Here is a 144,179-nt window from a genome sequence, read left to right as displayed (position 1 = left end):
GGTACGAGACGCCTTCGTTACAGGGATCAGGTCAGTGTACGTGCGCCAGCGGCTGCTGGAAAACGCTGATCTTACCTTACGCTCGGCGATCAAGCTGGCCAACACGCTGGAGGCTGCTCTGCACAATGCTGACGCTGTCCAGCCGCGCGATCTCCTGCCGGCCCCGTGGATGCCACAGACTCCGCCACCCGGCCAATCGACCTCAGCTGCTGCCACTCACGAGTCCACGAACTTCCCAAAACCCTCCGGCGAAGCGACCACAGCTGCTGCCAGTCGGAAGTCCGCGCAGTGTTACTTCTGCGGACTCGAAAAGCACCCCCGAAAACGCTGCCCGGCCCGAGAAGCTACCTGCTCCAGCTGCGGAAAGAAGGGCCATTTTGCCAAGGTCTGTAAGTCTAAACCACGAGCGGGGTCCAGCAGCACCGCGTGTGAGGCATGGGGGTCGCCATCTTTGTCGGCACCACCTCACCCCGCCTCCAACCCACAGGTGCTTACCGGGCACCAAGACGGTGATTCAACTCTGGCCTCTGTAACCCTCGACCAAAGCGCCCCACACCAGCTTGCAAGGTCAATGATGGACATCCTGGTGGAGGGGCACAGGACTAGCTGCCCGTTTGACACGGGCAGCACTGAGAGTTTTATTCACCCGGACATGGTGCAACGCTGCAGACTCGTGACACAGCCGGTAAGCCAGAAGGTCACCATGGCTTCTGGGTCGTATTCCACAGACATCCGGCGGGGTTGTGTAGCGACATTGGTGGAGCAGGGCACAGAATATCGGGACTTTGTGCTACTGGTCATGCCTCAACTGTGCGCGCCTGTGCTATTGGTGCTGGACTTCCAGAGCCACCTAAAAAGTGTGACTATGGCATATGACGGGCCCCTCCCACCACTCACTGTCAGGAATCCTCAGTTTTGAGGGACTTCATCATATACCCTGCTACTGACCACACACACACACCGACCCGCACATCCCACCCAGCACCATGCGGACAGCTGCGCTACTGACACCACTTGCAGCCTCTCCACCCTCAAGATCCCTCCCCCACCACTGTTCGCCAACCTGACCCCTGACTGTAAACCTGTGGCAACTAAAAGCAGGAGGTACAGCGCGGGGGACAGGGCCTTCATTCAGTCGGAGGTGCAGCGGCTGCTCAGGGAAGGGATCATTGAGCCAAGCACAAGTCCTTGGAGGGCCCAGGTGGTTGTTGTTCAGACCGGGCAGAAAAACAGGATGGTCGTGGACTATAGCCAGACCATCAATAGGTTCACGCATCGCAGATATGGTCAACCAGATAGCTCAGTACAAGGTGTACTCGACCATAGATCTGAAATCCGCTTATCACCAGCTCCCCATCCGCCCGGAGGACCGCCCCTACACCGCCTTCGAGGCAGACGGCAGGCTATATCACTTCCTGCGCGTCCCATTCGGTGTCACAAATGGTGTCTCTGTCTTCCAGAGGGAAATGGACCGGATGGTGGACCAGTGCCAACTGAAGGCCACATTTCCCTATCTGGATAGCATCACCATCTGCGGTCACGACTGGCCGGATCACAACACCAACCTCCAACGATTTTTCCAAGTGGCCAAAGCCCTGAACCTTACCTATAACAGGGACAAGTGTGTGTTCGGAACCACTCGACTCGCTATCCTTGGGTATGTCGTGGAGAACGGGGTCATTGGCCCTGATCCCGACCGTATGCGCCCCCTGATAGAACTCCCTCTTCCCACCACCCTCAGAGCCCTTAGACGGTGCCTGGGCTTCTTTTCCTATTATGCCCAATGGGTCCCTCATTACACAGCCAAGGCCCACCCCCTGGTCAAGTCCTCCACGTTTCCCCTCTCTGCCGAGGCCCGCGCGGCCTTCAGCCGCATTAAAGGGGACATTGCCAAAGCAACAATGCATGCGGTGGATGAGACCATTCCCTTCCAAGTAGAGAGTGACGCCTCCGACTTTGCGCTGACTGCTACCCTCAATCAGGCAGGCAGGCCAGTAGCATTCTTCTCTCGTACCCTTCAAGGCCCTGAAATTCGGCACTCCGCGGTGGAGAAAGAAGCCCAGGCCATAGTGGAAGCTATTAGGCACTGGAGGCACTATCACACCGGCAAAAGGTTCACCTTGCTGACCGACCAGGGCTCAGTTGTGTTCATGTTCAGCAACCAACAGCGGGGCAAAATCAAAAATGATAGAATTTTGTGGTGGAGAATAGAACTCTCCACCTACAACTATGATATCCCGTACCAGCCTGGAAGGCTCAATGAGCCCCCTGATGCCCTATCCCGGGGAGCGTGTGCCAGCTTGCAGCTCGACCAGCTATACACCCTCCATGCAGATCTTTGCACCCGATTTTACCATTTCATGAAAGCCCGGAACCTGCCTTACTCCCTTGAGGAAATCAGGACGATGACCAGGGACTGTCAAGTCTGCGCTGAGTGCAAACCGCACTTCTACCATCCTGAAAAGGCACAACTTATCAAGGCCACCCGCCCCTTTGAGCGAATGAGTGTTGACTTTAAGGGCCCCCTTCCCTCCACCAACCGCAATGTCTACTTTCTCAACATAATCGACAAGTTCCCTTTAGCCATCCCTTGCCCCGACACCACTGCCACATCCGTCATAAAAGCCCTGCGCCAGCTCTTCACTCTGTTTGGATATCCCTGCTATATCCACAGTGATAGAGGGTCCTCCTTTATGAGTGACGAGCTGCGCCAGTACCTGCTGGCTAGGGGCATTGGTACTCGTAGTACCACGAACTATAATCCCCGGGGAAATGGACAGGTGGAGAGGGAGAATTTCACAGTGTGGAAGGCCACACTTTTAGCCCTTAAGTCAAAGGGGTTGTCAGTCTCTCGATGGCTGGAGGTCCTCCCCGAGGCACTCCACTCCATCTGCTCTCTGTTATGTACGTCCACCAATGCCACCCCTCATGAGTGCCTCTTTTCTTTTCCCGGGAAGTCTGCCACTGGGACCACCCTACCGGCTTGGCTGACGTCCCCAGGGCCAGTGCTGCTCCGGAAACATGCGAGGAGCAATAAATACTCCCCGCTGGTAGAGAGGGTTCACCTATTACATGTGAACCCCCAGTATGCCTACGTGGTCTTACCTGATGGGCGGGAGGACACGGTCTCCGTCCGCGACCTGGCGCCCGCAGGAGCACCAGACCACTACCCTGAACACTCCACGGTAACTATGAACCCTGCACGCACACCAAGCCCTACACAGACTCCTCACGACACTCCCATACCGGGCACCTCGCACACACATATACCGGGCGCCTCGCACACGTATGAGGGATCACTGACGCCTAATGGGCTGACACCTCAAGTCAGGCCGGAACCAGCACAACCACCGTCTCCGGTGCAATCACCACCGGCACCTGTACAATCACCACCAGCAGCTGTACAATCACCACCGGTGCTACGTAGATCGCAGTGACAGATTCAACCACCTGATAGACTTAACCTGTAAATATACTTGTAAGAAACTTCGCCCCATGGGGACTCTCTTTTAAAACAAAGAGAGTGAATGTGGTGAACTACATATACCTGTCTGGACACGCCCCCCCTGCTGACTGCTCCTGTGGCTCCTCCCACAGACCCCTGTATAAAGGCGATTGGAGGCACTGCTCCCCCCTCAGTGTCCAGGATGTTGTGTGGTGGTCTCTTGCTGCTGACGGTGCTTTCTTCCAGATAATAAAAGCCTATCTCGACTCACGACTCCGAGAGTTATTGACAGTGCATCACACACACAGAGACACAGAGAGAGACAGAGAGAGAGAGAGACTGAGTCAGAGGGAGATAGACTGACGCAGAGAGTGAGGGAGTGATAGAGAGAGGCAGAGAAAGAGAGTGAGAAGAGAGAGAGTGAGAGAGACAGAGAGAGAGCGAGCGACAGTTAGAGAAAACAGAGAGAGACCAAGGCAAAGGGAGGGCAAGAGAGAGAGAGAGTTTGAGGCAGTGAGAGAGTGCAACAGAGGCAGAGAGAGAGAGAGAGACTGAGGCAGAGGGACCGAGAGTGACAGAGAGACAAAGAGAGTGAGTGAGTGACAGAGAGAAACAGAGAAAGAGTGAGAACAGAAGTGTGAGAGAGAAATAGAAAGAGAGTGAGAGAGACACTGAGGCAGAGAGGAAGAGAGCAACAGGTAGAGGCAGAGAGGGAGAGAGACTGAGGCAGAGAGAGCAACAAAGGAAGAGAGAAAGACAGACAGAGGCACAGAGAGGCCTAACCCTAATGCGAGGCACAGAGAGAGATTGAGAGAATGAGAGAGAAAGAGAGAGTGAGGGAGTGAGAGAGACCCAGAGATAGAGAGACATACACACAGACCCAGAGAGACTGAGCGACCCAGAGACAGAGTGACAGAAAGAGAGAGACCCAGAGACACAGAGAGAGATACAGAGAGAGAGAGAGAGAGAGAGAGAGAGAGAGACAGAGCGACAGAGAGAGAGAGACAGAGCGACGGAGAGACCCAGAGAGAGACAGTCAGACAGACATACTTTATTGATCCCGAGGGAAATTGGGTTTCGTTACAGCCGCACCAACCAAAAATAGTGTAGAAATATAACAATAAAAAACCATAAATAATTAAATAATAATAAGTTAATCATGCCAGGTGGAAATAAGTCCGGACCAGACTATTGGCTCAGGGTGTCTGACACTCTGAGGGAGGAGTTGTAAAGTTTGATGGCCACAGGTAGGAATGACTTCCTATGACGCTCAGTGTTGCATCTCAGTGGAATGAGTCTCTGGCTGAATGTACTCCTGTGCCTAACCAGTACATTATGGAGTGGATGGGAGACATTGTCCAAGATGGCATACAACTTGGCCAGCATCCTCTTTTCAGACCCCACCATCAGAGAGTCCAGTTCCACCCCAACAACATCACTGGCCTTACAAATGAGTTTGTTGATTCTATTGGTGTCTGCTACCCTCAGCCTGCTGCCCCAGCACACAACAGCAAACATGATAGCACTGACAGAGAGAGAGACACACACACAGATAAAGAGAGAGACAGAGAGAGAGAAAGACAGAGAGAGACAGACAGACACAGACCCTGAGAGAGAGACTGAGACAGAGAGACCGAGAGACACACACAGAGATAAAGAGAGAGACAGAGAGAGAAAGACAGAGAGAGAGACAGACAGATAGACACAGAGAGACAGAGAGAGACACACACAGAGACAAAGAGAGAGAGAGACTGACACACAGACCCAGAAAGAGAGAGAGACTGAGACAGAGAGACCCAGAGAGGGAGGGGGGCTGAGGCAGAGAGTGAGGGAGTGACAGAGAGAGGTAGAGATACGGACTGAGAAGAGAGACAGTGAGAGAGAAATAGAGAGAGTGAGAGAGAGACTAAGGCAGAGAGCAACAGAGAGAGGTAGAGAGAGAGAGCGAGAGACAATGAGAGAAAACAGAGACAGAGCAAGGTAGAGGGAGGGCAAGAGAGGAAGAGAGAGGGAGAGTCTGAGGCAGTGAGAGAGTGCAACAGAGGCAGAGGGAGAGAGAGAGAGAGAGAGAGAGAGACAGAGGAGGAGAGAGAGCAACAGAGAGAGGCAGAGAAAACAGAGAGAATGAGACAGAGGCAGGAGAGAGAGAGAGGGAGTGAGAGTGAGGCAGAGAGAGAGAAACAGAAAGAGTGAGAGAGACTGATGAAGAGAGAGAGAGGGAGTGACAGATAGTGGCAGAGACAGACAGACAGAGAAGGAGGCACAGAGAGGCAGTGAGAGTGACTGAGACAGCGGCAGAGAGAGAGACGGAGACAGAGAGGGACAGTGTAAGACAGTGAGAGAGACCCAGAGAGAGGGAGATGGAGAGAGAGAAAGAGAGAGAGAGAGAGAGAGACACACACACAGACCGCGAGACACAGAGATACACAGAGACCAAGAGACAGAGTGACAGAGGGACCCAGAGAGAGAGAGAGAGAGAGAGAGAGAGAGAGAGAGAGAGAGAGAGAGAGAGACACGCAGAGAGACCCTGAGAGAGAGAGAGATAGAGAGAGACTGAGGCAGAAAGACCAAAAGAGAGCAACAGAGACATAGGGAGAGAGAGAGAGAGACTGAGACAGAGAGGGACAGTGTAAAGGCAGAGAGAGAGGAGTGTGGGAGAGAGAGTGAGAGAGAGGTAAAGAGGACTATACCCCACTGTTTGGGTTTGGATGGGAATGTATCTCACTGTTTGGGTTTGGATGGGTCTATACGCCATTGTTTCTGTTTGTATGGGAATGTACCTAAATGTTTGTGTTTGGATGTGCCTGTATCCCACTATTTGAGTTAGGATGGGACTATACCTCACTGTTTGGGTTTGGATGGCCCTGTAACCTGCTGTTTGGGTTTGGATGGGACAATGCCCCACTGTTCAAGTTTGGATGTGTCTGTACCCCACTGTTTGTGTTAGGAATTGCCTGTACACCACTATTTGGATTTGCATGCGACTGGATCCCACTGTTTGGGTTTGGATGGGACTATACCCCATTATTTGGTTTTCGAAGGATATCTATCCCACTGTTTGCATGTGCATTTGTCTGTACCACACTGTTTGGATTAGAATGGGAATGCATACCACTGTTTGGTTTTCGATGGATCTGTACCCCACTGTTTGGATTTGAATGGGTCTATACCCCACTGTTTGTGATTGGATGGGACTGTATCTCACTGTTTGGTTTTGGATGGGTCTATACCCCACTGTTTGTGTTTGGGTGGGAATGTACCTAACTGTTGGCGTTTGGATGTGTCTGTACCAAACTGCTTGGGTATAGATGAGTCTGTCCCCCATTGTTTGGGTTTTTATGGGACTGTGTCCCATTCTTTGCATTTGGATGAGTCTGTACCCCACTGTTTGGATTTGGATAGGACTGTACCCCACTGTTTGTGTTAGAATGGGTCTATACCCTACTGTTTGGGTTTGGATGGCCCTGTACACCACTGTTTGGATTTGCATGCGACTGGATCCCACTGTTTGGGTTTTGATGGGACTATACCCCACTTTTTGGCTTTGGATGGGACTGTTCCTCACTGTTTTGGTTGGGTAGGTCTATAGCCCACAATTTGTTTTTGGTTGTGGCTGCACCCTGCTGTTTGTGCTAGGATGGCTCTGTTCCACACTCTTTGGATTAGAATGGGACTGTGTACCACTGTTTGGATTTGGATAGGACTGTACCCACTGTCTGGGTTTGGATGTGTCTGTACCCTACTGTTTGTGCTAGGATCTGTGTGTGCCCCACAGTTTGGGTTTGGATGGGACTGTACCTCACTCTTTGGGTTGATTGGGCTATACCCGACTCTTTGTGTTTGGATGTGTCTGTACCCCATTGTTTGTGTTAGAATGGGACTATACTCCACTGTTTGGATGTGAATGGCCCTGTACACAACTGTTTTGATTTGCATGTGACTGGATCCCACCGTTCGGGTTTTGATGGGACTATACCCCACTTTTTGGCCTTGAGCGGGACTGTTCCTCACTGTTTGTGTTGGGTGGGATTATACCCCACTGTTTGTGTTTGGACGTGTCTGCACCCTGCTGTTTCTGTTAGGATGGGTCTATTCCACACTGTTTGGATTAGAATGGGACTGTGTACCACTGTTTGGGTTGGGTGGGACTATACCCCACTGTTCCACACTCTTTGTATTAGGATGGGACTATACCCCATTGTTTGGGTTTGGATGGGACTATGCCCCAGTGTTTAACATTGGATACGTCTGTACCCCATTGTTTGTGTTAGGATTGGATTATACTCCACTGTTTGGGTTTGGATGCCCCTGTACCCCATGGTTCAAGTTTGGATGTGTCTGTACCCCACTGTTTGGATTTGCATGCAACTGGATCCCAGCGTTCAGGTTTTGATGGGACTATACCCCACTTTTTGGCTTTGGATGGGACTGTTCCTCACTGTTTTGGTTGGGTAGGTCTATAGCCCACAATTTGTTTTTGGTTGTGGCTGCACCCTGCTGTTTGTGCTAGGATGGCTCTGTTCCACACTCTTTGGATTAGAATGGGACTGTACCCCACTGTTTGGATTTGGATAGGACTGTACCCCACTGTTTGTGTTAGAATGGGTCTATACCCTACTGTTTGGGTTTGGATGGCCCTGTACACCACTGTTTGGATTTGCATGCGACTGTACCCCACTGTTTGTGTTTGGGTGGGAATGTACCTAACTGTTGACGTTTGGATGTGTCTGTACCAAACTGCTTGGGTATAGATGAGTCTGTCCCCCATTGTTTGGGTTTTTATGGGACTGTGTCCCATTCTTTGCATTTGGATGAGTCTGTACCCCACTGTTTTGATTTGGATAGGACTTGTACTCCACTGTCTGGGTTTGGAAGTGACTGTACCCTACTGTTTGTGCTAGGATGTGTGTATGTCCCACAGTTTGGGTTTGGATGGAACTGTACCTCACTGTTTGGGTTGGTTGGGCTATACCCCACTCTTTCTGATTGGATGTATCTGTACCCCACTGTTTGTGTTAGGAATTGTCTGTACACCACTGTTTGGATTTGCAAGTGACTGGATCCCACCGTTTGGGTTTTGATGGGACTATACCCCATTTTTTGGCTTTGGATGGGACTGTTCCTCACTGTTTAGGTTTGTTGGGTCTATACGCCACTGTTTGTGTTAGGATGGGTCTCTTCCACATTCTTTGGATTAGAATGGGACTGTGTACCACTGTTTGGGTTTGTATGAGGTTGTACCCCAGCGTTTCGGTTTGGATAGGTGTATGTCCCACTGTTTGGGTTTAGATGAGACTGTACCCCTCTGATTGTGTTTGAATGTGTCTGTACCTTACTGTTTCTGTTAGGATGTGTCCGTACCTCACAGTTTGGGTTTGGGTGGGTCTGTACCCCACTGTTTGTGTTCGTATGGGACTGTATCTCACTGTTTTGGTTTGGATGGGTCTATACCCCATTCGTTGTGTTTGGATGGGAATGTACCTAACTGTTTGTGTTTGAATGTGTCTGTACCAAACTGCTTGGGTTTAGATGAGTCTGGACCCCACTGTTTGGGTTTGGATGGGACTGTACCCCATTCTTTGCATTTGGATCAGTCTGTACCGCACTGTTTGGATGCGTATAGGACTCTACCCCACTGTCTGGGTTTGGATGTGTCTGTACCTTACTGTTTGTGTTAGGACAGTACCCCACAGTTTAGATTTGGATGGGACTGTACCCCAGTGTTTGTTTTAGGATGGGGCTGATCCCCACTCTTTGGATTAGAATGGGACTGTATACCACTGTTTGGGTTTGGATGGGTCTGTACCCAACTGTTTGGGTTTGAATGGAAAATAACTGGTTCTTTGAGTCTCAACAGTAGAGGCCTGGACACACACAGTTTTAATAATAAGGAATTTATTTACAAGGGGAAGTCGGGTCAACACAAGCAACTACAATACACAGGAAGCAGCGTGGGGACAGGGTACGGTTACACAAACAAAGAACAAGGGAAAAGCACTACAACAGCTATCCCCCTTGACCTTGGATAGCTGCGGCTCCCTTACCAGGACAAACAATAGACCTTCCCAAGCATAAATCAATGCACTTACCTCCAATGTGGTGGTCTGTAAGAGAGGGCTAGCCAAGGGCAAGTCTCACCTTTTAAAGCATGGGGCTGGGTGAGATAATCCAATTAAGGTGACCAATAATTTAGGTGTGTATTGATTAGTTGGGAGGGACCAAATGTTGATTGGCATGTGGTGTGTCCTCCGACCAGCCAGGTGGCAGTGCATCTGTCACGTGGCCGGTATCTCTGGATACACTCCACCCCTCGGAAGACGCACCACATAGCCAACACACATAAGAGGGCGGAACAAAATCGCATATACCAGAAATAACCAATTTTGAGCAGCTAAGTAAATGCAGAGACACTCTTAATCAGCTGCCATGCACAACATAGTATAGAAATGGCTATGATTACAAGAATGAGTGCGATGGACCAGTGAATGACAGTTGCCCACCACCCCCCTAGGGACCCAAACGGCCACCAATTGCCCCATGAGGTGTTGTGCTGGAGGAGCTGGTTCCTTGATTTTTGAATTTTAGCCACCGAGTCCCGAATGTGAGCGGCCAAGTGAGTGATGTTGCTGGACTCATCAGGGATAAAGGTACAGCATTCCTTACTAACCACTGCACACGTTCCACCATCAGCAGCGAGTAGGTAGTCCAGTGCCATTCGGTTCTGCAGGGCGACCAGCCTGACAGCTGTCAGTTCTGCCGCCGTTCGGGTGAGGGCATCCTCCGTGAGTTGCAGTGCCACTGCCGTCTCGTTGGCCAGAGTCTCGAGCACACTGGCCATCTGGATCACCTCCCGGGACAGCCGGGCCGTACCATAACTGGGAAAGGCTATCATCCAGAACCTCTCTGCCTCTGTAATGGCCCTCTTGTCCCGGTGGCCGCTGTACGCCGGATGCTCCCCAAGGTCATTCAGGGGGTGGATGAAGGGCACCACATATGCTGGAAAGCAGCAGCCGTACCAGCTCGTGGGGAGCCACGGGTAGGCGCAGTGGCCGCAGATCCAGTGGGTCCCGTTCAGGGTCCAGGGAGCTCCAAGCTTAGCGGCATCGTCGGCAGTGGTCACTGGGGCACCCGGGTACCAGTTCCGCTGACAATGGCTGTGACCAATGGAAAAGTTAGAAGTGTGCGCATTGCGGAGTCTGCACAGCATTCGTTAGGTATACTCAGTGGCTGTGGAATAACTCTGAGGGTGGGGACTCGGGTGGAGGTCAAATTGTAGGGAGGGAAATACCAGTTCCTGAAACACCCACCCCATCGGCGGTCAAGGGACGAGATGTTGTGTAGTGGGGAGGAGAGTGTTGGGGGTCTGCCAGCAGCCCCCCCCCCCCAAACAGATATACCAAAACCAGCAGGAGCAAACAGTCTGTAAAAACAGTTCATCTCAATGTCATCCAGCGGGATCGGCGTGAGTGGCAGCGCATCATCAGCGTGTGCTGGGGCCCGCAAGCAGATCCAGCAGTCCGATCTGTTGGTGTTGCTGGCAAACTCGTAAGCGACCCTGAGGAAGGTGTTGGCAGCTGTCACGGAGCCGAGCATCGCAGCGACCAGGAGGGATGACTGGAGTCGCACCATTGTCCTGTAGAGGGAGACGGGGGTGGAGGGGTGGGGGTAGGTGTAGAAGGAAACTCATTCCTGTCTGGTTAAATGCCGGGTATGTATACAGAACAAATCAGATTTGCCCGGAATGGCAACCCAGCGGGTGTCCCCTGGACCGCGCGCGACAGTTTCTCCCTTTCTGGGGAGGCTCTGCGGCTGTCGGATCCATACTCTGCCCGAGTCCTCGGTCTCGGGGGTTCGGTGGATTCCCAGTCGGGAGATGGGGACTGTGCCAAATGGCGGGCCAGTGGGGATCCCCCTTGGCTAGTGGGCCGTGTGTTTAACTGGTCGACGGCCTGCTGAAGGACACTTAGCCACCCCTGCAGCGTGCGAGAGGGTGTCAGAGTGCGGATTTTTTCCTTGAGCAGGCCGTTCGTTCCTTCAGTTAAGCCTGATGCCTGGGGGTGGTGGGGTATATGGAACAGCCACGAGATCCCCTCCTCAGCCACCCAGGTCTGGGCTTTGGTCCCAGCAAAGTGTGAGCCCTGATCGGATTGTACCTCCCATGGGACCCCATAGAGAGAGGAGAGGTGCTGTAATCCTCTGATGGTACCGTTCTGGTCGGCCCTCTCACAGGGCACCGCCACCAGGACACCCGAGTATGTGTCCACCATCGTGTGGACATACTGCTTCTTATTCTGTCGCGGGAGCGGTCCAATATAGTCGCTTTGCCATACCTGACCCGCTCCCGTGCCGCGAAGAATGTGGCCCGGTGTCCCTATCGGCCAGTCCCGTGGCTTGACTTGCTGGCAGATGGGGCAGTTATCTACAGATGTTTTACATTGATCGAGTGTCAAGGCGACACCGAATTGTTCAGCCCAGCGCCGCGTGCCATCGGCCCCCAAGTGGCCACCTTTGCGGTGTGCCCACGCAGCTCGTGCACTGGGGTCTGTGTGCCCACGCAGCTAGTGCACTGGGGTCTGTGTGCCCACGGAGCTAGTGCACTGGGGTCTGTGTGCCCACGCAGCTCGTGCACTGGGGTCTGTGTCACGGGTGGAAGTGCTGGCAGATGATATTTGGGCAGCCTGGTCCACAGCAGCTTTAAATGTTGCCTCTTCATTATCTTTCCGGGTATGGGCATCCACATGGTGGACAGAAATTTTTCTGTGGGTAGCCTGGTCCAAATGAAACGCCAGTGGTGCTGTCCCCAGAGGGGACGTCCGTGTATTTCCCACCCCATGTCTTGCCACCGGGCCATCCACACTGCAATGCCGTTAGCTACTGCCCAGGAGTCAGTATAGATGTGGACTGGTCCGGTAGTGTTTTGGAGCTACTGCCGCCAGCTCGGCAAGTTGACCGGAACCCCCCCTCTCCCTCGGTGGTTAAAATTCTACCCGTGGCGGGATGAAGTGCTGCCGCTTTCCAAAATTGTTTACCCCCTTTCCAGCGGCCGGAGCCGTCTGTGAACCAGTTTCTTGTCGGGGTCGAGGGAATCGAAGGGTTGACCCCAACATGCTGGGGAGGGTTGTACCTCGGGGCTGTCCGGGGCAGGGTCCTGGGACTGGGGGAAAGCCATGACTTGTTCATGGAGGCGGCTGACCCCTTCAGGACCGGGTTCAGCCCGGTCCGCAATGTACCACTTCCACTTGACAATGGGGGACCTCTGGGCACGGCCCTCCTTGTGGGTAGAATCGGGGGACTTGACCCATCGCATTATAGGGAGATGGGGGCGAAGGACGACAGGGTCAGTGCTGGTTTGGTGTTCTGTGGCAAGGAGCGCCAGGTAGCAGGCTAGCAGCTAGTGCTCAAAGGGGCTGTAGCGCACTGCCGCTTCAGGTAGGGACTTAGTCCAGAAACCGAGGGGGACTCTACGCCCTGGGGTCTTCTGCCAGAGGCCCCACTTGGCGACCATCTCGCTCGCTGAGACCTGTAACTCAAAAGGCAGACCCGCCTGGCGGGAAGAAAGTGGCATGGCTTGTTCCACCGCTAGTTTCGCCCTATCAAAGGCAGCCTGTTCCGCTGGCCCCCGGAGAAATGTGGATTTTGTCCTGGAGATCCTATAGAGCGGCCGAAGCAGGGTCAGGTGGGGTACATGCTGCCGCCAATAGCCCAGGAGCCCCACAAATCTCTGTGTGTCAGTTTTATTCGAGGGGACGGCAAAATTTAAAATTTTATTTTTGGCGGCATCGGGTATGCTTCTGTGCCCGGAGTTCCATTGTACTCCAAGGAAAATGACACCCTGGCTGGGGCCCTGTAATGACCCAGCCCCGTCCCCTGAGAGATTCGATTAGCATGTGAAGGGCCTTTGACACAATGGTCTCAGAAGGACCTTGGAGAAGGATATCGTCTATATAACGTGCAATCGAAATCTCCGGTGGGAATTGGATGTGTAAATCGCGGGAGACAAGGCCATGGCAGATAGTGGGGCTATGAATGTAGCCTTGGGGCAGGCGATTAAGTGTGTATTGTCTGCTATCCCAAGTAAAGGCAAACTGGTCTTGGCTATCTGAGTGCAGGGAAATCGAGAAAAATGCATTCGCTAAATCAACAACAGCGTACCAGGGTTTATGGGGACGGCCTGCGATGTCTTCAATAAGGGTGACAATGTCAGGTACAGCGGTGGCGAGGGGGGGTGCAGCCTTGTTCAATTGCCTATAATCAACGGTCATCCGCCAGGAGCCGTTCCTCTTAATAGCCAAATGGGGCTATTGAAAGGTAAGGCAGCGGTTCTAATAATTCCCTCCCGTAACAGGGCTTGAATGGAGTCTGCGATTTCTTGGCGCCCCCCCCCCGGCACTCTGTACTGACTGTTACAGATGATCTTGGAGGGAGGGGGGAATAACAATTGGCTCCCACTTAGCCGCCCCGACGACAATAGTGGCTCGCGCGATGCCGAAGGTGAACTTGCCCCTGTTTGTTTCAAGTGATTGTCCCTTTAAAACATTGATCCCGAGGATACATTCCGGAGAGGAGGCAATAAGGACTTGTATACGTCTGGGGGAATGGTTGCCTATGGCTAGGCGAAGGGTGACCTCCCTAGCTGGTAACAGGGAGCTCCCCAATCCCTCTATCTGCATGTCCGTACCCCTCCATAAGGCAGGATTGCCTGGGATAATCGTGTGCTGGGCACCTGTATCGACAAGTGCCATCCACCTCTGTGTGTTTCCCTTTCGCCAATGTACTGTGACGGGTATGTGTGGCCTCAGGTCCCCCGGGCGGGAAAGGGCGAGAGAGCAAATGCGCCGGGGGCCCTGGCCTACATCCTATGGGAGGGGGGGAAGAGGGCTGCCACGCCGGGGGTGAGGCACTTTGCTGGTGGAGGTGGGACATTTCCTGCCTGACGAGCTGTCTGAGTTCTGCTTCGAGGGCCTTCGAGACAGTTTCGGGCAGGGGAGGCGCGGAGGGTGGCTCGGTGTGGGTGGTCTTTTTGTAAGTAGTCTTCCCCCTGCAATGCTCCTTCCACAGGGCATATAGGTTGGGGGTGGGGATGCCATCTATCTGGTTACGATCCACCCCTGCACGCAGCAGGTCTGTGTACACCTGCCTGCGCGTATATCTGAGAGGGATATTGTCGAGGGCCCTTGTCTCGGTCTTCCGGACCTGCATAGGTGCCCCCCTCTGCATATATTCTAATCCCTCCAGGAGGGTGATGGCATCCCGTACGGTCCTACCGCTAGCTGGTGCCATGAGGGGCAGGATTACCGACTTCAGATCAGGGCATGCGGTAGTGACCAAGTATCCCGCTAGGGCACCGGTCACTTGTGTGTTTTCAAGGAAGTTACGGTCGCAGGCACCTTGATAGATGCCGTTGACCAGTGCCCATTCCCTGATAACCCGGGTGCCCTCATTGACCGTACCCCATTGCGGCCGCCCGTGTAGATCCCACTCCAGAGGTGTGAGATAGCTAGCTCGTACCGCGGTCACTACCCGATCACAAGGGTTGTGCCGTCGCGGATTTCTGCTTGTGACGCCCACAGCACATTGTTTATGCTCTGCTGGTCGGAGAGGCTTCCCAGGGCGCTTGCCTCCTGATGGGAGAGGCTGAGGTTGGGCCCCCCTTCGTCCCACAGCCGGAGCAGCCAGGCGGCCAGGTGCTCGCCTGGTCGTTGGCGGTAGCGATCCGCCAACTGGGTCAGCTCCTTGGGGGAGAAGTCCCGGGTCTCCGTGGGGACTAGGGGAAGGTCCGGGCGTCTCCCTCTCGTTCCCTTCCTCCCTGCGGTGAACCTGGGACCGCGTGGTGACGAGTCAGGCATGTTGGAGCTCGGGTGAGAAGGGGGAAGGGTGGTTGTGGGACCTTGGTTCCTCGGGCACCCCCTCGTCGTCACTATCCAGCCAGATGTCCCCATCCCCCAGCCATGCGTCCAGCTTGTCGACACACTGGACTAAGGCTCGAATCTTTAATGGGTCCGGCTGCCAGCCAGACCGACGGGCTGCCCTGGCCTGCTGAAGTTTTATGAGGCGACAGGCAAGTTCAGTTCCCCTAACTTCAAGGTCATTGGCTCCGGGGCCTGGGCAACCTGTGCTGCTTCCTTCAGCGTGCAACAACCCTGACTGAGGTCTTCAATTTCCCTGTCCTTCTGACCACACAAGTGCTGCAGGTGGTCAGTAATTCTAACCTGGCGTCTCAGCAGGGACGCAAACAACCAGAAGGCACCCCTTTGACTCCCCTTGGCTTTGGGGAACCCTGATTCCTTCAGGAGGGAGACCACATGATGGCCCAGCTTCTCTCCACGGGGCTCTAACTGCTCAGACCAGTCCACTGGTTTTCCGTGGTCTGCCAGCATGCTGTCCAGACTCTCAAATCCCTCCCTTTCATCAGCCCACCCGGGGATCTTATCCTGGGAGCCTGTACTGGCTTTCTTCCCCTTATTCCAGAACATTATCCCCTGTGCTTGTGTCCAGCCAAAAGCTATGAGACCCTGCTCGCAGCGCCAAATGTTGTGATGGAAAATAACTGGTTTTTTGAGTCTCAACAGTAGAGGCCTGGACACACACAGTTTTAATAATAAGGAATTTATTTACAAGGGGAAGTCGGGTCAACACAAGCAACTACAATACACAGGAAGCAGCGTGGGGACAGGGTACGGTTACACAAACAAAGAACAAGGGAAAAGCACTACCACAGCTATCCCCCTTGACCTTGGATAGCTGCGGCTCCCTTACCAGGACAAACAATAGACCTTCCCAAGCATAAATCAATGCACTTACCTCCAATGTGGTGGTCTGTAAGAGAGGGCTAGCCAAGGGCAAGTCTCACCTTTTAAAGCATGGGGCTGGGTGAGATAATCCAATTAAGGTGACCAATAATTTAGGTGTGTATTGATTAGTTGGGAGGGACCAAATGTTGATTGGCATGTGGTGTGTCCTCCGACCAGCCAGGTGGCAGTGCGTCTGTCACGTGGCCGGTATCTCTGGATACAGGTGGGTCTGTTTCACATTCGTTGGGTTTGGATGAGACTATACCCAACTCTTTGTATTACGATGGGACTATACCCCATTGTTTGGGTTAGGATTGGACTGTTCCTCACTGTTTGGGTTTGGATGGGACTGTACTCCACTGTTTGGATTTGGGTTGTTCAGTACCCCTCTGTTCGGTTTAGGATGAGACTGTGTCTCACTGTTTGCGTTTGGGTGAGGTTGTACCCCACTGTTTGGATTTGGATTGGACTATACCCCACTCTTTGTATTTCGCCGGGACCATACCCCATTTTGGTTTGGATGGGTCTGTACCCCACTGTTTTGGTTTGGAAGGGACTGTACCCCACTTTTTGTATTTGGCTGGGTCTATACTCCACTGTTTTGATTTGGATGGGACTGTATGCCACTGTTGGTGCTTGGATGAGTAAGGTTGTCATATAGTGTCTGTATAGTTTTAATAATTGTGTCTTGGAAACCAAATCTATGTAGAACTCTGTAAAGAAAATTCCAATTAACCAAATCAAATGCCTTTTCAGTGTCCACACTTATCACTATTGCTTCAATTTTATTTTTTGTATATGATCCATAATGTGAAGTGTCCTTCGTATATTGTCTTGTGTTTGGCGTTGTCGTATAAAACCTATCTGATCGTTACGTATCAGTATGGGTAGAAACTCCTCTAATCATTTGGCCATGATGGAGGTAAATAATCTATAATCTACATTAAGAGCGGATATTGGTCTAAATGACCCGCATTCCATTTTATCCTTGCCTTCTTTCGGTATAGCTGAGATTATTGCTTCCTTCCAACTGGGTGGCATTTGTGCCTTTTTTAGAGCCCAGTTTAGTGTGGGGAGTAAAACAGGAATTAACTCATTTTTAAATTCTTTGTACCACTGTGCCATATACCCATCTGATCCTGGTGACTTGCTTAATTTAAGCCTACTAATTGCAGCTTTTAATTCAACTTCAGTTATGTCAGCAGTCATTGTTCAATTTTGTTCTTCGCTTAAAGTGGGTAACTCTAGAGAATTCAGGAAGGTGTCAGTTTGGGTTTTGCTTCCCCCTGGAACTTTGGAATATAGAGTTTCGTAAAATACTTCAAAAGCTTCTTGAATTTCACTTAGCTTATTTTTTTTTTATCATTTTTGTTCTTGGATCCCTAATTCTATGAATTGTATTTTCTGCTATTCTTTTTTCAGTTTCCACGCCAGTATTTTCATAGACTTAGATCCACTTTCATAATGTCTCTATTTCAGAAATATTAATTTTTTCTTTATTTCTTGCATAGCCAAATTATTAATTTCATTCCAATTTTTTAAAATTTCCCCTAATGTATCCTGTGCCAAATTCAATTTGTGTTTTTTCTCTAGTTCCTTCAGCCTATTTTGTAATTCCTCTAATGTCTTATTCCTTATTTTTTTCTTATATGAAGATATCGCTATAATTTTCCCTCTTAAGACAGCCTTCAGAATATCCCATAAAATGGGAGGTGAAACCTCTCCATTATCATTGAATTCTAAGTAGAGACCAATTTCTTTTTTAATTTGTTCCTTAAAGTACGGATCATTGAGTAGACTTGAATTTAGTTTCCAACTAGTAGTCTTTGGTTGTTGGTCAAAATCAACAGATAAATATATAGCTGCATGGTCACTTACATCTATTGTCCCAATTCCACAGGTGTTTATTTTGTCTTTGTCCTTTCCAAATGTTATGAAATAGTCTATTCTTGTATATACAGAATGTGGAGCAGAATAATGAGTGTAATCCCTTCCGTCAGGGAAAAGGTCCCTCCATATATCAATTAAACCAATATCCTCAAAAAGTATATTGACCTTCTTATGTAAAGATTTTGTTTCATAGGTTTTTCTATTGGAAGAGTCTAAGTTTGGTTGTAATTGTAAATTTAAGTCTCCCCCACATATCAGGAGACCTTCTGTTTCCGTTACCATAATATCAGTAATTTTCTGAAAGAAACCAATATCACTTCCCAGGGGTGTGTATATATTCAATAGAGTAACTGAATTTCTGTCTATATTTCCCCCTTACCAGAATATATCTGCCCTCTTTATCTCTCATTTCGAATACTTTTTCAAAATTTAGCTTACTTGAGATAAGAATAGCAACTCCTCTCCTATGTCCTGATTTATATGAGGAGAAAAAAAATTAGTGAAGCGCATTCTCTTTAGTTTTTTTATGCTCATTATCACTTAAATGAGTTTCCTGTAAATATACTACGTGGGCTTGTTCTTTTTTCATTTTGGATAAAATTCTATTAAACTTGATTGGATTTAATAGCCCATTGACATTAAAAGAAATGAATTTTACTTTGTCCTTAGTCACCTGTATTTATCTGTCAATGTATCATTGAAATTAGCAGAATAAAACTTAATTGATCTGCTCCCTGAACAAATAAGAACCAAGAAACGCAAATAATAACAAAAATAGCAACAAACGTGTGATTCCAAGGCTGAGGTCTCTAGTAGATGCCCCTGCGTTGAGCTAGAGGAAATGTCTAGCTGTGGGGGATAACCCCTCCTACTTGTGAGTTGAGGGCCCCCATTGCAGTATAGGCAGCCACACACCACCTAGAAGAAGCAGACGAGGAGGCAGCGTGTGCCTAACAACATGTTTGGGGTGGAAACAGATGAGGAACCACCTGAACCATATTATGCCACAGTTACTGTCAGGGGAAAGGACATTAAGTTTGAGATTGATTCAGGGGCTACTGGGTTACCTAAGTTACTAGGAAAGGTTGAAGAAGTTAGGTCTTTATTCTTTGGAGCATAGAAGGTTGAGGGGGGACTTGATAGAGCTATTTAAAATTATGAGGGGGATAGATAGAGTTGATGTGGATAGGCTTTTTCCATTGGGAGTAGGGGAGGTTCAAATAAGAGGACATGAGTTGAGAGTTAGGACGCAAAAGTTTAAGGGTAACATGAGGGGGAATTTCTTTACTCAGAGAGTGGTAGCTGTGTGGAACGAGCTTCCAGTAGAAGTGGTAGAGGCAGGTTTGGTATTGTCATTTAAAGTAAATTTGGATAGGTATATGGACAGGATAGGAATGGAGGGTTATGGGCTGAGTGCAGGTCAGTGGGACTAGGTGAGAGTAAGCGTTTGGCACGGACTAGAAGGGCCGAGATGGCCTGTTTCCATGCTGTAACTGTTATATGGTTACTGCATCAGTCATTAGTGAGGAGACCTACAGGAGGACATGGGGGTCCAACCTGCCTCCCATCAGACCGTCTGAGCTCAAACTCAGGACCTATACAGGGCAACTCATACCTCATTTAGGGGTGTTATATATGGATATTTCAGCCAGGGGTCAGAAGGCTGAAGCCAGGCTGGTGATAGCTAAGGGCAGTGGGCCCAGTCTTTTGGGCTGTGATTGGCTTTGCAAAATCCAGCTCAAGTGGCATGAAATTAAGTATGCACACATGACGGAGGACATTCTGCAGCAGTACAGTGATGTTTTCAGGGATGAGCGGGACACACTGAAGGGCGTGACCATGAAACTCCATGTCAACCCCGAGGCCACACCATGTTTTGTTAAGCCCAGGCCTATGCCATGAAAGGCAACGTCGAGGAGGAGCTGGGCATCATTGAGTCCGTCCAGTTTTCAAGGTGGGCAACTCCCATTGTTACAGTTTTGAAGGGAGATAAAACAGTGAGGATATTTGGGGACTACAAGCTTATGGTGAATCAGGTCTCTAAGCTGGAGGAGTACCCATTGCCACGGGTGGATGACCTGTTTGCGATCCTGTCAGGGTAAGCTGTTCACAAAGCTGGACATGAGCAACGCCTACCAACAGCTTCTGCTTGACAAGGATTCAAAGGAGTATGTCACAATCAATACACAAAAGGGATTATTCAAATATAATTGCCCTGGTGTTTGGAGTGGCATCTAGCCCCACCATTTTCCAAAGGACAATGGACCCTTTGCTGCAGGGGATTCTGCACGTAACAATGTATCTTGAAGATATTTTGATCATGGGAGCCACGGAGGGAGAGTATCTGGCTAACTTAGAACAGGTGCTGAAGAGGCTCTCAGACACAGGGCTGCGATTGAAATGCCGAAAATGTGCGTTCCTGGCTCCGAGTGTGACCTACCTGGGACACAAGCTTACAGCTGAGGGGCTTTGCCCAGTGTAAGACGAAGTGAGAGCTATCAAGGAGGCCCCAAGCCCCAAGAACTCAGATCATTTTTGGGCATGGTGAAATATTATGGTTAGTTTATTCCTGACCTCTCAAAGGTTTTGGCCCCACTGTATAAGCTGCTTCATAATGACACTAAGTGGCGGTGGGTTGAAGAGCAGGAGGAAGCTTTCAAGGAAGTGAAAGAACTCCTACACTTAGCGAAGCTGCTTGTTCACTATGACCCAGACAAGGAGATCACCCTTTCATGCGACACTTCGCCCTATGGAGTCACATTACTCACACGTAATGGAGGACTGTTCAGAGAAGCCTATTGGTTTTGCTTCACATACCCTGACGGTTGCTGAGAAGGGATATTCACAGCTAGACAAAGGAGGTCTGGCCGTTTTTGCGGTCAAATGCTTTCATCAGTATCTCTATGGACGTGCATTCACAATTTATACAAACCATAAACCACTGATGAGCCTTTTTAGGGAGACCAGATGCATCCCACTGCTAGCCTCAGCCAGGATACAGTGTTGGGCTCTCACATTGTCAGCCTACCAGTATATTATAGTGCACAGAACGAGTACGGACAACGCAAACGTTGATGCACTGAGTCGACTCCTTTTACCTGAGACACCTGTTACTACATATGTGCCTCCAGAGACTGTTTTCATTGGAGAGGCTGTCAGACACACATGTAAAGGCAACCCAGATGAAGCAATGGACAGAGAGGGTTCCAGTCCTGTCTCAAGTCAAGACTTCCCTTTTACAAAGTTGGCCCAGAGTCGTGGAAGGAGAGGATCTGAGGCCTTATGCCAAACGCAAGGTGTTTGGAGGTCAAGGAGGAAATGTTGGCCCTCCTAATGAGTATAAAAGTGGAAATGTCCCCAGGGTCTGATGGTTTTTTTTTTGCCAGGTTATTGAAGAAGGCATGGGATAAGACTGCTGGAGCCTTAACTGCTATCTACGTGCCCTCTATAGCCACAGGAGAGGTCCGGAGCACTGATGTTATACCTCTATTTCAGAAGGGAATCAGAGATAATCCTGGGAACTATAGACTGGTGAGTCTCAGGTCAGTGGTTGCAAACTTGCTGGAGAATATTCTCAGTGACAGGATAGATGAGTATTTGGAAACCTATGCTTAATTAGAGAGAGCCAGCATGGCTTTGTACAGGGCAGATTGTATCTTACCAACTTAATTGATATTTTTGACAAATTGATGAGAGATATGAGTAGATGTTGTGTACGTGGATTTTAATAAGGCACCCCTCTTGGGATGCTAATCCAGAAGGTTAAGATGCAGGGGGTCTGTGGCAAATTGGCTCTTTTGGTTCACAACAGGCTTGGTAATGGTTGAAGGGACTCATTCGAAATGGAGGCCTATAATTGTTTGATTTCTGCAGAATCTTCTTTGGGACCTCTACTGTTTGTGATGACCTGGCTGAAGTTGTAGTTGGTGTGTTAGTAAGTTTGTGAATGATCGCAAGATTGGTGGAATTGTGGATAGTGTAGAAGACTAACAAAGAATATAGCATAATATAGATCATTTGCAAATGTCAGATGGATTTTAACCCAGATATATGTGAGGTGTTGCACCTTGATGGGGCAAATGCAAGGAAACAGCCTCCTGTTAAGGGCAAGATCCTTAACAGTGTTGCTAAGCAGAGATCCATGTTCATAGCTCCTTGAACTTGGCTACACAGGTCGGTAAGATGGTTACGAAGGCTCATGGAATGTTTCCATTTATTACTGAAGTCATTGAGTTGAAAAGTCATGAGGCTATGTTGTAACTTTATAAAACTCTGGTTAAGCTAAATCTGGAGTATTGCATACAGTTCTGGTGGCCCCACTATAGGAAAAATTTTGGGGCTTTGGAAGGGATACAAAAGAGATTGACCAGGATGATTACTGGTTTAGAGGCATTTGCTAGTATGTGAGGATGCATAAATTTGGGTTGTTTTCTGTGGAGCACCGGAGGCTGATGGGGGATCTGATAGAGATTGATAAGGTAATGAGAAGCATAGATAGAGAGGACAGGGAGTATCTCTTTCCCAGGGTTGAAATGTCTAATACCAGAGGGCATGCATTGAAAATGAGATTGTCATTTGAGGGAGATGTGAGGGTTAAGTTCTTTACTGAGAGTTGTGGATACCTAGAATGCACTGTTTGATCTGGTGGTAGAGGCAAATACATTAGAGGCTTGAAAGAGATGTTTGGATAGGAACGTGGATGGAAGGAAGATGGAAGAGTATGGACATTGGGTAGGAGGGATTGCAGGAGTCTTGGTGGTGGAGAGGCTCTGTACTGGCAGGAAACTGGGTATCTTATGGTCCCAGGCTAAACTACAGGGGATCTCGGAACAGCAGTGGGCTCCAGAGACGTGGCCTGCAGGCCCATCACTGTGTGGATACGCCCTGGCGCCCATCAACCACTGTCCCAGCTATGGGTAAATAGCCCCACTTGCTTGTGGTAAGTCTGTTGAGACAAGCCTCAGGGAGCACACCCTGACAGAAAAGCAATGCGCTGACGGTGCACAATAGGCAGGCCTTAACAGACCGAGGACCTCACAGTCTCCTGCAGCCAAGATGTGGGACTGGTTGTCCTGGGTTCACCCTTGCCACTGGGATTTTACCTCATCTTGGTGAAGATGGTGTTTACTGGGGATGGTGCACCCCCTGTGGCAGGTCTCCACCTCTGACCATGGCGAAGAATACCTGGACTTTACATATGGTTGAAATCTGATGGCGATGGGGCGTCTGGCAACGGGAGAAGGTACAAATGGACTGGGAGCTCCTAGTCAGAACCCTGAATGGCAGCGGCACAGGGTATTTGGTCGCTAGCAGCTGGGACTGAGTGGCAGATGTTTTCAGCAGACCCCTGTGTGACTGAGCAGCCCTATTTAGGGACTGCACTGCTCACCCCAATTGAGGAAGGGCCTAGAAAAGGTGGCCTAAAAATTGCCCATTCAATCACTCACCTGGATAGGTTACCACACCTATCGGGCTATTCCGCTACTGTGGTCAAAGTAAGAAACAATACAACTTAAAACTAGCAACATGGAATACAAGGACCCTCCTGGACTCGTATGGCATCTCTGACAGACCTCACCAGAGAACAGCCATGATCACTGCTGAGCTGAGGCACTACAACATCGACATTGCTGCCCTGAGTGAGACCAGGCTCCTGGATGAAGGCTCTTTTAACAGAGGAAGGGATGGTTTCACCTTCTTTTGGAAAGGTTTCCCCCCAGGTGGACAACTCCATGGAGTTGGATTAGCCATCAAGAACTCCTTTCTTTCTTTTTCCAATATTTTTATTGAATTTCATATACACAAATACTGAGTTCATAAGGATACCTATAAATCAAAATAAGATACGACAAAATGCACTATATATATATATATATCATAGTGAGACAATCAAGTATCCCATATTGATGGGATATTGATTCATCAGCATGATAATCATAATAAATTATGATTGAGATGATTTGCATTGATTGTATTTACATCGTCAGGATGCACATAGAACGTGAAATATTTCACATTTAAACATTCTGATATTTCCTTTGCTCTGCTTTTGAAAGATCAAGTGAATCTGCTTTCATCTACCTTTCAGTCGATGCAACCTAGTTCACAGTAAGTTAGAAAGTAATTATCCTCATTATTTATGTCTTTTCTCAAATATTAAATCTTTGGGACTCATCATCAATGTCTAGAGGGAATACTAATGATCTCATAGTGAATGGGATACTACCAAACACCATTGTAAAAGTACACTTCATCATATTTCGACATCTCCATTATAGTTGAAACTATGAAGAAATGTAGATAGGAATGTAAACTTAAAATTTGTAGCTAAATGCTCCTATGTTTTTTGATTCCTAAATTAAATGTATATGTCACAATGCATAATGAACAAAACATATTCTCTTAAACACCTTCCATTCCATTCACTGAGTACATACTGGCAATATTTAATCCAATAGAAACATGATCAACACTTAATCTTTCCAAATAGACAGTCAAAACAAAAGCTACAAAAACATAACCGACACAGAAACAGAAAATAGTGGAAATATTCAGCAGGTCAGGCACTGCCTGTAAAGAGAATAAAAGGATCAGTTCCAGAAAATTCTAAAATTTTATGCAGACTCATCTACCTGAGCAACAACTCTGCTTCTCTCCCGTAGATACTACCTAACCCATGCTATACACTTCTAGCAATTTACTGTTTTGTTTTAAAGTGCTTCAACACTTAAAAGATTAAAGATTAGCTTTATTTGTCATATGTACTTAGAAACATTGTGAACTGTCATTTGTGTCAAATCAAATCGGCGAGGGTCCTGCTGGTGGAAGCCCACAATTGTCAGCATGCTGCAGCCCCAACATAGCATAGCCACAACTTCCTCACCCTCACCATACATCTTAGGAATGTGGACAGAAAGTGGAGCACCCAGAGGAAACCCAGAAAGTCACGAGGACAATGTGGTCAGAATCCAATCCCATCAGTATTCACTGATGCTGTAAATTTGGTGCCGTAACTGTTTATTAAATTTTACATTTCCAACATCTGTATTTTTATGTTTTTCTAAAGTACTCAAGGTGCTGGAAACCTAAAATGAAAAATGCTGAAGCACTCAACAGGTTGGTAAACTAAAAGAAAGTGTTAATGAGACAGGTCGTTGATCCTGGCGACCCTTTTTAGTGATTCCACTGACACTGATTCTTATTTCAATTGCTTATTCTCAATGCTATTATTATAGTTTTATAACTCCAGAGACAATATTACTATGTGGAAATCAACTTGGAGTGAACTCCATTTCTCTATATTGCAAGGGACATGTAATTATCGGAAACTAGATTACAAGCTTGGTCATATGCATGAAAAACTGCCTATTTTAGCAAATCAGATATAAACATTTGTTATATTCCAGAAACATGTAACCAATTCATTGCACGTTAACAACAATTTAGACATAAAAAGCAAAACTGAGGCTTTGTTATATAAGCATCATATATAATTCTTTTGATTTTAAAAAGGTTATGAACACACGCAGATCAGTTGAGGTCTCTCCGCATGACAAACTGATTCCAATGTTAATCCTGCCTATTCTCCAATACAATGTATTTAGTTCCAGGTGGTCGAGCATTAACACAGCATATTATTGCAGAACAACTTTAAATTCGGACAAAATAAGGCTTTATTGGTACTGAAAATAATTTCAGATTTGCTCGTGTACTATTTCCAACAAAGATTAATTTATTTAGAATTGGATATTTTTGATGAAGCTACACTACTAAAATGAGTTGCTGTACTAAATACACTCTAATTACACTATATCTCTAATTCTGTGACTGCTGTATTTGAACGATGAGGGTTGATCTGAGATTCCTGAAGCTGACAGTTTGCTCTATGCTTCTGTGTGCTGAGAGCCAAGATTTGACATGTCTTAAACACAAGGTACACTGCAAGGTCAACACGTATGACAAGCTGGAGGAACTTAGCAGGTCGGGCAGCATCTGTGGAAATGAGCAGTCAACGTTTTGGGCCGAGATCCTTCAACAGGACATTTGACATGTCTGTCCTCTGGCCAGTAGAACTTGCGTTCAGCAGCTCTTGCAAGTAATTATTGTATGACATAATGGCTCTTAAAAAAAAGAGACAACAAATAAATGAACAGAATAACAAAGCAGAAATAGCTCTGATATTAGAAACTTACACCTGTACTTCCAAATATAAAGTTTACTTTCATCAGAAAAGTTGAAGCAGATCACAAAATGGTAACATCCCTCCATACACCTCTCATCCATGTACCTGTCCAAGTTTTTCTTAAATGTTAAACATGAGCCTCCATTTACCACTTCATCTGGCAGCTCATTCCACACTCCCACCACTCTCTGTGTGAAGAAGCCCCCCCCCCAATGTTCCCTTTAAACTTTTCCCTCTTCACCCTTAACCCATGATGTTCAGTGGTGGTTCTACATAACAGCAATCCAATGAATCAAGAGTCTCCCAGACTGTATTCCAGTCCTCTGGAATCAATGGGCTTGACGCTGTTGACGATGGTCTTGAACAGCATCTTGCAGTCTACACATAACAGCAAGATGGGTCTCCAATTCCTGATGCTATCACTGCCCCCCTTCTGCTTGTAAATGAGGAAAATGAAGTCTGATACACTGCCAGTCAGATGCACAACATTGTACACTTCTAGCAGGTCCAGAGTCATCCAGTGCCACTGAACCAAACATAACTCAGCCAGTCAGCCATCACTTCTGAGAGTTTTACTCAAGTTGTAGGATGAGATGGCGCCAGTCTGTTCCTCCAGGACCAGTTGCTAGTCCAGACTCTCCTATCTGCTGCCATCCAAGACCTCCATGATAGGGGATGAAACACTCAAATATTCCACATATCAGCATAAGATTTTGGAGCAGATATAGGGAATTCGGCCCAAGGAGTCTGCTCCACCATTTCATCAATGCTGATCCATTTCCTTCTCAGCCCCAATCTCCTGCCTTCTCCCCAGTTCCCTTCATGCCCAGACTATCCAAGAACCTGCCTTTCCATGTTCCTACATCCTTCACTATCTTGACCACTAGTGCAACCTCTCCTCTTTTGAGTCACTTTTTACATAGAACAGTACAGCACAGGAACAGGCCATTCAGCCCACAATGTTGTGTTGAACCAGATAAAAACCAATCAAAAATATTTAGACATTCATCCCTCCTACCCACACAATGTCCATACCCTTCCATCTTCCTTCCATCCATGTGCTTATCCAAACATCTTTTCCAAGCCTCTGATGTATTTGCCTCTACCACCAGATCAAGCAGTGCATTCTGGGCATCCACGACTTTGAGTAGAAAACTCACCCTTCACATCCACCTCAAATGACAATCTCACCTTCAATACACGCCCTCTTGAATTAGACATTTCAACCCTGGGAAACAGATACTCCCTGTCCTCTCTATCTATGCCTCTCATTATCTTATCAATCTTTATCAGATCCCTCATCAGCCTTCGGCGCTCCACAGAAAACAACCGAAGTTTATCCATCCTCCCCTAATAGTAAATTAGTAATCATGAGTCTCTTCTGGGCAGCTCATGGAGTAAGACAAGTGTTGGTTCTACTCCTTCCTTTTACAACCTACTTTCCACTGCTACTTTTGTTTAAACTTTGAAGATTTATAACTTTTAGCGAAGGATTTACGATTTAATTACGATGGCTGGAACCCGAACTGGAATGGAATTAAGACGTGGCAAAATTGTTTCTGAAACTGAACAAACAAAGAAGGCAGAGGAAGCCTTTACTCCAGAAAGAATGCTTTCTTTGATGCAAGGTATTAATACCAAGATGGGAATGGTGGACTCTAAAATTGATAAACTGACGAATGCTAATGAAAAGCTTGAAAAAACTGTCTGCTGTCCAGGAATCTTTGAGGAATCTCAATATCAAATGCTTAAAAAGGACACCAATAGAATCGGAAGACAACAGGAGACAATATATCAAGTGATTAAAGAACAGGAATTAAAGATTTCTACCATGGAAAAGAAAATTGTTGAGGTTTCTTCAGAATGATCAATTAAGAAGAATACAATTGATCTGGAAAGCAGAAGTCGAAGGATAAATTTATGTTTACTGGGTTTGCCTGAAAACATGGAAACCAATGAGCCATTAAAGTTTTTTTACGAATATTTTATACTCACTTTTTAGTGAGATACTCAAAACTTCTCTGTTAATAGATAGAGCTCACCGAATCCCCTGCCCGAAGCCTTCAGTCAAGCCTTCAGTTCAGTGATTCTATGTCTGCATTACTATGCTACTAAAGAAGCAATTCTTCGAGATGCTAGGAAGCGGGGGAAGCTAATTTATAATGGAGTAGAGCTTTGTATAGTTGAAGATTTTGCCTGAAGTTTATGCAAAAAGAATTAAATATCAGGAAGTGATGGCTGAACTTTATAAGAAGAACTGTCATCCCTCTCTGCGTTATCCAGCTCGTTTGATAATTTTTCCGCCTAACATCCGTGCAAAACAACTTGATTCCCCAGAGGAGGCTTGGAAATTTGTCAGCGAGCTTAAGACTGTCGTGTAAGCAACTGCAACACTGCCTGCTTTGCAAGCAACACCAACACTTAATCCTTAGCTGAGAGTCGTTTGCAGCTGAATCGTTGAAAGTTCAATCTATGTTCTATGTCTGCACAGACATCGCTTTGACTCTTTTTTTTCTTTAGGATTTGAAAGAATTTAACACCAGTCATAACATATTATTTGCTTTGATCTATCTTTTGAATATATGATCAATTTTTATTAAATGAATTTAAGATGGCCACTGTTAATTATGTTCTAACATCTATTAGACATAATATCAAATTTAATCTTTAGCTGAGAGTCGTTTGCAGCTGAATCATTGAAAGTTCAATTTAAGTTCTATGTCAGTCCAGACATCGTTTGGGCTGTTTTATTTTTTTTTCTTTTTTCTTTAGGATTTGTAAGGATTTAATATCAGTCATAACATATTATTTGGTTGGATCTATCTTTTTTGACTATATGATCAATTTTTATTAAACGAGTTTAAGACGGCCGCTGTTAACTACATTCTAACCTCTGTTAGACATCAAAATATTTGGAAATTCTCTTTTTCTTTACGTATTTGATGTTGTGTTTTTAGTCAGTAGTGTCAGTATATAACTTTTTTTTAAAAAAAGAGTCTGTCTATTAGAGACAAAGGGTTTAGGGTGTTTAGTTTAGCATGCTGTCCGCCTATTGGATGGCTTTTTTTCTGGCTTTGGGGGGAAGAGGGCTGGGGCTATTAGTTTAGTTTTTATCGACTGGGTAGTCCTGAGAGGTTTACCTGACAATTATGTTGCATTTTTTTTGTTTCTGATCGAATCTATAATTTGTTCTTCCATGCGGGTTTGGTTTGTGTCGGCGCACTAATTTATAAAACTTTAAATTAAAGTCTTAGTATGGATGTTAATAAAATTAATATAATTACCTGGAACCTGAATGGCTTGAACCAACCTATTAAGCGTAAAAAGATCTTTAAGAAATTTAAAACACTTCAAGCCGATATTATTTTTGCGTGAGACCCACATCTGTAGGGAAGATGAAGGCCGTTTTTTTAAATTTTGGAAGGTCTCTCAGTTTCACTCTTCACCAGTAACTAAAATTAGAGGGGTGTCTATTTTTATTAATTTTAAAGTCTCTTTTGTACATTTTAAAACTGTCACTGATTCAATTGGAAGATACTGGCTTGTTATGTGGTCAAAAGGTGGCTTTGGTGTGTGTGTATGCACCTAATGTAGATAGCCCTGAATTTTTTAAGAGGTTATTTTCTGCACTGCCGAATTTAAATGAATATAAGTTGATTATGGGCGGTGACTTTAACTGCTGTCTCAATCCGTCGATTGATAGGTTATCAACCAATCTGTGCCTTCCTAATAAGGCTGTGTCCTGTATTAATTCCTTTTTACTAGAATACGGTTTGGTTGATATTTGGAGATTTCTTTATCCTAAAGATAAGGATTTTTCTTTTTTTTCCCACATGTACATCATAAATATTCAAGAATTGATCATTTTCTGTTAGATACGTGATTGGTGTCTTTTGTTGCTGATTGTGCGCATGACACTATTGTGCTGTCGGATCATGCGCCCATGAGACTAATACTGAAGCTCCCTGATAATACGTTTGTACATGGAATGTATCTCAGTGGAGACTTAATGCTGCATTGCTCCATGATTCAGCATTCATAAGTTTTAATAAAGAGCAAATCTCTTTATTTTTTAAATTAACTACAACTGAGGGTATGTCAAATTTGGTTATTTGGGATGCGATGAAATCTTTTCTTAGGGGACAGATAATTTCATATTCAGCAGCTTTAAAAAGGAAAACTAAAGCACAGCTTTTAGTGATTACTAACAGGATTAAAGAAATAAAGTTTATTCTGTATCACCTACTGAAGATTTATATAAGGGTGAAACTTCAAACACAGCATGACTTGCTATTGACTTATCCCATTGAGCAGCTACTTTTGAAATCTAAAAGTCAATTTCATATACATGGAGATAAGTCAGGTAAACTGTTAGATAGATAGATAGATAGATACTTTATTCATCCCCATGGGGAAATTCAACTTTTTTCCAATGTCCCATACACTTGTTGTAGCAAAACTAATTACATACAATACTTAACTCAGTAAAAAAATATGATATGCATCTAAATCACTATCTCAAAAAGCATTAATAATAGCTTTTAAAAAGTTCTTAAGTCCTGGCGGTAGAATTGTAAAGCCTAATGGCATTGGGGAGTATTGACCTCTTCATCCTGTCTGAGGAGCACTGCATCGATAGTAACCTGTCGCTGAAACTGCTTCTCTGTCTCTGGATGGTGCTATGTAGAGGATGTTCAGAGTTATCCATAATTGACCGTAGCCTACTCAGCGCCCTTCACTCAGCTACCGATGTTAAACTCTCCAGTACTTTGCCCACGACAGAGCCCGCCTTCCTTACCAGCTTATTAAGACATGAGGTGTCCCTCTTCTTAATGCTTCCTCCCCAACACGCCACCACAAAGAAGAGGGCACTCTCCACAACTGACCTATAGAACATCTTCAGCATCTCACTACAGACATTGAATGACGCCAACCTTCTTAGGAAGTACAGTCGACTCTGTGCCTTCCTGCACAAGGCATCTGTGTTGGCAGTCCAGTCTAGCTTCTCGTCTAACTGTACTCCCAGATACTTGTAGGTCTTAACCTGCTCCACACATTCTCCATTAATGATCACTGGCTCCATATGAGGCCTAGATCTCCTAAAGTCCACCACCATCTCCTTGGTCTTGGTGATATTGAGACGCAGGTAGTTTGAGTTGCACCATATCACAAAGTCCTGTATCAGTTTCCTATACTCCTCCTCCTGTCCATTCCTGACACACCCCACTATGGCCGTGTCATCAGCGAACTTTTGCACATGGCAGGACTCCGAGTTATATTGGAAGTCTGATGTGTACAGGGTGAACAGGACCGGAGAGAGTACGGTTCCCTGCGGCGCCCCTGTGCTGCTTACCACCATGTCAGACCTACAGTCTCCCAACCGCACATACTGAGGTCTATCTGTCAAGTAGTCCACTATCCAATCCACCATGTGAGAGTCTACTCCCATCTCCGTTAGTTTGTGCCTTAAGATCTTGGGCTGGATGGTGTTAAAGGCACTAGAGAAGTCAAGGAATGTAATCCTCACAGCACAACTGACCCCATCTAGGTGAGAGAGTGATTTGTGCAGCAAATACGTGATAGCACCCTCCACTCCCACCTTCTCCTTATACGCAAACTGAAGAGGATCCTGGGCGTGCCTGGTTTGTGGCCTCAGATTCTGTATTATCAGCCGCTCCATGGTCTTCATCACGTGCGACGTCAAGGCAACAGGTCTGAAGTCATTCAACTCCTTTGGTTGTGGTTTCTTCGGTACCGGGACAATACAGGATGTTTTCCACTGTCTGGGTACTCTTCTCTGCTCCAGGCTCATGTTGAAGATGCGCTGTAGTGGTTCTCCCAGCTCAGTCGCACAGGCCCTCAGTAATCGTGGGGAAACTCCATCCGGTCCAGCCGCCTTGCTGGTACAGATCTTCCTCAGTTGACCTTCCACCTGTGCAGCTGTAATCCTGGGCGTGGGCAAGGTCTCCTGTGAGTGGCTATTTTCCTGTGAGGGAAGTAAGCCTGGTGTGGATTTCTGCGGTGAGGATGAGATTGAGCTGTCGAACCTGTTGAAGAAGTTGTTCAGCTGGTTCGCTTTCTCCACATCTCCACTTATGTTCGCCCCCCGCTTTGCACCGCATCCGGTGATGATCTTCATCCCATCCCACACCTCCTTCATGCTTTTTTTCTGCAGCTTTTGTTGGCTGCTCAACTCAAAGCAACTATGGCTAGAAGCCAGATTTTGAAAATATGTAGAACTGGAACATCAGATTGTCAGGAAATTAATAAGGTATTTTTGGACTTCTACTCTAATCTTTATAAATGTGATTTTCCAGACAACACTACCTTTATGAATAAATTTCTGCAAAATTCTACCCAAGATATGAATACATTAGATGCACCCATTAGTCGAGAGGAAATAGCAAGAGATGTATCCTCTTTTCAATCAGGTAAAGCTCCAGGACCAGATGGATTTATGGTAGAATTTTTAAAGATGTTTACTGAAATACTTACACCTCATTTATGCCAAATTTTCACTGATTCTGTATCTTCTGGGACCCTCACCAATGCCTCATACAACCTCACCGTAACATTCCAACTCTTCTACTCAATACTTTGATTTATAAAGGCCAATGTACCAAAATCTCTCTTCACTACCCTATCTACCTGTGAAGCCACTTTTAGGGAATTTTGTATCTGTATTCCCAGATCCCTCTGTTCTACTGCACTCCTCAGTGCTCTACCATTTACCTTGTATGTTCTATCTTGGTTTGTCCTTCCAAAGTGCAATACCTCACACTTGTCTGTATTAAACTCCATCTGCCATATTTCAGCCCATTTTTCCAGCTGGTCCAAATCCCTCTGCAAGCTTTGAAAACCTTCCTCACTGTCCACTATACCTCCAATCTTTGTAACATCAGCAAATTTGCTGATCCAATTTACCACATTATCATCCAGATCATTGATATAGATGACAAATAACAATGGACCCAGCACTGATCCCTGTGGCACACAGGCTTCCACTCAGAGAAGCAATCCTCTACTACCACTCTCTGACTTCTCCCATTCAGCCAATCTCTAATCCAATTTACTACCTCTCCATGTATACCTAGCAACTGAACCTTGTTAGATGTCTTGTTAGTTTATATTTCAGATCCTAAGAAATCTATTCCTGCTATGTTATCTATATTTTCTGAATTTAGTAGTTTTTCTGGATATAAATTAAATCTTCACAAAGGTGAGTTATTTCCTATTAACAACTATTTGGATCAATATGACCAAATTCCTTTTAGTATCGCTAAAAATAACTTCACTTATCTTGGTATTAAAATTACAAAAATTTTATAGACCTGTAGAAATATAACTTTCTTCCATTAATTGAGTACACACAATAAGTACTTTCTAAACGGTCTCCTATGACATCATCATTAATTGGTCAAATTAATGCTATTAAAATGATAGTGTTACCGAAGTTTCTATATGTATTCCAAGCAATCCCTTCTTTTGTTCCTAAACTGTTTTTTGATAGAATAGACTCTAAAATTCTATCTTTCATTTGGAATAATAAAAATCCTAGATTGAGTAAACCTTTACTGCAGAAATTAAAAAAAGTATGGTGGTATGGCTTTGCCAGATTTTAGAATGTATTACTACTGGGCAATTAATATCCGATATATTTCTTTTTGGATTCATTTCTCAGACATACATGACTGCCCTCTATGGGTGGATTTGAAGAAAAACCCGGTGAAGGGGTATTCTTTGGCCTCTTTACTGGGAGCTCCTCTTCCTTTTTTGCTTTCTAAGATTGGTAGTCGAGACCTTAATCCCATTATCAAACATACATTAAAAATTTGGTTTCAGTTTCTTAGATTCTTTGACTTTAATCATTTTGTTCTTTCTAGTAAAATCCATTTCAATTATTTTTTTAAAACATCAATTTTCAATCAGACCTTTTCAATTTAGAAAACCAAAGGGATAGTAATTATTTTAGATTTGTTTATGGGGAATTGTTTAATGTTTTTCACTCAGTTAGTGGACAAATATGACTTAACTAATGCACATATTTTTAGATATATAGAAATTAGGAATTTTCTACGTAGTTTCTTCCAAATTTTCCCTTGGCTTATTCACCCAATATAATAGATACTCTTTTTCAGGTTAAACCATTTCACAAAGGACTGATAGCTATAATTTATAAATGGTTATTGAATCTACATATGTTACTTAATGATAAAATTAAAGCTGCGTGGGAATTGGAATTTCAAGAGTCACTTTTAGATAATCAATGGGATAAAATCTTTCATTTGGTAAATACTTCATCTATTCATGCCCGTCATTCCTTGATACAGTTCAAGGTAGTGCATCGGGCGCATATGTCAAAGGACAAATTAGCCCGTATCTTTTCCAATATTAATTCTATTTGCGATAGATGTAATATTGAAGTGGCTACTTTAACACATATGTTTTGGTCTTGTATCAAGATAGATAATTTTTTGAAAGAAGTCTTTAAAACTTTATCAAAAGTCTTAAATTTGGATCTACAACTGAACTTACTTACAGCAATTTTTGGGATCATTCCATCGGAAGCAGGATATATTCCTGTTTTCACTGAACGGATGATAGCTTTTACAACTTTACTGGCTAGGAGAGCCATTTTGCTTAAATGGAAGGATTCTAATCCACCTACTGCTCTTTATTGGCTTACTTCCATTATGTCCTGTTTAAGTTTAGAGAAAATAAGAAGTCGGACATTTGATACATCCTTTAAATTTGAGGAAACTTGGCGACCTTTTATTCAATATTTCATATGCTTTGATTTATGGCTCTTTCAGTTACCTTCTTGAAATGTTGGATTTGATCAGAAAGTTTCTCTTTTTTCTTGCTTTCACTCTCAGTTTCAACTGCCCAGTTCCCTTTTTTCTCTCTTTTTTGTTTTTTTTTGTTTAGTGCATTTTTTTTGTGTATATTAAAATTATAAAATTTTCTTTACCTTTTTTCTTCTTTTCATGGATAAGAGGAGAATCAATTATCTTTTTCTTTATTACATGCTATTAGATTAATACTATGTATGATCTTGATAATGTTTATCTTTTATATGAATTGTTATTGATATAGGTATTTGAGATAATTCTCTTGTTTATATATATGTACTCTTATTTAATTAATAAAAAGATTGATAAAGAAAAAAAAGTAATCATCCTGGTCAACCTCTTCTGCACTCTTTCCAAAGCCTCAAAATCCTCCCTATGGTAGGGTGACCAGAACTGTATGCAATACTTCAGATGTGGCCTAACCAGAATTTATAAAGTTACAACATAACCTCAAGATTTTTCAACTCAATGACATGACTAATAAAAGCAAGCATTCCATGAGACTTCTTCACCATCTTATTGACCTGTGTAGCCATGTTCAAGGAGCTATGAACTTGGACCCCAAGATCTCTTTGCTTAGCAACACTGTTAATGATCTTGCCCTTAACAGTAGACTGTCTGTTTGCATTTGCCCCACCAAGGTACAACACCTCACATTTATCTGGGTTAAATTCCATCTGCCATTTCTCTGTCCATATTGCACCCATCTACATTTTCATCCTGGTCATTTATAAACATCACAAACAGCAGAGGTCCCAATACAGATCCCTGCAGAGCTCCACTAATTACAGACCTCCAGTTCGACCACTACTCTCCATCTTCTATGTGTAAGCCAGTTGTGAATCTGAAGAGTCAATTTGCTGTTACCCCATGTACCTTAATCTTCTGGATTAGCCTCCCAGGAGGAACTTTGTTAAACACCTTTCTAAACTCCACGTACATAACATCCACTCATGAAACTCTCTCGTCAACTTGTCAAAAAATTCAATCAACTTAGTAAGACACGACCTGCCCTGCACAAGGCTATGCCAGCTCTCCCAAACTAAGCATGGATTTCCAAATACTCATATATCTGATCACTGAGAATATTCTCCAGCAATTTCTCAACAACTGACCTGAGACTCACCAGTCTATAGTTCCCAGGGTTTTCCCTTGTTCCCTTACAAAATCGAGATACATCATAAGCCACTCACCAGTCCTCCGGGACCTTGCTTGTGGCTACAGAGGACACAAAGGTACAGGTTATGGCTCCAGCAATCTCATCCCTTGTCTTCTTCAATAACCTGGCGTAAAACCATCAGGACCTGGGGACATTACCACCTTCATATTCATTAGGAGGAACAACACTTACTCCTCCTTGACCTCTAAACACCCTAACATACTGACACACTCAGCACTGATGTCCTGGTCCTCCATATCCTTTCCCATAGTAAATACTGAAGCAAAGTACTCATTAAGTCTCTCACTCACGTTCTCCACATCCAAGGAAATGTTCCCCTTTTTTTCCTCCAAGAGGACCACAACCTCAATTACCCAGAGAGCTACAGTTTGTTGACTGAGGTCGGAGCTTTATGCTTTGGCTTTTGGTAGGATCGTCCATGCCAGACAGGTCGAAATACAGAGTCCAGACTAAGAATGATCTATTGGTCCTCCAGGGTGAGGAATTCCACTCGGATCTAACACCCTGACTGGTAAAACATTATTATTATGTAAACAGCAATGAAGAATCCTCCATTTGAGTGTGAAGGTATTCCTGAGTTTCCACCAGGGACTTGCATGACTGTCAGTAGTGAAAACCGAGAGGAAGCTCCGGATATGATGAAGGAAGCTGTGAGCACCCCAGAGATGAAGGATATTCATTGCTGCCCTAAACACCAGCGATGTAACGGGCAAGTGTGAAGAGACTAGATTTCTGGCTTCCCCTCTAAACTGGAATATTCTATTTGCTTGTTCTCCTGTTCCTGTCTTAATTTCCTTTTCATTTCTACAGTTCATTGTGCTCAACCTGGCCTTACAAATTACTCTGGTGGGACTGCAGGTTTCTGGAAAGTAAATGCTTTGAGCAGAAAGATGTTTCAAAATAGAACAGCACCTCTGATTAGAATTTAAATAGCAGTGATGTCCTCACTTTGTTGATTTACACTTCAACATTTTTAATGTGCAAATCAGGGTAATTTTCTACTCAGTTATGAAAGAGCAGTTTTAAATTGTTTTCATAATACTGCAGATTACAAAAATATTACAAGAAATTTTGAAACAGTTTTTAGGTGCAGTATTTTGAGGAGCACAGAGGTTAAGAAAATCATAAAGTAATATATATTGAAATTCCATTACATTGCTTGTGAAATTTGATGCACTGTATTCTGAATGAAATATTAGATATTAACATATCTCTCCTTATTTTCAAATAGATGGTTTTGCTGACATATCACAATAGTTTGCTACATTTTTATTACCTATGACTCTCTTGTAACATCATGACAGCATCCTTTAATTTGTTGTGTTGTTTAATTTGCTGATTCAAATATTTCACTTGCAAATTTAGTCTGTCATTTTCTCTGTGAAGTTCCTCTAAGGAAACAGATAAACAGAAAATGTTTCATAATTTTACAGGAATCATTGAACATTTTGGTTTATATTCAGGTTAAATCTCTGTCAAGCAATTTTGGTATTTGGTGGGTAAACATTAAAATAACAATCAACAGCAATTTTGATATTTGGTGGGTAAACATTAAAATAACAATCAGCAGCAAAGGTTTGAAGTGGCAGGGTTATTTTACATTTACATTTTTACTGCAATAATTAGTTCCTAAATCCATAATATTTCAAATTTTCCCTTAATATTCTAATTCCTGAGTAGGTGGTTGATAAAGCCAAATGAGATATCTGGATTTATACATAAGTTCATCAAAATACAGGAATATAATATATAAGTTGGCAAACTTTTGCAACTAAAATATATTGGATGTTAGAAAGCTGAAATAAAATCAGAATAGAAAAATCTCTGCTTGTAGAAACATTTGGGGAAGGTGGGAAAAAAAGGTAAAATATTTAATCAAATCAGGCAATCACCTGGAAGTTTAACTTGTTTTTTCCTCTAGAGATGGCACCCAACCTGCTCCAAGCTTCACCATTTTCTAATTTTATTACAACATAAACTGTTATAAAAATTGCAAAATTGAATAATCACTTAACATTCAATCTTCATGCTCTTCCAAAGCACATCTATTATGTGATGGTGTGAAGATGTATGCCATTTACGTTCCCTTACAGATAACTTGCAATCCATTATGTAAACAAGAAAGAATGCTTCATAAAACAATATACTGTATATACAATATTACTCAAATCTTAATGAAATTTTAAATAAGCAACACAAACCATCTGCATCAAATGTATTTTATGCTGCAGAGAAAAGCAGATGGTGAGAATAATTTGTATAATAGGGTGGAGACCTGCCTTTAACCTCTTACAACTTGCCAACAATGCCAATTTAAAGCTTTAAAAACAAATCATGCCACCTTGTAACTTGGTATATTGCAACCTTAAGATTAACACTGAATTCAACAATTTCAGGTAACTACCCTTTTGAAGTTTTAAAGAGAATTTTTCATTACTAGTCATAAAATGGAATCATTCACTCTGTGTACAACCATAAACTCTCCACAAATACTGTCTGAATGGTGTGTGCTTTCAGCATAGTTTTCCTCAACAGCCCTTCACTTTTCATCATTTTCCATTGTTACTGTAATATTTATTGTCCTGCAGCCAGATCTGTTATTAATTAGCTCTTACTGTCTTTTCTCAGATGACATCAGCAATACTTGTGTCATTTCAGACACTTTCCATCTCCACAAAATTACAAACACTTCCTTTTGCTCCACCCCTTCATTTTCTCTGCAACTTAAAACATACGATTGTAAAATTTTCCAATTTTCGTGATGAATCATGAGCCAGAATGACTCTTTGTCTCTATCCATTGAAGCTGCTGGACTTGCTGAGATATTTCCTGCATTTTCTATTTTCATTTCATAACGGATCCACAGAAACATTTTAAATGAGAAAAAGGGACCTACCGTTGCATTGTTGAAGTCCAGCAGAATTCACAAGTTCCAAACTCCTTAACTGAGAATGCAGCTTCTTGTTTTCCTCGATCAGTTTTTCAAACTTTCCATTTAAAGATTCCTTGAAAAGGTATTAGAAGAAGATGTCACCATTCCCTTAGTGAAAGCAAGTATCAAAGTCAATCTTTAGAATTTTTTCTAATGTGGTTGGACAGGCTTGGGATATGAAGAAACAGACCTTTTAACAGTGCAGAAAAATATGTATTTTCATTCTTCGCTATAAGATACACACTTTACCAATATTTCAAATATCAAAGAAATCATAATGCAAATCCTATATAAATTGCTTTACCACCGTGCCTCGGGCTGCAAAGGAAATTTCTGAAAGTAGATTTAAAGTTGGCATGCTTGAGAAGTTTAAGCTTTTATGAAATAAACTAGTTTCAAATTTGAAACACTTGTTTCATAACAAGTTGAAACAATACCACAATAAGACATCCAAAGCCTCTTAAATGGAGCATTAGCAAAAAAAAATTAATCTGTAAATGTTTGATATGAAATCAGAAGCTTGGCCAAAAGTTAGATTTTAGAGAATGTGGTTACAAAAGAAATAAAAAGTTAAAGGTGCTGACAAGCTTAGGGAGGTGACTTAAGCATTTTTGCAACAGGGAGCTGAAAATTACTAATGAATGAATGATATTGCACAAGGGTCAGAACTGCCACACCACAGGGATCTCCATGTGGAGAAAGAGCTGAAGAATTTTAGAGGCTGACTGCAAAATCTCCCCCCAGTAATTATCCATTGTGTTTTCTGCAGAACCACTCTTGGATCTATTGCACATTTGTTTTTAATAAGATGAGTTAACAGGTTTCTGTAACATCAGATTATATTTTATAAAACTGATTAGTGGTAATGGAAGTGGTGGACTCAAGATTAAATGATGCTTACCAAATCATCTTCTTTCTGAGTTAATTCATGTTTAATATGAAGGAACTCTGCAGAGTCTAAGCCAGATGCTGTCCTGGTCAGCAAAGATCTGCTTTCTTCAGTTAACACTTTAACCTTTTGTTCCAGGCTTTGAATTTTTGAAATGGCCATTGTGTCCAGCGCATTGAAGAACAGTTCTTCAGCAGAGTCTATAGGAGAGTATATGGCAACAAAGAAAAAATGAAACACTGGTCCAAAATAAATATGCAGTGATTTGGAAGTTCTAGGGTAGCACTTCAGCTGTCATTTGATATATCCAGTATTTTTTAAAATTTGCTTATAAATAAGGTATGGAGTAGCTTTATGAATGTTAATTAGTTGTATCATTGAGACAAGACAATTGTAACCCTAACATCCTCTTTTTTGCTCCTTTTGTAAGTTATTCAGAAAACAACTGAACAAACTTTTGGTCATCTCTGGTTTCTCCTCATCATTTGCTTACTTAGTTCTAGTTTGCTGAATAAACTTTACAAGTTAGTTTTATTCAAATATTCAATAAAAATTTGTTGCCTCAAAGTCATGCTTCATTTACAGTCTAATCAATATTATCAGGAATTGATAACTTGTGAACTTTATCTCTTGACCTCAACCCTGGGGGATTACCTAGCCAGTCATAAAGGAAGCCAACTTACTAAGAAACCTCTGGTTTCTGTGGAGTGAATTTGAACCACTCCAGTGTCGGTCCACCAGATCAAGTAAATTCTGCAAGTGTGAGGAAGCGTTTGCAGAGCTGCCAGATCTGAGCCCCAATGGAATTTGAGGATTATAATCACCACATTGATCTACTTCAGGCAACTTATGACGAGTTGTCTGTTGGGAAAAGGAGAAATATAGTTACAATGTGTTTACATGTACAAGAGATTCAGAGTTCATTTAAAAATCACCATTTCTAATTTATGTTAGATCATTTGGACACATTTTTGCGAGGCATAACCACAGCTGGTAAGCTGATTGCAAGGAATAACCACAGCTGATAAGCCTGTCAACTGATGGAAATTACCCGTTGAAATCAAAATACTACCACTGCGAGTGGTTATAACAAAATAGCTGAAGTATACTTAGTTTGCCAGATGCATTCAAATATATCAGTTTTGAAACATGGCAAATCTTAATTTATATGACCACTGTGAAGAAGTTTCTTCAGTTACAATGTCTAATATTCACTTAGTTCCCATGAGCTCATGCACAATAAGATATTTTAAAAGGGTACAAATCCAGCACAATATAGACTCTTGGGATTTATGTCAACAGATCAAACATTGTTTAATCACTCTGAAAAAATTGTTAAATAAACATCTCAGGAAGAGTAAGTCAGAATAGTGAAGTCATTGCAAAATCAAGTGCAGAATGGATTCAGAAAAGGAAATGAAATACATTTTCAGTTGAATTTTTAAAAAATTTAAAAAAGTGATTGAGAATGAGAATTTCTACATCAACTATTTACTTTTAAGAAATGGGCAGCGTGTCTGACAAATATACTGTCACAAAGCCACACAACATGGAAATGAGCCCCTGAACTCATGTCTATGCCAGGTCATTACCTTCCTATCTTTACTAAACCTATTTCCTAGCATCCAGCCCGTACCATTCAGCACCATGATGTCTCCAGTGCCTATCGAAATACCTCTTTGCTATGATTGTACTTGCCTCTATCTTCCTCTCAGGTGGTGTGTTCCAGATTTCGGGTTAAAGTTCTTCCTCAAATTTTTTATCCCTGTTCTTAAATCAATGCCCTCACACCTCTCCAAAGATTATAAGTTCTTCATACGAGCTATAGTCTTTTAACTTTGTGTACCCATACCAGCTACCTAGTCCTTCAGCCCACCCTTAAAAAAGCAAACCTAGCCTATTCTGTCTGACAATATCCCAATGAACCTCCTTTGCACCTTCTCCAGTACAATCACACACTTCCTTAGTTGTGGGAATCAGACCCGTGTACAGTAATCCGTGTACAGTGTTGGTGGGAAGACCCAGGGATTTGAAACTGTTAAATGTTGTTCAAAGGAAGCATTGTAAATATTGATTTGTTAGAATCGTCCTGAAATAACTTCGATGCTTGGCACATAAAATGTTGTATATTGCTGGGTCAAGCAGATCAATTGCTTCAAAAGGGTCTCTCTCTTTCTCTCTCCTCTCTCTCTTGTGACTCCAAAAGTTTTCAGCTTATTTGTGATATTTTATCAAATAAAGAGACTGCTTCATACCAACCAGTACTTCCCTCTGGTGACGATATTCACGCAATATTTGGTGTCAGGAGAGGGATACCTTCTTGCGACCCATTATGTGGGCCAGCAATCTCAGCAGTTGAAGTGGGTGAGTAATTTTAAAATTGGCACTCACACTTGGACCTGTTCAGGTCAGTGGTTATGGAATCGCTAGTAATCATGAACACGACGAAGAGCTGAACTGGTCGATGTTTAAGTCAGGCAAGGTCAGGTCAAGAACCCTGGAGACCCAAGTCAGCCCTCAACTGTGATCACAATCATTCATAAACCCTTCACTCCCAGGGAGAAAGGATGCAATTTATCAGAGTTGCCCTCACTGAAATTTGCATGTGGCAATTGAGAGCAGAAGCAACAGAAATTACAAGTGTACAGAAAGCCGTGAACAGCACGTTAAAGTGGAATGAGATGAGTTCCGTGTAATAAAGGCTGATTGCTGGTCATTTCAAGTTATTTAACACATGTGCTAACCCCAGATATCACTAACAAGCCCTCTGCCTTTCATACACAAATACAGTGCTTGAGGATTTCACCTATGAATGACATTTTATGATCTCTTCTTACCCTCTCTGTTTCCCCAACACTTTTCTTATTCTTTGAAAAGCCTCCCATCTACTCTGTACTTGCCCAAACTTTCTTCTTATTGCCATTTAGCACCACAGGTTCAACTTCACAAGATCAACATTTAACTCTTCCTTCCTTTTCTGAATCATTCTGTTGCAATTTTGGGAGAAAACCCAACTACTAACATCAATCACAAAGTTCCTGACTCCCACAGCTATTTTAATAATTCTTCACCTACCCTGTCTCCCATAAGGACTGTATTCCATTCTCCGAGTTCCTCTGAATCCATCATATTTGCTCTGGTGATGTCACGTGAACTTCAACATATTTTGCTTTTATGAAAGGGAGTTTTTAAGGAACTTTTCATGACAGTACCAATGAATATCAGCCAATAAAGTTTTTGCCTAAAATCACCTTTGAAGCTTTTTTTGAAAACATAAGTCACTAGAATCAGTCTGATCTGGGGCTTTGGTTATCTCCTGCTTTCAAAACCTCCAAGTAATTGTAAAGTCATGGTGAGAAATGTAGTGCCTCACATAGTCTGAATTGAGGGGGTGGAGTATGAACATGAATGCAATCAAATAATTTCTTAGAGTATTTCTCATATACACAATACCACATCAGTCTCCCCGTGCTGAAGACAACCTTATTGTCTAGTATAGGCTGCAGACAACTGGACTTTGGAAAAAAAAACTTTGTTACCTTTCCATTATAACTTGGCTGCAAAGAATTTAAACTGCTTGTTTTTGTCGCTTCTAATCGCTTGTCAGTATATCCCATGTGGGCTCTGGTTAATTTTGATTGCGTTTCTGAACTCTTATTGCCTGTAATTTCTGTATTGGTGTGCTCAGTAAAGCTGGCTGATGCTCTATTTTGTTGATCACAAGATGATGTTTCTTGGTGTGGCATTTGGCTGGTGGAAGGCATTCTCGATTTGAGACAGCTGACACTATCGTCTTTAGGGATACTTCTACTGCTTAGCTTATTGTTTTTAATCAGAATTTCATCTGAAAATGTTACTCTCAATCTTTCCCTGGATCGATTACAAACATTCTTCCCCGCAGAACAGAAAGAGGATCGGACTGGTGATTGATAATTTCTGTAATCATCTGAAAGGCAAATATGTTACAAAATAGCTGTGTGGTAAGAAAACATACTTTGTTGAACGTCTAACTCCTGAGAATGATTAAATAGTTTCATTGGATATTTATCTTTAATATTGTTACTTGTCTTTAAAAATGTAAACAAAATTGCAAAGGAATAATGTGTTTAACTCTGAAACTTAATTACTTTTTCTGGTAAATGACCATCACAAATAATAACGTAATTTCTGTTGTGTACATAATATTTCAACAATGTTTGAGTGACCTTGTACAATCATTGTTTATTTAACCATTGCTGTTCATTTAAACATTTAATTTATTTGAAAAAATATACAGACCTCATCACGCTGCATGATATTCGCACGCCTCACTCAAAGTGAATTTGAAGTTACCCTGTATTTTTGGATTCCATGTTTTTCCTTGAATGAGTTTAATGTGTCAAAAATACAAAAGATAGAAACTTCCCTTTGGACTTGGAAACTATTCAATGCAACAGAACTGAAGCGAGGTGAGGCAGTGGGCCGATCACTGAGGGCAAGGAAGGACTGAAGTTCGATCAAATTAAGCTCTATGCCAAATCAGAAAGGTCAGGTACTGGCCTCATCAAGGCGGCTGGATATCGGATCCTGGATCCACATCGAAGCAACAGAACCTGATGTTTGGATGATGATTTAGTGTCCGGGTTGAATAGTGTCCAGATTGGAAAAGTCAGGGTGCAGGACCGGAGACAAGGGACGGGTCGGTTCAGCTTGCTGTTCTGCTCTGTGTTGAAGCAAGGCTTGATAGACAGGCTCTCGTTGTGGACTTCAGTTCAGAATGCTATTTGCTCACATTTACTGTTTGCATGATTTCCTTTTATCTCTCTACAGTCGGTGTTTGACAGTCTTAATTTTTTTTTTGGGGTGTCCTTACTTTCATGGCTGCCTGTTAAGAGATGAATCTCAAGGTTGAATAATGTATACGCACTTTGACAGTGCAAATGTACCAAATGTACAGTCAGTGTCACATGGACATTCTATTAAAATCATTGGAAGTGATACTATTCCTGCACTATTTACTCAGACCCTTCATTACTTTCACATCTTTTGCTCATGGGGGCAGAGGGTAGATACTCAGTTATAAGGGATCTTGTACTTTACAGGCCTGAATGTTGGGACTCCAAGTATTACAGAGGTTCTTTTTCATTTACGAGGTGCAGGTTCGACATTATTGTTTAACATCCATTTATTTCTGTCAATGAGGATAACACTACTTTGTTTATATATTCACATTCGAGAAGAGATAACCTTGAATTCATATTTCTGGATGATGTATATGGCACATCAGTGGCCATGGACTAAATTTTTTGGAATCCTTATTCAATGAAGTGGAAAAAGTACTTAAGGCACAGGAATTAAAAACACTTCCACAAAGTGAGCAGTAAGATCCGCTAGTACTTGCTTTGTTTTTCACGTTTCTTCCTCGCCTCATCCTCATCCTTTTCCAGAAGATGTTGTACGGAGACATTCCATGGAGTTTGCACAAGCTCTAGTGAAGAAACATCTGACAGCACTTTGATGGTTGCTTCTATAATTGCCGAGAGGCCTTGGTTTAAATGTGTCCTTTAGACTGTCGGTGTTGGCGTGTAGCCTAGTGGATAAGACATCGGTCTGGTGATCAGAAGGTCATTGGTTCGAGCCTCAGCTGAGGCGGCATGTTGTGTCTTGAGCAAGACACTTAACAACACATTGCTCTGCGATGACACGGGTCCAAGCTGCTTGGGTCCTTCCCTTGGACAACATCGGTGGCGTGGATAAGACTGTCAGAAACCTTTTCAGAAGAAAGGAGTTATGAATTCAGGGACAGCATTTGGCTACAAGGAGCCATATAAGCTGCTTCAGTATGGTGACTGAAATATGATGGCACACGACTATTTCTGAATGAGTCTTGACAATGTGGTGCAAGGCTTCGTCAAGGAGGATATTATTATATATCATAAGCATATTTGCGACTGTTGGTGAAGTGACATCAGCACTGGACTTCGAGGCGAATGTTCCCGGGTTTCAACCTGGGTGGCACGATTTCCATCCCGGCTGGGTTGAGTGTCGTGCTAGCAATTTACCCTCGTAAAAAGAAGACAAATGCTAAGGAAACAGCAAACAACGTCACCCAATGTGCCACAAGGCATGAGAAGGAACAACAACAACATATGCACATTTGCAAATACCAGAGAATTTTTTGGGAGATATTAGGTATTATTTGTAGATGCATAAATGGATAGCAGTTTTAGTAATTTAGCTCCTAGTTTACACATTGTCAATGGCACACTCCAGACATAAGCATTTGACCTGTAACGGACAGGCAGATCCCAGTGACCATTTCTTTATTGAATATATTTGCCTCCGGTGTGCTTCATATCTCGACTGAATGAAGAAAGGAACATTGCTCCTGGGTGTTCCTGCAGAGTTAACCCTCTAGCTGCCAATAAGAATTCAAGCTGTACCTAGGCTAATGTACAGGCATATTTAAATATAAATCTTGAAGGCTTTACCTTCACTGGGATGAATCTGATTTTGTTCACTTCTTAAATATTCAGTTTCCTACAAGAAAAGATAATTTTATTATAAGAATACTGTTCCAGTATCACATTACAAAAGAACATCTGACAAATGTATTAAAATTAATAATGTTCCCGTTATTAAATACACACAAATAGTCCCAGCTACACTGTATGTTGGCTTGATTCAGAGAGCCCCAGAGAGAAATCATTCAAAATTTGTTCTGCTTGAATGCATTCATGTAATTTTTAAATGTAGAGGTAGATGCAAGTAAAACAGACTAATTAATTAAACTGGATAGAAAACACAATTGATGGAAAACATGAAACAAAACTTGACAGAGGCTGAAGGGCAGCTGATGTGTGGCACCTGTTGTAGTGATACAGCTACCTGATACAGTTAGGAAAGGGAATTCACTGAGATATATCCATGAAACTGGAACATTCTAGGTCTGGATTTGGGCAGAGGGATAGGAATGCAACTTAGAATCATATGGTACCCTTGGATAATAGCCTATTTCTCTATTATAGTCTCTTGGGGTGTGAACAAAGTCCAGAGGGAAAAGGGGCAATCTAATTATAGATGGCACCCAGCTAGAGACAGTGAAAGGGACAGTAGTTAGGGGCAGAGCTACAATGACGAGGAGTGTTGTGTGCCCACTGTCTGAATTAAGTCTGTTGGGTATTAAGTTCGGAAGCCATGTAGCAGCTATATAAAACCTTGGTCAAGTTACATTTGGCGTTTTGAGTGCCATTCTGATTGATGAAACTCAGCTCATACGGAAAACTGAGGAAGTGATTGGTAGGAAGTACAGGGAGTTAGTCCACCCCAAGGTTGCAGGAGGCAGGTAACTGGGTTACTGTAGGAGGAAGGGAAATGGGCAGCCAGTGTAAAGTATGACTGTGACCATTCCCTCAAAAGTAAATATACCACTTTGGATAATGTTGAGAGGGACAAGCTGCAAGAGTGGAACTGCAGCAACCTGGTCTCTGGCACTGTGGATCAGAAGAGGTGAACAGGACTGCAGCAGTGCTAGGAGATTCCATAGTTAAAGAGGAATAGAAATGAGATTCTGTAGACGGGATAGAGAAATCTAGATGGTATGTTAACTTCCAGGTGCCAAGGTCCAGGACGTATCAGATTGGATCAATGGGAAGGATTACGCTTGAACCTGAGAGGGAGCAATATTCTTACAGGCAGCTTTGCTGGAGCTGCTCAGGTGGGATCAACTAATTTGGCAGGAGGATGGGAACCAGTCATAGGGCTGAGGATGGGGCAGTTAGTTTACAAACAGAGGCAGAGTGCAGTGAGACTGAGAGCAAGGAGAGCTTGAGGATGGGGCAAAATTACAGGTAATGGAATGAGTTGTAATGTAAAATCAAGCCAAAATCAAAACGGATGATCACATTGTATTGAGAGGTCAGGCCTGCAGGCCGATGGTGTGGAGGGGGAGTGCTATGGTGAGAAAAAAATTAAATAAAATCAAGAGAAAGAAGTGACGAAGGATGGGAAAGTGTAGAATCATGGGTAGAGCAAAAAAATTGCAAAGGCTTTTAAAAACCAACAGAAAGTGACTAAAAAGTGATAAAGAAAGAAAAGATAGCACACAAAAGTAAGCTAGCCAATTAAATTAAAGAGGACCAAACAAAGTTCCTTCAGATATTTTAAGTGTAAAACAGGCGACAAAAGAATTCAGAACGCTGGGAAGTGATGCTGGGCAGGTGGTAATGGGATACAAGAAAATGGCAGATGATCTGATTAAGCAGTTTGCATCAAGTTTCACTGTGGAAGATATCAGTAGTCTGCCAGAAATTAGAGATTTTCAAATGGCGTTAAGTATGTGAAATTGCCATTTCTAAGGAGAAGGTGCTTGATAAACTGAAGGGTCTGAAGGAAGACAAGGAACCTGGAGAAAGGATCTGCACCCCACGGTTCTGAAAAAGGTGGTTGGAGAGACTGTGGAGGCATTACTAACGATCTTTCAAAAAGCAAAGTATTCCGGCATGGTTCCAGAGGAATGGCAAATTGCAAATGTCATTCTACTCTTCAAGAAGGGCAAGAAAAAGAAGAAAGTAAATTATACCGCAGCTAGTCTGACATAAGATGTTGGGAAGATAAAATTAAAAATGGACATAAAATTAAAGTCTTTGGTGCACAGGGACTTTAGAGACCCTTCATAGGATTTCCTAAAGGTTCACTTTCAGGTTGAGTCGGTGGTGAGGAAGGCAAATGTGGCGTTATCATTCTCTTCGAGACTTCTAGAATATAAAAACAAGGATGTAATGTTCAGGCTTTATAAGACACTGGTGATGTCTCACTTGGAGTACGGTGAACAGTGTTCAGCTGTGCTGACATTGGTGAGGGTTCAAGGGAGGTTCATAACAATGATTCTGGGTTTGAAATGGTTATCAAATGAGGACTGTTTGGTGGTTCTGGGTCTGTACTCATTGGAATTCAAAAGAAATGAGAGGAAATCTCATTGAAAACTGTCAAATGCTGAAGGACCTTGATAGAGTGGATGTGGAGAGGATGTTTCCTATGGTGGGAGAATTAAAGACAAGAGAGAGAACACAGCCTCAGAAGGATGTCCATTTAGAACAGAGAAGAGGAGGAATTTCTTTTCCATAGAGTGGTTAATCAGTGGAATTCTTTGCCAAGTCATTGGGCGTATACAAAGCAGATATTGGCAGATTATTGATTAGTCTGGGCATAAAAGGATATGGAGAGAGGACATGAGATTGGTGTTGAGAGGGAATTGAATCGGATATGATGATATGGTGGAGCAGACCCGATGGGCCAAATGGCCTAATTTGCTCCATTATCTGATGGTCTTGTGATTTGATTGAAGTTTTCAAGATATTAAGATCATCTAATCTGCAGGGTTTATTAAGAAACTATTTCCACTCAGGACAGGGACTGAAAATTAGAATTTGTGCTTTCAGACCAAGATAAGGAAATATTTCTCAGTGAGAAAGATGGTTGAGATCTGGAACCATCTTCCACATAGAAAATGTTTTCCGGTCAAAGGTTAACACATTTTAGTTAACCAGAGTTAATAAGGGATACTGGTCAAGAGCACATTTATACAGTAGAGTTAGTTCACAGATCAGTTAAAATATCATTAAATGGTGAACAACACTGTCAAATTGAATGGCCATTTCCTCCTCCTGTGTTTCTATATTAAACTCCTTTAATTGTGTCTCCTTACTCAGGCTTTCATCCACCTTTCTTTTCATTCATGTCAGCATTATATTCCTTTAAAACACCTTTGACTCTGTTAAAAATGTGATAAAAAGCCACGTTATTCTTGCATGCAAGTATACACACAGTGGCTACTTTATTAGGTATATCCTGTACCAAAGAAATGGCCACTGAGTGTATGTTTGTGGTCTTGTGCTGTTGTAGCCCGTCCACTTCAAAGTATAACATCAAAGTGCCCTTCTGCATCCCACTGTTCTAATGTGTGGTTATTTGAGTTCCTGTCACCCTCCTGTCAGCCTGAAGCAGTCAGGCCCTACTCCTCTGACCGCACTCATTTTTGAGCACAGTATTGCCGCTCACAATTGATGGCCAAAAGCTTGATCAAAGGGATGGGATTAAAGCAGTCTTATGATGATCACCCCTTTCACTGTACACTTGGGAGAATATTGCGCATGAAAATCTGAGGAGATCAGTAGTTTCCGAGATATTTAAACCATTCTGTCTGGCAACAACAATCACTCCAAAGTCACTTAAATCACATTTCTTGCCCATTTTGATGTTTAGCTTAACAACTGAACCTGTTGACCACGTCTGCATGATTTAATGCATATAGTTGCAGCAACGTGATTGGCTGATAAGATATTTACTTTAGCGAGCAGCTGTACAGTTCACCTAATAAAGTGGCCACCAAATGTATTTTTAAAATCAAGCTGATTTCTGTGATCTGGAATACACTGTATAAAAGGATGATAAAAATCCATTAAAATTAAAAGTTTGATTAAATCTCTTTAATTGAACCCCATTGTCTCATTTCATCATGTTACCAACTACACAAAGGAGAAGATACTAAGCTCGATGTGAGGAAAAGTTTTCTGAGATTCAAAGCACAGTCAAAGAATGTATAAATTATACACCTTGAAATTTATAGGCAGTCACAAAGTAAGAAATTCAAATAACCCAATAAAAAGACCAGGAAGCACTACACAGGGAAAAAGAAAGGGGGGAAAATCACATTGGGCAAACAGTAGAAAATTGAAGCAGTAGGAAAAATAAAAAGCTTATAGCATATTTATCCTTTTTAATATTTTTTATTTGAGTTTTTAAGATAATTACATAGAATAGAATAGTGGAAAAATAATATATATATATCAGCCCACCCCCTCTCCCCTTAACCCTTCCCCCCTTAACATCCCTATCTGAAAAGGAAAGGAAAGGAAAGGAAAAGAAGAAGAGAAAGAGAGAAAGAAAGACAGACTGCCTGGATATCAGAAGATCCCCACATGCTCCGTGGAATTCAAAATAGCTTTAATATATGTATTTTTTTCTTTCCCCAGATGACTAATAACTTTATCTTCAGAGCACTTATATATTTAATCCTATCTTTTGTAAGTAAGGTCACCAAATTTTCAGAAATATGTCATATTTATTTCTTAAATTTTAAGTAATTTTTTCAAGTGGAATGCAGCTAAAAATTTCATTATTCCAATGATCCATACTTAAGTATGAATCTGATTTCCAAGTAACTGCAATAGTCTTTTTGGCTACTGCCAATGCAATTTTTATAAATTCTTTCTGATATTTGTTCATTTTAGGTTTCGGTTTTAACCCTTCAATATCACCTAATAAAAATAATATTGAATTATGTGGAAGTTGTGTTCCAATAAGACTCTTAAATTTATCCAAAAAGGTTGAATTTTAGCACAAGACCAAGTGGAGTGTAAAAAAGTACCAATATCTTGATTATATCGAAAACATTGATCAGATAAATTTGGATTTCATCTACAAACCCTATTTCCAAAAAAGTTGGGATATTTTCCAAAATGCAATAAAAACAAAAATCTGTGATATGTTAATTCACATGAACCTTTATTTAACTGACAAATGTACAAAGAAAAGATTTTCAATAGTTTTACTGACCAACTTAATTGTATTTTGTAAATATACACAAATTTAGAATTTGATGGCTGCAACATACTCAACAAAAGTTGGGACAGAGGCATGTTTACCATTGTGTTACATCACCTTTCCTTTTAATAACACTTTTTAATCGTTTTGGAACTGAGGATACTAATTGTAGTAGATTTGCAATTGGAAATTTTGTCCATTCTTGCTTGATATAAGACTTCAGCTGCTCAACAGTCCGTGGTCTCCGTTGTCTGATTCTCCTCTTCATGATGCGCCATACATTTTCAATAGGAGATAGATCTGGACTGGTAGCAGGCCAGTCAAGCACACGCACTCTGTGTCTACAAAGCCACGCTGTTGTAGCCCGTGCAGAATGTGGTCTGGCACTGTCCTGCTGAAATAAGCATGGACGTCCCGGGAAGAGACGTCGCCTTGATGGCAACATATGTCTCTTTAAAATCCTAATATACGCCTCAGTGTCAATGGTACCTTCACATACATGCAACTCAACCCATGCCGTGGGCACTGATGCACCCCCGTACCATCACAGATGCTGGCTTTTGCACCTTTCGCTGATAACAATCAGGATGGTCGTTTTCATCTTTGGCACGGAGAACTTGACGCTCGTTTTTTCCGAAAACTAGCTGAAATGTGGACTCATCTGACCACAGCACATGGTTCCACAGTCTTTCGGTCCATCTGAGATGAGATTGGGCCCAGAGAACTCGCTGGCGTTTCTGCATAGAGTTGATGTATGGCTTCCTCCTTGCGTAATACAGTTTCAAGTTGCATTTCTGGATGCAGCGACAGACTGTGTTAAGTGACAATGGTTTTCCGAAGTACTCCCAAGCCCAGGTGGCTATAATTGTCACAGCAGCATGCCGGTTTCTTAGGCAGTGCCGCCTGAGGGCTTGAAGATCACGCACATTCAACAGTGGTTTCCGACCTTGCCCTTTACGCACTGAGATGTCTCTGAATTCTCTGAATCTTTTCACAATATTATGTACTGTAGATGTTGAAAGACCTAAATTCTCTGCAGTCTTGCGTTGGGAAATGTTCCTTTTGAACTGACTATCAATTCTCTCACAAATTTTGGCACAAAGGGGTGAGCCACGACCCATCCTTGCTTGCAAAGACTGAGCTTTTGATGGACGCTACTATTATACCCAGTCATGATACCTCACCTGCTACCAATTAACCTGCTTAATGTGGAGTCTTCCAAATCGGTGTTACTTGAATATTCTGTGCACTTTTCAATCTTATTTTAACTCTGTCCCAACTTTTGTTGAGTGTGTTGCAGCCATCAAATTCTAAATTTGTGTATATTTACAAAATACAATTAAGTTGGTCAGTAAAACTATTGAAAATCTTTTCTTTGTACTTTTGTCAGTTAAATAAAGGTTCACGTGAATTAACATATCACAGATTTTTGTTTTTATTGCATTTTGGAAAATATCCCAACTTTTCTGGAAATGAGGTTTGTATTTATTTTTTGTGGTGTAATATATAATTGATGTAAAAATTGTATTGTACTAATCTAAGTTGGACATTTATTGTATTTATCATACTATCAAGACATAGTCTTGACCAACTTGCTTCATCAATTTTAATATTCAAATCAGTTTCCCATTTTTGCCTTGACTTTATGAATTCCTGGTTTAATTGTCTGTTTTTGAATGAAATTATACATACAAGTAATTTTTTAAATTTTTCCTTTTTGAATTAAAGTTTCCATTTCATTAGGTTTCAGCATTAATATTGTTTGACCCAGTTTATCTCTTAAATAAGCCCTTAATTGAAAATAACAAAAAAGAGTGTTATTTGATAATTTATATTTATTCTTTAATTGATCAAACGACATCAATATACCTCCTTCAAAACAATCTCCTATATATCTAATCCCTTTTTTGAAACCAGTTATATAAATTTGGTTATCCATTGTTAAAGGAATGAGTCTATTTTGAATTAGAGGTCTCTTTGCTAATAAAGATTTCTTCATCTCATCATCAACATTTGTCTTGTTCCATAAATCAATCAAATGTTTTAATAACAGGGATTCTTTCTTTTCCAATATCCATTTAGATTCCCATTTATATATGGGAATCTGGTATATTTTCTCTGATCTTATCTAACTCTATTCCAATCCATGCCGGTTTATCTTGATCAAAAAAAATGCAATAAATCTAAGTTGATTTGCTTTATAATAATTCTTAAAGTTTGGGAGTTGTAACCCTCAAAGGTCAAATCTACATGTCAATTTTTCCAACGATATTCTTGATATCTTACCTTTCCAAAGAAACTTCCTCACACTTTATTCAACTCTTGAATAAAATCAGTAATCAGTAATGAAAATTTCTATCCACCTAACATATTCTCATTTCAAGATCAAAAACTCCTTAAATCACTGGTAGAAGGATATCTTAGTCATTTCCTGTTAAAACATCGCATCTATGGTTCATTCAAAATATTAATGAACCTGTTGTACACAGCAATCAGAATAGCTCCTCACTCCTACACCTTATTCTCGTTATATGCGGGGGACACGTTCCTCATAGTTGATGCACAATGTGAAAACTCATAATGTGAATAATTATTTAATTGGAGAAAATAGGGATGTATTCTGGACGGCTTCCTAAATCTGTTTTATCTGTAATTTATTCACATTTTCATACCAATACAAAACAAAAGCAGTACCACAAGGCAACGTTCGTATTTCATCAGTTTAAGGTAATATTCAACATAATAAATCATAGAAAGTTAACATACTAGGGTGTACAGTACTCACCAACAGTGGCAGGTGTGTTGGTATCGGGAGATGAGTGGTTGTGCAGTGGTATTGGGCAGCTTTACATGGATGAGGTGGATGGTTGTGTGTCTTCGTGATCATCAAGGACAGCAAGGGGTGAAGGAAGACTCACAGAACTCTCAGTACTGCCAGCAGCAGGAGATGACACTGGTTTGAAGAAAGTGGTGAGGGTTGTTTGCTTGGCATCACTTTGTTTTTCAACATAAATTTGCTTGTAGGGAAGGAGGATTGACTGCAGGAAATTACTGAAATGCTGACTCCATTCTAACCTTGGGTCAATGTCCATTGCCATTTGTGCCAAGTGTTCCGCAGCCTTAAAAAAATTCTGCCAGTTGCTTCACCGTAAAATCTTTCACCTGCAACTTGACACTTTCCTCTTCATCGTTATCACCTTCAGTCTGAGTTAAACTGGAAGGTCATCCACACTTAATTCTTCAGCATGAGAATCCAGGAGTTCTACCACGTCAGCAGTCTCGAGATCTGAGAATCCTGCCCCACCAATTTTACAGCTCAGGCCCACACAATCCTGGACAGCTGCAGTGAAGGCAGGAAACCCCTTGAGGGTGTGCACACACTCCGCCCAAATTGAATTCCACACTCCATTGAGAGTGGAATACCTGACCTCTTTCCAGGATTCATCAATGTCATTGATGGCATGTCTGATGTTGAAGGACTTCCACCATTCCCTCACCGATGGTAAACTCCCGGGATTTTAAAAAATCATCTGTTGCTTGAAGCATCTGAGAGATAGTTTGCCATAAAAAATATGTATATCTATCCTTTGCTGCCTTGAAACCTGACACAGTTTTTTATCCTTACTTATGTAAGTGCGCTTCAGCATACACTTCCAAAAAAGCCTGGTCTCGTCTGCATTAAACACCTGCTTTGTTGTGATGTCTAACTCAGCTATCATAGCCTGCAACTGCACAGGGTAGTGTTCAGCAGCTTCGTGGTCACCACGCATAGCTAAGTTGTGAAGCCTGTGACAACTAACAAACTTAGAAAACCATCCCCTACTTGCATTAAATCTAACACAATCACTTAACACTTCCTCACTAGCCTCTGAACAAGGGCGACCATAAATTTACAATGCTTTCACACAAACATGATCAGAACTAGGTGTTGTTTTTTTCTTTCTTTCATGCTCAATGTGCAAACGCAACATTTTCTCCATTTTTGTCATAATCAGGTTACGTACTTTGGTAACAGTCATTGAAGACACTTGTGACGAATCAATCACTGCACTTCTTATATTCTCAGCATTTTTCTTTATGTTTCTGATCGTGGACTCACCCAGGCCGAAGTAGCGTCCCAGAGCTGTGTTACCTTCACCTGACACCACCCTGTTTATAATTTCCAACTTTTTATCAAGTGTTAAAGCGGTTCTCTGCCACTTGGTTGATGGCCCAGGACTTGACTTAGGACGCTTAGGAGGCATAGTTAAATATTTCAAGCACAAAATTACTGCAGCATAGGTAAAAACAACAGAAGTTTAAGAGCGCAAGATTGCACATCCACACGTTATCAAAACCAACGCTAAACTGGCGGGAGTGAGACTGTGGGGCGTGCACACGTGACTTGTATTGGCGGGAAAGCAGTGCTCCTCACATAACTGTGAGTTCTGGATGCATATATGGAGAAGTTGGTAGAAATAGGTTTCTCACATAACTGTGAATCTGCATTGTCTGAAGATGCATGTAACGAGCATAGGTGTACTAAAACACCCCTTTCCCTAGTTCTAACACCAAACATAATTGTGACTCTGCTTACATGCTCACAAAATATAAATTTTACCCAACAGCAAACATTTTAAGTACAATATATTCAATATCAATATAAAGTAACAAACTGATGCATAAAATTCATGGCTGAAAACTGACCAAGCTTAGTTATGGGTTCTGAAGAACTGAAAACAAAATGATAACATGTACTCTTTTAAGCCTGTTCTGTGAAATTCCAATATTTCCTGTTTTCACAAAAGGGAGTTAAAGGAAATTGTCATGATGTCAAAATGTGCCAATGAAAATCAGACAATCAATTTTTTGCCTAAGCTCACCTTTGGAGTTTTGCTGGAAACGTAAATCAGTAAAATCAGCTTTACCTGGGGTGCCGGTTATCTTCCAGAGGCAACACCTCCAAATTGTTGTGAATTCGTGGTGCGACATGTAGTGCCCCATGTAGGTTCGATCAAGGGGGTGGGGTATGATTAAGAATACAATCAACCAATATTTGCAAAATATTTCCCATATTCACAATACCACATCAGTCTCCCAATACTAGAGACAACTGAACACTGGAAAAAATTAACTTGGTTAAATGAACCGTGTTTGTTACCTTTCTATCAGTAAAGCTTCTCTTTGAACAAGTTGTATGAAGGGATGTTAAAGAGTTGCTGGGTGTTAATAATTGTCGATCAACAAGGCGGTGAACAGTTGATGTTCCATTATGCGATATTTGTCTAGTAGAAAGCATTCCTGATCTGCGAATGCTGGTACTATCATCCTCATCGATACTTCTACAGCTCCTATATTTTGTAGTTGTTTTCACATCTGGACAGATTAAGAAAATGAAAAATGGGAAATGATCAGTATTTTGGCATAAACAGATAATTTTATCATTCCACATTTAAAATAGAATATTCAGTTTATGTTCATAAACATTGTAGCTCTCAGTTACCCTTTCTTAAATTTGGTGAGATTATTTGCTGGATATTCAAATTTCCTCTGCAATAACAAAACCTGTGAGAATCCATTTATTTTTTTCATCTGAAAATGTTATTCTCAATACCTCAACGGAATAATTGCAAACATACTTCCCAACAGAATGTAGAGGACCAGACTGCTGATTAAAGCGATCGCAACACAGACCTCTGTGGAACACCACGAGTCACTGGCAGCCAAACCAGAAAGGACTCCCTTTATTCCCACTTTGCCTCTTGCCAATTCGCCACTGTTTTATCCATGCTAGTGTCACTTACGAAACAGAAAGCAGTCTGCAATCAATAATGGTTTTGCTTCTAAATGTCCTGCTTACTTTCACAATAACAACAAAACTAATTTTAATGGTTTGGTTGGAGCTGTTAAACTTCGAAACAAATTGTCTGCAATTAAGCCCAATGCACTTCATAAAATTGACACTGTTTTCTCATTGGCCATTTCATTTGCTTTAAAGTACTATTGAATTAGCTTGGTATACAAAATCCAGTTATCCGTTTTGTAATCAAACCTGTCTAGCTTTCCAATGTAGCCAATTCTGTTTTTATTTATGATCATTATCACCCAGTACTCATTGTGTTTGAACCTGTGTATTCTTTCATTTGCTGCCTTTTTTTGAACTTGACAGTCTATGCGCGTGCTGGGCCACATTATTTACTCATTGTTCCTCACTTTGTTTTGTTTTTAGTTTGTCCATCTCGCCGTGCTTCAACTGATCAGTAGCACTTTGCCTGTTGCCTATCAGCCACTGCTTTATTTACACCAGGTATTTTTCCTGTAATACCACGGGCTCTGAACTTGTTAAGCAGCCTCATATGTGCCACCTTGTCAAAGGCCTTCTTAAAATCCAAGTATACAACATTAACTGATTCTCATTTGTCTATCCTGCTTGTTATTTCTTCAAAGAATGCCAACAGATTTGTCAGGCAAGATTTATCCTTGATGGAATCATGCTGAATATGGCCGACTTCATCATGTGCTTCCAGTATCCCGAAAACACATCCTTAGCAATCAACTCAAACATCTTCCCAAGCACTGAGGTCAGACGAACTGCCCCATAATTTCCTTTCTTCTTCCTCTCTCCACTATTTGGCAGTCTTCCGGAACCATTCCATCATCGAGTGACTCTTAGAAGATCATTACTCTTGCCTCCGCAGACTCTTCAGCCACCTCTTTCAAAAGACTGCGTGCAGACCATCAGGTCCAGGTCTCGTACAATATCTACTTTCAGGCCTTTCAGTTTCTCAGCAACTTCGCCCGAGTAAAGGCAACATCACACACTTCTGACTGCTGATACACTCAGACTTCCACCATACTACAAGTGTCTTTCACAGTGAAGAATGGTGCAAAATACTTAATTTTTAATTTTGGCTGCCTTTTACATTGCATCTCATCCTGATGATAGCAAGTTTGCCCTGTCATTAGCTCCATCTAACAAGGAGTCTCACTACACACTGCCTCTGTTTGTAAACCAACTATCTCTTTCTCAGCACTATCATTCCAGTTACCATCCCTGTACCAAATAAGTTTAAACCCTCCCGAACAAGTCTAGCAAACTTGCCCACAGGATATTGGTACCCTTGGGTTCAGGTGTACACATCGAAACTTCGCCAGAAGTGATCCCAATGATCCAAAAATCTGAAGCCTTGCCCCAACAGCAATTCCTCAGCCTCGTATTTACCTGCTAAATCATCGTATTCTTCTGCTTACTGGCGTATAGGACAGGCAGCGATCCAGAGATAACTATGCTGGATGTCCTCTTTTTAGATTTCTATCTCAATCCCCAAAATCTCTCTTCAGAAACTCCTCACCTTGTCAACCCATGTCACTGGAGCCAATATGTACCAAGACTTATGTAATCTATGTAACATATCGATTATAATAATTACATTATAATTTGAGTGCTATGTTCAATTTACAGTGAATAGATCAGAATCTATCAAATATGATTTGTTGCCTGCAATTTTGTTGTTACAATCTGTCATCGATATGGATAAACTTGCTTGTTGAGAGTCCGCATGGTATTCAGCAAGGACCTGCAAGGCACCATGCCAACATAATCTGGTCATAAGGACTGCAAAACAAAAGTCTGCGAGGACTTCCGGTAAGATGGCGATTGCTTAGCTGCTCCGAACTTTTGTTCCGTTACTGTCGCTATCTTTGCACTAAATGTCTCCATTTTTTAAACCTTAGGAACTTTTTCGGTTTCTTTTACTTGCCTGTGAACACATCTACCTTACAATGTCTAGCAAGAGTTCTAAATCCGGGAGAAAGGAAGTTCTGGCTCTGTCGGCTGAGACCCGCGCTGCGCTCAAACAACTCCGAGACGATATTTTAAAGGAATTTAGAACCGCTTTCAAACTGCTGGAAGCCAAACTGGATCGGATCAACGATAGAGTGGACAAACACTTATCTCGCATTGATTCGACTTCTGAAGATTTAGAAAGTCGTGTTCGATACTTGGAGACTGTCTGTTCCAGCCTAGAGGAAAAATGTAACAAACTCCTTTCCAAAATGGTGGATCTTGAAAATCGCAGCAGATGCTGTAATCTTCGAATTCTTGGGTTGCCAGAGGCCACCGAACAGGGATCAACCATGAAGTTTTTCGCCGGGTTTCTCTGTGAGATATTCGGGAAAGATTTGCTTCTGAACCCGCCTGAGCTCGAAAGGGCACACAGGGTCTACGATCCCCCCGGAATTCTGGGCTTCCGCCCGCGACCGGTAATTTTGTGCTTTCATCAATACCAGGTAAAACACCGTCTGATTATGGAGGCACGTCGTAGAGGTACTTTTACTTTCCAAAATACAATCATTCGCTTTGTGGAAGATTTTGCACCCCAGACCTTAAAGATGCGCGCTGAGTTTAAAGGCATAATGAAAGTGCTTTTTGATCGTGGTTTTAAACCCTCTCTTCGCACTCCTGCCGATTTACGAATCAAGCTTAATACTGGAAAATATAAGTGGTTTAAGTCAGTGAAGGAGGCTGAAGCATTTGTGGCAAGTCTTCTGGCTATCCAGTCATCTTCGGAACCCGATTGGACCTCCTAAAATGGTGGATAAGTACTTCTCGTAGTAAAATTACTTTTTCTGGACTCAGACTTTACTTGAATCACTCAGACATTATTCATTGAAACTCTAAGGGCTGTTGACAATCTCTCCCTGGATTTGGTGTGTCTTTTTTAAATAGACATTCTGTGCTTAATGTTTCCCTATGGATGTTTAAATAGTACTTGTGTAATCTATTTTATTCTTGTATAACTTTATCTATAGAGTTCTACAACTGACTCTAACTTGTTTTGGAGGTTTGAAGTCTTTATTGAAGGCCTCCCTGTTTGTTGGTTCACAGTTTAATTGCTGATTTATTTTTTCTTTTTTTAAAATTTATTATTTTCTTTTTTTTTCTTCACCTTTTTTTTAATCTCTGATTTTTTTTCTCCTCTCTGTAAATGGTTGATAAGTACTCTTCTTGAATTTATAATTTTCCCCTTCCTCCCCCTTTTTTTTCCCTTTCTCTTACTTAATTCTTCTATAATTTTTTGCGGGTAGGTTAGTTTTGGTTTTCTTCCGATTTTTTCTGTATTAAGTTTTATATTTCTGCAGAAGATGTTCCAATTTGTAGTTATGTTTTCTAGTGCATAAACTAGTTACTATTTGCTATAGTATTTATACGGAACTGCTGTTAATGACACAGATCTGGAAGTGAAATGTGGGTTAATTTCTTTGGTAGAGCTAGCTGCTTTTTTTGGTAGCCATCTAGTTTTGGGTTGTGTGGGTGGGGTGGCTTTTCCAGTTCCAACATCACTCACTATATTTATTGTTTTTCTTTATTGCTCAGGACATGTTTATGTTTTGATTTTACGAATCTATGTTTACATTTCTGCTCCCAGACTGCTATTGTATTGCTTGACTTTTTATATGCCTGCTGCCTTTTATGCATTAGTAATTGATAATGGCTAGTGCACTTAAATTCGTGAGCTGGAATGTAAAGGGATTGAATCACCCTGTTAAAAGGAGGAAGGTATTCTCACATATTAAACAACTCAAAGCTGACATTGCTTTCCTTCAAGAAACTCATATTCGTTGTTTTGATAACTCCCGGCTTCTGTCAAAGTGGGCGGGTCAGCATTTTCATTCATCCTTTGCCACTAAAGCTAGGGGAGTCTCCATTCTTATTAACTCAAATATTCCTTTTGAACTCCATAATAAAATATCTGATACAAATGGCCGTTTTATTATTGTTTCTGGTAAACTATATAACACTAAAGTTGCACTAGCAAACCTGTATGCCCCCAACTTTGATGATGTTAACTTTTTTGAACGTTTTTTTTCCCTCACTACCAGACTTAAACTCATACTCTCTTATACTGGGTGGTGACTTCAACTGTTGGTTAGATCCTAATCTGGATCGATCGTCCTCTGTTACCAGATCACCTACTAAATCTGCCTTAGCTATCCAATCGTTTCTCTCTAATTTTGGTATCTCTGATATATGGCGTTTCCTTCATCCTACTGAGAGAGATTATTCTTTTTTCTCACATGTTCACCATACCTTCACTAGAATTGACTATTTCTTACTCGATAACCAACTTATTCCATTTGCCCACTCTTGTGACTATCAGAGTATACTGATTTCTGACCACGCCCCAATTACTCTCTCTCTGAACTTTCCTGGTCTCCCTCAGAGGAATAAACACTGGCGGTTTGATTCAACTTTATTATCGGATGATGATTTTTAAAAATTTATTAAGGATCAGATAACCTTTTATTTTAACACTAATGAAAGTGGCACCTGAAGTACCATCCCAGATTGACTGGGATGCCATGAAAGCATATCTGAGGGGTCAAATAATCTCTTACACAGCAAATCTCAACAGAAGATCCTGTGCAGATCGATTAGACCTCATTAACCAGATTAAAGAATTGGATCAACTATATGCTCAAACTAAGAACCCTGAACTATACAAGAAGCGCGTTGAACTCCAAACTAAATTTAATCTTCTGTCTACTCAACCTGTCGAACGCCAACTTCTCGAAAGCAAGAGTCGCTTTTACATTCATGGGGATAAGTCTGGTAAATTTCTAGCCAATCAGCTGAGGTGTTCCAAAGCCAAACAACATATTACAAAGATCCGGAAGGAGAACGGAGACTTTACATCGGATCATTTAGAAATTAATGACGCATTTAAAAAATTTTATTCTCGGCTTTATTCCTCTGAATCTTTGAATGACAATATCTCTGTTGATCAATTTTTAAAGAATCTGAATATTCCTTCACTTTTATCTGATTTTAAAGCCAAACTTAATGCGCCTATATCATCAGAAGAAATATCTTTTGCAATTTCTGCACTGTCCTCAGAGAAATCTCCTGGACCTGATGGGTTCCCTGTAGAATTTTATAAATCATTCTCTTCACTTCTTTCTCCTCAGTTACTTTCAGTATTATCTGACTCGTTTAATTACGGCAAATTGCCACCCTCTTTCAATGAGGCATCTATTATTCTTCTATTAAAAAAGGGCAAAGACCCAACAGAGTGTTCCTCGTATAGGCCGATTTCTTTGCTCAATGTTGATGTAAAGATCTTAGCTAAAGTTTTGGCTCAAAGATTAGAAACCATTATTCCCTCCATTATCTCCGATGACCAATCAGGTTTTATTAAAAACCGTCTCCCTTTTTTTAACATTCGGTGTTTATTTAGTATCTTATACTCACCTCCAACTGGGATTCCTGAATGTGTTATTTCCCTCGATGCGGAGAAAGCATTTGATCGTATAGAGTGGAACTACCTTTTTGCAGTCTTAGAAAAATTTGACCTCGGTCAAAGTTTCATCTCTTGGATCAAATTGCTGTACCTGTGTCCTACTGCTTCTGTTTTAACTAATTTTCAGAAATCCCAGGTATTTAATCTCAAACGTGGCACCCGTCAGGGATGCCCCTTAAGTCCCTTTCTCTTTGATTTGGCTATAGAACCTTTGGCGATAGCATTTCGAAATTGTCCTGAATTGACCGGGATTTGGAGAGGGGGTGTTGAGCATAAAGTTTCTCTTTATGCTGATGACTTATTACCGTAGATTCCGGATTATAAGCCGCTACTTTTTTCCCACATTTTGAACAGCTTTGAACTCTGCGGCCTTTAATCCAGAGCGGCTAATACATGGTTTTTTTTCATGCCGCCTCGTAAACATTTTGCCTCGTAACAGTAGACCAATAAAATTGATGAGTAGTTCACAGAGGTCCAATGAAATTGTACGATAAATCAAGCGCACTTTCACAATTAAATTATTGTAAATCAGTCATTTGTACTCACCCTCATCAACATGGAAAACACTCGAAGAAAAGCATTGTGCTGCCTTTATGGCAGTTACTTAGTTTATAATATTTTCGCTTAGTAATTCATTTGTTAGTTAAAGTTAGAAGTGTTTTAACTATATTTGTTTTCTGTACTACATCCCGGGATGCTATGACGTCACACCCGGTTTCGCCGCGTCTTGTGGGATACCGGTTTGCGATATATGGGAAGGTGGGGGCATTACGCGAGCGCGTCAGACCCGAGCACATCAGACCCGATTAGACCCGATCGCGTTACGCGAGCTCATCAGACCCGAGCGAAAACGCTGCTTTTAAGTTAAAGGCGATCAATAACTTTTCCTGGTAGGCTGCAGTATATATATTTTTACCAGTCGCTAGGAGATATTGGAATGTTGTTCGTGCTGTTCAGTAAAAAAGTATATGCAACGTAATTTGTGTTACCGATACGTATGTATATTTAAAAGTAGCCGTATTACAGGCACGGTTCGAAAAAAAGCATTTGCAATATATATTTGTTTGTTACCATATGGATTTAATTAAAAGTTAAAAAATCCTCACGTGTAATATCTTTCTGTGTAAATATCTCATATTACAACGTGGGACACCTGCGGCCGAAAATCCAGTGCGGCCTTTACAATTAAAAAATTGATTTTATTTCTAAAATTAGAGCCAGCGGCTTTTAATCAGGTGCGCTCTGTAGTCCGGAATCTACGGTACTCTTTCTCTCAAATCCGTCTACATCCTTACCTCTAATGTTTTCACTTCTTGACCAGTTTAGCCAGATCTCTGGCTATAAACTTAATTTACATAAGAGTGAACTTTTCCCAATTAATAAAGAAGCACAAGAACTAACATTTTGTGATCTCCCTTTTAAAGTAGTCCATAATCAATTTACTTATCTTGGAATTACAGTCACAAGGAAGTTTAAAGATCTCTTTCGTGAAAACTTTGCCAATCTTTCATATGCTATAAAACAGAGTCTGGTACAATGGTCACCTCTATCTATGTCTTTGGTAGGTCGTATTAATGTTGTTAAAATGTATGTTCTCCCCAAATTTTTATACTTATTTCAATCTATCCCAATTTTTATTCCTAAATCTTTTTTTGATTCCTTAGACTCTATTATTTTGTCATATCTGTGGAAGAATAAGCGCTCTAGAATTAATAAAATCCATCTCCAAAAATCTAAAAAAGAGGGTGGCATGGCTTTACCTAACTTTCGTTTATATTATTGGGCAGCTAATATACGTTGTGCTATCTTTTGGTCTTTCTTCCACGGCCAACCCGAGTGCCCTAATTGGGTGGCAATGGAGTTGAGCTCCACTAAAGAATGATCTATCTCTGCACTTCTTGGCTCTGCACTCCCTAGTAGTCTGTCCAGATTAATAGCTAATCCTCTTGTTAGACACACTTTGCGTATATGGGCTCAGTTTAGGAAATGCTATGGTTTCCACGGTTTTTCCGTTTCCAGCCCTGTCGCACATAATCACCTTTTTTTTACCTACTACGTACGATTCAGCATTCCATGTTTGGTATAGGAAGGGCATTATACATTTTGAAGATCTTTTCATTGATAATCGCTTCGCTTCTTTTCAGCAGCTCTCTGTTAAGTTCAATCTGCCCAATGCTCATTTTTTTAGATATCTCCAAATTAGACACTTTATTGCTCCTTTAATTCCTAACTTTCCTGAAATGCCTGCGAAAAATGCTATGGACTTATTTCTTTCCATTAATCCACTAGGTAAAGGTTTAATATCAATTATTCGAGATAAATTAGCAGCCTTACAATGGGCTCCTGTGGATAAAATTAAAATGGCCTGGGAGCAGGATTTAAATACCTCCTTATCCGATGAGAGCTGGGACTCGATTCTCAAATCGGTTAACTCAACCTCTTTTTGTGCTCGCCATTGCCTTTTACAGTTTAAGATTGTTCATAGAGCCCATATGTCTAAATCTAAACTATCTCGATTCTACCCTAACATTAGTCCGCTCTGTGATAAATGCAAGAGGGGCGTTGCCTCTCTCATCCATATGTACTGGTTCTGTCCTAGCTTGGAGAAATTTTGGAAAGATGTCTTCACTACGTTATCGTGTATTCTGAATCAGCACCTAGAACCAAACCCCTTAATTGCTTTGTTCGGTTTCTGGGGCGAGACAGATTTACGTCTGAGTCCGACCAAATGCTGAATATTGTCCTTTGCCTCTCTCCTGGCTAGACGCTTGATCCTCCTTAGATGGAGAGATGTTGCCCCGCCCACTCATGCTCAATGGCTTAACGACATTATGGCCTGCTTGGACCTCGAAAAAATTCATTATTCAGTTCTTAATTCGGATCTAAAGTTCCATAAGGTCTGGGGACCCTTTATCGAGTACTTTCATAACCTTCCTCTTGACTAGGGTTTTTTTTTCTTTTCGGTCCCTTGCTTTCAGCTCCCTTTTTTTTCTGGTAGTAGGCATTATTATCCTCTGTTGCTAAGTGTATTCACAGTCTGGGAGTTTGATTGTCCTGATTTATATTCACTATATTGTGTTGTGGTTAGTCTGGAGTTGTTTTTTTTTTGTGTTGTGGGGCTTGGGGAGGATACTAAGTTTACTTGTCTTTAATTTAGGTGCTTTTTTGTCAAATTCTCTTCCTTTGTAGCATATTGTCATTGTATGCTTAATTTTGCACTGTATTAATGTTCCTCATTGGGATTTGGGGTTTTTAATTTGTAAAATGTATAGAAAAACTAATAAAAAAATTAAAAAAAAACAAAAACAAACAAAAAAAAAACAAAAGTCTGCCTAAGAAACATCTTAGAAAACCTTTGACTGGAAATTTTAAGAAATGAGAGCTGGAATCAGTCATTTGGTACTTCAAGCCTCCTCTTCTACCGAGTAAATATTTTCCTGCTTTATTCCCATTTTTTCTGGTTTCCTTGATATCTAGAAATCTTTCAATTTTGAATGAACCAAGGAGTGAAGCACCAGGATTCTCTCAGATAGACAATTCCAGCAATTCATCCTTCTTCATCTGAAGAATTCTTTTCTCATCTGGTCTTAATTGCCCTATCCTTTATTCTGAGATTCTAACTCCCAATTCTAGACTCCTCAGCAAGATGGGATCGCTTGCATCTCTGCATCCAGCCGTCCACAGAAGATTATTGCTTTATTATTGTCACTGAGGTACCCAGAAAAAATTGTTTTGCAAGCCATCCAGACAGATAATTTCATCACATCAGCAGATTGAAATAAAAGAATTAAACAATAATGGAATACAGTGGAATAATGGAATAAAGTGGAAATTAGTCAACATGCTTTGGACTTCTGCATTTGTCAGCTGGCGTTTATACAGGCAGTCCCCGGGTTACGTATGAGTTCTGTTCCTGAGTCCGTCTTTAAGTCGGATTTGTATGTAAGTCGGAACAAGCACATCTGATATTATTTAGCGTCAGTTCGTCAAACATTTGTCATGGTATATAGTATATATTTTACCTTTCTATGCATATAAAACACTTAAGAAAAGTATGTATTCCAATAATTAAACCAGTGTGTTGCTTAGTAATAATTGTAGCTTTCATCGGGGAAGGGAGTTTCACATGCTCCATTATTCTCACTTTATCCGTTATCATTTAAAATTGTTCCGATCGTTGTCCGACTGTAGCCTAACACTTTTCCAATGACTGATGGCATCTCATGCCTTTCCAAATGCTTTATTATTTCCACTTTATTTTCAATCGCAATCGCTTCCCGTCAATGAAACAGAAACACTGCGGGCGGCGGGTCCCGAGCTCCACCGGCTCTCAAGGTCCACTGGGTCCTAAGGACCACCGCACACCGTCAACGTAAATAGAAACACTGTGGGCGGCGGGTCCCGAGCTCCACCAGCTCCCGAGGTCCGTTGGGTCTTAAGGACCACCGCACTGAGACAGGCTAAATGGGACAAGTGGGGGCTGTGCTGAGTTTGGGTATTTGACCTTCCACAATATTCCGCGTGGGTATTTAAACTGGAGGTGGCAGTGATTTTTTTATGAGGTTGAGTTGCGAGCTCAACATCAACCCAGCACGGATGGTACGGGAGTCACCGGATCGACATCAAACCGGCACGGGAGCGGACTGTCACTTGATCATACTCGAGCCTGGTGCTGATCTCACTGAGCCACCATCCGACCGGAACGGTGGGGGGAGGCGGGGTCAGGGTGAATCCTACTAAGAAAATTTAAAGCCAAATACAAAGTTAAACACTCAACACAGTGTTAACGGCAATGACTTAAAATGGCGGGTGGCGTCGTGATCCAACTTAAAATGGCGGACAGCGTCGCGATCCGACTTAAAATGGCGAACGTCATTTTCCTTCCTCGGTTCGTAAGTACGAGTTGTCCATAAGTCGGACGTTCGTAACTCGAGGCCAGCCTGTACTGGGAATTTACAGTAAGAAGCAGCCCATATTTCTCAAAAAATTTACCCAAAATAATTCACAAAAAGTGAATTCGTTATACAGCAAGATCTGAGGCAGACAGGTTTGATGGCCAAATGTGAATCACATCACTTACCACTTTGATTATTAGATGCTCCACCCCACTTGCACATCTGTGCTCGATTCACGCAATTCTGCTGATCTGTGTCATAACTGAAGACCTTCTTCATCTGCTGACTGAAATTAATAGCGAGACAGGAAGATAAATAGGCTTCATTATAATATCAAATGTAATAAACATTCCTACAAGAGCAAAATACAAGGGATGAGATAAAAAAAATTTAATTATTTTAAAAATAGAAAACTCCGCAACAACACAGTTTAGATAGAATTGGCAGAGGATTGCTTGCTTCACACTTCTCTACAATTAATCTTTCACCAATGTCATTATCAAACAACTATCAGTGGAGTAAAATACAACTTCTCTGATTCATAAAGGTTAAAATATTAAATAAAAACAGAGAACATTAATAAAAATGCCTTATTCATCCACCTACATTCTTCAATAAATGTATATTATAAGAATAGAACTATTTTCTGTAGTGTGGGGGTATGGTTGTGAAATGTCTGTACTTGTATTTGTGAATTGTTGTATTGTAAATACATTAGCTGCCATGGTATGTTCGGGGAGGGAGGGTGAGGAGAGGTTTGTTTAGGGGTAAGATATTAAAGCAAAATGGAGGAAAATGTAATCATTATGTATTCTGTATTGTGTCATTCCTTCAACAAAAATATATTTTTTTAAAAATAGAACAATTTCCTGACCTCTCCTCCCTTTTATCTACTTCTGATGTCTCATATCGTTCCTGTGAAATGAAGTCAAATTTGGTAGCATTTCTCTCAGTTGCACGGACAGGTCTGAGATCTGTTGATAACAAACCATTATTGAAATATTGCAATTAATAAAAATGCAACATAACACATCAGCAATTGAAAGGACTGACTGCTAATTAGTCCATCAAATAAAATGTTCTGAGGAATTATCAGCCATGCAACATATCGACCTACTAGACCAACAATTTGTACATCAGCAAATTATTAGCTGTGTATGATTTGGCAATGTGCAAGAGCTGCTTCAGTTAATTCAGCAGGATGGTGGGCAGTTATTTAACTTTGTCCTTAAAGAATGAACGAGATCACTTATCAACATCATTTACCGGCTAAACTGTGGAAGAATAATTTAAATTTATTGTAGACAGTTTAGTAAAGTTTCTTCCACTCCTCATTCAGCATATCAGGTAGATGCTGTATAAAACATGAGAATAAAATGACTCAAGATAATTTTACACAGGCATGCTTCTTTTGGAATATAAAGAAACAATTTTAAGGGTGACTCCCTGATTTGAAAAAGACAATGCAGAACTGAAATTGCTTAAGCTGATTGAATATATTGAACAGATTTCCATAGCTTTAAATGAGTTCTTCTTACCCATTCCCACTCCATTCTCTGATGCAACTTTATCTTTTGCATATCCACATAAAAACAGACAATGTCATTTGGGGGAGATTTAGAAAATAAATGTTCAGAAACAAACATTGTGCAGACTGTGCATCAGTTGTTTTAAGCATTCTGCATATTCAAAAGGATACAAACAATTATGGCTGCATCAATACATGGATGAAGACCTGGCACACTGGTAAATACTGTATTCTCTGGACAGATGGAACCTCAGTAGCTACAGACTCTACCCATAGATTCTTCCAGAGGTCACAGTCCATTGCTCCATATTAACAAACTCAAAAAGAAAGCACTTCCAGTTTCCACGACACTCGGAACTTTACTACTACATCGACTCAGGCCTAGGGGACCGGCATCGGGCACGATGATGGACTCTGCACTCCTCTCTCTCCCTCATCAGTGTGTTCAGTTCATCTACATTAGCTGTGCCGCTATCTTCTAGGAGCGTGTTGACCATAGTCATGGCAGGGCGCAAAGTGTTCACCCTCCCGTGCTTGGGCTCCCATGTGTTTAACTCCGAAACTTAAATCACTTTTTTTGGCAAATGACCATCACAAATAATAACTCGTAATTTCTGTTTTGTATTTAATATTTCAATAATGTTTGAGTGACCTTGTATATTAATTGTTTAATTAGCCATTGTTGTTCATTTAAATAATTAATTTATTTGAAAAAATATGCAGACCTCATCACGCTGCATGATATTCGCACGCCTCACTCAAAGTGAATTTGAAGTTACCCTGTATTTTTGGATTCCATGTTTTTCCTTGAATGAGTTTAATGTGTCAAAAATACAAAAGATAGAAACTTCCCTTTGGACTTGGAAACTATTCAATGCAACAGAACTGAAGCGAGGTGAGGCAGTGGGCCGATCACTGAGGGCAAGGAAGGACTGAAGTTCGATCAAATTAAGCTCTATGCCAAATCAGAAAGGTCAGGTACTGGCCTCATCAAGGCGGCTGGATATCGGATCCTGGATCCACATCGAAGCAACAGAACCTGATGTTTGGATGATAATTTAGTGTCCGGGTTGAATAGTGTCCAGATTGAAAAGGTCGGGGTGCAGGACCGGAGACAAGGGACAAGGTTCAGCTTGCTGTTCTGCTCTGTGTTGAAGCAAGGCTTGATAGACAGGCTCTCGTTGTGGTCTTCAGTTCAGAATGCTATTTGCTCACATTTACTGTTTGCATGAGTTTCTTTTATCTCTGTCGAGTGGGTGTTTTGACAGTCTTAAAAAAAATTTTTGGTGTGTCCTTACTTTCGTGGCTGCCTGTTAAGAGATGAATCTCAAGGTTGAATAGTGAATATGCACTTTGACAGTGCAAATGTATAGTCAGTGTCACATGGGCATTCAATTAAAATCATTGGAAGTGATACTATTCCTGCACTATTTAATCAGACCCTTCATTACTTTCACATCTTTTGCTCATGGGGGCGGAGGATGTATACTCAATTATAAGGAATCTTGTCAAGTCAAGTCACTTTTTATTGTAATTTTGACCATAACTGCTGCTACAGTACACAGTAAAAATGAGACAACATTTTTCAGGACCATGGTGCTACATGAAACAGTACAAAAACTACCCTGAACTACGTGAAAACAACACAAAAAAAACTACACTAGACTACAGACCTACCTAGGACTGCATAAAGTGCACAAAACAGTGCAGGCATTGCAATAAATAACAAACAAGACCATAGGCAAAATAGAGGGCAGTAAGTTGGTGTCAGTCCAGGCTCTGGGTATTGAGGAGTCTGATAACTTGCGGGAGAAACTGTTACATGGTCTGGTCGTGAGAGCCAGAATGCTTCGGTGCCTTTTCCCAGATGGCAAGAGGGAGAAGAGCTTGTATGAGGGAAGCATGGGGTCCTTCATAATGCTATTTGCTTTGCGGATGCAGCGTGTAGTGTAAATGTCGGTAATGGTGGGAAGAGAGACCCCGATGATCTTCTCAGCTGACCTCACTATCCGCTGCAGGGTCTTGCGATCCAAGATGGTGCAATTTCCGAACCAGACAGTGATGCAGCTGCTCAGGATGCTCTCAATACATCCTCTGTAGAATGTGGTGAGGATGGGAAGTGGGAGATGGACTTTCCTCAGCCTTCGCAGAAAGTAGAGATGCTGCTGGGCTTTCTTTGCTACTTTACAGGCCTGAACGTTGGGACTCCAAGTATTACAGAGGTTCTTTTTCATTTACAAGATGCAGCTTCGACACTTATTGTTTCCCATCCATTTATTTCTGTCAATGCGGATAACACTACTTTGTTCATACATTCACATTCAAGAAGACAATCTTGAATTCATATTTCTGGATGATTTATTTGGCACATCATCAGTGGCCATGGGCTAAATTTTTGGAACCCTTATTCAGTGAAGTGGAAGAAGTACTTGAGGTGCAGGAATTAAAAACACTTTCCCAAAGGGAGCAGTAAGATCCTCGCTAGTACTTGCTTTGTTCTTCACGTTTCTTCCTCGCCTCGTCCTAATCTTTTTCCAGCAGATGTTGTACGGAGACGCTCCGCGGAGTTTGCACTGGCTCTAGTGAAGAAACATCTGACGGTGCTTTGATGCTTGCTTCCATAAATGCCAAGAGGCCCTGGTTTAAATGTGTCCTTTAGACTGTCAGAAACCTCTTCAGTAGAGAGGAGTTCTGAATTTAGTGACGGCATTTGTCTACAAGGAGCCACTACTGCTTCAGTATGGTGACTGAAATATGACGGTTCACTACTATTTCTGAATGAATGAGTCTTGAAAACCTGGTGCAAGGCTTTGTCAGGCAAGATATTTTGGTGGTAGTTATAAGCATATTTGCTGGGGAAGTGACATCAGCACTGGATTTCGAGGCAAATATTCCCGGGTTTCAGTCATGCTAGCAATTTACCCTCGTAAAAAGAAGACAAATGCTAAGGAAACAGCAAACAATGTCACTCAATGTGCCACAAGGCATGAAAAGGAACAACAACAACAACATATGCATATTTGCAAATACCAGAGAATTTTTTGGGAGATGTTAGGTATTATTTGTAGATGCATAAATGGATAGCAGTTCTAGTAATTTAGGTCCCAGTTTACACATTGTCAGTGGCACACTCCGGACGTAAGCATTTGACCTGTAATGGACAGGCAGATCCCAGCGATCATTTCATTGTTGAATATCTTTGCCTCCAGTGTGCTTCATATCTCGATTGAATGAAGAAAGGAACATTGCTCCTGGGTGTTCCTGCAGAGTTAACCCTCTAGCTGCCGATTAGAATTCAAGCTGTACCAAGCCTAATGTACATGCATTTTTAAATATAAATCTAGAAGGCTTTACCTTCACTGGGATGAATCTGATTTTGTTCATTTCTTAAATGTTCAGTTTCCTACAGGAAAAGACAATTTTATTATAAAGATACTGTTCCAGTATCACAAGTTATGAAAGAACATCTGACAAGTGTATTAAATTTAATAATGTTCCCATTTTTAAATACACACAAATAGTCCCAGTTACACTGTATGTTGGCTTCATTCACATAGCCCCAGACAGTAATCATTCAAAATTTGCTCTGCTTGAATGCGTTCATGTAATTTCTAAATGTAGAGGTAGATGCAAGTAAAACAGACTAATTAATATTTATAAGTTAAGATCTATATTGTATTAACAAATTAATTAAACTGAATAGAAAACACAATTGATAGAAAACATGAAACATAATTTGACCAACACACACAAAATGCTGGTGGAACACAGCAGGCCAGGCAGCATCTATAGGAAGAAGCACTGTCGACGTCTTGGGCTGAGAGATCTCTACCCGAAACATCGACAGTGCTTTTTTCCTTTAGATGCTGCCTGGCCTGCTGCATTCCAATAGCATTTTATGTGTGTTGCTTGAATTTCCAGCATAGGCAGATTTCCTTTTGGGAACATAATTTGACAGAGGCTGAAGGGCAGCTGATGTGTGGCACCTGTTGTAGTGATACAGTTAGGAAAGGGAATTCACTGAGATATATCCATGAAACTGGAACATCCTAGGTCGGGATTTGGGCAGAGGGATAGGAATGTAACTTAGATTCATATGGTACCCTTGCATAATAGCCCATTCCTATATTATAGTCTCTTGGGGTGTGAACAAAGTCCAGAGGGAAAAGGGGCAATCTAATTATAGATGGCACCCAGCTAGATACAGTGAAAGGGACAGTAGTTAGGGGCATAGCTACAATGACGAGGAGTGTTGTGTGCCCACTGTCTGAATTAAGTCTGTTGAGTATTAAGTTGGGAAGCCATGTGGCAGCTGTATAAAACCTTGGTCAAGTTACATTTGGCATTTTGAGTGCCATTCTGATTGATGAAACTCGGCTCATACGGAAAACTGAGGAAGTAATTGATAGGAGGTACAGGGAGTTAGTCCACCCCAAGGTTGCAGGAGGCAGGTAACTGGGTTACTGTAGGAGGAAGGGAAATGGGCAGCCAGTGTAAAGTATGACTGTGACCATTCCCTCAAAAGTAAATATACCACTTTGGATAATGTTGAGAGGGACAAGCTGCAAGAGTGGAACTGCAGCAACCTGGTCTCTGGCACTGTGGATCAGAAGAGGTGAACAGGACTGCAGCAGTGCTAGGAGATTCCATAGTTACGAGGAATAGAAATGAGATTCTGTAGACAGGCTAGAGAAATCAAGATGGTATGTTGCCTCCCAGGTGCCAAGGTCCAGGACGTATCAGATTGGATCAATGGGAAAGATTACAATTGAACCCGAGAGGGAGCAATAGCCTTACAGGCAGCTTTGCTGGAGCTGCTCAGGTGGGATCAACTAATTTGGCAGGAGGATGGGAACCAGTCATAGGGCTGAGGATGGGGCAGTAGTTTACAAACAGAACCAGTGTGCAGTGAGACTGAGAGCAAGGAGAGCTTGAGGATGGGGCAAAATTACAGGTAATGGAATGGGTTGCAATGTAAAATCAGGCTAAAATCAAAACGGATGATCAATACAGGACTGAAGGTGATGGCACACATTATTATAAATAAGATAGATGAACTTGCAGCACAGTAATAGATTGACATGTATGACATTGTGGGCATCACTGATTTGTGGCTGAAAGAAGATTATAGCTGGGAGCTTAATGTCCAAGGATACACATTGTATTGAAAGGACAGGCCTGCAGGTCGAGGGCATGGAGGGGTTTGCTATGGTGGGAAAAAAATTAAATTAAATCATGAGAAAGAAGTGACAAAGGATCGGAAGGTGTAAAATCATGGGTAGAGCGAAAAAATTGCAAAAGCTTTTAAAAACCAACAGAAAATGACTAAAGTGATAAAGAAAGATGGCACACAAAAGTAAGCTAGCCAATAACATTAAAGAGGACCAAACAAAGTTCCTTCAGATATTTTAAGTGTAAAACAGGCGACAAAAGAATTCGGTACGCTGGAAAGTGATGCTGGAGAGGTGGTAATGGGATACAAGGAAATGGCAGACGATCTGATTAAGCAGTTTGCATCAGATTTCACTGTGGAAGATATCAGAGGTCTGCCAGAACTTAGAGATTTTCAAGCGGCGGAAGTATGTGAAGTTGCCATTTCTAAGGAGAAGGTGCTTGATAAACTGAAAGGTCTGAAGGAAGACAAGTCACCTGGAGAAAGGATCTGCACCCCAGGGTTCTGAAAGAGGTAGTTGGAGAGACTGTGCAGGCATTACTGATCATCTTTCAAAATTAATGTACTCTGGCATGGTTCCGGAGGAATGCAAATGTCATTCCATTCTTCAAGAAGGGTGAGAAAAAGAAGAAAGTAAATTATACCGCAGCTAGTCTGACATAAGGTGTCAGGAAGATAAAATTTAAAATGGACATAAATTTTAAAAGTCTTTGGTGCACAGGGACTTTAGAGTCCCTTCATAGAATTTCCTAAAGGTTCACTTTCAGGTTGAGTCAGTGGTGAGGAAGGCAAATGTGGTGTTATCATTCTCTTCGAGACTTCTAGAATATGAAAGCAAGGATGTAATGTTGAGGCTTTATAAGACATTGGTGATGTCTCACTTGGAGTACGGTGAACAGTGTTCAGCTGTGCTAATGTTGGCGAGGGTTCAAGGGAGGTTCACAACAACAATTCTGGGATTGAAATGGTTATCAAATGAGGACTGTTTGGTGGCTCTGGGCCACCAAACTCATTGGAATTAAAAAAAAAATGAGAGGAAATCTCATGGAAAAGTATCAAATGCTGAAGGACCTTGATAGAGTGGATGTGGAGAGGATGTTTCCTATGGTGGGAGAATTAAAGACCAGAGAGAGAACACAGCCTCAGAAGGATGTCCATTTAGAACAGAGAAGAGGAGGAATTTCTTTTCCATAGAGTGGTTAATCAGTGGAATTCTTTGCCAAGTCATTGGGCGTATTCAAAGCAGATATTGGCAGATTATTGATTAGTCTGGGCATAAAAGGATATGGAGAGAGGACATGAGATTGGTGTTGAGAGGGAATTGAATCAGACATGATGATATGGCGGAGCAGACTCAATGGGCCAAATGGCCTAATTCTGCCCCTATAATTCTGGTCTTGTGATTTGATTGAAGTTTTCAAGATATTAAGGTAATCTAATCTGCAGGGTTTATTAAGAAACTATTTCCACTCAGGACCACGACTAAAAATTAGAATTCATGCCTTCAGACCAAGATATGGAAATACTTCTCAGTGAGAAAGATGGTTGAGATCTGGAACCATCTTCCACATAGAAATTTTTTTCCGGTCAATGTTTAACACATTTTAGTTACCAGAGTTAATAAGGGATACTGGTCAAGAGAACATTTATACAGTAGAGTTAGTTCACAGATCAGCTAAAATATCATTAAATGGTGAACAACACTGTCAAATTGAATGGCCATTTCCTCCTACTGTGTTTCTGTATTAAACTCCTTTAATTGCATCTCCTTACTCAGGCTTTCATTCACCTTTCTTTTCATTCATGTCAGCATTATATTCCTTTAAAACATCTCTGACTCTGTTAAAAATGTGATAAAAAGCCACGTTATTCTTGCATGCAAGTAGATACACAGTGGCTACTTTATTAGGAATATCCTGTACCAAAGAAATGGCCACTGAGTGTATGTTTGTGGTCTTGTGCTGTTGTAGCCCGTCCACTTCAAAGTATAACATCTTATGCATTCAAAGTGCCCTTCTGCATCCCACTGTTCTAATGTGTGGTTATTTGAGTTCCTGTCACCCTCCTTTCAGCCCGAAGCAGTCAGGCCCTACTCCTCTGATCGCACTCATTTCTGAGCACAGTATTGCCGCTCACAATTGATGGCCAAAAGCTTGATCAAAGGGATGGGATTAAAGCAGTCTTATGATGATCACCCCTTTCACTGTACACTTGGGAGAATATTGCACATGAAAATCTGAGGAGATCAGTAGTTTCCGAGATATTTAAACCATTCTGTCTGGCAACAACAATCACTCTAAGGTCACTTAAATCACACTTCTTGCACATTCTGATGTTTAGCTGAACAACTGAACCTGTTGAACATGTCTGCATGATTTGATGCATATTGTTGCAGCAATATGATTGGCTGATAAGATATTTACTTTAGCGAGCAGCTGTACAGTTCACCTAATAAAGTGGCCACCAAGTGTATTTTTAAAATCAAGCTGATTTCTGTGACCTAGAATACACTGTATGAAAGGATGATAAAAGTCCATTAAAAATAAAAGTTTGATTAACCCCATTGGCTCATTTCAACAACACAACTGAGAAGATACTAAGCTCAATGTGAGGAAAAGTTTTCTGAGATTCAAAGTACAGTCATTATGAAAGAATATATAAATTACACAACTTGAAATTTATAGGCAGTCACAAAGGAAAAAATTCAAATAACTCAATAAAAAAGACCAGGAAGCATGACACAGGGAAAAAGAAAGTGGGAAAAATCACATTGAGCAAACAGAAGAAAATTGAAGCAGTAGGAAAAATAAAAAGCTCATTGCATGTTTATCTTTAAAATCAGTTGGCATATAGTGTTGATATGTTTAACTTCAGTAATCAGTTATTTTAATCAGTAATGAAAATTTCTATCCACCTACATATTCTCATTTTGAGATCAAAAACTCCTTAAATCACTGGCAGAAGGACATCTTAGTCATTTCTGTTTAAAACATTGCATCCATGTTGTACACGGCAATCAGAATAACTCGTCACTTTAAGATACACTCTATTCTCGTTATATGCGGGGGACACATTCCTCGTAGCTGACGCACAATGTAAAAACGCATAATGTGAATAATTATTTTAACGGAGAAAATAGGGATGCGTTCTGGAGGGCTTCCTAAATATGTTTCATCTGTAACATTTACATTTTTCATACCAATACAACACAAAAGCAGTACCACAAGGCAACATTCATGTTTCATCAATTTAAGATAATATTCAATGTAATGAATTATAAAAAGTTAACATACTAGGGTGTACAGTACTCACCAACAGTGGCAGGTGTGTTGGCATCGGGAGATGAATGGTTGTGCAGTGGTGTTGGGCAGCTTTACATGGATGAGGTGGATGGTTGTGTGTCGTCGTGATCATCAAGGACAGCAAGGGGTGAAGGAAGACTCACAGAACTCTCAGTACTGCCAGCAGCAGGAGATGACACTGGTTTGAAGTGGTGAGGGTTGTTTGCTTGGCATCATTTTGTTTTTCAGCATAAATTTGCTTGTAGGGAAGAAGGACTAACTGCAGGGAATGACTGAAATGCTGACTCCGTTCTAAACTTGGGTCGATGTCCATTGCCATTTGTCCCGTGTTCCCTAGCCTCAAAATATTCTGCCAGTTGCTTCACAGAAAAATCCTTCACCTGCAACTCGACACTTCACTCTTCATCGTTATCACCTTCAGTCTGAGTTAAACTAGATGTTCATCCACACTTAATTCTTCAGCATCAGAATCCAGGAGTTCTACCACGTAAGCAGTCTCGAGATCTGAGAATCGTTCCCCACCAATTTTACAGCTCAGGCCCACACAATCCTGGACAGCTGCAGTGAAGGCAGGAAACCCCTTGAGGGTGTGCACACACCTCGCCCAAATTGATTTCCACACTCCATTGAGAGTGGAATACCTGACCTCTTTCCAGGATTCATCAATGTTGTTGATGGCATGTCTGATGTTGAAGGACTTCCACCATTCCCTCACCATTGGTAAACTCCCGGGATTTTCAAAATTATCTGTTGCTTGTAGCATCTGAGAGATAGTTCGCCGTAAAAAATACACCCTGTCTCTGGATATCACACCTTGGTCGAGTAGTTGAATCAGCAATGTGTTAGACGGCAGGAAACGCACTGTTATGTTAGGATGAATGCTGTCTAAATGTTTAGGATGGGCTGGTGCATTGTCAAGCAACAAAAGAACTTTAAAGGCAAGATTCTGTTCCCAGCAGTAGCGTTCAGCCTCAACAGCAAAATGATTAGCAAACCAACTTTCAAAGATTTGACCAGTGACCCGTGCGTTTTTGTTAGCTGCCCAGTAGAAGCATATTCTTACTCAAACCCTTAAGAGCACGGGGGTTTAGTGAATGGTAAACTAAGAGAGGCGTTCATCTTACAGTCTCCTTCAGCATTGGAACACATAAGCAAAGTACATCTATCCTTTGCTGCCTTGTTACCTGACACAGTTTTTTCACCCTTACTTATTATGTAAGTGCGTTTCAGCATACGCTTCCAAAAAAGCCTGGTCTCGTCTGCATTAAACACCTGCTTTGGTGTGATGCCTAACTCAGCTATCATAGCCCGCAACTGCACAGGGTAACATTCAACAGCTTCGTGATCAGCACTAGCTTGTTCACCACGCACAGCTAAGTTGTGAAACCTGTGACGATTAACAAACTTAGAAAACCATCCCCTACTCAGATTCAAATTAACAATATCACTTAACACTTCCTCACTAGCCTCTGAACAAGGGCAACCATAAATTTACAATGCTTTCACACGAACATGATCGGAACTAGGTGTTGTTTTTTTCTTTCTTTCATGCTAAATGTGCAAACTCAACATTTTCTCCATTTTTGTCATAATCAGGTTACGTACTTTGGTAACAATCATTGAAGACACTTGTGACGAATCAATCACTGCACTTTTTATTTTCTCAGCATTTTTCTTTGTTTCTGATTGTGGACTCACCCAGGCCGAAGTAGCGTCCCAGAGCTGTGTTACCTTAACCTGACACCGCCCTGTATATAATTTCCAACTTTTTATCAAGTGTTAAAGCAGTTCTCTGCCACTTGGCTGATGGCCCAGGACTTGACATAGGACGCTTAGGAGGCATAGTTAAATATTTCAAGCACAAAATCACTGCAGCATAGGTAAAAACAACAAAAGTTTAAGAGCGCAAGATTGCACATCCACGTTACCAAAACCAATGCGAAACTGGCGGGAGTGAGACAGTGGGGCGTGCACACGTGACTTGTATTGGCGGGACAGCAGTGCTCCTCACATAACTGTGAATCCGCATTGTCTGAAGATGCATGTAACGAGCATAGGTGTACTAAAACACCCCTTTCCCTAGTTCTAACACCAAACATAATTTTGACTGCTTACATGCTCACAAAATATAAATTTTACCCAACAGCAAACATTTTAAGTACAATATATTCAATATCAATATAAAGTAACAAACTGATACATAAAATTCATGGCTGAAAACTGACCAAGCTTAGTTATGGGTTCTGAAGAACTGAAAACAAAATGATAACATACTCTTTTAAGCCTGTTCTGTGAAATTCCAATATTTCCTGTTTTCACAAAAGGGAGTTAAAGGAAATTGTCATGATGTCAAAATGTGTCAATGAAAATCAGCCAATCAGTTTTTTGCCTAAGCTCACCTTTGGAGTTTTGCTGGAAACATAAATCAGTAAAATCAGCTTTACCTGGGGTGCCGGTTATCTTCCAGAGGCAACACCTCCAAATTGTTGTGAATTCGTGGTGCGACATGTAGTGCCCCATGTAGGTTCGATCAAGGGGGTGGGGTATGATTAAGAATACAATCAACCAATATTTGCAAAATATTTCCCATATTCACAATACCACATCAGTCTCCCAATACTAGAGACAACTGAACACTGGAAAAAATTAACTTAGTTAAATGAACCGTGTTTGTTACCTTTCTATCAGTAAAGCTTCTCTTTGAACAAGTTGTACGAAGGGATGTTAAAGAGTTGCTGGGTGATAATAATTGTCGATCAACAAGGCGGTGAAAAGTTGATGTTCCATTATGCGATATTTGGCTAGTAGAAAGCATTCCTGATCTGCGAATGCTGGTACTATCATCCTCATCGATACTTCTACAGCTCCTGTATTTGGTAGTTGTTTTCACATCTGGACAGTTTAAGAAAATGAAAAATGGGAAATGATCAGTGTTTTGGCATAAACAGGTAATTTTATCATTCCACATTTACAATAGAATATTCAGTTTATGTTCATAAACATAAACATTTCCCATGAGGCGACGCGGCACGTCAGCAGCGGCCTTTCAGACCTGGTGTTACTTTAATTTAATTTTCTATTTCAAGTTTGATACACAATTTTTGATTAGGGTACATGGATAACAGAGCGGCTATCTACCATCGCCAGATACTACTACAATACAGAGATCGCCCAAAAATAAACCTTCACAAAGATCTTCTGGCTGAATTACGCGACGTCGGCTTGCTGAGGGGGATGGGCCTACATTCCCCGGACTTGCCTGATTCTGGGAGCCGGAGATGGAGACGTCGAAAGCGATGTGCGAGGAAGCAAAAGCAAGGTAAACGGGCAGGGATCCGTGCCAGGCTAAAAGCAAACTCTAGCCGGCCAGCTCTCCCATCCATTCTGCTCTCCAATGTCCACTCCCTGGATAATAAAATGGACTACATCCAACTCCAACGTAATACTCGGCTGGAGTACAGAGTTTGCTCCGCATTTGTCTTCACAGAGATATGGCTCACTGATGGGATTTCAGATGCTGCCATCCAGCTAGATGGGCTAGCTTTGTTTCATTCGGACAGAGATGCAGCTGTCTACGGTAAGACTCGCGGTGGTGGTGTCTGTGTTTACATCGACACGGAATGGTGTAAGAACTCTGTGCTGGTTTCCAGACACTGCTCATCGTTAGTGGAGTTTGTGGCAGTTCGATGCAGACCATTTTATTTGCCATGGGAATTCACCTTTGTCCTTATATTCAGTATCTACATTCCCCCCAGTGCTAATACTAAGGAGGCGCTCTGTGAACTGTACGGGGCTATTAGCAAACTGCAGAACGCACACCCTGATGGTCTGTTTATTGTCGCCGGTGATTTTAACCATGCAAATCGTAAGTCAGTGCTCCCCAAATTCCATCAGTATGAGGACTTTGCAAAAAGGGGGGAGAACGCATTGGACCTGGTTTACCCAAACATCCCCGACGCGTACCGGGCAGAGCCCCGCCACCACCTTGGATACTCAGACCACATCTCTGTTATGCATACAGACCGCTTGTCAGGCGCTCCAGACCAGTTCAGAAGCAGGTGAAAACCTGGCCAGCAGGAGCCATCACTGCTCTTCAAGACTGCTTTGAGAACACTGACTGGCACATGTTCAGGGAGGCTGCAACCGATGGCGACTCTACCAAGTTAGAGTAGTACACAGCATCAGTGACCAGCTACATCAGCAAGTGCATTGATGATGTTACTCTGTCCAAGACTATCACTATATGTGCCAACCTGAAGCCATGGATGACTGCAGAGGTACATGCGCTGCTGAGGTCCCGTGACTCCGCCTTCAGATCAGGTGACAAGGCAGTTGTAACAACAGCAAGGGCCAAACTGTCCCCAGCCATCAGAGGGGCAAAGCATGCACATGCCCAGCTAATCCACAGTTACTTCCAGGACCAGGACATCACCGATTACAAGACAATATCACCTGACTGTGCAGGTTATGCCTCCCTCCTAAATGCGCTGAATAACTTCTACACCCGGTTTGAGGCGGAAAATCACGTGGCGGCGAGGAAGTCCACCCCTCTTACGAATGACCAGGTGCTGTGCCTCTCCGTGGCCGACGTGAGAAGAACCCTGTGCAGGGTCAACCCACGGAAGGCTGCTGGACCAGACAACATCCCTGGTAGAGTGCTCAGAGGATGTGCAGACCAGCTAGCAGATGTTCTCACTGACATCTTCAACATCTCCCTGAGCAGCGCCACCATTCCAACGTGCTTCAAGGCCGCCACTATCGTCCCCGTGCCAAAGAAGTCTTCAGTGTCCTGCCTAAATGACTACCGTCCTGTTGCACTTACATCCATCATCATGAAGTGTTTCGAAAGGCTCGTCATGAGGCATATCAAGACCCTGCTGCCCCCCTCACTGGACCCCCTGCAGTTTGCGTACCGTCCCAACCGCTCAACAGATGATGCCATCGCCACCACCCTCCACCTGGTCCTAACCCACCTGGATAAAAAAGACTCATACGTTCGGATGCTGTTCATAGACTTTAATTCAGCATTCAACACAATCATCCCTCAGAAACTGATTGGAAAGCTGAGCCTATTGGGCCTGAACACCTCCCTCTGCAACTGGATACTGGACTTTCTGACTGGGAGACCTCAGTCAGTCCGGATCGGGAGCAGCATCTCCAACACCATCACACTGAGCACAGGGGCTCCCCAGGGTTGCGCGCTCACTCCACTGCTGTTCACTCTGCTGACCCACAATTGTGCTGCAACACACAGCTCGAACCATATCATCAAGTTCGCCGATGACACGACTGTGGTGGGTCTCATCAGCAAGAATGACGAGTCAGCTTACAGAGAGGAGGTGCAGCGGCTAACGGACTGGTGCAGAGCTAACAACCTGTCTCTTAATGTGTACGAAACAAAAGAGATGGTTGTTGACTTCAGGAGGGCATGGAGCGACCACTCCCCGCTGAACATCGACGGCTCCTCGGTAGAGATCGTAAAGAGCACCAGATTTCTTGGTGTTCACCTGACGGAGAATCTCACCTGGTCCCTCAATACCAGCTCCATAGCAAAGAAAGCCCAGCAGCGTCTCTACTTTTTGCAAAGGCATCTCCCACCCCCCCATCCTCATCACATTCTACAGGGGTTGTATTGAGAGCATCCTGAGCAGCTGCATCACTGCCTGATTCGGAAATTGCACCATCTCAGATTGCAAGACCCTGCAGCGGATAGTGAGGTCAGCTGAGAAGATCATCAGGGTCTTTCTTCCTGCCATCACGGACATTTACACTACATGATGCATCCGCAAAGGAAACAGCATTATGAAGGCTCCATGCACCCCTCATACAATCTCTTCTCCCTCCTGCCGTCTGGGAAAAGGCATTCGGGCTCTTACGACCAGACTATGTAACAGTTTCTTCCCCCAAGCTATCAGACTCCTCAATAGCCGAAGCCTGGTCTGACACCTTGCCCTCCTGTCCAGTTTATTATTTATTGTAATGCCTGTATTGTTTTTGTGCACTTTATGCAGTCCAGTGTAGGTCTGTAGACTAGTATAGCTTTCTCTGTGTTTTTTTAATTACGTAATTCAATCTAGTTTTTTGTACTGTGTCATGTAAACCATGGTCCTGAAAAACGTTGTCTCATTTTTACTATGTACTGTACCAGAGGTTATGGTCGAAAAGACAATAAAAGTTGACTTGACTTGACTTGATAAACATTGTAGCTCCCAGTTACCCTTTCTTAAATTTGGTGAGATTATTTGCTTTTACTTGCAGGATATTGAAATTTCCTCTGCCATAACAAAACCTGTGAGAATCCATTTATTTATTTTTTTCATCTGAAAATGTTATTCCCAATACCACAATGGAATAATTGCAAACATACTTCCCAACAGAATGTAGAGGACCAGACTGCTGTTTAAAGTGATCGCAACACAGACCTCTGTGGAACACCACGAGTCACCGGCAGCCAAACCAGAAAGGACTCCCTTTATTCCCACTTTGCCTCTTGCCAATTCGCCACTGTTTTATCCATGCTAGTGTCACTTACGAAACAGAAAGCAGTCTGCAATCAATAATGGTTTTGCTTCTAAATGTTCCTGCCTTACTTTCACAAGAACAACAAAACTAATTTTAATGGTTTGGTTGGAGCTGTTAAACTTCGAAACAAATTGTCTGCAATTAAGCCCAATGCACTTCATAAAATTGACACTGTTTTCTCATTGGCCATTTCATTTGCTTTAAAGTACTATTGAATTAGCTTGGTATACAAAATCCAGTTATCCGTTTTGTAATCAAACCTGTCTATCTTTCCAATGTAGCCAATTCTGTTTTTATTTATGGTCATTATCACCCAGTACTCATTGTGTTTGAATTCTTTCATTTGCTGCCTTTTTTTGAACTTGACAGGCTATGTGCGTGCTGAGCCACATTATTTACTCATTGTTCCTCACCTTGTTTTGTTTTTAGTTTGTCCATCTCGCCGTGCTTCAACTGATCAGTAGCACTTTGCCTGTTGCCTATCAGCCACTGCTTTATTTACACCAGGTATTTTTCCTGTAATACCACGGGCTCTGAACTTGTTAAGCAGCCTCATATGTGCCACCTTGTCAAAGGCCTTCTTAAAATCCAAGTATACAACATTAACTGATTCTCATTTGTCTATCCTGCTTGTTATTTCTTCAAAGAATGCCAACAGATTTGTCAGGCAAGATTTATCCTTGATGGAATCATGCTGAATATGGCCGACTTCATCATGTGCCTCCAGTATCCCGCAAACACATCCTTAGCAATCAACTCAAACATCCTCCCAAGCACTGAGGTCAAACGAACTGCCCCATAATTTCCTTTCTTCTTCCTCTCTCCACTATTTGGCAGTCTTCCGGAACCATTCCATCATCGAGTGACTCTTGGAAGATCATTACTCTTGCCTCTGCAGACTCTTCAGCCACCTCTTTCAAAAGACTGCGTGCAGACCATCAGGTCCAGGTCTCGTACAATATCTACTTTCAGGCCTTTCAGTTTCTCAGCAACTTCGCCCGAGTAAAGGCAACATCACACACTTCTGACTGCTGACACACTTGGACTTCCACCATACTACAAGTGTCTTTCACAGTGAAGAATGGTGCAAAATACTTATTTAGTTTGTCTGCCATTTCCTTCTCCTCATTACTACCTCTCCCGCATTGTTTTCCTGCCATCCGATATCCACTCACCGCTCTGTTTACAACTTCTGGTATCCTCTTCCATATTATTGGCTAGCCTACTTTCGTATTTCAGCTTTAACTTCTTAATGACTTTTTAGTTGGCTTCTGTTAGTTTTCAAAAGCTTCTCAATCATCTAACTTCCCACTAATTTTTGAGATAGGATGTGCCCCGTCTTTGGCTTTTATGTTGGCTTTGACTTCTTTTGTTAGCCATGGTTGTATCATGTTGCCTTTAGAATACTTCTTGCTCTCTGGGATGTGCATATCCTGTGCTTTCCTAATTGCTAACAGAAATTACAGCCATTGCTGCTCTACCATCATCCCTGCCAGTGTTCTTTCTCATCAATTTTGATCAGCTCCTTTCTCATGCCTCTGTAATTTCCTTTTCTCCACTGTAATACTGATATATTTGATTTTTGCTTCTTCTTCTCACATTTCATGGCAAACTTGATCACAATATCATCACTTTCCCTCAGGGTTCCTTTACCTTCAGCTCTCTAATCAATTCTGGTTCATTGCACAACACCCAATCCAGATCAGGTGATCTCTAGTGGGCTTAAACCCAAGCTGCTCTGAAAAGCCATCTCTAAGCCATTCGAGAAACTTCCCCCTCTTGGGATTCCGCACCAGCCTGATCTTCCCAATCTGCCTCCATAAAGAAATCTCTCAGGATTATTGTGATTTGCCCTATTGGCATGCATTTTCTATCTCCCATTTTAATTTATAGACCGTATCCTGACTACTAGTTGGTGGTCTGTGTATAACTCCTATCAGGGTTTTTTTACCCTTGCACTTCCTTCGCTCTACCCCCAACAATTGAACACCTTTTGACCCATTGTCACCTCTTTCTCTTGGATGCTAAGCTCCAGCTATAATCTTCTCTCAGCCAGAACTCAGTGATATCATACATGCCAATCTGTAACAATGCTACAAGTTCATCTACCTTATTCTGTATACTGCGTGCATTCAAATATAACACCTTCAGTCCTGTATTCATCACCCTTTTTAATTTTGGCTGCCTTTTACATTGCATCTCATCCTGATGATAGCAAGTTTGCCCTGTCATTAGCTCCATCTAGCAAGGAGTCTCACTACACACTGCCTCTGTTTGTAAACCAACTATCTCTTTCTCAGCACTATCATTCCAGTTACCATCCCCGTACCAAATAAGTTTAAACCCTCCCGAACAAATCTAGCAAACTTGCCCACAGGATATTGGTACCCTTGGGTTCAGGTGTACACGTCGAAACTTCGCCAGAAGTGATCCCAATGATCCAAAAATCTGAAGCCTTGCCCCAACAGCAATTCCTCAGCCTCATATTTACCTGCTAAATCATCGTATTCTTCTGCTTACTGGCGTATAGGACAGGCAGCGATCCAGAGATAACTATGCTGGAGGTCCTCTTTTTAGATTTCTATCTCAATCCCCAAAATCTCTCTTCAGAAACTCCTCACCTTGTCAACCCATGTCACTGGAGCCAATATGCACCAAGACTTATGTAATCTATGTAACATATCGATTATAATAATTACATTATAATTTGAGTGCTATGTTCAATTTACAGTGAATAGATCAGAATCTAACAAATATGATTTATTGCCTGCAATTTTGTTAAGTTACAATCTGTCATCGATATGGATAAACTTGCTTGTTGAGAGTCCGCATGGTATTCAGCAAGGACCTGCAAGGCACCATGCCAACATAATCTGGTCACAAGGACTGCAAAACAAAAGTCTGCCTAAGAAACATCTTAGAAAACCTTTGACTGGAAATTTTAAGAAATGAGAGCTGGAATCAGTCATTTGGTACTTCAAGCCTCCTCTTCTACCGAGTAAATATTTTCCTGCTTTATTCCCATTTTTTCTGGTTTCCTTGATATCTAGAAATCTATCAATTTTGAATGAACCAAGGAGTGAAGCACCAGGGTTCTCTCAGATAGACAATTCCAGCAATTCATCCTTCTTCATCTGAAGAATTCTTTTCTCATCTAGTCTTAAATGCCCTATCCTTTATTCTGAGATTCTAACTCCCAATTCGAGACTCCTCAGCAAAATGGGATCGCTTGCATCTCTGCATCCAGCCGTCCACAGAAGATTATTGCTTTATTATTGTCACTGAGGTACCCAGAAAAAATTGTTTTGCAAGCCATCCAGACAGATAATTTCATCACATCAGCAGATTGAAATAAAAGAAGAATTAAACAATAATGGAATACAGTGGAATAATGGAATAAAGTGGAAATTAGTCAACATGCTTTGGACTTCCGCATTTCTCAGATGGCATTTATACAGGCAGTCCCCGGGTTACGTATGAGTTCCGTTCCTGAGTCCGTCTTTAAGTCAGATTTGTACGTAAGTCAGAACAAGCACATCCAGTATTATTTAGCGTCAGTTTGTCAATCGTTTCTATGCATATAAAACACTTAAGAAAAGTATGTATTCCAATAATTAAACCACTGTGTTGCTTAGTAATAATTATAGCTTTCATCAGGGAAGGGAGTTTCACATGCTCCATTATTCTCACTTTATCCGTTATCCTTTAAAATTGTTCCGATCATTGACTGACAGTAGCCTAACGCTTTTCCAATGACTGATGGCGTCTCACCTCTTTCCAAATGCTTTACTATTTCCACTTTATTTTCAATCGCGATCGCTTCCCGTCAATGAAACAGAAACACAGTGGGCAGTGGGTCCCAAGGTCCGCTGGGTCCTAAGTTTCACCGCACACCGTCAATGGAACAGTAACACTGCGGGTGTCGGGTCCCGAGCTCCACCGGCTCCCGAGGTCCGTTGGGTCTTAAGGACCACCGCACTGAGACAGGGTAAATGGGACAAGTGGGGGCTGTGCTGAGTTTGGGTATTTGATCTTCCACAATATTCCGCGTGGGTATTTAAACTGGAGGTGGCAGTGATTTTTTTACGAGGTTGAGTTGCGAGCTCGACATCAGCCCAGCACGGATGGTATGGGAGTCACTGGATCGACATCAACCCGGCACGGGAGCGGACTGTCACTGGATCGTACTCGAGCCCGGTGCTGGTCTCACTGAGCCACCATCCAACCGGAATGGGGTGGGGAGGCGGGGTCAGGGTGAATCCTACTAAGAAAATTTTAAGCCAAATACAAAGTTAAACACTCAACACAGTGTCAATGGCAACGACTTAAAATGGTAGGCGGCGTCGTGATCCGACTTAAAATGGCGGATGGCGTTCTCCTTCCTCGGTTTGTAAGTACAAGTTGTCCGTAAGTCAGACGTTTGTAACTCAGGGACTACCTGTACTGGGAAGTAGCAGTAAGTAGAAGCCCATATTTCTCAAAAAATTTACCCAAAATAATTCACAAAAAGTGAATTCATTATACAGCAAGATCTGAGGCAGTCAGGTTTGATGGCCAAATGTGAATCACATCACTTACCACTTTGATTATTAGATGCTCCACCCCACTTGCACATCTGTGCTCGATTCACGTAATTCTGCTGATCTGTGTCATAACTGAAGACCTTCTTCATCTGCTGACTGAAATTAACAGGGAGACAGGAAGCTAAATAGGCTTCATTATAATACCAACTGTAATAAACATTCATACAAGAGCAAAATACAAGGGATGAAATAAAAAAATAGAAAACTCTGCAACAACAGTTTAGATAGAATTGGCAGAGGATTGCTTGCTTCACACTTCTCTGCAATTAATCCTTCATCAATGTTATTATCAAACAACTAACAGTGGATTAAAATACAACTTTTCTGATTCATAAAGGTTAAAATATTAAATAAAAACAAAGAACATTAATAAAAATACCTTATTCATCCACCTACATTCTTCGATAAATGTATATTATAAGAATAGAACTATTTGAAGGGATTAAAGGAAGATAAATCCCCAGGGCCAGGTGGTCTGCATCCCAGAGTGCTTAAGGAAGTAGCCCAAGAAATAGTGGATGCATTAGTGATAATTTTTCAAAACTCCTTAGATTCTGGATTAATTCCTGAGGATTGGAGGGTGGCTAATGTAACCCCACTTTTTAAAAAAGGCGGGAGAGAAAAACCGGGGAATTATAGACCGGTGAGTCTGACATCAGTGGTGGGGAAAATGCTAGAGTCGGTTATCAAAGATGTGATAACAGCACATTTAGAAAGAGGTGAAATCATCGGACCAAGTCAGCATGGATTTGTGAAAGGAAAATCATGTCTGACGAATCTTATAGAATTTTTTGAAGATGTAACTAGTAGAGTGGATAGGGGACAGATGTGGTATATTTAGATTTTCAAAAGGCTTTTGACAAGGTCCCACACAGGAGATTAGTGTGCAAACTTAAAGCACACGGTATTGGGGGTATGGTATTGATGTGGATAGAGAATTGGTTGGCAGACAGGAAGCAAAGAGTGGGAGTAAACGGGACCTTTTCAGAATGGCAGGCAGTGACTAGTGGGGTACCGCAAGGCTCAGTGCTGGGACCCCAGATGTTTACAATACATATTAATGATTTAGACGAGGGAATTAAATGCAGCATCTCCAAGTTTGCGGATGACACGAAGCTGGGCGGCGGTGTTAGCTGTGAGGAGGATGCTAAGAGGATGCAGGGTGACTTGGATAGGTTAGGTGAGTGGGCAAATTCATGGCAGATGCAATTTAATGTGGATAAATGTGAGGTTATCCACTTTGGTTGCAAGAACAGGAAAACAGATTATTATCTGAACGGTGGCTGATTAGGAAAAGGGGAGGTGCAACGAGACCTGGGTGTCATTGTACACCAGTCATTGAAGGTGGGCATGCAGGTACAGCAGGCGGTGAAAAAGGCAAATGGTATGTTGGCATTCATAGCAAAAGGATTTGAGTACAGGAGCAGGGAGGTTCTACTGCAGTTGTACAAGGCCTTGGTGACACCGCACCTAGAGTATTGTGTACAGTTTTGGTCCCCTAATCTGAGGAAAGACATTCTTGCCATAGAGGGAATACAAAGAAGGTTCACCAGATTGATTCCTGGGATGGCAGGACTTTCATATGAAGAAAGACTGGATCGACTAGGCTTATAGTCACTGGAATTTAGAAGATTGAGGGGGGATCTTATTGAAACGTATAAAATTCTAAAGGGATTGGACAGGCTAGATGCAGGAAAATTGCTTCCAATGTTGGGGAAGTCCAGAACGAGGGGTCATAGCTTAAGGATAAAGGGGAAGCCTTTTAGGACCAAGATGAGGATAAACTTCTTCACACAGAGAGTGGTGGATCTGTGGAATTCTCTGCCACAGGAAACAGTTGAGGCCGGTACATTGGCTATATTTAAGAGGAAGTTAGATATGGCCCTTGTGGCTAAAGGGATCGGGGGTATGGAGAGAAAGCAGGTACAGGGTTCTGAGTTGGATGATCAGCCATGATCATACTGAATGGCGGTACAGGCTCGAAGGGCCGAATGGCTTACTCCTGCACTGATTTTCTATGTTTCTATTTCCTGTAGTGTGGGGGTATGGCTGTGAAATGTCCATACTTGTATTTGTGAATTGTTGTATTGTAAATACATTAGCTGCCATAGTATGTTCGGGGAGGGAGGGTGAGGGGAGGTTTGTTTAGGGGTAAGATATTAAAGCAAAATGGAGGAAAATGTAATCCATTATGTATTCTGAATTGTGTCATTCCTTCAATAAAAATATATTTTTAAAAAAGTATAGAACAATTTCCTGACCTCTCCTCTCTTTTATCTACTTCTGATGTTTCATATTGTTCCTGTGAAATTAAATCAAATTGGGTAGCATTTCTCTCAGTTGCATGGACAGGTCTGAGATCTGTTGATGACAAACCATTATTCAGATATTGCATTTAATAAAAACACAACAGATCAGCACTTGAAAGGACTGACTGCTAATTAGTCCATCAAATAAAATGTTCTGAGGAATTATCAGCCATGCAACATATCGTAACAATTCGTACATCAGCAAATTATCAGCTGTGTATGATTTGGCAATATGCAAGAGCTGCTTCAGTTAATTCAGCAGGACATTGGGCAGTTATTTAACTCTGACCTTAAAGAATGAATGAGATCACTTATCAACATATGATTTACTGGCTGACCTGTGGAAGAATAATTTAAATATATTGTAGAAAGCTTAGTAAAGTTTTTCCCACTCCTCATTCAGCATATCAGGCAGATACTGTATAAAACATAAGAATAAAATGACTCGATAATTTTACACAGGCATGCCTCTTTTGGAATATAAAGAAGTAATGTGACTCCCTCATTTGAAAAAGACAATGCGAAGCTGAAGTTGCTTAAGCTGATCGAACAATATATTGAACAGATTTCCATAGCTTTGAAGGACTTCTTACCCATTCCCACCCCATTCTCTAATGCAACTTATCTATTGCATATCCACATGAAAACAGACAATGCATTTAAATGTCATTTGCAGGATTTAGAAAATAAATCTTAAGAAACAAACATTGTGCAGATAGTGCATCAGTTGTTTTAAGCATTCTGCATTTCCTAAAGGATATTGCATATCCTGTAATACCCTAATCCTACCTCAGCAATTGAACAATTGACAATCTCTTGCACACCCGTTGATTGTGTGAAACAGGACACGTAAAATGAATCAGTCACTTTCTTCACTATCTGTATAAATTACACTCAGTTGCCACTGAATGAGTGTTTATGGCCTTCTGCTGCTGTAGCACATCCACTGCAAGGTTCAACTTATTGTGCATTCAGAGATGTTCTTCTGTATACCACTACTGTAAGGTGTTGTTACTTGATTTTCTGTTGCACTTCCGTCAGCTTGAACTAATTGGGTAATCCTCCTCAGACCCATCTCATTTACAAGACAACTTTGTGCACTGACCTCTTGCTCACTGGATATTTTTTGTTTTTCCACATAATTCTCTGTTCTCTCAACATCTCCCCATCTCCACGTTAGTAGTGATGAAATTTCTCTTGTCCTCACATACCACACAATGATCCTCCTTCAAGGTCGGCAGAGGAGCGGCAAGTGAAGGAGTGAATGCGGGAATTGGCTGAGAAGGTAAGCTCTTGGGAGTCTTTTTTCTGTTGTTTTCAGGAGTGCGTAATTTAAAAACCAGGCGGGACCAGCCTGCAACACATACCTTCAAGGTCAGCAGAGGAGCGGCAAGTGAAGCAAATTAGTCAATTTATCCGCCAATATAAGCAAGGCTTGCTCTAGGAGAGCGGCCTTGTCGAGAGAAGTGCCTTGTGAGAAAAGTGTGAGTCTTTGGCTCAGGAGTCAAAGAGAGGGAGGAGACTACGCCACAGTGGAGAGGGTGAGAGGTGGTGAAGAGATGATAGGTAAACTGATTCAGTGTGATGCTTGCCTGCTGTGGGAGGTCAGGGACACTGAAGTCTCTGGCTGCTACAACTGTGAGAAGTGTGCCCAGGTTCAGCTCCTGGAGAAGCAATGGAGGCACTGGAGAAGCAGTTGGATGACCTCAGGTTCATCTGGGAAAATGAGAGTTTTCTGGACAGGACCTGCAGCGAGGTCATTACACCGAAGATACCGGAAGAGAGAAAGGGTGCAACGATGAGGAAGGGATGGATGCTTGAAGTACAGGAGATCCTGGGGGATGTGCCTCTTAAAAACAGGTTCACCCTCTTGGAAGCTGTCAGGACAGAAAACATTGCCAGTCTGAGAGGGGGACAGGTCTGCGAGTCAGAAATTGGCACTGAAGCAATGCCGAGGAGACAGACATCAGTTAGAGCTGTGGTAGTAGGGGACTCCATAGTGAGAGGTACAGAAAGGGGTTTCTGCGGCAACAGGCAGGATTTAAGGATGGTGTGTTGCCTCCCTGGTGCCAGGATCCAGGGTGTCACGGACCAATTGCAGGGCATCCTCAAGGTTGAGGGTGAACAGCCGGAAGTGGTAGTGCATGTCGGAACAAATGACGTGGGAAGAAGAGGAAAGAAATTCTGCAGTGTGACTTCAGAGAACTCGGAAGAAGGCTGAAAAGCAGGACCTCCAGGGTGGTTATCTCTGGTTTGCTTCCAGTTTCTCGTGCTGGTGAGGGCAGGAACAGGGAGATATGGGATCTCAATGTGTGGCTGAGGAGCTGGTGTGGCAAGCAGGGTTTTAGATTCTTAGACCACTGGGAGCTGTTTTGGGGTAAGGATGAATTGTACAAAGGAGACAGGTTGCACCTTAACAAGCGGGGGGACCAGCATTCTGGCAGGCGGTTTGCCACTGCTACACAGGTGTGTTTAAACTAATAATTGGGGGGGGGGGGGGAGGGAGGAGGAGACGAACTGGCAATATAAGGATGGAGTTAAAGGGAAAGAGAGAATAAGAAAAGTTAAGAAAGTCAACAGAATTAAAGGGGCAGAAAGCTCAGGAAGGGATCGGACAATATGGCCAAGTGCAATGGGGATCGATGTGAGAAGCGAGGGGAGCAATAAGAAATAAAGTGGATGAGCTTGAGGCTCAGTTGGAAATTGGCAAGTATGATGTTGTAGGAATAACAGAGACATGGCTGCAAGAGGACCAGGGCTGGGAAATGAAGGGTATACGTCCTATCAAAAGGACAGATAGGTGGGCAGAGGGAGTGGGATGGCTCTGTTGGTGAGGAATGAAATTCAGTCCCTTGCGAGGGGTGACATAGAATCAGGAGATGTAGAGTCAGTATGGATAGAACTTGTAAGAGCAAAAAGACCCTAATGGGAGTTATCTACAGGCCCCCAAATAGTAGCCTGGATATAGGGTGCAAGTTGAATCAAGAGTTAAAATTAGCATGTCGCAAAGGTAATGCTACGGTTGTAATGGGGGATTTCAACATGCAGGTAGACTGGGAAAATCAGGTTGGTACTGAACCCCAAAGAAAGAGAATTTGTGGAGTGCCTCTGAGATGGATTCTTAGAGCAGCTTGTACTGGAGCCTACCAGGGAGAAGGCAATTCTGGCTCTAGTGTTGTGTAATGAACCGGATTTGATAAAAGAACTTGAGGTAAAGGAGCCATTAGGAGGTAGTGACCATAATATGATAAGTTTTAATCTACAATTTGAGAGGGAGAAGGGAAAATCGGAAGTATCAGTATTACAGTCGAACGAAGGGGACTATGGAGCCATGAGGGAGGAACTAGCCAAAGTTGACTGGAAGGACACCCTAGCAGGGATGACAGTGGAACAACAATGGCAGGTATTTCTGGGAATAATACACAGAAGGTGCAGGATCAGTTCATTCCAAAGAGGAAGAAAGATTCTAAGGGGAGCAGGGGCGACCGTGGCTGACAAGGGAAGTCAAGGACAGTATAAAAATTAAAAATAGCTAGTGAGCAAGAGGTCAGTGCGCAAAGTTGTCTGGGCTCGATTTCTGAGGTCGGCAGCAGAGGCCTCACTTCCGGCAGCTCTGGATGGCCACCAACGGGGCTCTACGGTGGTTGCTCCGGGGAAGCGTCTGGGATACCTTGAAGTCTCTGATGTCACTTCTGTGTGGTCGTCTGCTTCAGAGAGGTGCTGGTCAGAATGGGCCGCGTCTCCAGGTGCTCCAACATGGTAGCAGGTGCGAGTCTCCAGGAATGTGGCGGACCTTGGACCAGGCCATTTAGATAGAGCTCTTAAAGATAGCAGAGTCAAGGGATATGGGAAGAAGGCAGGAACAGGGTACTGATTGTGGATGATCAGCCATGATCACATTGAATGGCAGTGCTGGCTCGAAGGGCCCAATGGCCTACTCCTGCACCTATTGTCTATAGTATCCAACATATCACACTCCACAACTAATGCCTCTCCAAAAGCATGCTACCACGAAAAGTATTTTACCAACTTTTCACCCCCGATTTTTCACAGGGATCACGTACTCCTTGATTTTCTTGTTCATTCATCCCTCCCCACTGCTCTCTGAAAGTGCTACACCTCCTCCCTTCTACTACTTCAGGGTCCCAAACGGTCATTCCAGATGAATATGATGGAGTCATCTATTGTGCCTAGTACTCGTGATGCAGACTCCTCTATATTGGTGAGATACATCAGAAACTGGGGACAGCTTCATCTTGCACCTCTGCTCCATCTACTGAGTGGTATTTCACAGTGGCAAAGCATTTTAATTCTGATTCATATCCCATTCCAATCTCAACAAATTGTCCCAAGTAATTCACAAAAAGTGAATTCATTATACAACAAGATCTGAGGCAGTCAGGTTTAATGGTCAACTGTGAATCACATCACTTACCACTTTGATTATTAGATGCTCCATCCCACTTGCATATCTGTGCTCGATTCACATAATTCTGCTGATCTGTGTCATAACTAAAGACCTTCTTCATCTGCTGACTGAAATTAATAGTGAGAGAGGAACCTAAATAGGCTTCATTATAATATCAAATGTAATAAACATTCAGACAAAAAGAAAATAGAAGGGATGAAATAAAAAATAGAAAACTCCGCAACAACACAGTTTAGATAGCATTGGCAGAGGATTGCTTGCTTCACACTTCTGTACAATTAATCCTTCGCCAATGTGATTATCAAACAATTATCAGTGGATTGAAATACAACTTCTCAGATTCATAAAGGTTGAAATATTAACTAAAAACAGAGAACATTAAGAAAAATACTTAATTCATCCAGCTACATTCTTCGATAAATGTATATTATAAGAACAGAACTATTTCCTGACCTCTCCTCGCTTTTATCAGGTTCTGATGTCTCATATTCTTGTGAAATGAAGTCAAATTTGGCAAGATTTCTCTCAGTTGCACAGATAGGTCTGAGATCTGTTGATGACAAACCATTATTCAGATATTGCATTTAATAAAAACACAAAAGATCAACACTTGAAAGGACTAACTGCTAATGAGTCCATCAAATAAAATATTCTGAGCAATTATCAGCGATGCAACATATCGACCTACTAGACTAACAATTAGTACATCAGCAAATTATCAACTGTGTACGATTTGGTAATATTCAAGAGCTGCTTCAGTTAATTCAGCGGGATGTTGGGCAGTTATTTTACTTTGACCTTAAAGAATGAACGAGATCACTTATCGACATTTGATTTACCAGCTAAACTGTGGAAGAATAATTTAAATATATTGTAGAAAGTTTCATAAAATTTCTCCCACTCCTCATTCAGCATATCATGCAGATACTGTATAAAACATGAGGGGGGGTCGGCAGCCATATGGAGTAGTCGCAGAGAACAAACACTCCGCTGTATTTTCTATCTCCACACTCCTTCTTCCCCCACCCTCATACTAAACTGTTAGACTCTGCTCTTTCACGTGCCTGCGACTACACTCGCTTCACAATGACTTCAAGGAGTACTAAGCCCGGGAAAAAAGACAACTCAGCTGCTGGCCTGACTGTAGAGGCCATCTCAATGCTGCTAGACCAACATTTGGCAGCTTTAGTGGCCGAATTCAAATCTTCTTTCAGCCTGCTGGAAGCAAAACTTGACCAAATACAATCCAAATTAGAGGACCATGGCCAACGCTTACCTTCTCTCGAGTTCGCCATGAATGACCTGAGCCAGCGCGTCAGTGAATTGGAAACTACCTGGTCCAGCTTACATGAAAACAATATGAAGCTAACGTCTAAAGTTACTGACTTGAAAGGCCGGAGCAGACGGCAGAACCTACGCATCCTGGGCTTACCAGAATCTATCGAAGGCAGGCGTCCTACTGAATTTTTTTCCACTTTTTTTTGTGGGATCTTCGGGAAGAAGACCCTTCCACCCCCGCCAGAGATTGATAAAGTCCACCGTTCACTAGCAGCCAAACCAGCCCCAGGACAGAGACCATACCCAGTTATTCTTTGCCTCCAAAGCTACAAGATTAAAGATCTCCTGGTTAGAGAGACCCGGCAAAGAGGGAAGCTAGAATACTGCAGCCAACAGATTCAGGTTGTGGAAGATTACTCTCCTGAAGTTTTGAGCCTGCCAGCTGAGTATACAGAAGTAATGAAGGAGCTATACAACTGAGGACTCAGGCCTTCCCTACTATATCCTGCAAGGAACTACATCGATAGCCTTCCCACTGCATGGAATTCTTCATAAATACTTTCTTTCATCCATACCCTCTGCAGGCAATGTTAGTAGTGCCTGAATAGCGAGATCTGGTTTGATTTGGCCGGGTTAGGTACTGGCTACTATGAAGGGTGGAATAATATTCACTCTCGAGAGTATTTCCTTTTATCTCCAATTCAATGAACTCTACAACCTTTCGTGGGAAGAGCACTGGGTAAAGTCTGCTTATTTTTTTAAATTATTTTTTCACCTTTTTCAAATATAAGTTTATATTTCTGTTATATGTTTCATTTTTCACAGCCATGTTTAACAAACCTTGGGGAAATTGTTTACCTCTCATTAAGCACAATGTCTGGTTAGGAGTGTTAATTGTTTACTGTTTCCGCTATGAGTGACAGGAAGTTGTACTGTTGGGTGAATATTGTTCTTAAGAGCTTGCTGCTAAGCTCTTTGGCAGCTGTCTTGTTGTGGGGTGGGGGAGGGTACTCCAATGCCAGTTCAGGTTTAAGATCCCTAGAAGTTCTTCCTATACATGATTTATTTCTGCCTTGTTTCTCTTTGTTTTACACTTTTGTCCCAGAGCTGATACCCGAAATCTTGATACCGCTTATGCCTATCAATCTTTTTAAAGGAGAATGGTTAGTCCGTTACATTTTGTGAGCTGGAATGTCAAGGGGCTGAATTACCCTGTTAAAAGAAGGAAGGTGTTCTCGCATCTCAAACAGTTTAATACAGAAATTGCATTTTCTACAAGAAACACACATTCGCTGTTCTGATAATTCCCATGTTATGCCACGATGGGCAAGGGCAGCACTTCCACTCCATTTTTCAGGCTAAAGCCAGGGGGGGTCTCAATTCTCATTAACCAAAACGTTCCCTTTGAGCTCCACAACACAATATCAGATACAAATGGCCACTTTGTCATTGTCTCGGGGAAATTATATAATACATTGGTAGTGCTGGCTAACATATATGCTCCTAACTCAGACAATGTGAGCTTCTTTGAATGCTTTTTTTCTGCGCTGCCTGATCTGAGTTCATATTCTCTCATACTAGGTGGAGGCTTCAACTGTTAGTTAGAACTGGTGCTGGATCGATCGTCTCCTATTCCCAGAGTACTAAGCAATTATGCCTCATTTACTCAGTCCTTCCATTCCAACTATTGCATCTCCAATGTATTGCACTTTCTTCACCCAAATAAGAGAGAATATTCTTTCTTCTCACACGTTCATCACCCCTTTACTAGAATTTACTATTTTTTAATTGATTATTAGCTGATTCCTTCGGTCCGTTCCTGTGTTTACCAGAGCTTAGTGATATCAGACCACACCCTGATTGTCCTGTCCATAACTCTTCCTGGCCTTCCTCAAATAAATAAGCATTGGCGTTTCAATTCGACCTTACTGTCAGATAATGATTTTGTAAAATTTATGGAGGACCAGATAATCTTTTTCCTTAACACCAATGTGTCACCTGAAACCTCAAGCCTGGTTGCTTGGAATGCTATGAAAGCATACCTCAGGGGTCAAATAATTTCCTACACTGTGAATATGAAAAGAAAGACCCATAAAGAATGACTAGATCTGGTCAATCAAATTAAAGAAATAGACCAACAATATTAAATTTAAAAAACTGGAGCTGTACAAAAAAACGAGTGGAACTCCAAACCAAATTTGACCTTATTTCCACTCACCCAATTGAACACCAACTTTTGAAGAGCCAAGAGCCAGTTTTATATTCACGGTGACAAATCTGGCAAATTTTTAGCCAACCAATTAAGGGGCCTTAAAGCCAAACAACACATCACAAAACTTTGAATGGAAAACGGAAGTTTCACTTTGAATCATTCTGAAATCAACGACACATTCAGGAATTTCTACTCCTGACTTTATTCTGAGTCCCCAAATGATAACATTTTGGTCGAGAATTTTTTAAACAGCTTAAATATCCCCATGCTCTCTCCTGATTTCAAAATGAGACTGAATAAGCCAATATCATTAGAGGAAATACCCTCAGCCATCTCGTCACTGCAAACTGGTAAATCTCCAGCACCCAACAGGTTCTCTGTAGAATTCCTTAAATCATTTTCATCACTGGTCTTACCTCAATTAACCTTGGTTCTATCTGATTCGTTTAAACAAGGTAAATTGCCAGCATCATTTAATGAGGCATGCATCATTCTTCTAGCGAAGAGAGGCAAGGATCCAACAGAGTGGTCGTCATACAGGCCAATCTCTCTGTTGAATATCGATGTCAAAATTTTAGCTGAAGTTTTGGGACGTAGACTGGAGAACATCCTACCCTCAATTATTTCTGAAGACCAAACTGGCTTTGTCAAAAACCACCTCCCTTTTTTAATATACGCCGCTTCTTTAATATTTTATGCTCACCTTTAGTTGGGATCTTTGAATATGTCATTTCCTTAGAAGCAGAGAAAGCGTTCGACCGTGTGGAATGGAATTACCTCTTTGCTGTTTTAGAAAAATTTGATTTCGGACCAAGTTTTATCACGTGGATTAAACTGTTATATTCATGTCCCACCGCCTCTGTTTTGACCATCTCTCAGCAATCCCAACCCTTCAACCTCAAACATGGAACCCATCAAGGGTGCCCTTTAAGCCCTTTACTTTTCGACCTGGTCATAGAGCCACTGGCAATTGTGTTCCGTAGTTGTGCGGACCTGACGGGGATTGGGGTGGGGGGGGGGGGGGTGGAGTTGAGCACAAAGTTTCCCTTTGTGCTGACGATCTTTTTATATCAAACCCGATCATCTCCTTACCCCCCACGTTCTCACTCCTTGACAAATCAAGCCAGTTTTCTGGAAACAATTATGTGCATGTTCCCCTCTCCAGAGGTGCCAAAAAGAGCAATCAAAGGGTTGGGTTCCAAATTGTAATGAAGTATTTGGGATAGAGTTTGTAAGACATCTGTCCAGTATTTTTCGACTAAACGTTGCACACTGTCTTTTGCTGCTCTGTTGGCCAGGCATACAGTTTTGCTCAGGTGGAGGGATGCTGCCCCACCCACCCACACCCAGTGGCTCAGGGACATCATGTCCAGTCTACACCTCGAGAAGATCCACTATTCAATCCTCAATTCGGACATGAAGTTCCAAAAGGTGTGGGGATCCTTTCTTGAATATTTTCAAAATTTCCAGCCAGACTAAAGGTCCATTCTCCCTTCCTTTCAATAGACAATAGGTGCAGAAGTAGACCATTCGGCCCTTCAAGCCTGCACCGCCATTCTGAGATCATGGCTGATCATCTACTATCAATACCCGGTTCCTGCCTTGTCCCCATATCCCTTGATTCCCCTATCCATAAGATACCTATCTAGCTCCTTCTTGAAAGCATCCAGAGAATTGGCCTCCACAGCCTTCCGAGGCAGTGCATTCCAGACCCCCCACAACTCTCTGGGAGAAGAAGTTTTTCCATAACTCTGTCCTAAATGACCTACCCCTTATTCTCAAACCATGCCCTCTGGTACTGGACTCTCCCAGCATCTGGAACATATTTCCTGCCTCTATCTTGTCCAATCCCTTAATAATCTTATATGTTGCAATCAGATCCCCCCTCAATCTCCTTAATTCCAGCGTGTACAAGCCCAGTCTCTCTAATCTCTCTGCGTAAGACAGTCCGGACATCCCAGGAATTAACCTTGTGAATCTACGCTACACTTCCTCTACAGCCAGGATGTCCTTCCTTTACCCTGGAGACCAAAACTGTACACAATACTCCAGGTGTGGTCTCACCAGGGCCCTGTACAAATGCAAAAGGATTTCCTTGCTCATGCACTCAATTCCCTTTGTAATAAAGGCCAACATTCCATTAGCCTTCTTCACTGCCTGCTGCACTTGCTCATTCACCTTCAGTGACTGATAAACAAGGACTCCTAGATCTCTTTGTATTTCTCCCTTACCTAACTCTACACCATTCAGATAATAGTCTGCCTTCCTGTTCTTACTCCCAAAGTGGTAATCTCACACTTATTCACATTAAACGTCATCTGCCAAGTATCTGCCCACTCACTCAGCCTATCCAAGTCACCCTGAATTCTAACATCCTCATCACATGTCACACTGCCACCCAGCTTAGTATCATCAGCAAATTTGCTGATGTTATTTTCAATGCCTTCATCATTTACATCGTTGATGTAAATCGTAAACAGCTGTGGTCCCAATACCGAGCCCTGTGGCACCCCACTAGTCACCACCTGCCATTCCGAGAAACACCCATTCACCGTTACCCTTTGCTTTCTATCTGCCAACCAGTTTTCTATCCATGTCAATATCTTCCCCCCAATGCCATGAGCTCTGATTTTACCCACCAATCTCCTATGTGGGACCTTATCAAATGCCTTCTGAAAATTGAGGTACACTACATCCACTGGATCTCCCTTGTCTAACTTCCTGGTTACATCCTCGAAAAACTCCAATAGATTAGTCAAGCATGATTTGCCCTTGGTAAATCCATGCTGGCTCGGCCCAATCCTATCACTGCCATCTAGGTATGCCACTATTTCATCTTTAATAATGGACTCTAGCATCTTCCCCACTACTGATGTTAGGCTGACAGGACAATAGTTCTCTGTTTTCTCCCTCCCTCCTTTCTTAAAAAGTGGGATAACATTAGCCATTCTCCAATCCTCAGGAACTGATCCTGAATCTAAGGAACATTGGAAAATGATTACCAATGCATCCACAATTTCCAGGGCCACCTCCTTTAGTACCCTAGGATGCAGACCATCTGGACCTGGGGATTTGTCAGCCTTCAGTCTCATTAGTCTACTCATCATCGTTTCCTTCCTAATGTCAATCTGTTTCATTTCCTCTGTTACCCTATGTCCTTGGCCCATCCATACATCTGGGAGATTGCTTGTGTCTTCCCTAGTGAAGACAGATCTAAAGTACTTATTAAATTCTTCTGCCATTTCTCTGTTTCCCATAACAATTTTACCCAGTTCATTCTTCAAGGGCCCAACATTGTTCTTAACTATCTTCTTTCTCTTCACATACCTAAAAAAGCTTTTGCTATCCTCCTTTATATTCCTGGCTAGCTTGCGTTCGTACCTCATTTTTTCTCCCCGTATTGCCTTTTTAGTTAAGTTCTGTTGTTCCTTAAAAATTTCCCAATCATCTGTCCTCCCACTCACCAACCACTGTGGCCCCTTTCCCCCATTTGAATCCTTCCTTCTCCAGGGGATGAACTGATTTTGCACCTTGTGCATTATTCCCAAGAATACCTGCCATTGCTGTTCCACTGTCTTTTCTGCTAGGATATCCATCCAGTTAACTTTGGCCAGCTCCTCCCTCATGGCTCCATAGTCTCCTTTGTTCAACTGCAACACTGACACCTCTGATCTGCCCTTATCCTTCTCAAATTGCAGATAAAAACTTATCATATTATGGTCACTACCTCCTAATGGCTCCTTTACTTCAAGATCGCTTATCAAATCCTGTTCATTACACAACACTAAATCCAGAATAGCCTTGGCCCTGGTTGGCTCTCGAACAAGCTGTTCCAAGAATGCATCCCGTAGGCACTCTACAAACTCCCTATCCTGGGGTCCAGCACCAACCTGATTCTCCCAGTTCACCTGCATGTTGAAATTCCCCATAACTACTGCAACATTACCTTTGCCACATGCCAATGTTAACTCCCTATTCAACTTGCACCCAATATCCATGCTACTGTTTAGTGGCCTGTAGACAACACCCATTAGGGTCTTTTTGCCCTTACTGTTCCTCAGTTCTATCCACACAGACTCTACTTCTCCTGATCCTATGTCCCCCCTTGCAAAGGACTGAATCTCATTCCTCACCAACAGGGTCACCCCACCCCCTCTGCCCACATTTCTGTCTCTACGATAGCACGTATACCCTTGTACATTCATTTCCCAGGTCTGATCTCCCTGCAGCCATGTTTCTGTTATCCCAACAATATCATACCATTCGCACCTGAGCTTCAAGCTCATCTGCCTTATTTCTGACACTTCGTGCATTCAGATATAGAATTTTTAGCCCATTTCTCCTCTCTCTGTTTAAATCGCTGCCTATTGTGCTTAACCCAGCTCCCCGAACTCTCATCAGGCTATACGCCCCTTGAATTTTGTTGTCCTTCCTAAATTTACTTATTCTTTCTGCACATTTAACTCCACGTTCCGTCAGACCATCCCTCTGTACATGTGTCCTCCTTGTCATTTGTTCCGCCTCACCTTTCTCTACTACACACTTAATATTCCGGAACTGTGTAGTCCCCACCTGTCCTTTATTCTTCATCTCACTATCCTCTCTCGCATTCTGGATCCCTGCCCCCTGCAAATTTCGTTTAACCCCCCCCCCCCCACCCCCCCCCGAGAAGCACTAGCAAACTCTCCTGCAAGAATGTTAGTACCGCTCCAGTTCAGGTGTAAACCGTCCCGTTGGAACAGATCCCACCTTCCCTGGAACAAAGCCCAATTATCTAAAAACCTGAAGCCCTCCCTCCTGCACCATCCTCTCAGCCACGTATTAATCTGTATAATCCTTCTGTTCCTTGCCTCACTCGCACGTGGCACAGGTAGCAATCCTGAGGTTGTTACCCTGGAGGTCCTGCCCTTCAGCTTTGCACCCAACTCCCTGAACTCACTACGCAGGACCCCCTCACTCATCCTACCCATGTTGTTGGTCCCTACATGGACCACAACATCTGGGTTCTTGCCCTCCTTCTCGAGAATAACCTGCACCCAATCTGAGACGTCCCCGACCCCGGCACCAGGGAGGCAACATACCGAGACTCCCGATCTTCCCCACAAAATCTCCTATCTGCCCCCCGTCTATAGAATCCCCTATCACTACTGCTCTCTTCTCTTCCCTCCTCCCCTTCCTAGTCAAGGGTCCAACCTCAGTGCCAGAGACAGGATCACTGCAAATTGTTCCTTTCCTCAATACATAAATCCCTGACCTCCAGCGTTTTCTGGTAAAACACTTTGGACTCAAATTTGATATCATACAACAGCCTATGTGTTAGGAAAATACACCTTCTCTATACCAATGCAGCTCGTGGGACCAAAGGTTCTGTTTAACCCTTTTTGCCAATGCATTGATGGCTTGGAGTTGCAGACTGGGAGGGGTGGGGCAATAATCAAAGCATATTTGTACTATGGGTGCATCTCTTTCATAAATGTGAATTGTACATTTGATACATTTGTTATGCACTGCACAATTCTCCTTTACACTATGTTCTCTTTATTTAAAAAAACAATCAAAATACTGTTGAAGAAACAGAGAGTAGAATGACTCACGATAATTTTACACAAGCATGCTTCTTTTGGAACGTAAAGAAACAATTTTAAAGTTGACTCCCTCATTTGAAAAAGACAATGCAGAGCTGAAGTTCCTTAAGCTCATCAAACAATATATTGAACAGATTTCCATAGTTTAAGTGGCTTCTTCCTACCCATTCTCTAATGCAACTTTATCTATTGCATATTCACATGAAAACAGACAATGCATTTAAATGTCATTTGGAGGGAGATTCAGAAAATAAATCTTAAGAAACAAACATTGTGCATACTATGCATCAGTTGTTTTAAGAATTCTGCATATCCAAATCCAATTATGGCTGCAAAAATACATGGATGAAGACCTGGCACATTGGTAAATACTGTATACTCTGTACAAATGGAATCTCAGTAGTTACACACTCTCCTCTTCCAGAGGTCACAGTCATAGTTACTCCATTGTTCCATATTAACAAACTCAAATTCCATGGCTTCCTCTTGTGCCAAGATGAGGCCACCCTCAGGGTGGTGAACTAACACCTTGGGTAACCTCCATATGGGAACTGCTCATATTTCTCAACAAGTTCTCCCAAGTAATTCATAAAAAGTGAATTCATTATACAGAAAGATCTGAGGCAGTCAGGTTTGATTGTCAAATGTGAATCACATCAATTACCACTCTGATTATTAGCTGTTCCATCCCACTTGCACATCTGTGCTCGATTCACGTAATTCTGCTCTTCTGTGTCATAACTGAAGACCTTCTTCATCTGCTGACTAAAATTAATAGTGAGACAGGAAGCTAAATAGGCTTCATTATAATATCAAATGTAATGAACATTCATACAAAAGCAAAATACAAGGGATGGAATAAAAAATAGAAAACTCCGCAACAACACAGTTTAGATAGCATCGGCTTGCTTGCTTCACACTTCTCACAATTAATCCTTCACCAATGTCACTATCAAACAACTATCAGTGGATTGAAATACAACTTCTCAGATTCATAAAGGTTGAAATATTAAATAAAAACAGAGAACTTTTTTTGTATCGGGACAAGAAGGGCGTCATGAGAGCTAAATTCTGAAGGACGGCAGTTTTTTAAAAAAACTTCGAGTACAAGAAGGGCAAGACTGTTCAGGCGCATGACGTAGACAGGACAGCACAGAGTTTAAAAAAACCACCCTGTACAACAGGCAGCGGAGTGAGTGGCAGCAGAGTGTAGGACTTTGGCTCAACGGGCTTAGGCCTGTAACGGGAAGAGACGAGAGTGAGGCACCAACTCTTTTTTCCCCTTGGCGAATCGGCCCGGACAGACGGAGGAACAGCAGAACTCACACAGTTAACGGTACAAACTAACGGTTTAAAAAGTTTGTGTGTTTGGCAAGGTATGTGGGTGAGTAGACCTATTTTTCCTTGTTTCATTCATATAGAATTAGGTAACATTTCTGCAGGGTTAGTGCTTTGTTCAGGGTGTCAGATGTGGGAATCCTGGGAGACCTTCAGCCTCCCTGATGGCCACATCTGTACCAGGTGCACCGAGATACAGCTCCTCAGAGACCGTGTTAGGGATCTGGAGCTGCAGCTTGATGACCTACTGCTTATTAGGGAAAGTGAAGAGGTGATAGACAGGAGCTACAGGGAGTTAGTCATCCCTAGGCTACAGGGGTCAGAAAACTGGGTGACTGTCAGGAGAGGGAAGGGAAATGCCCGGATAGTGGAGAGCACCCCTGTGGCTGCCCCCCTCAGCCACAAGTATATCGTTTTGAATGCTGTTGAGGGGTATGACCTGACAGGGGACGGCCACAGTGACCGGGTCTCTGGCACTGAACCTGACGCTGTTGGGAAGGAGGGAGAAGAGGAATGCGGTAGTCATAGGGGGTTCCATAGTCAGGGGAACAGACAGGAGATTCTGTGAGCCTGATAGAGATACCCACATGGTGTGTTGCCTCCCAGGTGCCAGGGTACGGGATGTCACGGATCGAATCCAGAATATTTTGAAGGAAGAGGGTGAGCAACCAGCTGTCTTGGTACATGTTGGTACCAATGACATAGATAGGAAAAGGGAGGAGGTCCTGAAGAGAGATTTCCAGGAGTTAGGAAGGAAGCTGAGAAGCAGGACCTTCAGGGAAGTAATCTCAGGATTGCTACCTGTGCCACGTGCTAGCGAGGGCAAGAATAGTAGGATCAGGCAGATGAATGCATGGCTGAGAGACTGGTGCAGGGAGCAGGGCTTCAGATTCCTGGATCATTGGGATCTCTTCTGGGGGAAGTATGAGCTGTTCAAAAAGGACGGGTTACACCTGAACCCCGAAGGGGATCAATATCCTGGTGGGAAGGTTTAACAGAGCTGTTAGGGAGGGTTTAAACTAATCTGGCAGGGGGATGGGAATGGGAATGATAGAGCAGAGGAGGGGGAAAACAGAAATAAATTTAAGATAATGAGCAGTAAAGATGTCAGGAAGGACAGGCAGGTGATGGAGCAAATTTGCAGCCATTGGGATGAGTTGCAGTGCAATCAAAGCAAAACGTACCAAATACTGGACTTAAGGTGTTATACTTAAATGCATGCAACATAAGGAATAAGGTGGATGATCTTGTCGTACAGTTACAGATTGGCAGGTATGATTGTGGCCATCACTGTGTGTGTAGGCCTCCGTTAGTCTCGACAGACCATGGATCTGCACCTTGGAAAGTTTCCAGGGCGCAAGTCTGGGCAAGGTTTTTTTTTAAATGGAAGACCGGCAGATGCCCAAGCTGCAAGTTTCCCCTCTCCATGCCACCAATGTTATCCAAGGGAAGGGCATTAGACCCATACAGCTTGGCACCAGTGTCGTCGCAGAACAATGTGTGGTTAAGTGCCTTGCTCAAGGACACACACACAGCCTCAGCCAAGGCTCGAACCAGCGACCTTCAGATAACTAGACGAACACCTTAACCACTTGGCCACGCACCATCAGAGACGAGGCTAAAGGACGCATGTCTCTGGGAGCTGAACATCTAAGGATACAGGTGTATCAGAAGGATAGTCAGGTAGGCAGAGGGGTGGCATGGCTTTATTGGTAGGAAACAATATTAAATCATTAGAAAGAGGTGACATAGGATCGAAAGGTGCAGTATCTTTATGGGTTGAGCTAAGAAATCACAGGGGTAAAAGGACCCTGATGGCAGTTATATATAGGCCTCCTAAAAGCTGCGGTGATGTGGACGACAAATTACAACAGGAAATAGGAAAGGCTTGCCAGAAGGGCAGTGTTATGACAATTGTGGGGGATTTTAACATGCGAGTGGATTGGGAAAATCAGGTTGGCATTGGATCTCAAGAGAGAGAATTTGTAGAAAGTCTACCAGATGGCTTTTTAGAACAGCTTGTTATTGAGTGCACTAGGGGATCGGCTGTACTGGATTGGGTATTGTATAATGAACCAGAGGTGATTAGAGAGATTGAGGTGAAGGAACGCTTAGGAGACAGTGATCATAACACGATTGAGTTCATTGTGAAATTTGAGAAAGAGAAGCTGAAATCCGATGTCGGTATGTCAGTGGAGTAAAGCAAATTACAGTGAGTGACATGAGAGAGGAACTGGTCAAAGTTGACTAGAAAGGAACACTAGCGGGAAGGACGGCAGAGCAGCAGTGGCTGGAGTTTTTGCGAGAAGTGAGGAAGCTGCAAGACAGATCTATTCCAAAAAAGAAGAAATTTTTGAGTGGAAAAGGATGCAACCGTGACCGACAAGAGAAGTCAAAGCCAAAGTAAAAGCAAAGCAGAGGGCATACAAGGAAGCAAAACTTAGTGGGAAGACAGAGGATTGGGAAGTTTTTAAAAGCTTACAAAAGGAAACTAAGAAAGTCATTAAGAGGGAACAGATGAACTATGAAAGGAAGTTAGCAAATAATATCAAAGAGGATACTAAAAGCTTTTTCAAGTATATAAAGAGTAAAAGACAGGTGAGAGTAGATACAGGACCAATAGAAAAATGATGCTGGAGAAATTGTAATGGGAGATAAGGAGATGGCAGAGGAACTGAATGAGTATTTTGCATCAGCCTTCACTGAGGAAGATGTCAGCAGTATACCGGACACTCAAGGGTGTCAGGGAAGAGAAGTATGTGCAGTCACAATTATGACAGAGAAAGCACTCAGGAAGCTGAAGAGTCTAAGGGTAGATAAATCTCCCGGACCAGATGGAATTCACCCTCGTGTTCTGAAGGAAGTAGCTGTGGAGATTGCTGAGGCATTAGCAATGATCTTTCAAAAGTCAATAGATCCTGGCATGGTTCCAGAGGACTGGAAGATTGCAAATGTCACTCTTCTACTTAAGAAGGGGGCAAGGAAGCAAAATGAAAATTATACACCTGCCAGCTTGACATCGGTGGTTGGGAAGTTGTTGGAGTCGATTGTCAAAGATGAGGTTACAGAGTACCTGGAGGCATATGACAAGATAGTCAGAACTCAGCATGGTTTCCTTAAAGGAAAATCCTGCCTGACAAACCTACTGCAATTTTTTGAGGAAATTACAAGTAGACTAGACAAGGGAGATGCAGTGGATGTTGTGTATTTGGATTTTCAGAAGGCCTTTGACAAGGTGCTGCACATGAGGCTGCTAAACAAGGTAAGAGCCCATGGAATTATGAGAAAGTTACATACGTGGATAGAGCGTTGGCTGATTGGCAGGAAACAGAGAGTGGGAATAAAGGGGTCCCATTCTGGTTGGCAGCCGGTCTCCAGTGGTGTTCCACAGGGGTCTGTGTTGGGGCAGCTTCTTTTTATGTTGTACATCAGCAATTTGGATTATGGAATAGATGGCTTTGTGGCTAAGTTTGCTGGTGATACAAAGACAGGTAGTGCTGAGGAAACAGAGAGTCTGTAGACAGACTTGGATAGATTGGGAGAATGGGCAAAGAAGTGGCAAATGAAATACAATGTTGGAAAGTGTATGGTAGAATGCACTTTGGTAGAAGAAATAAATGGGCAGACTATTATTTAAATGGGGAAAGAATTCAAGGTTTTGAGATGCAACGGGATCTGGGAGTCCTCATGCAGGATACCCTTAAGGTTAACCTCCAGGTTGAGTCGGTGGTGAAGAAGGTGAATGCAATGTTGGCATTCGTTTCTAGAGGAATAGAGTATTGGAGCAGGAATGTGATGTTGAGGCTCTATAAGGCACTGGTAAGACCTCACAGAGTACTATGTGCAGTTTTGGGCTCCTTATTTAAGAAAGGATGTGCTGACGCTGGAGAGGGTTCAGAGAAGATTAACTAAAATGATTCCAGGAATGAGAAGGTTAACATATGAGGAACGTTTGGCCACTCTTGGACTGTACTCCTTGGAGTTTAGAAAAATAAGGGGGGGACCTCATAGAAATATTTCCAATATTGAAAGGCATGGACAGAGTGGATGTGCCACATGGTGGGGGAGTCTAGTACGAGAGGGCATGATTGAAGGGTGCCCATTCAGAACAGAGATGCAAAGAACTTTTTTTAGCCAGAAGGTGGTGAATCTGTGGAATTTGTTGCCATGGGCAACAGTGGAGGCCAAGTCATTGGGTGTATTTAAGGCAGAGATCGATAGGTATCTGAGTAGTCACGGCATCAAAGGTTATGGTGAGATGGCGGGGGAGTGGGACTAAATGAGAGAATGGATCAGCTCATGATAAAATGGCGGAGCAGACTCGATGGACAGAATGGCCAACTTCTGCTCCTTTGTCTTATGGTCTAACATTAATTAAAATACCTTATTCATCCAGCTATGTTCTTCGATAAATGTATATTATAAGAACAGAACAATTTCCTGACCTCTCCTCCCTTTTATCTACTTCTGATGTCTCATATTGTTCTTGTGAAATGAAGTCAAATTTCACATAATTTCTCTCAGTTGCACGGACAGGTCTGAGATCTGTTGATGACAAACCATTACTGAGATATTGCAATTAACAAGAACGCAACATAACCCATCAGCACTTGAAAGGACTGACTGCTACTTAAACCATCAAATAAAATATTCTGAGGAATTATCAGCCATGCAACATAGCGACCTACTAGACTAACAATTAGTACATCAGCAAATTATCAGCTGTGTATGATTTGGCAATATGCAAGAGCTGCTTCAGTTAATTCAAGCAGGATGTTGGGCAGTTATTTAACTTTGACCTTAAAGAATGAACGGGATCACTTATCGACATATGATTGACTGGATAAACTGTGAAACAATAATTTAAGTATATTGTAGAAAGTTTCGTACAGTTTCTCCCATTCCTCATTCAGCGTATCAGGCAGATACTGCATAAAACATGAGAGTAAAATAACTCAAGATAATTTTACACAGGCATGCTTCTTCTGGAATATAAAGAAACAATTTTAAGGGTGACTCCCTGATTTGAAAAGGAAAAAGCAGAAATGAAATTTCTTAAGCTGATCAAACAATATATTGAACAGATTTCCATAGCTTTAAATGACTGCTTCACACCCATTCCCACCCCATTCTCTAATGCAACTTTATCTACTACATATCCACATAAAAATAGACAATGCATTAAAGTGTCATTTAGAGGGAGATTCAGAAAATAAATCTTAAGAAACAAACATTGTGCAGACTGTGCGTCAGATGTTTTAAGTATTCTGTATTTCAAAAAGGATAAAAACAATTATTGCTGCATAAATACATGGATGAAGACCTGGCACATTGTTAAATACTGTATTCTCTGGACAGATGGAACCTCAATAGCTACAGACTCTACCCATAGATTCTTCCAGAGGTCAGTCATGGTTAGTCCACTGTTCCCATATTAACCCACTGAAAAAGAAAGCACTTCCAGTAAAACTCCAGTTGTCCACCACACTTGGCCCTTTGGTGGTGCTAGACTAACTGAATTTCTGGGCATCTTTTCTCAAGTGTGACCACCATGCAGATCATGCCCTCTTCTTGCTGCTGGAAATACAGAAACCAGAAATCGCACATCCCAAGGTTCAGGAACAGCTACTTTCCTACAACCATTAGCTGCCTGAACTATCCTGCAATACCCTAATCCTACCTCAACAACTGAACAATTTACAATCTCTTGCACACCCATTGATGTGTGTCTGATAGTGTGAAACAAGACATGTAAAATAAATCAGTCAGTCGCCACTGAATGTCTGTTCATGGCCTTTTGCTCCTGTAGCGCTTCCACTGCAAGGTTCAACTTATTGTGCATTCAGAGATGCTCTTCTGCAAACCACCATTGTAACGTGTTGTTATTTTGAGTTTCTGTTGCAGTTCTGTCATCTTGAACTAGTTGGGCAATCATCCTCAGACCTCTCATCTACAAACACGTTTTTGCGCAGTGAACACTTGTTCACTGGATATTTTTTGTTTTTCCACACAATTCTCTGTAAACTCTCAACATCTCTCCCCCCTCCACCTGAACAGTGATGAAATTTCTCTTGTCCTCACATACCACACAATGATACTCTGTATCCAACATGTCACACTACACAACTAATGCCTCTGCAAACCACATTGCTACCACTCATGCTACCACAAAAAGTATTTGATCAACATCCCACAAAAAAATTCACCCAAGTAATTCACAAAGAGTGAATTCATTATACAGCAAGATCTGAGGCAGTCAGGTTTAATGCTCAACTGTGAATCACATCACTTACCACTTTGATTATTAGATGCTCCATCCCACTTACACATCTGTGCTCGATTCACGTAATTCTGCTCATCTGTGTCATAACTGAAGACCTTCTTCATCTGCTGACTGAAATTAATAGCGAGACAGGAAGCTAAATAGGCTTCATTATAATATCAAATGCAATGACCATTCATACAAAAGCAAAATACAAGGGATGAAATAAAAAATAGAAAACTCTGCAAAAACACAGTTTAGATAGCATTGGCAGAGGATTGCTTGCTTCACACTTCTCTACAATTAATCCTTTGTTACGAATGTGCCACAACTCTGAGGGGCCGAAGGGTACAAAGTAGCCCCCTCCTTTTTGAGAATCGCAAGATCGCTATTAATTCGGGTCGGGGACCCAGGAAATGAGAGAGAGACACGCAGAATCCACAAGGGTTTGGAATGTGTCCTGGCCTCAGCAAGGCGGAACCATTGATAACGGCTATTGTCTCTTGGAGACGGAATTGTGTATTGAGTACTGTACTATTCATTGAAGCCCTCAGGAGATGACCAGAGTGGGCTGGTTGAGGGATTGCATCATCCCAACCTGATTGACATCTGAGACCCCATGAGTAAGGATAAAAGAGGGTCTGGGGAACAACCCCTTTAGACGCACCAGGAGAAATGCTAGAAATCCCGTGACAGCATTTAATAGCGACAGCCGGTGGGGCTCGCGTGTGTCCTTTTCCCTTGCCTGGGAATTGGCGGGCTCGCCACGGAAGAACGGTTTTGGCTAAAGGAGAGGCCACACCAACGGAACTCTCGAAGGTTCGAAATCATTAAAAGGAAAAGCTGGCAAGTTTCTAAAAATCTCTCTTGACTCCAACCAAAGGCTGCAGCCTGAATGAACTGAGTGACTTTTATATTTCCATCGGACAATACATTATCCCCTAGACAACGATAGAGCTTATTTCTTATTGATTATTATTATACCCACACTTTTAGATTTAGTATTGACGACGTATATTATCTGTATGTTTGCATTGATATTATTTTTGTGTATTGTTACTAATAAATACTGTTAAAAATAGTACCATCAGACTTCAACGGACCTCTCTATCTTTGCTGGTAAGTGACCCAGTTACGGGGTTCGTAACACCTTCACCAATGTCATTATCAAACAACTATCAGTGGATTGAAATACAACCTCTCTGATTCATAAAGGTTAAAATATTAAATAAAATCAGAACATTAAAAAAAACCTTATTCATCCAGCTACATTCTTCGATAAATGTATATTACCGTAAATTCTAGTGTATAAACTGAGAATTTAGCCCTATATTTTGGTCCTAAAATTAGGGGGTCAGCTTATACAGAGGGTGCCAACTTTGGAAAAACGAATACACAGACTTCAACCACCATGGATGACTGCAATATCCATATTTTCTGCTTTCAATGCTGCTTTTGTCTCAACTGACATGTGCGCTTTGAACCTGTCCCAGACAAGTAGCGACTTTTTCTTCCTGAAACCTCCGAGACGTCGACGCCAAACCTCTTTAACCCACTTCAAGCAACCCGCTTCATCCATCCAGCTGCGTTCTTGAATGTAAACAACACCCCGTGGGAACTTTTCTTTCTTTGAGAAAGTTTTCCTCTTTAAAATCACCAGTCGGTGGTAGTTTGGTCCCATCAGCCGTACACGTTAACACGACAGTAAGATGTTGCTTCTCATCTCCAGTTGTTTTGACAAGGACTGTTTTCTCCCCTTCTGATTAACAGTGCGGTTGCCAGCAAAATGAAAGAACATTGGTGTCTCATACATGTGACCAATCAGTGACAGCGGATAAGAATGTGCCTTTCGTTGCTTGATTACAAACGATTGGAAGGCCGTAATCTTATTCAACTACTGAGCAATCTTTGGTTTTTGTCTCAACATAAGATCATGTCCATTCATAAATTGGGTGCACCAACTTAGCGTTGCTTTGAAATTTTCGTTGACCTCATGGTGTTTTTTCAGCTTGAAATCAAATAATTTCTCTGGTAACAATGTATCCAGATGATTGCTGGAGATTTACCCACTCTAAAACTTTTTCTTTCAGTTCTGTCCACTGGCATCTATTCCTGCGGTTTACACATTTCATCTTTGGCATTTCACTCAGCGTGTCCTCTGCCTTTCTCGACTCACTCACTTGTTTCTCGTTTATACTAAACTTCTTAGAAGCTGCAGAATTATTCGTTCCTTTAGCAAAATCAACAACCTACAGCTTTAAGCCAGCATCATATTGCACTCGTTTTAATCTTTTGTACATGGTGGTCGCAAACTCAATACTGAGTACATGTACTGACCCTGCCACCCCGTGTTATGTTTTAATGAATGGTTTCATGGGGGTTACATTTCAGAGGATCCTTTACCATTGGTAACCTAATCCAAAACTTCCCTCGCTGATTTATTTATTAAGAATTCACTTATAATGCTCTACGATGTGTAGGCCTATTTTCTTAACAGGTACTGGTTCACAAAATATCCAGATTTTAGAACATAGAACAGTACAGCACATTACAGGCCCTTCAGCCCACAATGTTGTGCCAACCCTCAAACCCTGCCTCCCATATAACCCTCCACCTTAAATTCCTCCATATACCTGTCTAGTAGTCTCTTAAACTTCACTAGTGTATCTGCCTCCACCACTGACTCAGGCAGTACATTCCACGCACCAACCACTCTCTGAGTGAAAAACCTTCCTCTAATATCCTCCTTGAACTTCCCTCCCCTTACCTTAAAGCCATGTCCTCTTGTACTGAGCAGTGGTACCCTGGGGAAGAGGCGCTGGCTGTCCACTCTATCTATTCCTCTTAATATCCTGTACACCTCTATCACGTCTCCTCTCATCCTCCTTCTCTCCAAAGAGTAAAGCCCTAGCTCCCTTAATCTCTGATCATAATCCATACTCTTTAAACCAGGCAGTATCCTGGTAAATCTCCTCTGTACCCTTTCCAATGCTTCCACATCCTTCCTATAGTGAGGCGACCAGAACTGGACACAGTACTCCAAGTGTGGCCTAACTAGGGTTTTATAGAGCTGCATCATTACATTGCGTCTCTTAAACTCTATCCCTCGACTTATGAAAGCTAACACCCCATAAGCTTTCTTAACTACCCTATCTACCTGTGAGGCAACTTTCAGGGATCTGTATCCGTCCAAGCTGAGTACCGGCATATGAGATCTTGTGATCTTTTCTGGTTATATCAAAAGCCTCTACAAAAGGGGTCAACTTATACAAATATAACATTAAAAAGTCACTTTTTTAACCTTGTAAATGGATGGTCGGCTTATGCACCAGAATTTACGGTATAAGAACAGAACTATTTCCTGACCTCTCCTCCCTTTTATCTACTTCTGATGATTCATATGGTTCATTTGAAATGAAGTCAAACTTGGCAGGATTTCTCTCAGTTGCACGGACAGGTCTGAGATCTGTTGATGACAAACCATTATTGAGATATTGCAATTAATAAAAATGCAACACATTAGCACTTGAAAAGACTAACTGCTAATTAGTCCATCAATTAAAATGTTCTGATGAATTATCAGCGATGCAACATATCGACCTTCTTGGCCAACAATTCGTACATCAGCAAATTATCAGCTGTGTATGCTTTGGCAATATGCAAGAGCTGCTTCAGTTAATTCAGCAGGATGTTGGGCAGTTATTTAACTTTGTCCTTAAAGAATGAACTTATCAACATATGATTTACTGGCTAACCTGTGGAAGAATAATTTAAATATGTTGTAGACAGTTTAATTAAGTTTCTCCCACACCTCATTCAGCATATCAGGCAGATACTGTATAAAACATGAGAGTAAAATGACTCAAGATAATTTTACACAGGCATGCTTCTTTTGGAATATAAAGAAACAATATTAAGGGTGACTCCGATTTGAAAAAGACGATGCAGAACTGAAATTGCTCAAGCTGATCGAACAATATATTGAACAGATTTCCAGAGGTTTAAAGGACTTCTTACCCATTCCCACCCCATTCTCTGATGCAACTTTATCTATTGCACATCCACATAAAAACAATGTATTTAAATGTCATTTGGAGGGAGATTTAGAAAATAAATCTTAAGAAACAAACATTGTGCAGTCCTTGCATCAGTTGTTATAAGCATTCTGCATATCCAAAAGGATACAAACAATTATGGCTGCATCAATACATGGATGAAGACCTGGCACATTGGTAAATACTGTATTCTCTGGACAGATGGAATCTCAGTAGCTATAGATTCTTCCAGAGGTCACAGTCATAGTTACTCCATTGTTCCATATTAACAAACTCAAAAAGAAAGCACTTCCAGTAAAACTCCAATTGTCCACCATACTCGGCCTTTTACTACAATCATTTCTACATTGACTCAGGCCTAAGAGGCTGGCGTTGGGCACTCCTCTCTCTCCCTCATCAGTGTGTTCAATTGATCTACATTAGCCACGCGCAATCTTCTAGAAGCGTGTTGACCATAGTCTTGGGAGGTCACCCAGGGTTCATCCTCCCATGCTTGGGCTCCCATGTGTTTAGCTCTGAAACTTAATCACTTTTTCTGGTAAATGACCATCACAAATAATAACACGTAATTTCTGTTGTGTATTTAATATTTCAATAATGTTTGAGTGACCTGGTATATTCATTGTTTAATTAGCCATTGTTGTTCATTTAAATAATTAATTTATTTGGGAAAAATATGCAGACTGCATCACGCTGCATGATATTCGCACGCCTCACTCAAAGTGAATTTGAAGTTACCCTGTATTTTTGAATTCCATGTTTTTCCTTGAATGAGTTTAATGATTCAAAAATACAAAAGAAAGAAACTTCCCTTTGGACTTGGAGACTTTTCAATGCAACAGAAAACTGAAGCGAGGTGAGGCAGTGGGCCGATCACCAAGGGCAAGGAAAGACTGAAGTTCGATCAAATTAAGCTCTGTGCCAAATCAGAAAGGTCAGGTACTAGCCTTATCAAGGCGGCCGGATATTGGATCCTGCATCCAGGTACCAGAGCACATTGAAGCAACAGAACCTGATGTTTGGATGATGATTTAGTGTCCGGGCCAGATTGGAAAAGTCAGGGTGCAGGACCGGAGACAAGGGATGGGCCGGTTCAGCTTGCTGTTCTGCTCTGTGTTGAAGCAAGGCTTGATGGACAGGCTCTCGTTGTGGACTTCAGTTCAGAATGCTATTTGCTCACATTTACTGTTTGCATGATTTTCTTTTATCTCTGTAGAATGGGTGTTTGACAGTCTTAAAAATTTCTTTTGGGGTGTCCTTACTTTCATGGCTGCCTGTTAAGAGATGAATCTCAAGGTTGAATAGTGTATACGCACTTTGACAGTGCAAATGTACCAAATCTATAGTCAGTGCCACATGGACATTCAATTAAAATCATTGCAAGTGATACTATTGATCAAGTCAGCAGGAGACGCTCATGGAGTGAGCACTGTTTCAGATTCGCTCCATAACCTTTACTTTTTTTAACCTATGATCACCCTTATTTAACTTATTTTTACCTACACCAAAAGATTCTTGCTACTTTTTTGGACTTATCTTTAAGAGTTTATTGTGAATTTTTGAAGAAATGAATACAGAAATGGCTCTTAGATCTAAAGGGCGAGAACCTGGGAAGGATCCTAACGGGAACGGGAAGAAGAAGCAGACTGATCCTAAGCGCACTGAATTGACTTATGAAATGTTATTGGAGGTTTTAAATCAAAAATTTGAAGAACAACGACAAATTTTTAAACAAGATATAAAGGCTTTTCAAGATTATATGGATAAGACGGATTCAGTAGTTAACCAGCAGCAAGTTCTAATCGCAACTCTGCAAGAAGACGCTCGGAAGCGAGACTTGATAATTGAAAAACTGGAGCAGAACTTACTTTCGACGATTAAACAGGTGGAAACACTTAAAGCCAAGAGTGTCGACTTTGAGAATCGGTCCAGAAGACAGAACCTACGCATACTTGGTCTCCTGGAAGGTATTGAACAAGGGGACCACTCGAAGAACTTTGCTCAACTTTTAAAGGATGCGTTCCCTTCTGTATTCCCTGACAGTCCTCCGTTACTCGATCACAGAATTATGCGTCGATCACCAAGTGCTTCAGCTAAACCACCGGTTGTAATTGTCCAATTTCACTATGTGCATGTTAAAGAGCAACTTATTCGTGTGGCTCGGCGTGTTGGGATGGTCAAATTTCAAGATCACAATTTTCGATTAGTAGAAGATTTTAGTCCATAAGTAATGAAGGCAAGGCTCCTTTTTAAACCTCTGATGTCTGAATGTTATGAGAAAAATCTAAAACCTGCGCTCTTATACCCTGCGAAGCTCAGAATATCGCCTCCGAATGCACCACAGCGTGTTTTTCTTTCTACATCTGAAGCGAGAAGCTTTCTGAAAGAGAACTTCCCTACTGCTACGGACACTCATTTCTAATAAATGAGTGATTTTGATCGTGCAAGATGGTTTTTATTTCCAAAACCAGATTTTGTTTCTGGCTACTGGTGTAGGTTTACACTATATTTTATACTCTAGTTAAAGTTTTTTTTCGACATACTAATCTTTTTATTTTACTTACTTCAACCACTGTACTTTATCTTTGGTCATTATTATTAATCCTTCAAAGGTGAATTTTTTTTTTTACTAAGATGGCAGTTTCTCCTCTAAAATATTTTTGGCTTTTTTTTGATTTTGCCATTTTTTTTTCTCTCGTCTTCTTCCTATAATGCATCTCTTATCACAGTTTAAATTTTTTTTTTGGTTTGTTTGGGTTTTAACCCGATTTATAAGTTACTAGTGATTATATTCTTTTTGTTTTTTTTTACTACCAATTATATTAAGAAGTTTGGTTTTAGTATAGTGATTATTATTTCTTTAGAGTTTGGGTGGATCTTTTTTTTATCCTTTATATACGGAGTTGTCTTCTGCTGATATGGGGGTAGATTTAGTTTCATCTTTCCTTTTTCCCAGCCTATCCCTGGCTGGGGTGGTCTTTTTTTTCCCTCTTGGGTGGGGGGGGTGGGAGCTCTTTTTCTAAATCTTATGTTTCTTATATCAGTTTTTTTTAGTTTTTTCATTTGGGCTGATTTTAAACTACAAAAATGTCCACGATGTCATCACTTCCGGGTCCGCCCCTTATTTTTGTTCCTTTTCCGGGAGCATGAGTTCATAATTTGGTTAACTCTTTATATACCAAAGGGTTGATTTCAGAAATATGGCTCACAGACCATTAATTTTGTCTCTTGGAATACTAATGGCTTAAACCATCCGATTAAACGGAAAAAGATTTTTAAAGTATTCCAAAGACTTAATGCTCATATTATTTTTGTACAAGAAACTCAGGTGAGGAAAGAGGACAATTATCACTTTTTTAGGTTTTGGAGGGGTCAACAGTATCATTCGAATTCGAATGCCAAAGTAAAGGGAGTTTCAATTTTTATTGACTCCTCTATTGCATTTGTCCAACATGATATCTTTTCGGATCCAAATGGTAGATTTGTGTTAATTACTGGCTTACTTTTTAACAAAAAGGTTGCTATGGTTAATGTTTATGCTCCAAATGTGGATTGTCCCGATTTTTTTAAGTCCTTATTTACTTCTCTACCTAATCTAAATGAATATAAGTTAATAATGGGTGGTGACTTTAATTGTTGTTTAAATCCTTTGATGGATAAATCTATATCTACTCAGACTTTACCTAATAAGTCGGCCACTTGTATTAACTCTTTTTTGACTGATAATGGAATTTTTGATATTTGGAGATTTCGGCATTCTAAGGACAAAGAGTTTTAATTTTTCTCACATGTTTATCATTCCTACTCGAGAATTGATTATTTTTTTATTGACTCTTGTTTTATTCCATCGGTAATTGGTTGTAATTATGATATTATAGCCATCTCTGACCATGCTCCCTTAAAACTTTCTATTAAATTTACGGATACAGCTTCTAGTGCTAGACAATGGCGATTTGATTCTACCTTACTGAAAGATCCGGATTTTATTAAATTTATGAAGGAACAGATCGATTTCTTCTTTTCAACTAATTCCACGGATGATATTTCTTGCGGAACACTTTTAAAGCATATATACGTGGACAGATTATCTCCTACTCTGTTGGTCTGAGAAAACGCATTAAGGAGGAAACTCTTTTATTGGTTGATAAAATTAAAGAGATTGACAAGAAATATTCGATTACTCCTAGTAAGGAGCTTTACAAACAAAGGGTTGAACTTCAAATGGAACATAGTTTATTACTTACATCTTCGATTCAAAATCAATTAATGAAAACCAGATCTGATTTTTAAATACATAGTGATAAATCGGGTAAACTGTTAGCTAGTCAATTGAAGAATGCTTTGGTTAAACGTCAAATTACTAAGATCCGTCAGCAGATTGGGGATCTGACAGTTAACCATGATGAGATAAATAAATCATTTCAAGATTTTTATACCTCCCTGTATCATTCCGAATTCCCTCATGATCGTAATACCATGTGTGATTTTCTTGGGAAATTGAATTTTCCAAAATTATCATCAGATGATCTTTCAATATTAGAAACTCCTATTACGGATGCAGAAATTAAAGGGGTTATTTCCTCTATGAATTCGGGGAAAGCACCAGGTCCAGATGGGTATACAGTAGAATTTTTAAAATGTTTTTCCGCTACTCTTTCTCCTTGGTTATGCAGGGTTTTTGAAGAAGCAATTAGATTGGGCAATCTGCCACAATCTTTTTATAGAGCTTCCATTTCTTTAAAATTGAAGAAAGATAAAGACCCTACTGACTGTGCATCCTATAGACCAATATCTTTATTGAATGTAGATTCCAAGATCTTTTCCAAGTTATTGGCATCCAGGCTGCAGAAGGTATTACCCCAAATTATTACGGAAGATCAAACCGGTTTTATTAAAAATCGCTATTCTTTTTTCAATGTTAGGAGATTATTGAATATTGTTTATACTCCTTCACATAGCATTTCAGAATGTGTTATTTCATTAGATGCGGAGAAAGCATTTGATAGAATTGAATGGCCATACTTATTTAATGTGCTTGAGAAGTTTAATTTTAGTCCGACATTCATTTCCTGTATTAAACTGATATATCATACTCCAGTAGCCTCGGTGCTTACTAACAATCAAAGATCTCCCTTTTTTCGTTTATTTTGGGGTACTAGACAAGGCTGTCCTCTTAGTCCATTATTATTTGATATTGCTTTAGAACCCTTGGCAATTGCTATCAGAGAATCACAGAACATTTTTGGCATTAATCGTGGGACAGATATACATAAGTTATCATTATATGCAGATGATTTATTATTATTTATTTCTGATCCTGAGAAATCCATTCCTGCAGTTTTATCATTGTTGGCTCAATTCAGTGATTTTTCTGGGTATAAATTAAATCTTAATAAGAGTGAATTGTTTCCTTTAAATAGACAGGTTCCAATTTATGGAAATTTACCTTTTAAATTAGTTAATGACTCTTTTATTTACTTAGGGATTAAAATCTCAAAAAACTATAAAGACTTATTTAAGGTTAATTTTTTTACCCTTAATCGATCAGATTAAATGTTTGTTTACTAAGTGGTCACCACTATCTTTATCTCTGATAGGTCGGATTAATGCTATTAAGATGGTTATTTTACCCAAGTTTTTATATATATTTCAAGCGGTACCAATTTTTATTCCGAAATCTTTTTTTGCTAATGTTGATTCAAAAATTTCCTCATATATATGGCAGAATAAAAATCCTAGGTTAGGTAAAATATATTTACAGAAGGCAAGGAAGGAAGGTGGATTGGCATTGCCTAATTTTAGATTTTATTATTGGGCAGTTAATATCCGATATTTGATATGTTGATTGAAGGACTGGGATATATCTTTTAGCCCTCATTGGGTGAACCTGGAAATTAAATCTGTACAAGGATTTGCATTGGGTTCTATTTTAGGGACTTCTCTTCCCTTTGCTCTTTCTAAATTGCTGAAACGAATTGACAACCCGATAGTTAAACATTCTTTATGTATATGGTTTCAATTTCGGATATTTTTTGGGTTGACTCAGTTTGTTTTAAATATTCCTATTGTATCCAATTGCTTTTTTTATCCTTCTATTATAGACCAAGCTTATTCAGCTTGGAAGACTAAAGGATTACTACGATTTTCCGATTTATTTTTGGATAATTGTTTTATGTCTTTTGAGCAATTATCTAATAAATATAATTTGCCTAGATTTCTTTTTTTTTTAGATATTTACAGATTAGGAATTTCTTAAATACTGTACTTCCTACTTTTCCAAATTTTGTGTCTTCAGGTATTTTGGAGAATTTGTTTGAACTAAATCCTTTTCAGAAAGGGCTAATATCAAAACTTTACAATATAATTATGAAGATATGTTCAGAGCCCTTTTATAAGACTATAAATGATTGGGAAAGAGAACTTAACCTTACTATCCCTATTAAGAATTGGGATAAAATTCTTCAATTAGTTAATACATCATCTATATGTGCTAAACATTCATTAATACAGTTTAAAGTTGTGCACAGGGCTCATATGTCCAAGGATAAATTGGCTCGTTTTTATTCCTATATAAATCCTATTTGTGACAGATGTCATTCTGAGATAGCGTCTTTAACTCATATGTTCTGGTCGTGTCTGCTTTTGAAAAAATATTGGAAAGATATTTTTGATATTATTTCTGCGGTATTGAACATTGATTTACAACCTCATCCTATTACTGCAATTTTTGGTTTACCAATGATGGACTCACTCCATTTATCCTCTTCCGCTTGTCGAATGATTGCATTTCTTACATTAATGGCTAGACGATCTATTTTGTTGAATTGGAAAGAAATTAATCCTACCGCATTTCATTGGTTTTCTCAAACTATGTTATGTCTAAATTTAGAAAAAAATTAGAAGTGGTGTATTTGATACTTCTATTAAATTTGAAAAGATATGGAGACCATTTATTCAATATTTTCATATGATGTAATATGACCCTGTTCCAAGCCTATTTGTTTTTCCAGTTTTGATTTTATAGATGTTGAGAGGATCGGAGTTGACGACACTGATGATTTTGTATTTTTGTGAGATATTATAAACAGCCCTTTTTTTCCCTTTTTTCCTTTTTTGTTTTTTTCCTTATTAGTTATTAGATTATTAGATTAGTTTTTTTCCATAATTTTTTTTCTTTTTCTTTTTTCTGTTCTTTTTAATATATATTATGATATACCTAGGTTTGCCTTGTTTATTTGTATATTGTATTGTCCATGATTTGGGAATATTCATTTATACTGTAATCATTGCTTATGTATTCTTTCATGTTCAGTTGAAATGTGTATGTTTGTAATCCCATTATCTATGTATCAATTTTATTTTGTTGATATTAATAACAATAATAAAAAGATTGAAAAAGAAAGGAAGTGATACTATTCCTGCACTATTTAATCATACCCTTCATTACTTTCACATCTTTTGCTCATGGGGGCAGAGGATAGATACTCAGTTATAAGGGATCTTGTCAAGTAGAGACGCTGCTGGGCTTTCTTTGCTACTTTGCAGGCCTGAACGTTGGGACTCCAGGTATTACAGAGGTTCTTTTTCAGTTACGAGGTGCAGCTTCGACATTTATTTTTTCACATCCATTTTTAGAATTTTTTGGAAGATGTTAGGTATTATTTGTAGATGCATAAATGGATAGCAGTTTTAGTAATTTAGCTCCTAGTTTACACATTGTCAATGGCACACTCCAGACATAAGCATTTGACCTGTAACGGACAGGCAGATCCTAGTGACCATTTGTTTATTGAATATCTTTGCCTCCGGTGTGTTTCATATCTTCATTGAATGAAGAAAGGAACGGACTCAACTTTCACGTCATCAAGGGAATGGCAGTGTAGGGAGAGGTCTCTCGACAAAAAAAGTAAACTGCCCCAAAGCCGAAATTAGACAAATATTTAAAATTGAATAACTATATTAATAAAAGGGGCAAGGATGTTGTCTAAGAACAAGAGTAAAAAGTTCGCTCAGAAGGTTGATAAAAACAAAGAGACGCAGCGAGACGAAGGGCCTAGCTCCCCCACGGCTAGCCTAGACGGAGATAATGAGGAAGAATCAGTGAATTTGACTTTGATTCTCAGACAGATTCGCGAGTTCCAACAAGATAACAGCAAACAGTTGGAAGATATTAAAGGAGAAATAGTAAACACTAATTTGAGGTTAGACAAAGCTGAAGCGAGGATTGTAGCAACTGAGGAGAGGCTGCAAAAAGCAGAGGAAGTGATAGAAATAATGCTAAAGCTGCAAGAGCAGCTCCAGTTGAAGCTAACAGACCAAGAAAGCCGCTCAAGAAGGGAAAATGTGAGGATCTACGGAGTTCCCGAAGGAGCTGAAGGTAAACCTGGATTGATGATTCCCTTCATGGAGAAGCTGCTTAGAGAGAATCTTGATACACCAGACGCAAAAGGCCTACAGATAGAAAGGGCTCACTGTGCGTTAGCTCCACTGCCCCCGGCAGGCGCCCATCCCAGATCAATTGCAGTCAGATTCTTCAGCTACAGAATGAAGGACGAGGTGCTTAAACGTGCATGGCAAAAGAAAGGTTTCATGTTGAGCAACTGTAAAATCAGTTTAGACCACGATTACGCACCGGTGATCCTTGCCAGACGGAAGGAATATGCGGAAACACGGAGAGTCCTGAAGGAAAACAATATCAGATTCCAGACCTTGCATCTAGCTCGGTTAAGAGTCTTTTACAACGAAGTGATAAAAACCTACGCTACAGTAGAAGAGGCAACGTTGGACATGGCGGACTGAGGTCTACCTATAAAAGTTATCACCCAACCGGAGTTATTACTGGAGAGGATTCGGCAAAAGTCACAGCAGCCAGCGTGCGGAGGACGCTACACGAGAACCAGAGTGTCAACTTACAAGGAAAAGCTGCAAATATTCAGATGTGAACGCACAGAGAATATAGATTAATTAAGAGAAATGACTGAAAAGAGTAAATCGGACTTGAAGGTAAAATGAAAGTCGGTAACTGAAAATAAATTAGACGGAACAACTTGAAGATAGCAGTATGGTCGAGACATAAAAAGGAGAGAATTTCCTATGATTATTCACACTGCGGAGGGCCCTCTAACACAGGGTGAAGATAGAGGTATTCCCTCTGAACTGAGGCAGGTTGGTGCTCAGGCCTCACTGTTAGAAGTCGGGAAAAATGTTCAAATGTTATTTGTTCAAAAATGTCTAGGGTGTGGTTGTATGTTTTGGTTTATTGTTGAGAAGGGATTGCTTACTGTTTGGTTAAAAAAGGAGTGTGTTTTTTTTATTAGAGAAAAATGCAAACAGAACTGGTAAAAATAATTTCCTATAATGTTAATGGGGTTTTGAATCCAATTAAGAAAAATAAGATTATGTCTAAATTGAAAAAAGAGGGCACAAATAGTTTTCCTTCAGGAAACACAATGAGCCAATCCGAACATGTAAAATTAAAAAGAATGGGTTTTAAGCATTGTATTTTATTCATCATATAAATTGAGCCACAAGAGAGGGGTAGCAACTTTAATATCAAGTTACAGGAAGAATAGAAGGTACAGAAATAACATTGCTGAATGTTTATGCTCCACCAGGTTGTGAATGGTCATTCTATAGGCACATTTTTGACCTAATGGTCAAATCTCAAGGGGTAGTAATCTGTGGAGGGGATATTAATATTAGGTTAAACCCTGCATTAGATTCTTCAAGAATAGTCACTCAAAATAAACCTTTGACTAGGAAAGTGAATTCATTGATGGAGGAGTTGGGAATTATAGATGTGTGGAGGGAATTACACCCCACTAGTAAAGATTATACACATTACTCTTTCCCTCATTCAGCTTATTCAAGGATAGACTTTTTTTATATTTAACATAGATAGACTCAGGTTAAAAGACTGTAATATTTGCAACAATTGATTTGTCGGATCATAGCCCAGTCTCTATGTCCCTAATCCTGGAAAGGACAATGACGAAAACACTATGGAGGTTAAATTCACATATACTCAATAATCTGGAAGTAATGGAGAGATTAAGGGGAGAAATTAAAGAATACCTAGACCTTAATGACACGGGGGAAACATCACCAGTGATCTTATGGGATGCATTAAAAGCTGTACTGAGAGGAAAATTTATTTCCATAACCACTCACATGAAAAAATTCAATGCACAAAAATTAGCAGACCTTCAAGGAAAATTAAAACAACTTCAAGTTGTAGATAGTAATAAAATTAATTCTAATTTAAAACAGGAAATTAAGAAATTACAAAGTGAAATTGATGATATTTATGCACTGGAGACTCAAAGAAATTTTCTTTACTTGAGACAAAAGAATTATGAAGGAGGAGGTAAATCAGCTAGATTATTAGCATGTAAGTTACGTAAACAACAAGCAGATAATACAATTTACAAAATAAAGAATCCAAAGACAAAGCTGGTGGAGAGCACAATAAGGAAAATTCAAGAGAGTATTGAAACATATTATCGAGAACTATACTCTCAACCCCGGGCCTCAAATGAGCTCTATTTAGACACTTCACTGAATACTTTAGATCTACCCAAGTTCACAGATTTACAAAACAAATGCCTATTAGAACCAGTAACAGTCAAAAAACTGAACGTGGCCATCTCTAGATTAAAGACCAGAAAGTCTCCAGGTTCTGATGGGTTTACCTCAGAGTGGTACAAATCACTGAAATCACAGTTAGTCCCATTGCTACTTAACACCTTTAATTGGATATTACAGAGAGCAGAAATTCCACCTTCCTGGAGAGAAGCAATTATTTCAGATTTTCCTAAAGAGGGTAAAGATAAACTAGAATGTGGCAATTACCGGCCAGTCAGCGTTCTTAATCTGGATTACAAATTATTTACATCTATATTAGCACACAGACTGGAAAAGTTTTACCTGGCCTCATCCACTTAGACCAGACTGGATTTATTCAACAAAGACAAACTCAGGACAACATAAGGAGAACTTTACACATACTAGAACAGATTACTAAGAGTGGGACAGAGACAATGATAGTGGGGCTAGACGCTGAGAAAGCTTTTGATTCAGTTAGTTGGGCATTCCTATATAGAGTGTTAGGAAGATTTGGCTTTCAAGAAAAGTTTATTAAAGTAATCCAGACTTTATATGACAGTCCCACAGCTGGAATTGAGATAAATGGGGACCTCTCTGACTCCTTTATTTTAGAGAGAGGAACTAGACAGGGATGCCCAATTTCTCCTCTCCTTTTTGCGCTATACATTGAACCGCTTGCCCAACTAGTAAGACAGAGCGAAATCGTAAAAGGTATTAAGGTGGCAGGGATTGAACAGAAAGTGGCGTTATTCGCAGATTACGTTTTAGTCTATCTGAGTGAACCTGAAAATTCATTTATAGGTGTAACGGGGGGTTTCTTTTTTTTTTGTTACTGTGTATGTAATCTTTGTTTTGTTTTGTAAAAACAATGTTAAAAGTAGGAATGCTGGCGCCTGTGTTAATAGTAGGAATGCTAGCGTCTTTGTTATGATAAGTGCTGGAAACTTGTTTGGGACTGTAAACTGATTGTTGGCGGGGATTTTGGGGAGTCGACGCGATGGAGTGAGAGAGAGAGGACGGGATGCTGGAAGCTGGGTGACGGTCCCCGGCCCAAGGTTTTCGGTGATGAGAGAAGACGGAGACAGAGGAGTGTGGAGCGTCTGGTCGACCACCGTGGGGGTCCCAGGAGGCGGGTCGAGGAAGTCGGAGGGGATCGAATGGTGGCCAGAAGACTTCAGTAATTGAGCTCCAACGGTTGTGCACGAAGTGGTTTGGACTTTGATAAGTTTGGCGCCTTTTCTTTTTTTCTCTTATTCATATATACTGTATCATTAGTAATCGCTTAGTTATAGTAATCTTTATAAATTGTACTCATTTAATCGCATAAGGTGTACTGTCTGTTTTTTGGGCGAGGCGGGGACATCACACAGCATCCACACCAGCTGATTACCCAGTTTGGCGGGGCCGAAGGCTGCTCCCCCTAGACTAGAACGAGTTTGAGCGATGCCTGAGGTGACCCAGGGGTTACATAGGATTGTTTACACTGTTGGATGAGTTCAGGAAAGTATCAGGTTATAAAATAAATGTAAAGAAAACGCAGGTTATGTCCCTAAATTATACAGTATCCAAAAAACTGCAGGATACATATGATCTTGAGTGGGAAGCTAAATCATTAAAATATTTAGGAATAACCCTGCCAAGGGATCTTTCAACGCTATCAAGGTAAATTATGGGCCATTAATTTCAAAGATAAAAGCAGATGTACATAGATAGAATTTTATACCCTTTTTAAGTTTAAATTCAAGGATAAATACTATAAAAATGAATATTCTCCCTCGGTTACTCTATCTTTTCTGGACTTTACCTGTAGAGGTGGACAATAATCAATTCAGGGAATGGGACAAATGGATTTACCGCTTTATCTGGCAAGGAAAGAAACCTAGAATTCGATTTAACACCTTACAGTTAGGGAAGGAAGGAGGAGGTATGGCACTTCCTTGCTTGAGAAATTATTTTTATGCTTCACAGATAACCCCTCTGTTATACTGGTGTAATAAGGAATATAAGGCTAGATGGAAGGAAATAGAATTTGGATTGATTGACAGTTTTCCTCTGCAGGCCTCAATAGCAGACAAAGGATTGCTAGCCCAATTGGAAAAGTCTAAAAACAACTGGACAAATCTTACGTTAAAAGTATGGCGGAAGGTGGCTAAATCATGTGGAATTAATAACATGTTAAAACTTTTTAAGATGGTGCGCATATGATACAGAATTTCTTCCCAACAGAGTAGATAAAAGATTTGAACTATGGATAAAGAAAGATCTTACAACCTATCTCTCATTTACACAGAAAAGAGTATTACAAAGTTTCCAATCCTTACAGGACAAACATGGCCTAGAACATAATGACTTCTTTTACCTTCAAATTTACCTTCGTATTTACCTTCAAATACGACATTATGTTAACCAGAGTTGTAGATATACAGATTTATCAACAGTAGAATTAGAATTTTTCAAGATTCTGAATTCGGCTTACAGTTCAATGCCAAGTAAATCAATTTCTCGATTATACAATGTACTCTTACATGCTAAAAATGAAAATACATTGTATATTAAAGAGAAGTGGGAGAAAGAAGCGAGATTGGTACTTTCAGAGGTGGTTTGGGGGAAAATATGCAGCTTTCAGTGGTCTTCGACTAACTCTTTGATTTGGAGAGAACATTGTTGGAAAAATATTATAAGATACTTCAAGACCCCATATCAGGAAAAATATAAAGACACAAACGTGACGTGTTGGAGAAAGTGTGGCTCCAAGGAGGCAAATCATTTCCATATTTTCTGGGATTGCCCTAAATTAGGTTCATATTGGAAAGGTATTCATAGAATTTGAGGTCAGGTATTTAAGACCCAGATACCTCTGAACTTTGAGACGCTCTATTTGGGACATGTACTGTTTTTGGATCAGAAGAAAGACATAAAGTTGCTACAGGTCCTCTTAGCAGCAAGTAAGAAATTAATCACCAGAAAGTGGCTAAATCCAATACACATACATTAGAAGATTGGCATGAAATTATTTTGGAAATATTTAAAATTATTAGGAGAGTCATCTAAAGTCTGCTCGCTTTGGGGTTATAAATTCAATCCATTTATTCCAAGTTTGATTAAATTTTTCTTTTTGAATTCTCAAAGAGTATTTTGAGTATTCTCAAAATTCTCAAATACTCTTTGAGAATTCAAAAAGAAAAATTTAATCAAACTTGGAATAAATGGATTGAATGTATAACCCCAAAGCGAGCAGACTTTAGATGACTCTCCTAATGATTTATACTGCTTTTCTCATCAACACAGTAATTTTGCTAATGCAAGCACCTTTGGTTCGATTGTTTACTGTTTTTTTTTGAAAATAGGGAATTAACACAAGTAAAGGAAAAGATTTGGGAAAGGGGAAAAATATGAAAAAATTAAGTAAATAAGTACATAGGGATTGGATAATTATGTTTGGGGGTAGGAGCAAACATGAACTTGTTAGGATATAAAATCCTACAATGGTAGTTACATAGGGTTACATATAATATTTTGGACCATAAGTAATGGTTCAGAAGATATACATGGAAATTATTATTAATCCACGATTATTACTATTTTTCTTAACAATTATTGTCATTGCTTAGTCTAATAGGGTGGAATTACAACTGCACATAATTATCTAAGTGTCTTATTACTTTTTATATTTTCTCAATGTGTACTTATGAATGTATAAAAATTATTGATTAAAATTAAATTAACATTTTTTAAAAAATGAATGAAGACAGGAACATTGCTCCTGTAGAGTTAACCCTATAGCTGCCAATTAGAATTCAAGCTGTACCAAGGCTAATGTACATGCATTTTTAAATATAAATCAAGAAGGTTTTACCTTCACTGGGATGAATCTGATTTTGTTCACTTCTTAACTGTTCAGTTTCCTGCAAGAAAAGATAATTTTGTTATAAAGATACTGTTCCAGTATCACAAGTTATGAAAGAACATCTGACAAATGTATTAAAATTAATAATGTTCCCATTTTTAAATACACACAAATAGTCCCATTTACACTGTATGTTGGCTTGATTGGCATAGCCCTAGACAGTAATCATTCAAAATTTGGTCTGCTTGAATGCATTCATGTAATTTCTAAATGTAGAGGTAGATGCAAGTAAAACAAACAAATTAATATTTTTAAGTTAAGATCTATGTTGTATTAACAAATTAATTAAACTGAATAGAAAACACAACTGATAGAAAACATGAAACAAAATTTGACAGAGGCTGAAGGGCAGCTGATGTGTGGCACCTGTTGTAGTGATACAGCTACCTGATACAGTCAGGAAAGGGAATTCACTGAGATACATCCATGAAACTGGAACATCCTAGGTCGGGATTTGGGCAGAGGGATAGGAATGCAACTTACAATCATTTGGTACCCTTGGATAATAGCCGATTCCTATATTATAGTCTTTTGGGGTGTGAACAAAGTCCAGATGGAAAAGGGGCAATATAATTATAGATGGCACCCAGCTAAAGACAGTGAAATGGAACAGTGAAAGGGACAGTAGTTAGGGGCAGAGCTACAATGACGAGGTGTGTTGTGTGCCCACTGTCTGAATTAAGTCTGTTGAGTATTAAGTTGGGAAGCCATGTGACAGCTGTATAAAACCTTGGTCAAGCTACATTTGGCGTTTTAAGTGCCGTTCTGATTGAAGAAACTTGGCTCATACAGAAAACTGAGGAAGTGATTGATAGGAGGTACAGGGAGATAGCCCACCCCAAGGTTACAGGAGGCAGGAAATGGGCAGCCAGTGTAGAGTATGAATGTGACCATTCCCTCAAAAGTAAGTATACCACTTTGGATAATGTTGAGAGGGACAAGCTAAAAGAGTGGAACTGCAGCAGGATTATACTTGAACCCGAGAGGGAGCAATATCCTTACGGGCAGCTTTGCTGGAGCTGCTCAGGTGGGATCAACTAATTTGGCAGGAGGATGGGAACCAGTCATAGGGCTGAGGATGGGGCAGTTAGTTTACAAACAGAGGCAGTGTGCACTCATTCTCCTTGCTCTAGGAGAGCTTGAGAATGGGGCAAAATTACAGGTAATGGAATGAGTTGCAATGTAAAAGGAGGCTAAAATCAAAATGGATGATCAATACAGGATTGAAGGTGATAGCACACATTATTCTAAATATGGTAGATGAACGCAGCATAGTAATAGATTGACAGTATGACATTGTGGGTATCACTGATTTGTGGCTGAAAGAAGATTATAGCTGGGCGCTTAATGTCCAAGGATACACATTGTATTGAGAGGACAGGCCTGCAGGCCAAGGGAGTGGGGGGGGGGGGGGGTGCTATGTTGGGAAAAAAATTAAATCAAATTGTGAGAAAGAAGTGACAAAGGATCGGAAGGAGTAGAATCATGGGTAGAGCGAAAAAATTGCAAAGGCTTTTAAAAACCAACAGAAAGTGACTAAAGTGACAAAGAAAGAAAAGATGGCACAAAAAGTAAGCTAGTCAGTAACATTAAAGTCAAGTCAAGTCACTTTTATTGTCATTTCGACCATAACTGCTGGTACAGTACATAGTAAAAATGAGACAATGTTTTTCAGGACCATGGTGTTACATGACACAGTACAAAAACTAGACTGAACTACGTAAAAAACACGGAGAAAGCTACACTGGACTACAGAACTACACAGGACTGCGTAAAGTGTACAAAAACAGTGCAGGCATTACAATAAATAATAAACAGGACAATAGGGCAAGATGTCAGTTCAGGCTCTGGGTATTCAGGAGTCTGATAGCTTGGGGGAAGAAACCGTTACATAGTCTGGTCGTGAGAGCCCGAATGCTTCGGAGCCTTTTCCCAGACAGCAGGAGGGAGAAGAGATTGTATGACGGGTGCATGGGGTCCTTCATAATGCTGTTTCCTTGCGGATGCAGCGTGTAGTGTAAATGTCCGTGATGGCGGGAAGAGAGACCCTGATGATCTTAACAGCTGACCTAACAACCCGCTGCAGGGTCTTGCGATCTGAGATGGTGCAATTTCCGAATCAGGCAGTGATGCAGCTGCTCAGGATGCTCTCAATACAACCCCTGTAGAATGTGATGAGGATGGGGGCATGAGAGATGGACTTTCCTCAGCCTTCGCAGAAAGTAGACACGCTGCTGGGCTTTCTTGGCTATGGAGCTGGTGTTGAGGGGCCAGGTGAGATTCTCCGCCAGGTGAACACCAAGAAATTTGGTGCTCTTAATTATCTCTACCGAGAAGCCGTCAATATTCAGCGGGGAGTGGTCGCTCCATGCCCTCCTGAAGTCAACAACCATCTCTTTTGTTTTGTTCACATTAAGTGACAGGTTGTTGGCTCTGCACCAGTCCATTAGCCGCTGCACCTCCTCTCTGTAAGCTGACTCGTCATTCTTGCTGATGAGACCCACCACGGTCATGTCATCGGCGAACTTGATGATGTGGTTCAAGCTGTGTGTTGCAGCACAGTCGTGGGTCAGCAGAGTGACCAAACAAAGTTCCTTCAGATATTTTAAGTGTAAAACAGGCGACAAAAGAATTCGGAACACTGGAAAGTGATGCTGGAGAGGTGGTAATGGGATACAAGGAAATGGCAGACGATCTGATTAAGCAGTTTGCATCAGGTTTCACTGTGGAAGATATCGGTCTGCCAGAACTTAGAGATTTTCAAGCGGCGGAAGTATGTGAAGTTGCCATTTCTAAGGAGAAGGTGCTTGATAAATTGAAAGGTCTGAAGGAAGACAAGTCACCTGGAGAAAGGATCTGCACCCCAGGGTTCTGAAAGAGGTAGTTGGAGAGACTGTGGAGGCATTACTGATGATCTTTCAAAATTGATATACTCTGGCATGGTTCCAGAGGAATGGCAAATTGCAAATTTCATTCCACTCTTCAGGAAGGGTGAGAAAAAGAAAGTAAATTATACTGCAGCTAGTCTGACATAAAGCGTCAGGAAGATAAAATTAAAAGTGTACATAAAATTAAAAAGTCTTTGGTGCACAGGGACTTTAGAGACCCTTCATAGGATTTCCTAAAGGTTCACTTTCAGGTTGAGTCGGTGGTGAGGAAGGCAAATGTGGTGTTAGCATTCTCTTCAAGAGTTCTAGAATATAAAAGCAAGGATGTAATGTTGAGGCTTTATAAGACATTGGTGACGTCTCACTTGGAGTACGGTGAACAGTGTTCGGCTGTGCTGATGTTGGCAAGGGTTCAAGGAAGGTTCACAACAATTATTCTGTAATTTGAAATGGTTATCAAATGAGGAGTGTTTGGTAGCTCTGGGTCTGTACTCACAATGAGTTCAAAAGAAATGAGAGGAAATCTCATTGAAAACTGTCAAATGCTGAAGGACCTTGATAGAGTGGATGTGGAGAGGATGTTTCCTATGGTGGGAGAATTAAAGACCAGAGAGAGAACACAGCCTCAGAAGGGTGTCCATTTAGAACAGAGAAGAGGAGGAATTTCTTTTCCATAGAGTGGTTAATCAGTGGAATTCTTTGCCAAGTCATTGGGCGTATTCAAAGCAGATATTGGCAGATTATTGATTAGTCAGGGCATAAAAGGATATGGAGAGAGGACATGAGATTGGTGTTGAGAGGGAATTGAATCAGACATGATGATATGGCGGAGCAGACTCAATGGGCCAAATGGCCTAATTCTGCCCCTATATCTGATGGTCTTGTGATTTGATTGAAGTTTTCAAGATATTAAGATCATCTAATCTGCAGGGTTTATTAAGAAACTATTTCCACTCAGGACAGGGACTGAAAATTAGAATTTGTGCTTTCAGACCAAGATAAGGAAATATTTCTCAGTGAGAAAGATGGTTGAGATCTGGAACCATCTTCCACATAGAAATTTTTTTCTGGTCAATGTTTAACACATTTTAGTTAACCAGAGTTAATAAGGGATACTGGTCATGAGCACGTTTATACAGTAGAGTTAGTTCACAGATCAGCTAAAATATCATTAAATGGTGAACAACACTGTCAGACTGAATGACCATTTCCTCCTCCTGTGTTTCTATATTAAACTCCTTTAATTGTGTCTCCTTACTCAGGCTTTCATTCACCTTTCTTTTCATTCATGTCAGCATTATATTCCTTTAAAACACCTCTGACTCTGTTAAAAATGTGATAAAAATCCACGTTATTCTTGCATGCAAGTATACACACAGTGGCTACTTTATTAGGAATATCCTGTACCAAAGAAATGGCCACTGAGTGTATGTTTGTGGTCTTGTGCTGTTGTAGCCCGTCCACTTCAAAGTATAACATCAAAGTGCCCTTCTGCATCCCACTGTTCTAATGTGTGGCTCCTGTCACCTTCCTGTCAGCCTGAAGTAGTCAGGCCCTACTCCTCTGACCTCTTTCATTTGTTATGAAGGATGAACAGTTCTGATGGACAATGGGGTGCAGAGTTGCCCATTCCCCCCCCCCCCCTTTGAGAATCACGAACCGTTACTGTTGCTATGCTGCTCATGAGAGAGAGAGATGAAAAGAAAACATGCAAGTACATCTGCTACAGATAAGAGAGGGGAGAGAGACTTGTTGATTTACTATATTGTCTTCTGCGAGGGTAATTTGTCTTCTACCATTTTGCTCATTAACATTCCTCAGTGGACTGCCGGAGTGGGCTGGTTTGATAGACACAGTCATGCATGAACTGAACTGAACTTTATACTTTTCTATGACAATTCATTTACCCCTAGACACCGATAGAGCTTGTTTATTATTGCTTATTATTATTCCTACACTTTTAGGTTTATTATTGCTAACTTGTGTTATCTATATATTTGCACTATTGGTATTGATTTGCTTATTTTACTAATAAGCACTTTTAAATATAGTACCACCAGACTCCAATGGATTCTTCTTTCTCTGCTGGTTAGACACCCAGTTACAGGGTACGTAGTACATTTTTGAGCACAGTATTGCTGCTCACAATTGGTGGCCAAAAGCTTGATCAAAGGGATGGGATTAAAACAGTCTTATGCTGATCACCCCTTTCACTGTACACTCGGGAGAATATTGTGCATGAAAATCTCAGGAGATCATTAGTTTCTGAGATACTTAAACCATTCTGTCTGGCAACAACAATCACTCCAAGGTCACTTAAATCACATTTCCAACCCATTCTGATGTTTAGCTGAACAACTGAACCTCTTGACCATATCTGCATGATTTTATGCATAGGGTTGCAGCCATATGATTGGCTGATAAAATATTTACTTTAGCGAGCAGCTGTACAGTTCACCTAATAAAGTGGCCACCAAGTGTATTTTTAAAATCAAGCTGATTTCTGTGATCTGGAATACACTGCATGAAAGTCCATTAAAAATAAAAGTTTGATTAAATCTCTTTAATTGAACCCCATTGCCTCATTTCATCATGCTACCAACTACACAAATGAGAAGATACTAAGCTCAATGTGAGGAAAAGTTTTCTGAGATTCAAAGCACAGTCATTATGAAAGAATGTATAAATTATACACTTCGAAATTTATAGGCAGTCACAAAGGAAGAAATTCAAATAACCCAATAAAAAAGACCAGAAATCACTACACAGGGAAAAAGGGGGGGAAATCACATTGAGCAAACAGTAGAAAATTGAAGCAGTAGGGGAAATAAAAAGCTTATAGTATATTTATCCTTAAAATCGGTTGGCATATAGTGTTGATATGTTCAACTTCAGTAATCAGTTATTTTAATCAGTAATGAAAATGTCTATCTACCTAACATATTCTCATTTCGAGATCAAAACTCCTTAAATCACTGGCAGAAGGATATCTTAGTCATTCCCTGTTAAAACATTGCATCTATGGTTCATTCAAAATACTAATGAACCTGCTGTAAACACCAATCAGAATAACTCCTCAGTTTAAGATACACCCAGTCCTCATTATATGCGGGGGATACGTTCCTCGTAGTTGACGCATAATGTGAATAATTATTTGAATGGAGAAAATAGGGATGCATTCTAGAGGGCTTCCTAAGTGTTTTATCTGTAACTTATTCACATTTTCATACCAATACAAAAGCAGTACCACAAGGCAACATACGTGTTTAATCAATTTAAGGTAACATTCAACATAATAAATCATAGAAAGTTAACATACTAGGGTGTACAGTACTCACCAACAGTGGCAGATGTGTTGGCATCAGGAGATGAATGGTTGTGCAGTGGTGTTGGGCAGCTTTACATGGATGAGGTGGATGGTTGTGTGTCGTCATGATCATCAAGGACAGCAAGGGGTAAAGGAAGACTCACAGAACTCTCAGTACTGCCAGCAGCAGGAGATGACACTGGTTTGAAGAAAGTGGTGAGGGTTGTTTGCTTGGCATCATTTTGTTTTTCAGCATAAATTTGCTTGTAGGGAAGAAGGACTAACTGCAAGGAATGACTGAAATGCTGACTCCGTTCTAAACTTGGCTTCATGTCCATCCATTTGTGCCAAGTGTTCTGCAGCCTTAAAAAAAATTCTGCCAGTTGCTTCATCGTAAAATCCTTCATCTGCAACTCCACACTTTCCTCTTCATCGTTATCACCTTCAGTCTGAGTTAAACTAGAAGGTCATCCACACTTAATTCTTCAGCATGAGAATCCAGGAGTTCTACCATATCAGCAGTCTCGAGATCTGAGAATCCTTCCCCACCAATTTTACGGCTCAGGCCCACACAATCCTGGACAGCTGCAGTGAAGGCAGGAAACCCCTTGAGGGTGTGCACACACTCCGCCCAAATTGATTTCCACACTCCATTGAGAGTGGAATACCTGACCTCTTTCCAGGATTCATCAATATTGTTGATGGCATGTCTGATGTTGAAGGACTTCCACCATTCCCTCACCATTGGTAAACACCCGGGATTTTCAAAATTATCTGTTGCTTGTAGCATCTGAGAGATAGTTCACTGTAAAAAATACACCCTGTCTCTGGATATCACACCTTGGTCGAGTGGTTGAATCAGTGATGTTGCGTTAGATGGCAGGAAACACACTGTTATGTTAGGATGAATGCTGTCCAAATGTTTAGGATGGGCTGGTGCTTTGTCAAGCAACAAAAGAACTTTAAAGGCAAGATTCTGTTCCTGGCAGTAGCATTCAGCCTCAACAGCAAAATGATTAGCAAACCAACCTTCAAAGATTTGACCAGTGACCCATGCTTTCATGTTATCTGCCCAGTGGACAGGAAGCATATTCTTACTCAAACCCTTAAGAGCACGAATATACTTGACCACTGCTACACAACAGTCAAGGATGCCTACTGTTCTGTCCAACAACCTCACTTCAGAAAATCGGACCATCAGGCCGTACTCCTCCTCCCGGCTTACAAACAGAAACTGAAGCGGGAGATCACAGTGTCAAAAGTGGTGTAGCGTTGGACAGAGGAAATGGATGAGGTCCTCCGTGACTGCTTTAAATCGGTGGACTGGTTGGTATTGAAGGACTCGGTAGCTAACTTTGATGAGTATGCCTCAGCTGTCATGGACTTTATCTGGAAATGTACTATGGACTGTGTGTCTCGCAAGACGATCCGGGTATTCCCTAACCAGAAACCTTGGATGAAGTATGAGGTCCAGTCCCTTTTGGAGGCTAGAGCCACAGCTTTTAGGTCCAGAGATACCAGTTGCTACATGGAATCCAGGCGTGAACTCCAGAAAGGCATTAAGGGCACCAAGAGGCAATATCGAGCCAAGTTGGAAGCCCAGGCTAACCAGAGGGATGCCAGTAGACTATGGCAGGGTCTAAATGAGATCACTGGGCGCAAAGAAAAGGCTGGGAATATCAGTAACTGTAGCGCTTCTCTTACTGACGAACTTAACGTATTCTACGCAAGATTCAAACAGAAGAGGAGCATCCCGCCCCCTCTGGATGAACCGGACCTGGTGGCATCAAGATTCATCATCACCGAGGAAGACGTCAGAAGAGCCTTCCTAAAGATAAATCCAAGGAAGGCGACGGGCCCAGATGGCGTCCCGGGACGGGTTCTTCGGGCCTGTGCAAGCGAGCTAGCTGGAGTGTTTGCTGACATCTTCAACTGCTCCCCGCTTCAGTCTAAGATCCCCTCGTGTTTTAAGAAGGCAACAATAATCCTGGTGCCGAAGAAAAGCAAGGTGGCATGCCTGAATGACTATCGACCTGTGGCTCTGACATCGATTGCTATGAAGTGCTTCGAGTGATTGGTTATGGCACACATCAACCATAACCTACCGGTCAACCTCGACACTTTGCAATTCGCCTACCGGAGCAACAGGTCAATGGCAGATGCCACCTCTCTGGCACTACATTCCACCTTAGAACACCTGGAGAATAAAGATGCATATGTAAGGCTCCTTTTCATCGACTACAGCTCTTCCTTTAATACCATCATTCCAAATAAACTGATTCCTAAGCTCCGGAACCTGGCTCTTAGCACTCAGATCTGCAGCTGGATCTTCAACTTCCTGACAGACAGGACCCAGGCTGTAAAAATAGGGGACAAGCTCTCCTCTACAATCACTCTGAGCACTGGTGCCCCACAAGGCTGTGTACTCAGCCCCCTGCTGTACTCACTGTACGTACACGCATGATTGTGTAGCCAAGTTTCCATCGAACTCAATATATAAGTTTGCTGATGACACCACAATTGTAGGCTGTATCTTGGGTAATGATGAGTCTGAGTACAGAGAGGAAATTAAGAACCTGGTGGCATGGTGCTGTTACGTACCCGTGACACGTGACAGTGGTACCCTTGTCACGTGACTGGGGTTGAAGTTATACTGGACTTGAGGTAATGGTCTTGTGATGGTGAAGTGACATCATTTTCCCGCCAGTAGAGGTCATGTGACAGGTTTTTTTTTAACAGGGTATAAAAGGAAGACCCACCCTGTCAGGTGGGGCAGTTCGTGGCGGGATTTGCCAAGATGACTTCATGTCCCTGCGTGATTTAATGTGATGACGCAGTTTAGTTGAAAAATGAAGTTTTATATAATGCCTAAAGTTTAAAAGGTCATTGCCAGCGGTTTCTTTGCTGGTGGAGAGTGAAGATAAAAGTTTGGAAGATAAAAATCAAGGAGAATCGATTTTCGACGGTGGATTAGTTACAACCTTATTTGATCCTCATTCGGAAGGATTTCGTTGACTGTTCTCGTGTTAATCTCCGCTGGGATAGCGGGAGATTGAGAATAGTGTGGAAAGAAGGTCAGTACTTTTAAGCCGTTATATTTTATAAAATTCTTCGTGGGAAAGTTCGACGCCGGGGAATCGAAGGACAACGACGTGGAAGAGAATTTAAATCGCCTTAAAAAGTCTCTCCTTTTAAATGGACTGTGAGCTTTTGAACTTTCGGCATACTGCTTTAAAGAACTGTTTTCTTTCGGCATACCGCTTTAAAGAACTGTTTTCTTTCGGCATACCGCTTTAAAGAACTGTTTTTTTTCAATACCGCTTTAAAGACTGTTTGATCTGCAATGCTATTAAGATCTGTGAATCTGCCGCACAGCAGCTGAGTTCCGTTTAAGTTAATGTTTGTTTACTTTTGGGGGGTTGGTTTTCAGTGTTTAATAAAGGTGTTATTTGTTATGAAAACCCTTGCCTAACTCATATATATTTATTGTTGCCTGAATACGTAACATAATTATGGGGGCTACGTCCGGAATTGGATCGTTTGTGAGTTTAAATGCTTGTTGAATTTTTAGTCGGTGTTTTGGTAACAGGGAATGCTCGATTCTTTTGTTTGATAGGCTTGTGAGTTGTATTCGGCAACAATGAATATTGATGAGTTTCTGGCTTCGCCAGACGCGGATTTTTTAGCGAAGGCGAAAAAAACTGAAGTATCTGAGATTGCTAATAGATTGCGACTTAAAGGTATTTTGAAGACTGCATCAAAAGCTGTGATACAGAGAAAAATCGCATCACATTTTGTGGCTTCGGGTGATTTTGATGAATCGATTTTAGAATCGTTTCCAATAAGTAATCTGGAGATACAGTTGCAAATTGAACAAATGAAGTTGGAACAAAGTAAAGCAGAATTGGAGCGTTATAAATTGGAATCTGACCAGAAGCAGAGAGTTTGAATATGCAATGGTGAATTTAAGGTCTGAGAATCAGTCTTCTGATTCTAGAAAACCGTTTGTTGCTAGCCAAGAAATTAAATTGGTCCCTCCATTTAGTGAAACAGAAGTGGAAAGATATTTTCAACATTTTGAAACTATTGCTCATATGTCAGACTGGCCGAAAGATAAATGGTCAGTGTTGTTACAGAGTGTGATTAAAGGCAAAGCACAACAAGTTTACACAGCTTTAACTGCTGCGCAAGCATTAGATTATGATATTGTGAAAACGAATATTCTCAAAGCATATGAATTGGTCCCAGAAGCATATAGGGAAAGATTCAGGAGTTTGAAAAAGTCTGTGGAAAAGACATGTGGAATTTGCCTATGATAAAGCTATGTGTTTTGAGAGATGGGTTTCTTCTAAAAATGTAAATGAGGACTATGAGACTTTGAGAGATTTTAATGGAGGAATTTAAAAGAAGCATTCCTGTTGAAGTAAGGACCTACTTAAATGAGAGGGATACTGATAAATTGCAGGACTGTGCTAGATTAGCTGATGAGTATGTTTTAATCCATAAGAATAAATTTCCTCAGGGTAGAATTTTTAAGAGGAAAAATAATATGGAGACTCAAGGTAAATCAGAAATTAAATCAGAGGTTAATGAGAGAGGTAAGGAGGAAAGAAAACCTGTGAAGGAAAGACAGTTTGGTCTTATTTGTAACTATTGTAAGAAGCCTGGCCATGTAATAGCTAACCGTTTCAAATTGAAAAAGAAAGAGAAGGAAGCAGTTCCGGATGCTTGTGTGCAACATACTGAAGCACCTGTAAAGTTACAGGGTTTGGTAAACACAAATGAGGATTTGTTAGAGTCTGACCAAGTTAGAAAGGGATATGATCATTTTATAACTGAAGGGTTTGTATCCTTGAAAGAAGGATCTACTCTGGTGCCAATAAAAATTCTTAGGGATACTGGAGCTTCTCAATCACTGATGTTAGATAGTGTGTTGAAGTTTAATGGAGAGAGTGATACTGGTGAGGTAAATTACATAAGAGGTGTTGGAAGTGATTTTATGCCTGTACATTTACATAAAGTAAATTTAAAGTCAGGGTTAGTTACAGGATTTGTTAAAGTAGGATTACAGCATAGCTTATCTGTGAAGGGTATTTCTTTATTGTTAGGTAATGACTTGGCAGGTGGACAAGTTTTTCCTGAAGTGCATTTGACAATGGAGTCAGAGGAACCAGAGGTGAATTCTAACACAGATTCTTCCTGTGTTGTGACTAGAGCTATGGCTAAAAAAATTGATGTGCAGAATGAGGTTGTTACTCATGACTGTTCAACTCAGGATTCAAGTTTTGAGGATGTGTCAGAGACTTTCTTACCTTCGTTGTTTGAACAAGGTTCTGGGAGTAAGTCTGACTATGAAGATTTATCTCTGTCTCGGAAGGAGATGATAGCAGAGCAGAATAGAGATCCTGAGATTATAAAATTAAGGGAACAAGCTTTACTAGGTAGTGAAATTGAGAAGGTGTCAGTAGGATATTACTTGGAAAAAGGAGTGTTGATGAGGAAGTGGAGGTCGCCTACAATTCCTGCAAGTGAGGAATGGAATGTTGTTTATCAGGTGGTTGTTCCTAAAGTTTATCGGAATGAGATTTTGACTTTAGCTCATAGTGTGCCTTTAGGTGGACATCAAGGGGTAAGGAAAACTGTGGACAAGATTTTAAAACATTTTTACTGGCCTGGTTTAAGAAAAGATGTGGCGATGTTTTGTAAGACGTGCCATACTTGTCAAATTGTGGGTAAACCAAATCAGGTTACACCAGTAGCTCCATTACAACCTATTCCAGCATTTGGTGAACAGTTTTCTAAAGTTATTGTAGATTGTGTTGGTCCATTACCAAAGACAAAAACTGGTTATCAGTATTTGTTGACTATCATGTGTACTTCGTCTAGGTTTCCAGAGGCAGTACCACTTAGGAATATAAAAGCTAAAACTGTGACGAAGGCCCTTATAAAATTCTTTACTTATTTTGGATTGCCTAAGGAAATACAAACTGATAAAGGCAGTAATTTTATGTCTGGATTGTTTCAACAGATAGTTTATAAATTGGGAGCTAAGCAAATCACTTCGTCTGCATACCATCCAGAATCGCAACGTGCCTTGGAGAGGTTTCATTCTACCCTCAAGAATATGATTAGGACATATTGTGTGGAAAATGAAAGTGACTGGGATGAGAGTATAAACTTACTTTTATTTGCAGTAAGGGAATCGGTACAGGAATCTTTAGGTTTTAGTCCATTTGAACTTGTGTTTGGGCATAGAGTTAGAGGACCTTTAGCTTTATTGAAGGAACAGTGGATTAGTAAGGAGGTACACACTAATTTGTTGGACTATGTTTTGAAATTTAAGGACAGGTTACATAAAGCTTGTAGTTTAGCCAAGGAAAATTTAAAGTTGGCTCAGGAGAAAATGAAAACTTGGTATGATAAAGAAGCTGGGATGAGGATGTTCAAGCCTGGAGATAAGGTGTTGGTTCTTTTCCCAGTGCAGACAAATCCTTTACAAGCTAGATTTCATGGTCCTTATGAAATTGTGTCTAGAATCAATGATGTGGATTATGTAATAAAAACTCCAGATCGCAGAAGGTCAACACAATTTTGCCATATAAATATGATTAAACCATATTTTGAGAAACAATCTGATACTGTGACTGTTGTGGTTAGTGAGAATGAGTTTAATTTAACTGGGAACATGATAGATGATTCATCTGACTTTCATTCTAAATCTAACATTGTTTCTGTTAGGTTACCTAATTCGACCATTCTGGAAAATATGGATGAGAAATTAGCACATTTACAGCTAGAGCAGAAACAACAGATGAAGGAATTGATTTTTAAATATAAGGATTTGTTTCCAGATGTTCCGAGAAGGACTACTATAGCTTCACATGATGTAGATGTTGGAGATGCCAAACCTATTAAACAACATCCATATAGGATGAACATGGAAAGATGTGAACTTGCTGAGAAAGAAATTGAATATAT

General features: G+C 41.5%; 1 protein-coding gene across 1 annotated transcript; it reads right to left on the bottom strand.

Moving 5' to 3' along the window:
- Positions 1-23,940: 23,940 nt before the first annotated feature.
- LOC140717080 (uncharacterized) lies at positions 23,941-106,922 on the bottom strand. Its single transcript, XM_073030258.1, has 17 exons — positions 105,504-106,922; positions 96,218-96,314; positions 95,771-95,871; positions 91,288-91,387; positions 89,022-89,122; positions 80,599-80,813; positions 72,801-72,849; positions 68,793-68,892; positions 68,104-68,204; positions 56,885-57,099; positions 46,632-46,680; positions 43,701-44,107; positions 40,845-41,022; positions 40,174-40,361; positions 39,237-39,345; positions 37,617-37,731; positions 23,941-26,246 (listed from the first exon to the last, which is right to left on the bottom strand). Exons 1-17 carry the CDS (start codon positions 105,595-105,597, stop codon positions 26,135-26,137), a joined length of 2,331 nt encoding a protein of 776 aa, XP_072886359.1. The 5' UTR covers positions 105,598-106,922; the 3' UTR covers positions 23,941-26,134.
- Between the last annotated feature and the right edge of the window lie 37,257 nt (positions 106,923-144,179).

Source organism: Hemitrygon akajei, chromosome 27 (genome assembly GCF_048418815.1).
Source record: "Hemitrygon akajei chromosome 27, sHemAka1.3, whole genome shotgun sequence".
Classification (NCBI taxonomy): domain Eukaryota; kingdom Metazoa; phylum Chordata; class Chondrichthyes; order Myliobatiformes; family Dasyatidae; genus Hemitrygon; species Hemitrygon akajei.
This window is presented reverse-complemented; position numbering and strand designations above follow the sequence as displayed.

Bases quoted from the DNA above. Each gene is read 5' to 3' on its own strand.
- LOC140717080 (XM_073030258.1), bottom strand. From the start codon at position 105,597: ATGAAGAAGGTCTTCAGTTATGACACAGAAGAGCAGAATTACGTGAAT. The intron at 68,205-68,792 runs GTCAGGAAATTG...TATTAATTTCAG, and splicing joins GTAGATAAAAGGGAGGAGAG to TCAGCAGATGAAGAAGGTCT. The intron at 41,023-43,700 runs GTAACAAAGTTT...TTTTCCCAACAG, and splicing joins AGCCAAGTTATAATGGAAAG to ACAACTCGTCATAAGTTGCC.